This window comes from Paramormyrops kingsleyae, chromosome 20 (assembly GCF_048594095.1).
Source record: "Paramormyrops kingsleyae isolate MSU_618 chromosome 20, PKINGS_0.4, whole genome shotgun sequence".
Taxonomy (NCBI): Eukaryota; Metazoa; Chordata; class Actinopteri; order Osteoglossiformes; family Mormyridae; genus Paramormyrops; species Paramormyrops kingsleyae.
The window spans coordinates 1,167,067-1,311,245 of record NC_132816.1 but is presented as its reverse complement, the minus strand read 5'-3'; the positions used below and the strand labels follow the sequence as shown (position 1 = coordinate 1,311,245).

Sequence of the window (144,179 nt, the reverse complement as noted above, 5' to 3'; positions counted from 1 at the left end):
AGAATAAATAACTCTGCCAGAGTGTCTCTTTGGGGTCACTTTTGCCGGTGTTCTGACGAGTTGAGCTACTTTGTCGAGTTAGTCTACCGTAGTGCTAATCGATAGCCCTAACCCTAACCTTAACCCCCCAAAAACCCCTAAAACCCTTACCTTAACCCTAACCCTAACCCACAGGTGTCAGACTCCAGTCCTGGAGGGCCGGAGCCCTGCACATTTTTGGGTTTCCCCTCGTTTAACACACCTGATTCAACTTCTTGTGCTAATTACCACATAGCTGTTGAGCTGAATCATTTGTGGTGGAACAGGGAAAGAACTAAGCTACACAGGGCTCCAGCCCCCCAGGACTGCAGTTTGACACCCCTGCTGTAACCCCTAAAACGGTGGAACTGCACATGCGCAGAAAGGCTCGATAGCACGTCTCGATAGGTAGCTGAAATCGTCAGAACACCGGTCCAAAGCTCGGATACAGGAGGGTTGGAAGAAGAATCGACAGAAGAAAGTTCATTTGTAGTTCTAAACGTATTTAGGGTGTTTTTTAACCACCTTTTGTCTCTCCCACGACATTATTCCTCTCTCCTACAGCGTCCATTATAATTATATGCACATTATGCAAATTAGGCGATGGCATCATTTAGCGATTTCTAGCGACTTTTGGGACAACCAATAGCGACTTTCCTTGCTGAGGAGTTGGCAACAGTGTTTCCCATGCCAATGAACAAGCAAGAACTACTTCGGTGTATGCAGCCCTTTTGTTTGCGCTATTGTGTTGTTAAATGCTATTATTAACACTAATAATTTAACACTCAAAAACCCGTAATGTTCATAACAGAGTGGCTTGAAACCGTAAAGCTGGAAATTTTTAAACGTAGTATGCATTTTATAAAATGTTGAATAAATAGAAGTCGTTTATTGGTTACATACATGTAAATGTGTGTAGAACAGAGAACAGAAAATCTCACTCCATACAGCTGACCAAAGTTGCCAACCCCACATTTTATTTTAAATGAGAAGTAAAATGCAGTTTTCGACTGAAGCAGCTTATCATTCCTTTGCTTTGTTACTCGGACAAATACAAAACGAATCATTAAACATTATATGCGTCTCTTTTTGTGTGTTTTCTAAACAAGACCGCGTGCCCATACCCAACTGTAATAGCGATTAAAGCGATCTATTCTTTTAAGTACTTATGTTAAAGCAAGACTTTTATTTTATTACTGTTGTGTTGGAAACACTTAAATTTAATAAGCACAAAAACATATGACATAAACACGACTGTATTGTGGGTTTTACGGCTTTTTTGGAGGTCACCGACTCCGCTGCTGTTTCATTGTTGTTTTGATGGGTTAGCGGTATACTAATGCTATTGCCTATTAACAAAAACCAAAGGTAGCCTATGATACGCTGAAGAATATTGCAGCTGGTGTTTAAAAGGAGCTCGCCGGTTCAGGAAGACCAATTTTGTTATGCATGTCTAAATATGTAAGCAATATGCATGTCTAAATATGTTTGTTATGCATGTCTAAATATGTAAGCTCGCCGGTTCTATTGATGATAGGACCTTTCTGAAACAATCTCGGACCATGAAATAGGAAGGCAATTCACTCATAGCTCAGTAGCGGAATCAGTATTTTCCCGCGAATGTAACATTTTCCTTGTGTTTCACGTGTTTGCTGTTTGTGGACCTACAGTATACGCCTTCTTGGGCCACTTCTGATTGGTGAGAATAACTGGCACGCGAGAAGCACGGCGCTTGTGATTGGTGAGAATGACTGTCGCACAGGGAGCACGGCATGAATTTGTAAAACTATTCTCACAGCAGTTTTAAATCCTAATATATATCTTAAATCGCAATTTTTGCAACTTGCTAATTGCGTTGTTTCAAATCGCGATTTCGATTTGAAATCGATAAATCGTCCAGCCCTAGTTAAATGTGTAATCACATGCAGATATCAAGATGTCAGAATCTTTTAAGCACTTGTCCTTATTCTTATTAATGCACAATTTGATGTGCAGTTTGTATTGGTATATAGTATTTGTACTTTGCATTTGTACTTGTAGTTTGTGACGTGTGCGCATGTCTTTATATTGTTTGATTACAGTATTTTACTTAAAATGGTGTTGTTTGACTAAATAAATGTGACCATTGACTTTTAAATAACATCTACATATCACGTTGTGTTGACTTACCAGGTCTAATCCATTTCAGGGACGTTGATATCATACAGTGTCATTTGGCTAGTACTACTACAATGGGACATGATGCAATTTCAAGTTTATAATTGTGTATCTTCAATTTGATGTTACAATTTCATCTACAAATTAAGTATAATTGAAATCAGTTACATATTTCCCATCCTTTAGATAGTTGTTGGAGGTGTTAGCTGTTTTGTCAGATGACTTTGGGACCAGTCAGTACCCGTCATGTCAGTCCTCAACAGCACACAAAAGTTAAGGGAGTCATTTTTTTCGGTCTCGGTCTTGGTCTCGTCTCGACTTTGTCTTGGTCTTGACTCGGTCTGTCTTGGTCTTGTCTTGGTCTCGATACCCTCTGGTCTTGGTAGTGTCTTGGTCTTGGTTTAGGCGGTCTAGTGAAGTCTAGTTTTTTTCCTCTTAGTGCCAAGCGGCTCACATCCTGCGTGTCTCTTCACCATTCCTTGCACACGGCCCTACAGTCTCATGCGCTTTTATGGCAAATTGCAGGGCGTTTCCCTATGCTAATTAGGACAAATTGGCACGCGCTTTCAGTTATGAAGACGTGGGATTCACCATTCTTAAGAACAAAGCTGCAAATAGTTCTGCTACTTAAGAACACGTCATGAATTCGACGTAGGTAAGAACACGTCATGAATTCAACGTAGGTTCTTAACAAATTTCGTAGGAACAAATTTAAGAGAATTCTTAAGAAAATATTGGTGAATGAGGCCCATTGTCAATACTATTCTCCATTCATCCATCTTTTCAGTGCTTATCCCAGTCAGAGTGTGGGATTCCAGTCCATCGCTGAGTGCACACACACACACACACACACAGGTTTGTAATTATATCTTTGTGGGGACTCTTCACTCATTTATATGGGGAAAACTCTAATCCAAACAACCTTAACCTCTACCCAGTCCTAACCTTAACTATAAGTAGCCAAACAAAATATGAGAGTTCTGGCATTTTTAATTTTTTGATTGCATTCACAGATTTTTGGTGGGGACTAGAAAAATGGTCCCTACAATGTCAAAATAATAGGTTATTACATTGTGGGGAACATTTGACATGGTAATATCCCTGTAACTGCATCTCAGAACACTGGCGTCATTAGGGTTTCACGCCTTTTCTCAGCACACTGTGTGCAGTTTGCACCCTCTATCTGTAGCTTTATCACTGCAATCCAAGGGTATGTGACTAAGCTAGAGTCTCCCTAAATTGCCTGCGTTGTGTGTATGTGTGTGTATGGGATATGTATATATTACATTATGGAGACCAACTGTTAGAACTGGTGGGGGTTACGGCTGTTATGGGTTATTCCCATAGAAATAGAGAGTCCTCATAAATATATGAATACATGAACTGTGTGTGAGTGTATATGCATATACTGTATGTGTGCATATTTATACATGTGTTTTTCTGTGTGTGGTCCTGCTGTGTTTATGTAGGAGTCCTCTGGCTATTCCGGCTGATTCTTAATTAGCTGATTAGCTGGGAGCTGGGAGAGAGCAAAAACGTGGACTGTCTGGAGTTCCCCGAGGACTGGGTTGGGAAACACTGCTCTAAGTGAGCCATGGTGTACCTGGCCTCATACTCTGTGCTTGCCAGGACTAGAAAGGTCAATGGATAGTTACTGTCAACAGAAAAATGCAGTAATTTTCTAAAGCACATTTTACTCCCAGTAGTGTCACTGAGTGGTAATAAAAACACTGCTGGGATAAACAGACACCCCGCCAGTGTCACGTTCCAACAATGAAGGAGGAAGGGCAAGGTGGCTCTCTGGGCAGGGGTCTGAGCGCATTGGCGTCCTCTCTTGGGCAGGACGTTTGGACCACTGCAGCAACCCATTTCTGCAGCCTTTGCCTCCTGTGACGGGCACAGACAGAGAGCACAGGTGAGTCAGCAAGCGGTTACAGTGACAGAAACCTCACTGCTGTGGTCATAGGCTGAGTGGGCCTCTCCAAGTCGGGAGTCTGGACTGCAGGCAGGGCTCTCATCAGGTCCTCTGCAGTGAGCAAGTGTTGCTTGATCAGTTACAACTTTCTGACATCATCTCCCCGGGTGATCTCCAGCAGCCAATTCTCCAGCTGGGTGAGTCCACCCACCAGCTCTGGATGGTCCCTAGTCTTCGAGCCCTTGAGCAGGTCCTGGTACCTGTTCCAGAGTCACCAGGCAAGAGCTGGGGACAGTGTCTTGCCCACCTAGGGGGGCTCAGCCTACAGGTGCAGATCGAATGCGATGAGCTCCAGAACCTCTGCAGCAGCCTGGTCGAGCCTGAGAAGCTCAACTGGGATCGGGGCGGGTTTAGCGGGGATATCATCTGGAACAGGCAAAGGAGTGGTAGCAGTGGGGTGAACAAACTCTGGGTCCAGAAGGATGGACTTTGAAGTGGGAGCAACCATTCTCTACCATCTTTGCCACCGCCAAAGCGGACGGACAGAGAGCTTTTGGGAGTCCACCAGCATTGGAGCTGAAACCAGGCTAGGGACAGGTGCTACCTGTGTCTTCAGCCTCCACATCTTACAGCGGGAACAGGCAGTCTACCATGGGGAGCTAGTGGACAGGTCCTCAGCTAGCTCAACCTTGCGGGAGCTTGATGCGACCGGGGGAAGTGGCACCAGTAGGTTCTCCCTGTTGCCGTACGAAGACCACCACAGTATCCATACCAGTGGGGCAATCCGCATGCTAATATCTTCCCCGATATCCTCCTCCTCCACCTCAGGCTCCTCCAAGTCGCTGTCACTGAGGGGGTCAATGAGAGGTTTCTCTAGGAACCACCAGGGCACACAGATAGGAGGACTGGACACAGACTGGGGGTTGGCAACCAGGGAGAGTGAGCATGCAGAGACACAGAGAGCAAGAGGCTCTCTGGGCATACAGTTGTGTAGCTTGTGGAGTCATTCTGTCAAATTTCTGTCATTCTGTCACATTCTAACAATGAAGGAGGGAAGGCAGGAGCAGGCATGATGGAAAATCAAAAGGAGGGTTTATTAAGGAATGCAAACACGGTAAACAAAAGCTGGCCACACGGCATCAAACAAGAGACAAAACTGGCAAGTAGGGAAACCACTGTAGCACACACTTGGGCAATGTCAATGACCGGACTAGGGAGCACAGGACTGGGAGGCACTCTTACTTACCACTGATGAGGAACAAACAAGAGGCATCTAGTGTGAATCACACGAGGGCTGAAACGAGAGGCAAGACAAATTAGAAACAGGTGTGGCCGCACTGGGCAAAGAACAAGGAACAAGGGGGCAGGAATGCAATGCATGACAGCTGGCCTGCAGGATTGCAAGGAGAATGACTCATGTCAGATCCGTCCAATGAAGCATCTCATTATCCAGGATGTGATCGTCCTACATGCTACATGCAACATGTTTGGCTATTAGTATACAAATTCAAAAAACACAACCTCAATGTCACAATAAGCAGAAGAGCTTACATATTGCTTACATATTTAGACATGCATAACAAAATTGGTCTTCCTGAATCCAAAATTAATGATAATTACCAAACATGTCATATTCAAGATTACTTCCACTTCTCATAAAGTGTAGCTCAAGGCAGGACCACTATGGAACTGTTTCGTTTTATTCATGGATGAATTTTGTTTTCCATGAATTTTATTTTCCATCCCCAAAAGAGAGTTGAAGAAAAAAGCCAAAGAGTGTGCAAATGTCACAAAACTAGATTATGTCATCAGACGTCTCTTTCAGATCATTAGCGTAGGCAAATACATTTATTACAGAATACATCCACCCTCTCTCATCCATCTTCCATAGCTCTTATCTAGCAGAGGGTACAGTGACCCTGGATCTCAGACAGCACAGGGCACAGTGAGCCTGGATCTCAGACAGCACAGTGCACAATGAGCCTGGACTTCAGATGACACAGGGCACAGTGAGCCAGGATCTCAGACAGCAGAGGGTGTACTGAGCCTGGATCAAAGATGAGACAGGGTACAATGAGCCTGGATCTCAGATGGCACAGGGCACAGTGAACCAGCAATGGGGCTCACTGATGCACATGGGAAGCGAAGGCTAGCCTATTTGGTCCAGTCCCACAGAAGAGCTACTGTAACACAAATTGCTGAAAAAGTTAATGCTGGCTATGACAGTAAGGTGTCAGAACAGCTCGCTGCATATGGGGATGTGCCTACAATGGGCAGGTGAGCATCAGATCTGGGTCGTGGAGCAATGCAAGGAAGAGACCTTATCCGATGAGTCACGTTTCCTGTTACATCTTATGGATGGTGGGGTGCATGTGCATCGTTTACCTGGGGAAGAGATGGCACCAGGATGCACTATGGGAAGAAGACAAACTGGCGGAGGCAGTGTGATGGTCTGGGCAATGTTTTGCTGTTCTGCTGGGAAACAAAAGCCACATTTATGTTCTTATGAAACCTTGGGTCCTGGCATGCATGTGGGTGTTACTTACGTACTTATGTTACGTGATATTACTTACGTACCATCTACCCAAATATCATTGCAGACAAAGTACACCCTTTTATGGGAACGGTATTCCCTGATGGCAACAGCCCCTTTCAGCAGGATCATGTGTCCTACTGCACTGCAAAAATTGTTCAGTAATGATTTCAGAAACATGAAAAAGAGTTCAAGGTGTGCCTGCAAATTCTCCAGATCTCAATCTGATCAAGCATTTATGGGCAGTACTACAATTAGTGATGCTGCTAACTTAATTACGTTTTTCAGTAGCTTATTAGTAGCACAGCTACATTTGAAACGCTGTAGCTTTTCCTGCAACTATTTTTTTTAGAAATAGCAATGTCACGTGGCAAAATGCTACATCATTAAAAGATACTACAGATCGTGGTAGACTTATGAACTATGCGACTTATGACTGATCAATTTTACAAGCGTTCCGAGACCACAGCAAGAGGGTCTAGCTGCAGACGCCTGTAGAGTGGCACATCACACGAAATACATCACCTCCACAGGAAACACGTGATCTTTAAGGGAGTAAAGTGGAGCTCCGGTTAGGGTTAGGGTTAAAGTTAAGGTTAGGATTTATTTGCTGTAACACAGAGTTGAGGTCACGTGTTTCCTGTGGAGTGACGTATTTCTGGTGGAGCTCCACTCTACAGGCATCTGCAGCTGGACCCTTCTCAACAGCAGATATGTGGCCACGACTGCGCTGTGAGTGTTGCCCAGCGTGAGTGTATGACAGTTTCCGCCCCGACTGCCGGTCATCCGGCCTCCCCGCGAGACGCTCGTTCATTCATTCATCACGTGCTCAGGCTACTGTGCGCTTTTTATTTTCACAGCATAGTTATTTTCAGCTGTCAGGTGTTTCTGACTGGTGTTTTTTGCTTGAATACTCTGTGGATGGATGTTATAGGGCTGAAAAATACTTCACAGCAAAAAATATTTTGGTTTCGTTAAAACACATAGGAGCACTTTAGTTCTTGGACAGATTATCTAAATCTATGTTATTTTTTTTCAAATTTTCACACAGCAATTGTGAAGTACAGTACTCTTGGTTTACACCAAACAAAGAAACTTTGTTGAAACATTATTGTGATTTGACATTAGATTTTCATATTACTTTTAACATTATGTTTCACTACTTTTTCTCTGTAGCTTGTAGCATAGCTGACTACTATATTAAAACAGTAGCTTGGCTGTAGCTTAGCTACTTTTAATCCAAAGTAGCTTGTAGTTTGTCCAGCTCATTGGGATGAGCTGGACAAACTAGTCTGATCCACGAAGGCCCCACCTCACAACTTACAGGAAAAAAGGATGCGCTGCAAACATCTGGGTGCCTGATAAACAGGACACCTTCAGACCTGTTTTGGTGCCACAAGGGGGACCTACAAACATTAGGCAGGTAGTTTTAATGTTAAAACTGATCAATGTATAAAACTATACATTAATGGGAGAGGTCACGTGACGCTCACCGCTATTGGCTGCCTAGCTGTGCTCGTCCGTGCATCCCATCCACCTTTTTGCCCTTTAGTCAGTCCCTTTGCGACTTACTCATTCACAATACCACACGAATTTGGCGCTCGTCCTTTTATTCCTCCTGATGGCTGCTAATCAGCGCAGACCTCGCCCAGCTCTTTCCAGCCCGGAGAAGAAAGTGCCCCGCTCTGATGGCGGCGTTACTGAGGAGGCCCTTTCCCCGCTCCTAGCTCCCTTTCTCGCAGAACAGAACTTCCTTTCCGAACAGGTGAACTCAGTAAATGGCACGCTCCAGCAACACCATTCGGAGCTCCGCGCTGACCTGAACTCGTTGAGGGCGGACTTTAAATCAATACAAAAAGAAGTCACCTCTGTGAAGGCTGTGACCGATCGGCACTCCAGGGAGCTGGCTGATTTTAATAAGGGGCTGCTTCCCCTGGATGATAAAATCATGGAGATTGAGGACCGCAGGCTTTGCCTCATTCTTAAAGTAGTTGGGATTAAGCTAGGGCGCGAAGGGGACAATATGCGATCTTTTCTCAACAAGCTCTGGCCGACTATTTCCCCCCATCTCCCCAAGAGCTAGCCATTGACCGTGCCCACAGGCTGTACGGCCGGTCCAAAACCTCTTCTCGCCCGCCTCCCATCCTCATGCACTTCATCAACTTCCGTGACCGGCAGGCTGTGGTGCGTAAAGCCCGCAAAAGTCCAGGACCTCAGCTTCGAAGGTGGGAGAATTTTCTTTTTTCAAGACTTCAGTACCAAGACGGCTGCGGCAGGGAGGAGATGAACGTGCTGATCCATAGAGCGAAGGAGTTGGGGCTTTCTCCTTTCCTGATTTTCCCTGCGCGTCTGAAGCTGTCTTTTGGAAGCCAGCAGGTCGTGTCCGCTACTCCGGAGGATGCGAACGCCACCATGGATCACTTCCAGTCTCTTGGGACTCTTCCCGTATAATTCTTTCGCTCCCCTTCATATTCCTTGTTTTTTGTTTTTGTTTTGATTTTTACTTTCCTAATTTTGACATTTCTCACTGATATAAGTTTGTTATTTCTTTTCTCAATTTTTAGCTGTGCTCTCCAGGGCTGGGTGTGCCAGTGACCATTGTTGGTCTTTTGTTTCTTTTCCTTTGAGGTGCTGTCTCAGGGTGTATTGGGGGTGGGTGTGTTCTGTTCTGTTCCCGTCTTGTTCTTTGTTAAAAAATCTCTAATAAAAATTCGGTCACAATAGAAACTATACATTAATATAAAAAAAACTCCAGGCCCGAAAAATACAGTCTACAGGTTGAGTTAAAAAATAACATTAGACTCACTAAGAGGAATATAGAAAGGGAGATTGCATTGGAGGCTATGGATAATATTAAAAGTTTTTTCCAATATTTTAACTCCAAAAGAGCTCTAAAAGCTGAAATCACTAATCTGCAGGATAGTAAGGATCTTATAATTGAAAATAAAATTGATATATTAAATGAGTTTAATGATTATTTTACATGGGTGTTCACAGTAGAGAACACAAGTAACCTGCCACCATTTAGTACAAATACGTCTATGACTAATATATGTATAACTGAGACTGATGTGGTACAAAGCCTAACTAAGCTCAAAATAAATAAATTGCAGGGCTCTGATGGCATCTTACCTATAGTTTTAAAAGAGATGAGGGATATTATTAGCGAGCGTTTAACATTACTATTTCAGAAATCCTTATCTACTGGTGTGGTACCTTCTGCTTGGAAGCATGCTAATATAACACCCATATTCAAAAAAGGGGATAGAAGTAATCCAGCAAACTATAGGCCAATCAGTTTAACGTGCATAACTGGAAAGGTAATGGAAGCTACAATCCAAGTGAAAATGAATTCAAATAACATTCTGAGGGATAGCCAACATGGATTTAGGAGAGGTAGGTCCTGTTTAACTAATCTACTTAAGTTCTTTGAGGAAGCTACAAGAGAAATTAATCACAAAAAGGCTTACAATGTGATCTACTTAGATTTCCAGAAGGCCTTTGATGTTGTCCCCCAAAAACGGCTCTTGCTTAAGTTCAAAGCTGCAGGGATTTTAGGAACTATAGCAGCTTGGATCGAAAACTGGTTAACTAACAGGAAGCAGTGAGTAGTTATTAGAGGCACAATGTCACAGTGGGCCTACGTTCATAGTGGGGTACCACAGGGTTCAATTTTAGGACCATTATTGTTCCTAATTTACATTAATGATATTGACACCAATGCATACAGTAAACTGGTTAAATTTGCAGACGACACCAAGGTGGGTGGTGTAGATACTGATCCAGCTGCAGAGAGGCTATGGGATCTGGATTTAATTAGCGACTGGGCTGATACCTGGCAGATGAAATTTAACGTAGATAAATGTAAGGTAATCCATGCAGGGAGCAGAAATATAAAGTACAGATATTTTATGGGTTCCACTGAAATAAAGGTAGCTGATTATGAGAAAGACCTCGGTGTGTTTGTTGATGCGTCCATGTCCCACTCTCGCCAGTGTGGAGAAGCAATTAAAAAGGTGAATAGGATGTTGGGTTACATCTCTAGGTGTGTGGAGTTTAAGTCAAGAGAGTTGATGCCACGATTATACAATTCCTTGGTAAGACCCCACCTAGAATATTGTGTGCAGGTTTGGTCACCATACCTTAAAAAGGACATTGCTGCCTTGGAAAAGGTTCAATGTAGGGCTATAAGAATGATTCTTGGTCTTAGAGGAATGTCATATGAGGAGAGGTTAGCTGAGCTGAATCTGTTCAGCCTCACGCAAAGGATATTAAGGGGGGACCTGTCTCGATGCTGTTCAGCCAAATGGCTACTTTAATATTAGTTTAAATAGTAGAACTCGTGGCCATAGGTGGAAATTAGCGGGAGAACATTTTAAACTGAATTAAACTGACTGTGGACTAACGACTCCCTGCCTCCAAAAGAGTGATGGGTTGGTATCTCATCCTGGGTATCTCCTGCCTCCTACCCTGTGATTGGTTGGTATCCCATCCTGGGTGTCTCCTGCCTCCAGCCCTGTGATTGGCTGGTATCCCATCCTGGATACCCTGCCTCATAACCCGTGATTGTTGTCTCCTGCCTCCCCTTCATTGGTTCCTGGGTTCAGATCCATGATGAAGGTGTGGATAATGGGAGGCTTTTAAGGAGTTGCTTTTTGCAGTCCCAGAATTACAGCATATATAAGGGTACATATTCTTTCATGAAGGCCCTCTCTCCCATTTGAATGGTGCAGTGTCTAAGCCAGGTACCTTGCAATGTTACGGAAGGTAAGATCCAAATCTTAAACTGGGAGAGAAATGAGAGGATCTGTGTGGAATGGAAGCAGCAAGCATGGAGAGGGACTGAGGTGATGAGAATGCCATAGCCAAAGTATTTGCCCAGAGCACATGTTGGTTTTGGCAGTGGAAATGTTCTGGTTGTTCTGTTTTGTTTTTTTTTTGGTGGGGGGGGGTGCATTGGATGAAGAACTACTGTAACAGACAGGCCACTCTGTGCCGAATATCTGCAAGGAGATTACCGGACCACCGATCCTATATTAAGACTCCCTTTCTGGGTCCCCCATCCTTATCAAACTGGGTTTCTGAGACATGTGACAATTATGGAGCCACAGATAGGTGCTTATAAGTTTTGGTTATTTTTAAATTACCCTGTGGGGATAAAGATTTAATGAGATACAGATTAAGCATTCTGCTCGTGGCCATGGCATTTACATAGTGTGATTCAATTTACAGACGCAGAACGGCAAATCGCAGAACGACATGCTACGCCTTCACGGGCTACGATGAGCAGAGCAGGCTGGAAATATTTAAAACTGGCTCACTCCATTTACCCAACGGGTGTCCACTGGCTCACTAGGAGGGCGACAAGCAGGCAGAGATACAGGACGGCACAGGAATCAGGGCCAATGGGACCGTGTCCCTCGGATCAGGACAAAGCTAGGCGCGCTGCTATAAGGGCCGCCATGTGGTTCCTCTGTCTGCATGTTTCCACCAAAATCAAAACAAGTTCCAAACCAAAATACTGGTTCACGTTAAGAAGAAAGAAATAGTTGATCCCTGAATGGGAACCATAATGACATCATAAGTGGGCGTGTACTATTCTACCTACAGGAGTGAAATAAACATGGAGGTGAATGTAGGTTCTATAAAGTCCATTGTCTGGTCTCCAGAAGAAACAAAGTTTTTGGTGTCCATTTGGACATCAACTGAATTCCAAAATAAGTTAGAAAGCACTACTAGGAAAAGTACACTGCATGCTGTATCCAGAAGAGTTAACAAGGGCTGGTTAGGTGAGAATGCTGCATCAAATAATAATAATTGTCTTGCATCTGCATGTCACATGCAGAGTTCTGTAATTGCGTTTGGAGTGTACAACGTAATTTTAGTAAAATTATGAATGCTTGTAGGTAAACAATGCAGTCTGCCATCTTGTTGGTGTTCTGTAAACTCTGCCTACTCAGCTACACACACCACTGATGACATGATGATGCTGACTGCCGAGACACCTGGTTCCAAACCAAACTGGTTTGCAAACCAGAACGGAGCTGGTTCTTTGTCGGTGGAAAAGTGCTTTGTCTGGGAACAATGAACCTGCACATGGTGATGAGAGCACAAAGGGTAAGGGAGCAATTTAATTTCCGTTTCATATTCTTTTTGGAGTGTTTGATTTGTGTAGTTTTTATTTCACTGGCAAGAACAGCCAGTTTGTTCATGGCCACAGGAGAGCATTTTTAAAGAAATATATAACTGTATATGCATGTTTAGTAGTGTTTTCAGGCTTGCATTAATATGTCCATATGCAATATTATGTATATATGAAATGAGCTGTTCTTGTACTTATTTGCACAGACAGTCAATTCTTGGACTGTTAAATATAGCTCTAAAATAAGGGCAATGCCACAACAGCAGGACTTAACCTGTTGCAAAACCCATTGCAGACTGCAGTGGGGCCCAAATGTGATATCCAGAAGGTAGTGGACTGAAATAAACACACAATGAGGATATGGAATATGCAGCACACCTGGCCAGTCTGCTCAGTTGTTTTTCAATTCATCACTGGAAAAAGTAGATGGTTAGCCAGTGCTGCATGGTGATAGCAAAAAGAAGGGCAGTTTCAGACACTTCGTATTGTTACTGCAATAACTCAAAAGTATTTTTCAGATCTTTTTCAACCTTTGCAGACACATTGGAAGGATGAAATTTGATCAAATTTTGAGATGAATTACACTAAAACTGAAGCAGCGCTGTATAGTGATAGCAAGGAGAAGGGCAGCTCAGACTCTTGTCAGCATAACATCTGATAACTCCAAAAGTTTTTTGTCCTAACTTTTCCAAACCTTGCAGAACCATTATGCCTGAAGTCCTGGACCTTTTCAAAATCTGAGACAAATCGTACAAAAATTGTAGCAACAGCACTTAATGACAGCCAAGGGAAGGGACTTAGATAAGACAGGTGACCTTGTGAACAGAATAATTGTGTTTGATATTATTACTCTATTTACTGTATTTGATCTCTGATGGATCTTAATACCACAAATATATGAGGATCTACACAAAACTAAAGCAGCAACATCAAGCAGATTTTCTCGGGCGGACATCGGGAAGGGGGCGTTCCTGACGATACAATTTGCCTGTCCTATATTATACAGGACAGGTGTCAGTCAGGGGGGCAGCAGTATAAATTGTTGACCGTTCTTTATTATCGTCTTCTGGTGATTATTTTTGGTTTGGTTTGTCTGCCCTGAGTGACTGCCATGGACTGTGGACTAACGACAGGCTCAGCCAAAGAAACACTAAAGTTACGGTCACTAACTTCATCGCCATTGTGGGGGCTAAATGCCTAAGGGTTAGTGCCATATGTACATTTTTTTTTATCCTGGTCTCTATATCTTGATAGGTTGTACACTTCGTTGTGAAAAGACATGAGTAATATTGAGTAATATTGAAACATCTGACACAAGACAAAGCTGTAATGTTAAATATTCTAGATGTTTTCATTTATTTGTTTTAGGATGAATACAGTGTCCTTGCTGGGTGGAGTTTGGGAGGGCACAGGGCTCGTTTGGGGGGGCTTGGCCCGCGAATGCCCGCATGACGCCATCGCCGGTGGCACCAGAAAGCAGAACGGGAGGCATAAGCCATGAAATTTTAAAGTATGGCTCTGAGTGACTGAATGGGCCTGTTTCTCAATGATTCCATTTGGATTCCCCCCCCCCCCCCCCCCCCCCAGGTCTATAAACTGATGTCAGACTTTATTGCTTGACAGAAGCTGAAGAATATCAAGATAAAAAGCTATACTTTTTCCCTGTCTTTTTACAGTTTTTAAAAAATAAACTTAAAGAGAGAAAAATGTATTTTAAAAGTCTAAAAGTGTTTAAAAAAATGTTGGTTTTGTAAGAAATCAATCAAAAATATATAAATTTTTTGTGGTTCCAAAGTGCCATGCCTAAGTGAATCGCTTCATTTCAACTTTCCTTCCTTTGTGTGTCTTTGATCTCAGATGGGAGCCGGGATCTGCACGAGTCCCCGTCAAAACCCGCAGAAAAGCGCCCAGCAGCTGGAAGACTTTAAAGCAGCCTTTCGAGTCTTTGGGAACGCTAATTGAGTTCAAGGGCTGGCTGTAGTGGGGTACGGCTTAATGGGCTGAACCGGCATCAGAGGAGAGCAGCTTCCTGTCAGTCACAGGAAGCCACCTTTGTACTCAGTCTCGCTCTTCTGTTGCCTACAAGCCACCAGCGTAAAGTGCTTTAAGGCTCAAATCAGCACATGAAAGCACCTTTGGAAATAAATAATGTACAGCGATGACTTCCTGTTGTTACCAGTCTCTAGATTCCCTGCAGAGCATGAGGGTTGGCAGTAGTGCTGGAAAAATAAATAAGTGATAGATCAATAAAGCAGGGAGCCAAACACCGACGCCTTCTGGGGAAGACAGTGCAGGTCTCACAGCACCTCGCAGCCCTGTCCCAGCTCTTACCTCATGTTTATCTCGATGTCCCTGAAATAGCTCTGCAATAGTGCCTTTGACACATTGTCCATCAGGCTGTGTGCTGTGCTTCTCATGCATTTGCTCTATGAAGTTCTCTGTCACAATATGAGCCCTATTGAGCACCTCACAGGAAAGCCGACCGCATGGCAGCGACTCCGCTGGAACTGGCCTGACTTGACTCCCAAGGGGTTTAAGGATTTACGGCATGTCGATAAGTCAGGTGAAGTTCTGTACATCAGCATCTCGTGAATCATATTTGATTTCTTAATGAAAACATATCCAGCGACTGGGTGATACATTTGGGTAACGTGGGACTCTGTTGAAAGTTTATTGGTAATTTTTTCTCCTATGTCAGCCTCCACCAAAGGATATGAACGCAGCCTTCCACACACACAAATAGGTGCCTTTTCAGACCTTGCTGTCCAGCCCAAATGCTCATCTCCCATAAATCTGATTCCATGCTCCCCAGCTCCCCGCATTTGTCCACCTTTACCTGTGTGCACTAGAGAATAAAGACTCCTGGATTCAGAAATTACTCTTTCCCCAGAATCATAGCTTGGATAATACCTAAGCTATTCATACACTTTGTGGTGCCCTTTATATGCATTACAGGCAGACCCAGGGTCACGAATGAGAGAAGTACCTCAAGTCTGCCTTTAAGTGGAATTTGTACGTAAGTTGGAACAGGTACATACAGTTACAGTGATACCTCGGTTCTCGAACTTAATCCGTTCTGGACTCCGGATCGAATCCTAAAAAGTTTGAGTTCTGATAGAATTTTTCCCATAAGAAACAATGGAAAACCAATTAATTGGTTCCCGGCCCCCCAAAATTACACCTAAATATGTTTTTTTTTTCTTTCTTTAGCATTTAAACACAAAATGAACAGGATAAAACAAGAAGAGCATTTTTTTCTTAATGGCTTCCAAAACGATAAAGATCTTATCCCAACATTACCCCTGTCCTGCCCCGATCGTCCGCACCTTCCGTGTGCTACACCCCCTCGTTAACCTCGTGTGGGATCCCCATGTAATCAGCTGTTTCTGGAAGTTGTCATTAGTCCTCTGTTAAGTCCGCGTTTCAGTTTGTTTCCCCAGTCCGGTCATTGGGTGCGTTCGACTTGCTTACAGCGCTGGCTTAAAGCAACGCATTCTGATCCTGACGCAATGCATTACGGTTAGATGCATTGCGACCTCTTACCCGGCTGCACAAACTGGAACCGCCTCTGTGATGACACACCTTTGCCCTTATTGGCTTAAGAGTTTAGTTACATGCATGACGTTTGTATCCCAGGCAGTTCCAATGCGTAATCTGCTATTTCTCCCGAATATCACGTATAGCAGTGAGAACTGGTTTTCAGTTAATTTACCTGGTAAAATAAAGTTTAAATAAATGACATAAATGCTCTAATAGTACACGTAAATTAGTGGTTTATTTATTGTTAGTTACTGTAATGTTGTGCTGCTTTATTTGGTTAATCGTCCAGTCTGTGAAGAAGGCATTCAAGTAAGAATTGCATGGTAGTATGACTCATTTCCTGGCACATACAATTTATATTAGGTCAGCATTCACGGTTCGACTTCTGATATTCAGACCGAGTTCTAGGTAAAACTGGTTTGTTTGATTTTCAAGAAATTCGAGTTCTAGTGAGTTTGAGAACCGAGGTACCACTGTATTTAGCATCAATGAGTGAAATTGTCATGACCTGCTCGTTCGATCCTCGTGTGTGCCACACCCACCTTGTTACCTCATGTTGATTCCCGATCGTCATCACCTGTTGCCTATTGTTTTCTGCCTATCCTGTGTATTTAGTCCGCGTCTTAGTCAGTATTCCCCAGTCCGGTCATTGACGTTGTTGCTGTGAGCTCCCCTGTCTGCCTTGTTACCCAGAATAAACCCTCGTTTATCTGTAATCACGGCTTGACTTGCCTGCTTCTCCGCTCGCCCGCACGCATTACGACAGAAATGTATATCTTACATATATAGATATATATATACACTCACCTAAAGGATTATTAGGAACACCTGTTCAATTTCTCATTAATGCAATGATCTAATCAACCAATCACATGGCAGTTGCTTCAATGCATTTAGGGGTGTGGTCCTGGTCAAGATAATCTCCTGAACTCCAAACTGAATGTCAGAATGGGAAAGAAAGGTGATTTAAGCAATTTTGAGCGTGGCATGGTTGTTGGTGCCAGACAGGCCGGTCTGAGTATTTCAAAATCTGCTCAGTTACTGGGATTTTCACGCACAACCATTTCTAGGGTTTACAAAGAATGGTGTGCAAAGGGAAAAACATCCAGTATGCGGCAGTCCTGTGGGCGAAAATGCCTTGTTGATGCTAGAGGTCAGAGGAGAATGGGCCGACTGATTCAAGCTGATAGAAGAGCAACTTTGACTGAAATAACCACTCGTTACAACCGAGGTATGCAGCAAAGCACAACCTTGAGGCGGATGGGCTACAACAGCAGAAGACCCCACCGGGTACCACTCATCTCCACTACAAATAGGAAAAAGAGCCTACAATTTGCACGAGCTCACCAAAATTGGACAGTTGAAGACTGGAAAAATGTTGCCTGGTCTGATGAGTCTCGATTTCTGTTGAGACATTCAAATGGTAGAGTCAGAATTTGGCGTAAACAGAATGAGAACATGGATCCATCATACCTTGTTACCACTGTGCAGGCTGGTGGTGGTGGTGTAATAAGAACATAAGAACATAAGAAATTTACAAACGAGAGGAGGCCATTCGGCCCATCAAGCTCGTTTGGGGAGAACTTAGCTAATATCTCAGAGTTGTTAAAATCTTATCTAGCTCTGATTTAAAGGAACCCATGGTTTTAGCTTCCACTACAATAGCAGGAAGACTATTCCATACTCTGACTACACGTTGTGTAAAGAAGTGCTTCCTCAAATTTGTTTTAAAATGTTCTCCCGCTAATTTCCACTTATGGCCACGAGTTCTAGTATTTAGACTAATATTGAAATAGTCATTTGGCTGAACAGCATCCAGACCCGTTAGAATCTTATAGACCTGAATCATATCCCCCCTTAGTCTCCTTTGCTCAAGGCTGAACAGATTCAGTTCCGCTAACCTCTCCTCGTAAGACATTCCTCTAAGACCAGGAATCATTCTCGTAGCTCTTCGTTGCACCTTTTCTAAGGCAGCAATGTCCTTCTTGAGGTATGGTGACCAAACCTGCACACAGTATTCTAGGTGGGGTCTTACCAAGGAATTATATAAGTGTAACATCACCTCCCTTGACTTAAACTCCACACATCTAGAGATATAACCCAACATTCTGTTCGCCTTTTTTATTGCTTCCCCACATTGGCGAGAGTGGGACATGGAAGCATCAACATACATACCGAGATCTTTCTCGTAATCAGCTACCTTTATTTCAGTGGAACCCATAAAATATCTGTACTGTATATTTCTGCTCCCTGCATGGATTACCTTACATTTATCTGTGTTAAATTTCATCTGCCAAGTATCAGCCCATTCGCTAATTAAATCCAGATCCCGTTGAAGCCTCTCTGCTGCTAGATTAGTATCTGCTACCCCGCCCACCTTAGTGTCGTCTGCAAATTTAACCAGTTTACTGTATGTATTCGTGTCAATATCATTAATGTAAATTAGGAACAATAGTGGTCCTAAAATTGAACCCTGCGGTACCCCACTATAAACGGAGGCCCACTGTGACATAGTGCCTCTAATAACTACTCGCTGCTTCCTATCAGTTAGCCAGTTTTTGATTCAAGCTGCCACAGTTCCTAAAATTCCTGCAGCTTTAAGCTTTAACAAGAGCCGTTTGTGGGGGACAACATCAAAGGCTTTCTGGAAATCTAAGTAAATCACATCATAGGCCTTTTTGTGATCAATTTCACTTGTAGCTTCCTCAAAGAACTCAAGCAGATTCGTTAAGCAGGATCTACCTCTCCTAAATCCATGTTGGCTATCCTTTATAATGTTATTTGCATCTAGGTAATCTACCATTTTCACTTGAATTATAGCTTCCATTATTTTTCCAGTAATGCTAGTTAAACTGATTGGCCTATAGTTTGCTGGATTACTTCTATCCCCTTTTTTGAATATGGGTGTTATATTAGCATGCTTCCAATGTGGGGGATGTTTTCTTGGCACACTTTAGGCCCCTTAGTGCCAATTCGGCATCGTTTAAATGCCACAGCCTACCTGAGCATTGTTTCTGATCATGTCCATCCCTTTATGACCATCATGTACCCATCCTCTGATGGCTACTTCCAGCAGGATAATGCACCATGTCACAAAGCTCAAATCATTTCAAATTGGTTTCTTGAACATGACAATGAGTTCACTGTACTAAAATGGCCCCCACAGTCACCAGATCTCAACCCAATAGAGCATCTTTGGGATGTGGTGGAACGGGAGCTTCGTGCCCTGGATGTGCATCCCACAAATCTCCATCAACTGCAAGATGCTATCCTACCAATATGGGCCAACATTTCTAAAGAATGCTTTCAGCACCTTGTTGAATCAATGCCACGTAGAATTAAGGCAGTTCTGAAGGTGAAAGGGGGTCAAACACCGTATTAGTATGGTGTTCCTAATAATCCTTTAGGTGAGTGTATATATATAATTAATATAATAATTATATATTATTATATTTATAGTACAGTCATCCCTCGCCACTTCGCCCTTCGACTTTCGCGGCTTCACTCTATCGCGGTTTTTTGTCTATTGATTAAAAAGTTGATCGAGACAATGAAAATGATACATCCCTACGCATCGGAAGCATCTTTGCTCTTCGTAATTAAATGTACAATAATAACAATATGATATTTATAACGTCTACTATTTCTTATTTTCTATTATTTTTTCTAATATTTTGGGTAATACGACTGTAATTGTCATGACCTGCCTGTCCGATCCTCTTGTGTGCCACGCCCCCTTATTAACCACATATGCAACCACGATTGTGACCAGCTGTTTTCTGTCAATTTCATTCAGTTTGAAGTCCACGTCAGCGTCTATAACCCCAGGTCTGTCATTGACGTTTTGATGTTGCATGTTCCTGTGTCCTGCATGATTCCAAATAAACCCTTCGATCCTGATTCCTCGTCTCCCCGTTCCTGCTTCCGTGTCCAGCAGTCATAAAGTAATGGTGACTAAAGGGTGTTATTTCATGTCTAAAGGGTTCTAATAATGTTAAAAACCGTGTTTAGAAGGTCATAAACAGGTTTCCAATACTCTAACTACGAAAATATTCAATTTATAAATAAAGAATCCTACTTCGCGGATTTCGCCTATTGCGGGTTATATAGAACGTAACTCCCGTGATTAACGAGGGACCACTGTATATATTTTACCTTTCTGTTCATATAAAACACTTAAACACTTCCAAATACAGCACAGCATCCTAAACATCATACAGTGGTACCTCGGTTCTTGAACTCACTAGAACTCAAATTTCTTGAAAGTCGAACAAACCAGTTTGACCTAGAACTCGATCTGAATATCAGAAGTCGAACTGTGAACGCTGACCTAATATAAATTGTACGCGCCAGAAAATGAGTCATACTACAATGCAATTCTTACTTGAATGTCTTATTCACAGACTGGACGATTAACCAAATAATTGATTTTCCATTATTTATTATGGGAAAAATTTTATCAGAACTCGAACTTTTTAGGATTCGATCCGGAGTCCGGAACAGATTAAGTCTTGCCTGTGGTGTCTTGCCTGCCTGGTGCCCAGGTAGGAGACCTTCCAGATCATGTGGACAAGCTTTTGGCCCCAGCTGGGGTGGATCCAGTTGTCGTGGTGCATGTTGGCACCAACGACATAGGCAAGGGTAGAAGGGCTGTTCTGCAGGATAAATTTATAGAAGTCGCCAATAAGCTTAGAAGCAGAACGTCCATGGTGGTATTTTCTGAAATACTCCCCATGCCACGCGCAAGTCAGGCTAAGTTAGCTGAGATAAGGAGATTAAATGCGTGGCTAAAAGGATGGTGTAGGAAAGAGGGGTTTAGGTTTATGGGGCACTGGAGGACGTTCTGGAACAGGTGGGACCTGTTCAAGCCGGATGGGTTGCATCTGAACCGGAGGGGAACCAGTGTACTGGGAAGGCGTATTTGTAGAGTAGTTGAGGAATATTTAAACTAGGGACTGGGGGGGCAGGGAGGTTAGTTAAGTATGTAACTGGGGGGAAACGGAAAGCCCCAAAAAATCATATTATAAGTAGGCACTGTAATAGGCCTACCCTTTGTTGTCTGTATTTAAACGCCAGGAGTATTAGGAATAAAATTCATGATTTAGAGGCTCTTATCTCATCAGACTCTTATGATATTATAGCAATAACTGAAACGTGGTTGAGTGATAAGGATGGACAAGAATATAATATGGATGGTTACACGTTGTTCCGTAAAGACCGTATAGGTAAGAAGGGAGGTGGTGTTGCAGTATATGTAAAGGAAAACTTGCAGGCAAGGGAGCTTACTGATATAAGTAAAAGTACGGAAGCTATATGGGTAAAATTAGATGCTACAAACTCAAATAGCCTAATCGTCGGTGTTTGTTACAGAGCACCCAATGTAGCTGCTGAGGAAAGCAGATTGTTATACAGTGATATTAGGACTATGAGCAATAAAAATGATGTGGTAGTTATGGGTGATTTTAATCTACCGGGGATGCAGTGGGACATTGTTGCTGGCTCTTCTGAAAATGAACTTGAGATGGTGGAATTAGTACAGGATTGTTTTTTTACTCAGTTTGTTAACACCCCTACCAGGGGAGATGCCATTCTTGATCTTGTTTTGTCTAATAACCAGGACAGGATTGGTAAATTAGATGTTTTAGAACCACTTGACAGTAGCGATCATAACATGGTTAAATTTGAGGTTAAGTTTAGTGCCCGAAGAGCAAAGTCCAAATCAAAAATATATAATGTTAGGAAGGCTAACTTCAATTGTATGAGATTAAAACTAGAAACTGTGAACTGGATGGAGTTAAATAACAAAACTGTTGAAGAGGCATGGGAATTTTTTAAAAGCACATTATTGCAAGTGCAAGAGGACTTCATACCTGTTTCCAGCAAGAATAAAAAAAAATTGCAACCTAGGTGGTTTAATAGGGAAATAAAGTATAAAGTAAGGAGGAAAAGGGCTTTGTTCCAGAGATGGAAAATAAAGCAAGAGTATCTAAATCTACAGGCTGAATTAAAAAATGACATTAGACGAGCTAAAAGGAATGTCGAAAGGAAGATCGCATTGGAGGCTAAGGATGACGTTAAAAGTTTCTTCCAGTATTTTAACTCTAAAAGAGCTCTAAAAGCTGAAATTACTAATCTGCAGGATAGTAAGGGTCTTATAATTGAAAACGACATTGACATAGTAAATGAGTTCAATGATAGTTTTGCACGGGTATTCACTGTCGAGGACACTAGTAACTTACCAGTTCTTATTACTAATCCAACATCGTCTATAACTAATATATACAGTATATAACTGAAGCTGATGTTTTGCAAAGCCTAGCTAAGCTCAAAATAAATAAATCACAGGGCCCTGATGGCATCTTACCTATAGTGTTAAAAGAGATGAGGGATATTATTTGCCGACCCTTAACATTACTGTTTCAAAAATCCTTATCTGAAGGTGTGGTACCTTCTGATTGGAAGCATGCCAACATAACGCCCATTTTCAAAAAAGGGGATAGAAGTAATTTGTCAAACTATAGGCCAATCAGTCTAACTTGTATAACTGGTAAAGTTATGGAGGCTATAATCAAAGAGAAAATGGTAGATTACCTGGACTCCAATAACATTTTGAGGGATAGCCAGCATGGATTTAGGAGAGGTAGATCTTGTTTAACAAATCTGTTGGAGTTTTTTGCGGAAGCTACTCAGGAAGTTGATGATAAGAAGGCCTATGATGTCATCTACTTAGATTTCCAAAAGGCTTTTGATGTTGTTCCCCACAAGAGGCTCTCACTTAAACTCAAAGCGACAGGTATTTTAGGAACTGTAGCGACCTGGATTGATAACTGGTTAACGGATAGGAAGCAGCGAGTAGTTATAAGAGGCTCGATGTCACAGTGGGCCTGCGTTCATAGTGGGGTACCGCAGGGTTCAATTTTAGGACCACTTTTGTTCCTAATTTATATAAATGATATAGACACCAATATATACAGTAAACTGGTGAAATTTGCAGATGACACCAAGGTGGGTGGTGTAGCAGATACTGAACTAGCGGCTCAGCAGCTACAGCGGGATCTTAATTTAATTAGTGACTGGGCTGACACCTGGCAGATGAAATTTAACATAGACAAATGTAAGGTACTCCATGTAGGGAGCAGAAATATAAAGTCCAGATATTTTATGGGACCTACTGAAATAAAGGTAGCTGATTATGAGAAAGACCTTGGTGTGTATGTTGATGCTTCCATGTCTCATTCTCGCCAGTGCGGGCCAAAAAGGCCAATAGGATGTTGTGGTATATCTCCAGGTGTGTGGAGTTTAAGTCAAGGGAGGTAATGCTAAGATTATACAATTCCTTGGTGAGACCTCACCTAGAATATTGTGTACAGGTTTGGTCACCATATCTTAAAAAGGACATAGCGGCCTTAGAAAAGGTGCAGCGTAGGGCCACAAGAATGATTCCTGGTCTTAGAGGAATGTCATACGAGGAAAGGTTAGTTGAGCTAAATCTGTTCAGCCTCAAGCAAAGGAGACTGAGGGGGGACATGATCCAGGTCTATAAGATTCTAACAGGTTTGGATGCTGTTCAACCGAATAGTTACTTCAGCATTAGTTCAAATACAAGAACTCGTGGCCATAGGTGGAAATTAGCGGGAGAACATTTCAAACTGGATTTAAGGAAGCACTTCTTTACACAGCGTGTAGTCAGAGTATGGAATAGTCTTCCTGATAACGTAGTGCAAGCTGAATCCTTGGGTTCCTTTAAATCAGAGCTAGATAAGATTTTAACAACTCTGAGCTATTAGTTAAGTTCTCCCCAAGCGAGCTCGATGGGCCGAATGGCCTCCTCTCGTTTGTATAGTTCTTATGTTCTTAAGTTCGAGAACCGAGGTACCACTGTACCATAATAATAATAATAATAATATAATAACAATAATAATAGTACTGTACTGTACCTCAAGCCGCTGAAGCCACACAATGTTTTCACGGGTGTCAGAAAGTACTGTGTGCATTCGTTATTATGAACCATTTAATTTAACTCAGATTTTTTTATATAATAGGCTGTATGGCAGTCTGTTTGTAAATACGAATTGTCTGCAAGTCGTATTTTCAGAACCTGGGGTCTGCTCATATACCTCTCCAACTATTAATAAATGTCTCACTTCCTCCTTCTGTAATTTGATTCAAAGCTCATTGTGACAGAATAATCATTATTCCATGTGTCTATAATTGTTCTTATAATCACTGTTGCCTGTGTCTTAACAAATGGATTAAAATGTCTGACAGTGACATATAGCCCTTTACAGCAGCTGGAAACTGGGATTAGCAAGTCAGATTCACACACAAAGACACTTGTTTATTGGATATTTTATGTACTAGTTCCTTAAAAGCCAAGAGCAAAAAAGCTACTTAGATGATTGTAAAATCACAACACCCCAGTAATCCTCATGTTTGCTGATGCATGCATGTCTGTGGCAGCTCTCAGCAGTGCAGTTCCCAAAGCAATCACTGCAGCAGTGCAGCAATATCACCGAAACTCAGCTGCACACACATGGCTATAACCAATGTGTCTTAAAGGCACAGTGCATCAATCTGCCAACAGAAATAGAGCAGGGTTGTTTACCACCTGCAAAACAGGCACTATGTGGAAGCACGGCCATGTGTCAGGGTCAGCCCCTGCTGTGGTCCTTCCGTGTCCCTTCCCCGTTTGACCAGCAGGTGTTGCTGGTCATCCCGTTCTTTATGTTAGTCTTTGTTCTCCCCTGTTACCTGTCTTGTCATATGGCTCAATGTGTTGAGCATCCAGTTGTGTGTACCCTTCTGTCCTGTGTTCAAGTCCCACCTCCTCTGTCTTTGTACTTGGCTCCCTAGTGTTTCACTTGAGTGTTTCTAGTTCCTGTATCTGGTGATGTTGTATTTGGTTTTTGGTTTTGTTCCTGGTGCCCCTGCTTGTGTCTTTACCTGTTCTGTAATTCCCCAGTGTTAGTTTCTGTTTCCTTGGTTAGTTCTTAGTTTCCCTGTTTTCAGTTCCTTTTGAGTTCATTAGTTTCACCTGTGCCCTGTTTCCTTGGTTTTGTTAATTAGCCTCACCTGTCCTGTGTTAGTCTCGTTACCCCTTAGTATTTTAGTTCCTGCCTCTGTTCAGTTCCCCGGTGGTTCATTGTCTATGAGTGTGTTGTTGTTAGTTTGTGTTTCATAGTTGATTGTAGTTGTGTATCTGGTTTTTGTTAATTAATCCCTTTTTAGTGTTTGACCCCTCGTGGTCCTTTTTGGTTTTGTAGTTTTTTCCTGTTTTATTTAATAAACCCTGTTTGTCTCTGAGCCGCAAGTGGGTCGTCCACCCTTTCTGTGCCTGCACCATGCCTCGTTCCTGTGCCCGAGCCGCCCGAATCCCTGACAGCCATGACCCTTTAAGGTTGTTTACATGACTGAAAGTATCACTTGCTTCCCCTTTGATGTTTGGCCAAATATCCTCCTTTTCAGTGGAGTCATGCACTAAATTTAATGGCTTATTATATACTGTATATATCTGTGATGAGATTCCTAGCAAGAGCATGAATCCTACAGGCAGCGAGGTAGAACTGCAGCTGAGGGTTTTGGGAAGCTGTTGGTGCCTGATAAGCAAATGCCACAATAAACTGACATGGAATATTTCAGAACAATAACACAGATACAGAACCTTGTATGTTTTCAAAGAAGAAACTGACCCAGGCTGTAAGAACTGCAAAGAAAGCGAAGAGAAAGAAGGTGAGACGAAAGGAGGACTTTATAAGGGTACCCTGGAGAGGGAGGAAGACAAACAAGAAACAAACGTAAACTCCCAGCCAGACAAAAAGGCTCTTTAGGTCTCAGGACGGACAGCAGGTGGGATCTGGCAACTAGGCCTGTATGTGTGATCCAGTGCAGACTGACGACACGGATATCTGAGGTGTATTATCAGAAATAAGGGCTTTTTGCTTGATTTTATCTCATTGTCTGATAAACAGGGCTGGACTGGAATTAAAAATCAGCCCAGGGCACAGGGATGCCACACCGGTAAATTTTGCCATCCCACATACCCATCAGCCCACCAGGAAGATGCCCAGTACACCAGATGGCCGCCCACCTTTGCTTAATTTATCAGAATTGACAGAATATGAGCTGCCTTTTTACGCCATTTCAGACCAGCGGTCTGTTGGAGTGACGACTGCAGATTCACCATTCCCTTAACATCGGGGTCCTTCTGTGGTCCTTATTGCTGAGTGAAACAAACTTCATCTTCTTGAGATTTCTAAAGTTGTCCAGCTAATGGCAAAAGCCAGCAGGAAAAGGGGAGAAAACTTAACACAGCAAGTGCCATTTGGGTGGTGTGTGGTTCAGTGGGTTAAGATGCTTTCGCTGTACTCAGAAGGTTGCCGGTTCGAGTTGCAGGGTGATGTCTTGGTATGCTGAAGCATTACGAGTTCCCTTCACTGGAACTAAGGGACCTAGCCCAATGCCTGAAAAACATCCACATACCATTATCCCTCCTCCACCAAACTTTACAGCTAGCACAATGCAGTCAGGCAGGTAACTTTCTCCTGGTATCCGTCAAACCCAGATTCATCTGTCGGACTGCCAGACAGAGAAGTGTGATTCATCACTCCACAGAACACATCTCTGCTCCAGAGTCCAGTGTCAGCATGCTTTATACCACTCCATCTGACACTTGGCACTGCACTTGGTGATGTGAGGCTTGCATGCAGCTGCTCGGCCATGGAAGCCCATTCCATGAAGCTCCCGGCACACAGTTTTTGTGCTGGAGTTAATGCCAGAGGAATTTTGGAACTCTGCAGTTACTGAGTCAACAACATTGGTGACTTTTATACACTATGTGCCTCAGCACTCGGTGATCCCACTATGTTACATGGTCTACCACTTCATGACTGAGTTTCTATTCTTCCTAAACACTTTCACTTTGCAATAATACCACTTACAGTTGACAGTTGAATATCTAGCAGGGAAGAAATTTCATGAACTGACTTATTGCAAAGATGGCATCCTATGACAGTACCATGCTTGAACTCACTGAGCTCTTCAGAATGACCCATTCTTTCACAAATGTTTGTAAACCTGACTGTGTGGCTAGATGCTTGAGGTTTTACCTGTGGCCAGGGGCGCCGCCAGAAATCTTGGGCCCCATGAAAGATTAGAATTTTGCGCCCCCCCCTTTTTGCGATAAGGTAAAGCCCCTAACAGGGCCCCATGTCTGTGCTGGGCCCCTAGAATCGTTCTAACCTTTCCCCCCCTGGCGGCGCCCCTGCCTGTGGCAATGGGTCTGAATGAAACACCTGCAATCACTGATTAAGAGGCGTGTCCCAATACTTTTGTGCATATAATGTGTCACCTACAAGTAGTGAATGTTAGATTACCGTCAAGTATATCACACACCTTGACACGCAATGTTCTTACTAGACAATCAACATTATTTGCGTCACATGGGGGTGATCCTAATGTTTTGGTTCATCAATGTATATATTATATACAGCCATGGAAAAAATTAAGAGACCACTCTATTTTTTAAGCAAATCTTTTAAATTCTGGTTTAATCCCTGTTCTGCTGCCAGAAGGCTACACTGTGAGGCAGGCTGCTTCCAGGCTCAAAGTCCCTAAGACAGCAGTACACAAGAACATGGTGAAGCAGGATTGAAGTCCCACAAAGCAAAGAAGAAGCCCTTCATTAATGAGAAACAGAGAAGAACCAGGCTGCAGTTTGCAAAAAATATATATATTGTTCAAAGACGCATACCCTTAAATTGAGAAATAAGTGAAACAAACACAGCTGTATATACAGTGTATATATAGGGCACCAGTAATGGAGTGAGACGTAGAATTCATGCGAGCAGGACAGTGGTAGGGTCACACCAAAGTGGCATGTGGTGAGGAATTCACTGCACAGCCAAAGTCACGCCACGGGGACTCAGCACTGATAATGACACTTATATTTGTCGGCACCCTGGGGGGGGGAGGGGGTCCATTCATCACTGGGCAGTAACTCGAGCTGTAACATTACATTGTTTTCCAAGCCATTCCTTTCAGTGTTTGCTACACTTTTCGGTAATTTACTTTAATGCCGTTTTTCGGTAATGTACGCATTAATGCCGCTTTTCGGTAATGTACGCATTAATGCCACTTTTCGGTAATGTATGCATTAATGCAAAATTTCCTTATCAACAAGGAGAGAATAACAGTAGAAAGCTGAAATTACGGCCTTATGGATTTCCTACAGGACTAAGTTTTATGGGGGTGGTGTCAGAAATTAGATCACTGAGAAAGGTCTGGTCTTGGAATGCTGGGTAAATATAGTGTTAAAGGTGGGTGGCAGGGCAGGGTTATTGACCTATCTGAGACTGACACCCACCCCCCCCCCCCCCCAGGTTAATTCCTGAAGAAAACAACAAGTGGGATTTTGCTATTAACTGCCTCCACTGTGACCACATGCCCTTTTTCCCCCTTAAAACACTGATGTGATTTTTGCATGTCAGCATCTCCCCCTAGTGGAATTTTAGTGGAAAAGCACTTGTTCATTTGTAAGCACACAGTAAACGCTTAAGGACAGATAAGAAACATGTTTCCAGGAAGCATGGTGCATTATAGTTAATGTATCGGTACCAAATGGCTCCCAGATGTATCTGTCCTTTTGATTAAGGTAGCTAACCTAAGCTGGCGCACAAAGGTTTTAAAAAGTGATGCAAGACATTATGAATAAAAGATTCTACAACGAGCATCTAAAATGTTATTCAGTGAATCACTTTCCAGGTAGATTATATTTCCTATGGTATGTATAGCTTTACATTCCCACATTCTGTGAAAATCAAATCATGAACAAATATAGTTGCTGCTTGAGATAAAAGATGCGTCATGATTCATTAATGATGAACAAACATGAGATCAGTATTTCACGTCTTATTCATTACTTGTTGCTTCAGTAGGTGACAAAGGTTTACAGAATTAACAAATATAGTAATAAAAATAATAACTGCTTGATAAAACATGCATCGTGATTCATTAATGATGAATTAACATGAGATCAGAATGTGACTAAGACTTAGTTTGTGGTTAATTAATACATAAGTAATAGTATAATACTATGCATTTTGTAACCCCTCAAGTAAAGTATGATAAAGAGTGGCAAAAGCAAGATCGAATTAATAAGTTGTTTACACTTTACTTGAGGGAAAACAAAAAAATTTAGTACCTGTACACTCTTACTTAATGCATTAATTAACCAGTAACTAAGTGCTAGTTATGTACTGATCCCATGCATGTTCATCATTAATCAATCATTCCATTCAGGAACTACAACAAATTAAAAGAAAACTCCATATTGTTAAACAAATCTGCATTTTAAAATCCTGGTTTAATAGTAGTTCTGTTGCCAAAACTGTTCACTGCAGGTTGCTTCCAGGCCCAAAAGCAAGAATAAATACACTAGAAGAAGGTGAAGCAGGAGACACTGGGAACAACCAGAAAGCGACATTCTAATGCTAGAGGCATGGTTCGAATTACGGGGGGCACTGGGGGGTGCCCTAGTACAACCCTAGTGTGGACCGTACCATTTTAACCACCTCGGCGATAGAAGCAGCTTAGCCAGTCGGTTGCGTCATTCATTCTCATTGAGTGACATGTTCCTTGTGTTCGTTTGTCATGGTACTGTTTGTCGTGCATTGGTAAATGTAAGTAGCCAGCTGAAGTCTAGCCTGTTGAAAATGTATTATTTTACAACCTTCATTTATTCATTTAAGTGTTTCATCATGCAAGCTGACGTCTTTATAAGTTGAATTACAGTGGTACCTCAGAACTCTAATTTAATCCGTTTAACTCCGGATCGAATCCTAAAAAGTTCGAGTTGTGATCAAATTTTCCCCTTAAGAAATAATGGAAACCCAATTAATTGGTTCCCGGCCCCAAAAAATTACACATAAACATGTTTTTTTTTTTAGCATTTAAACACAAAATGAACCGGATAAAACAAGAAGAGCATATACTGTACTAAACACATCTAAGCACATTTATCAATGCAGTCATTTGTAAAGTAAGAAAATAAATGTATCCAAACAACGTGTCCTGTCCCGATAATCCGCTCCTTCCGTGTGCCACGCCCCCTCATTAACCCCATGTGGAATCCCCATGTGATCAGCTGTTTCTGGTTGTTGTCATTAGTCCTCTGTATTAGAGACCTGCGCGGGACGGATTTTTCAGTTTTCTTGCCCGCTCCCGCAAAAAAATATATATTATTTTCTCCCGCTCCCGCCGGCAGTATTGAAGTTTTGTCCCGTTTCCGCCCGCAAAATCCCGCAGGTAAACATATAAGTAGTTTTATTTTTACCCCTTCTTCCCGCTACTCTGTTATTTGTTTCACTTGCTTCGCTTTTGAGTATATATATAAAAAAAGAAACGGAAAATAAACAAATATGTTTAGTTTTGAGTTTAATTAAATGGAATGATGAACATGGACACGAACGAGGAGCTTTTCAGAACATGCCATCCCGTCCAAGCACCAGGCTGATTCATTCTTGGGGTGTCCGGTTACGTCCCCCGGCACTCAGAGCGCGGCAATTGTAGTCTCTGTAGCCTCTGTTTTTGTATTTTTGATCCCTAGTGTTTCATTTGAGTTTCTCTAGTTCTTGTGTTTGATTTTGTAGTTGGTTTTTGTTTTGTTCCTAGTGGCCCTGCTTGTCTTTACCTGTCTGTAATTCCTTAGTGTTGGTTTATGTTTCCTTGGTTCGTTCTGTCAGGGATCCGGGCGGCTCGGGCGCGAGAATGAGAAAAAATACAAAAACAGGCGGTGGGATTCAAACACAGGACAGAAGGGTACACAGACAACTGGCTGCTCAAGGTGTTGAGCCATGAGGCCAACAGAGAACCGGGGGGAAAACACAAAGACTAACATGAAGGATGGGATGACCAGCAACACCTGCTGGTCAAACGGGGAAGGGACACAGAGTGAGACAACAGGGGCTGACCCTGACAAACTGTTAATGCATATGAAGGAAAGTGGTGGTCAGCAGAAGGTAGGAGAGGCACAGGAGCAGGCAGCAGGGAGATGGCAGGATCAGGACAGCGTGCAGGACCAAGAGGTGAGTTAGAAATTAGGCTGTACTTTAAGATCTACTGTATCATCAAGACAGATATTAGCCTAATAGGCAAATATTTATTTCTGAAGGCTGTTGGAGCTGGGGGGGCTGAGAGGGCAGGAATAACAGCAGACTGCTGGACCAGACCAGGCTGTTTGTAAATGTATAGGCTTATTACTTTACTAGTATACTGTACTTCTTCTATGATAATTCTTGGGAGTTATCAAAACCAAATTATTTTGGACAGGGATAAGGATAATGAGATCTTTTGTATTGATTCTCATTTTGTCGCATGTCCAGACCATGACCGTGTGTTGCATACATGTTAGTAAACACCCCTAGCGCATCTTGCACTCTTAACATTGATCCTGGTGGCGCCTATTCGTATTGACGCGGTAGCGGACCGTAATGGTCATAGAAGTGTTATTTAGGCAGTACCCCCCAATTATGGAGGGGTAATTCGCACACTGGCTAGAGGTGACTGTTAACTTATCCAACAGTTTCTCATGAATTGAGGGATGACAACAAGTGACCTTCAAAAGGAATGGGAAACATTAAGTGCAGGTGTGAAATGCACTGCTAGGACAGTTCATATCAGGATTAAGGAGGCATACCTTGAGATATGGAACTCATGCACTCTCCCCCCCATCCCCCCCCATTAGTGTGAACATGCACTTAACTCATAATTAATGACTTAGTTACTAACTTTTAAAAAATAGAAAAAAGCTCCGTGTTCCAGATTCACACGTTCCCAGCAAATATCCAGCACTATTCAGGTCCCATAAGGCAAGGAAGAAGCCCTTCATTAATGAGAATCAGGGATGAACCCGACTGCAGTTTGCTATATATGTGTGTGTGTGTGTGTGTGTGTGTGTGTATAGATATATATACAGACACACACACACACACATATTATTCACACACACACACACACACATATTATTCACACACACACACACACACCCATAAATTGAGAAACAAGTGAAAAAAATGTGCTGTGGTCTCAATTTTTTCCACAGCTGTATATTAGTTAGCAGTTAACTAATTACTTAATAGTTAACTAATATAGTTCCTGTATGGAATACATGAGCATTTCATAATTGATTAGTGAGGAACTACAGTAAAGCTTAGTTACTGGTTAATTAATGCATAAAGTAAGCTTGTACTACCATATTATGTGTCCCCTCAAGTTGTTCCCAATCAGTACAATGTGTGGTCAATGACTGATAGAGGGATGTATGTAGTAAGTGCTCTCACAAAAACATCTTGTGCATCAGGGACAGGTTTATTGGCCTATCATCCAGAAACCTGCACAGCATAACTTAAACATAATCACATTCTTCTCAACACATGTGGCTGTGGGAAATGTGACTGGGTCCTCCCTCTGCCAGCCTGCAGTTGGTGCCACCCCATCTCTGGGAAGATGGACTTGACTCGCAGGGCTTATCTGTCCCATCTTGCCCATTCTTGGAGGCTCAGTGCCTGTTTGTTACCAACGATCGCTCAGCCCCCTCCCAGCAATATCAGAGGCTGTCCAATGAATAGCCAGCATTTCCGCATCGCTCCAAATGTCCTTGCGTGCACCATCTGTCCCGGCCCAAGTCCGTCCCCCCCCCCCCCCCCCCCAGCCCGTTGAGCTGTAATGCACACATATAGTATTCTTTTGAATATCTTCCTCCCCCTATGACGGACTGACAATCTAATCCAAACTACCTCCCTCACAGCATATTAATCACAATGTTGCTGGGAATCAATTTTATTAGACTTATTAAAATCGATGGATGGATGGATGGATGGATGGATGGAAAACATTTTCCCTCTGCTTTTATTCCCATGATGGAACATACCTCTGATCCAGTGTGTGAAAGAGGGAATACAGACAGGAGATCACACACCCGTGGATCAATATCACCCACATATAAGAAATCTCCAGTTTATGGGAGCACAGGACATATGCCACATGATTATGCTTAATATAGAGAAAGGAAAATCCTGCGTTCTGAAAGGACTCCACTGAAGGCCGGGGCCAAATATATATCGCTGCAGCTGAGAGCCGAGTATCGAGTGGGAGGGGCAATGCTGAGTAGGATGGGTTTATCACAAGGGGTAGGAGGGGTGTATAATGAGGGCTAAGGTGTCAGATGATAACTGTTATAAACCCCTTCCACATTGCCCCTCCCACTCGACATTGCCCCTCCCACTCGACATTCGGTTCGCATCTGCAGTGATATGCGTCTCTCTGGGACTGGGAGCAGAGCTCGCATCTCTTATGAGGCAGGGACAAATGCATATTGGTTACAATACTGCATAATAACTTATAAAGCAATAGCATTGTGTAGGGTTTGTCTCACTGATACCAGAAAAGATAACAGGTTATTATCTAAAAAAAAATATGCAAAAAATACATTAGCTATATATTAACAACATTTATAATCAAATTACATTTACCATTAAATTACAGTTTACTTACTAATAACAGATTAATTGCTGATAAAGTGTATGGTAAGCTTTTAATTCATCAGGAAAGAGCAATGTACAATAAATCATGTGGGCAACGCACAGAAATGTGCAGCTAGGGGCATGAAACGCTGATAATGACCAAAATGTGTTTCTCAGGTGGGAAGATGAGATTCAGATGCAAGGATTGTTAGATGAGTCATCACTGTACAAAAATAGAATGAAGGACAAGCAGAGACACCTTAATTTGTTCACATTTGCAGCATTTCTCATATAGTCTCTGTAAAATGGTGACATCTATTGGTAAATTTGAGCAAACATACTGGAAAAGAATTTTGTTTTCCAAATGCATTAAGCCTTTGTATAGTTGCTCTGGGGTGTATGTAACATGCTTTCCATATTGATTATGGTATAGCTAGAATTTAGCTATGTGTGAGGTGTTGGCAGCGATGAAATTAAATCTAACTGAAACAGGATGCTTTGGATTAATTGTAAACCGTTATCCCTGTTTGAAATCATACTTAAAAATGAAATATGTTCGTTTACTTGATAAACCGTCCCCAGATCAATAGGAAATAAAGCAAAGGTATGTTATTAGGAGGTAATATTTTTCCAGGTTTAATAAGCATACAGGAGAATCCATACATTGCTACTGAAAATGGTCCAAAAGTGTGTGTGTTTGTTATATGGGTTTGTTTTACAAAATTATCTTGATGGTCCTGGTAAAATATCTCCATCAGAGAGTGGCGTCATTTCTGGAAGCATACCACAAAACAGCCGGACACCGGCAGTCCCGGCAGCCCTGCGGTCATGGCGAGGCTTCACCCAGCAAACACGCGCATTGTCCGCGGCAGACCTGCAGGTGGCGCCAGAGCTTAATGTAAATGAAAACAGCTTTATTTGTCATTTGTACATGAGCAGGTACATCGGAATGCAATAGTTTTTTGCATATCCCATCTTGTCAGCCAATCGTCCAGCACCTCTGGAGCATTCGTCAGGGTCGAGGGCCTTGCTCAAGATAGGGAAGTTTACAAGGATTAGGACGTGATTTGAGTTTTTGCTGGTACCCTCTGGGTTACATCTCCGAGTACAACACATACAGGCTAAATGATGTCTCCTAATAGGTGGAGGAAGGGTCTCACAGCAGGAAGATGGGGGTTATGGAGTTAAATTCTTGCAAACTTTGCATGACCATCTGTGATCAAAGGGGGCACTTGGTAAAATTTTCCAGCCAGGAATGGGAGGCTGACAAATTTTGCAGTGGGACCCCTGCTTTAATGGGCCCAGGGCCGAATACTGTTCTGAGCCCCTGCCCCACTTCCTCTGCTACTGCCCTGACAGACTGGCATCCAGTCCATGATGTACCTCCAGGACGCCTCCCAGGCCCTCTGAAAATATGACTAGGATTTGGCTGGATGGATGGATGGATGGATGGGTGGGTGGATGGATGGCTGGACAGTGATATTTGATTAAACCCAGTAAACAGATTCCATTTATCAGAGCCCACAATGGGTATCCAGACGAGAGTGACGGGTGGTGGAGCCGCCTAGTGCACAGGCCGGTCACTCAGCTTGCTGTTGGTGTGTGTCCACACTGAACAGTACCTCAAGGAAAGTAAACCAGCCAAGCACAAGCAAATCTAATAAAAAGCAATGTAATATTTACCTTAGTAGTATTAGTAACTCATTCTGTATTTGTCTCCAATTACAAACAAAGAAAGGCTGTGTAACAGGAAGGTAATTCTGTTAGCATTCATACAGGGAGCCCTAGGTGATAACAAAGCAGGGCTTAGGAGCCAGGGGTTTCCCTTTAACATTACTGAGCTCCGGGGGAAGCCCCCTTGAATACTTTGTGCCCCAGGGATGGTGCCTCTATAAGACTTTGAATAATTAGGCTACGCTGAGAAAGACATTAAAGCCAAAGAGCAGAGGAGAGAAATGTGATGATTATGTGGGTAATAATTTTAATTTTAATAATATTGCCAAGTTTTACTGCAGACCCAAGACAGCTACTCTCCGGGCTCCAGAATGTGCTCTTCCGTATAAAGAGCGAACCTGTTCCTCTGGTACACAGTCATCTCATGTGTGTGTGTGTGGGGTGGGGGGGGATGTATAAATTATATTGTGGGGACCAGTTGTTCATACAGTATGATAAAAACCTGTTATTTTTACATTTTTCCAAGGGAAAATTGAATTTTATAAAAATCTGTGACTGCATTCAGAAACTAAAAATGCCAAAAGTGTATTTTGTTCGGTTACTTATAGATATGGTTAGGGCTGGGTAGGGGATAATGTCATAGTTAGTATTTTTGACATAGAAATGAAAGAATGGTCCCCACAAAGACATGATTACAGGTCTGTGTGTGTGTGTCCATGTGTCCATGTGTGTGTTACTTTGTGAACTTTCTAAAACGCTGACCTTTCTGAAAATGACACTGAAGTCAAACTGAGCCCCCAGTTGCACACAGTTGAAAAAACGCAGAATGTAATTTACAGCTTCCAGAGATTCCGCAGCTAAAATTGGATACTGTAGCAGTATCTGCACCACAGACAAGACATTTTCTCCTTTTAAATTATAAGTATTAGAAGACCAGTTAACTGTTGCCAAAATAAAGTTATTTATTACTTTATCGTTTACTTGCCCAAAGAGAAGACTACATTAGGGGAAAAACAAGTTGGAATACATCCATCCATCTATACATCTATACATCATTCTATCTCTCCATCCTCTAATTGCTTATCCTGTTCAGGGTCAGGAACACACCTGTTAATCATTGAATCCAGGTGTTTCATCCAAACCGCTTTGCCACAGGTGTATAAAATCAAGCACCTATCCATGCAGTCAGGTTTACAAACATTTGTGAAGGAAAGGGTCGTTATGTAGAGCTTAATGAATTCAAGCATGATACTGTCATAGGATGCCTTTGCGATAAGTCAGGTCGTGAAATTTCTTCCCTGGTAGATAGATATTCCACGGTCAACTGTAAGTGGTATAATTGTAAAGTGGAAGCGTTTAGGAACAACAAAAACTCAGTGATAAAGTGGCAGATCACGTAAACTAATAGACCTGGGTCACCGAGTGCTGAGGCACATAGTGCATGTAAGTCGCCAACACTCGGTTAACTCTGTGACTGCAGAATTCCAAACTTCCCCTGGCATTAACTTCAGCATAAAAATCGTGCACCAGAAGCTTCATGGAATGGGCTTCCATGGCCGAGCAGCTGCATGCAAACCTCACATCACCAAGTGCAGTGCCAAGTGTCGGATGGAGTGGTGTGAAGCACGCTGACACTGGACTCTGGATCAGTGGAAACATGTCTGTTCTGTGGGGTAACAAATCACTCTTCTCTGTCTGGCATTCTAATGGACGAACCTGGGTTTGCAGATGCCTGGAGAAGGGTACCTGCCTGACTGCATTGTGCCAACTGTAAAGTTTGGTGGAGGAGAGATAATGGTATGGAGCAGTGTGCGAAATACCCGTCAATATTCGGGGGGGGGGGGGGTCCCCATCTCCCTATTGTTGCGCAATACCGATCTTGAGACCCCCTCTTAAAATTTTGCTTTTCAGGTTTTCAGGGGGTCTCATGGATTAATCGGGGGTGTCGGACCCCCCCAGACACCCCCGTATGGGGTTGTTTGTTGTGAAATTGATGTTTCGAATATTTGGATTTAATCCTTATGATTTTTATGTTGTGTTAAAAGATGACTCATAACTCATATAAATGTGTGCTTTAATGTAATTGTCATTGATAGTCATAAGGTATTTTCATATTTGCACTTAATACATTACCCACAATCCTGGGTGGGTTTGCTGACGTGGGGGGATGGGGAAGTAGACAAAAAAAAAAGGGATACAGAGGTACTACGCCCCAGCCAACATTTTACGGAAAATGTAAGTTTGTGTTAAACTAAGTAAAGATATCGAAAAGGTCAGTTCTGTGTTTGGCTTGTGACTCGAAGATAGTTTTAACTATCATAACATTGTTTCTCAGGGGTTGGGCTAGGCCCCTTAGTGCCAGTGAAGGGAACTCTTAATGCTTCAGCATACCAAGACATTTTGGACAATTCTATGCTTCCAACTTTGTGGGAACAGCTTAGGGAAGGCCCTTTTCTGTTCCAGCATGACTGTGCCCCAATGCACAAAACAAGGTCCATAAAGACATGGTTGATGAGTTTGGTGTGGAAGAACTTGACTGGTCTGCACAGATCCCCGACCTCAACCCCATCAAACACCTTTGGGATGAACTAGAATGGAGACTGTGAACCAGGCCTTCATATTCAACATCAGTCTCTGACCTCACAAATGCTCTTCTGGATGAATGGGGAAAAAATTCCCACAGACACACTCCAAAATCTTGCAGAAAGCCTTCCCAGAAGAATGGCAGCTGTTATAGCTGTAATGGGGAGACCAACTCCATACTGATGCCTATGAATTAAAAATGATGTTATAAAAGTTCCTGTAGGAGTAACAACCAGGTGTCCCAATACTTTTGTCCATAAAGTATATGTATTTATGACCATTATAGATGATATATGTTCAGGCTATTAATGAATGTTGTGTGTTGCTGCATCTATGTGCTCCGCCTTCTGGGAACGTTGTTCAGTTGAGCAAAAAAGCTTGTGAATGTCTTTCAAAAGGTAAATAAATTCTGAATGTTTATTTTCATATCTAAAAGAGCATCAGTTGTCCTCATAATGATGCAGCTGCCCATTATGCGAATAAGGCTCACCTGTAGAGATGATGATGGTAACTTCATTGTAATAATGAGACAATGGAGTTTTAATTCCAGTTATTAAATGGCAGCTGATCACACACTAGTGATCATTTAGTAACACTATCCATGTTGCCTAAAGTATTCAGTTTGACTCGTCCTGTGTTTTTCTTTAGGCTAGTCACTTCACTTTAAAGGACAATCCTCCAGGAGCCAGCAGAAGAAGCCAAATGAACAAAATGGCCTAATTCACACATTCTGAGTGTTTCAAGGAAGACGATTCATCTGAAAACCAGCAGGAAGAGTTTGAACTTAATATAAATTAAATCCATAAATTAATTCTTATCTTGAAATCTGTCATAGAATAGGATAAGAATGTACTGCTGTTGTAACGTGTACTTTTAAATTTGTTTGCCCCACTTTTACTTATTTGTGCTGTGCTTACTGTCTTTGCACTTTGTCTTCTGCACTAGATGTATGTTGGTCTGTGCACTATGTACTCACTGCTGAATGCACAGGATTTGCCCCTGGGATCAAAAAAATTAATCTTAATCTGTTGTCACCTTAAGGCATTAATTAGCATATCCAGAATACTGGTATGAGCCGGATGTTTTTGGAACATAAAATATTCATTGGTCAGACACTGTTTACTCCGTGTGGTATTCTTCTGGGTTGCTGTAGTATGTTCCTCTGGGTGACTGATATTTTTGGAAAACATTTTGCCCGCTAGGTTTTTCAGTCCTTCCTGTAGCAGGTCCTACCTGTAATAAACACATAATTTTCAAACAAATACCACTGCTAAGATGTTATCACTCAAGCAGAATTCCAAATGAACCTGTACCACCGATCTCCTGAGCATGGAACTGCGGTCTTCCAGGACTGGACGTTCATGAAGAGCAACCTCGATAACAGGAAACAGGATCTGTCCTCTTCCCAGTTGCTCTGGTTCTGGTTTCTCCAACTCCCCCCCCCACTCCCTCAGCTGGGATATTCCCAGATGGTGCATCACTGCCTGTGCCTGACACCCGGGATCTCCAAAAAGCTAAGCCTAACCCTAAGCCTGCCCACTGAGCAGCAATGAAGGTAATTGGTCCGCCACCGAGGGTCCTCAGTCACAACCAGCCAATGACTCAGATGAAAATAGTTTAAATCAATAAAGAATAATGTACTCTTCCTGATTTTCTCGTTTTGTGTTTCACTATCCCAGGATAAATTATATGCAAATTTAAAAGCCTGATTGAATACCCTGCTCTAACAGCTTGTTCTGAGCAGGAGGGTCTGGATCCTATCCCAGACAGCATAGAGCACAAAGCTGGGGCACACACTCACACCCTAACCCTAACTATGATACCCGTAACTCCTACCCAGCCCTAACCTTAACCATAAATATGCAATCAAAATACAAGACTTCTGCCATTTTTAGTGACAGATTGCAGTCACAGATTTTTATAAAATTGAGGTTTCTGTTGTAAGGACCTGAAAAACGTCCCCATAAGCTATGCACACACACACACACACACACAGAGTGGAGGCGGATCTCGCCCCCCCCAGTCCTGCTTCCTGCTACCCAGTGAGCCACCATACCGGCTTCATTTATTCCAAACAGATTTCATTCATCAGAGCCCACAACGGGTATCCAGACAAGAGCGATGGGTGTTGGAGCCGCCTAGTGCACAGGCCAGTCACTCAGCTTGCTGGTTGTGTGTGTCCACACTGAACAGTACCTCAAGGAAAGTAAACCAGCCAAGCACAAGGCGCTGCAACATACCACACAGCCGTGGGCGTCAGTAACGGTCTAGGAGTGAAAAAGTTAAAATCTTACACTGAAGGCCAAAACAAGCTAGGTGAGATTTACAGGTAGTGACTGTGCCTAAGGTGAGCATATGGGAAACAAAATACAGATACGACACAAATCTTGCAAAAGCATGGTGAAAATAAACAAAATCTTTCTGACATTTGCTGGAAGTAAAGATGTCTCCTCCCATTGCAGAAACATAACGATTTTGCAGGTTTTTGAAAGCATTGGTAAGTTAAGCCGTATTTAGTTTCAGAATTGATTTCCTGTGGAGCGGAATAAAAACAGGTTATTCAAGTTAGCCGGAAAGCTCAACTGGAACGAGATCCATCCTTCAAACCGTCATAGATTTAGTGCGGTGGATTTCATGGGCTGTTACGAAAAACCTGCACTTCATACTGCTTTCCTGGTAAAAAGACTTTAAAACCCACTTTGTTCTGGGCATGACATATACGTGCCGCACTGCAGTAATTAAGAGGCCGTTTGCGGTGTTTTATAGATTTATTTATGTACAGTTGTAGGAAGAGGGCACAAAGCACTGTGAGGCTCATGGCACAGTTTCTGAAATGCTGCTGCGTTCGTTGGTGCAGAGAGGACCGGGCCTTCCGAGATGTCCTTTCACCCTTGTTCTTACACAGGTAATCATGCAATGGTGCGTTCTGATTGGCAGGATCTTGCACTAATCATTATTGTCCTGTGGCCATTGGACCAGACTACTTGGTCCGCCCCTCATCATTTATTTTTTTTTTTTGCACCTCAAGCTTATAAATGAACCGCACGCAAATTGTCCCATGAACGGTGTCCCTAACTCCCAGAACCCTTTTTCCGGCGTTTCTTCCAGGATGTCCAGCTCACTTTGCTACTCTCACACTGACCAATGTCAGAATGACTTCATCTGCCATCTTGTCTTCTTTTAAAGTTAACACCTCTGTCATACTCAGCAGCAAATCACACGACAGCAGCAACCTGTACGTCTCCAGCAAAAACTCAACGTAGCATCGGTTTCACACGTTCCAAAAAACACATTTTTCCTTCAAACAAAAGTTACGTTATGACCGCAGGTATTTCCATAGGCATTTCCAGTTATACTAGTGCTGATGTATATAAAATAAATAAGAGAATGAAAACGAGTCCCCAGATAGTGAATATTCACAGCAGCCGAGCTGAACGCAAACAGGTAAAGGCGCACGGACACACTCACTTCACCTAATACTTACAGATTCCACGTGTCCCGGTGTCTGCACACGTACATTAAATGCAGGAGGTTTGTACAAAATTACAGCAGCGCGTTCCCAACACGGACGGGATACCAAGGAGCCGGCTCGTCCCCAGTCACGTAATTTACTGGCCAGTATGGGAAGATGAGCACAGCAGGGGGGGAGGGGGGGAGCAGGCCGCTCACACCGCAGAGTCATGCGCTGTCTTGGACTGCAGGCCTTTGGAGCGGCTGACGAAGGGGTAGGTGGTGCACAGGCAGCCCGACGCCACCGTCAGGCCCAGGCTGACCCAGGCGCAGAAGATAGACCAGCTGTAGCCGTGGTCCACGTCACCAGGCAGCCCGTAGATTAAGGGCGGGTTCCGGGACAGGTCATAGGAGACGCTGGCTGCATATGTGCACAGGGAGATGGTGCAGAAGATACCTGTGCCACAGAAAGCCCTGTCTGTCAGGTCATTTTCATTCAACGTTGCCAGATTTATTTTCATGACTGGGGATACATATTTAACATTGGATCCGCATCGATTTGATATAACTCAATCCGGTCAAGATATCATATCCAATTACAAGCCACTACTAGAGTTACATGCAATGACTGCAGCTAGAGATATACAGAAATTACTGCTCAGTTCAGAGAATTTGGTGGCTTAAATATTCCGAGGCAAGGAACTATTAAGTGATGAATGAATGGATGAATGAATGAAGATGAATGAATGTATTATTAACTGATTCCTGGACACATTTTGCATGAGTCTCTGGGTCCCTAACACGGTCTCAGACTACAGAGGAGTGCGTGCCGTGCCCGTGTGGGGCGAGCAGGAGACGGAGCAACCTTCTCCCCCACCTGCCATGAGGAAGAGCAGGCCGGACACGTGCTGAGTGAGGCTCTCCTCCCAGAAGAAGCTGACGGTGGCCACGATGCAGCCGCACAGCAGGACAGCGGCCGCCATGCCCAGGAAGCCAGCAGTGATCCTGCGCAGATCTGCAGGACACCCACACCCACATTTACAGTCATTTCTTTAGCAGACGCTTTTATCCAAAGTGATGTGATTGCAGGGCCCTGGAGCAATCCGGGGTCAATGGCCTCGCTCAGGGGCCCAACAGTGAAATCTCCCTGCCGACCCTGGGATTAGAACCAGCAAGCTTCAGATCACAGGGACAGAATCCTATGCTACAGAAATACACATCACCACAATTAATAGCCACACAGCTCTGTGGCCCAGGGCTTGAACCAGCACTTGGATAGACTGGACCAGCAGGACCAGATCAACACTAAATTCAATTCAATTCGATTTTGTTTGTATAGCACATTTTCACAACATTACACTGTCTCAAGGTGCTTTACATTATCCCTGCCCAAAGCCCTCAGAGACCTGGCCAGTGGTGACCGGGGCAAGGAAAAACACCCTAGAAGGAAGAAACCTTGGGAGGAACAAGACTCAAAGGGAGAGCCCATCCTCCAGGAGCCAGCAGAAGAAGCCAAATGAACAAGATGGCCTAATTCACACATTCTGAGTTTTAGATGTGGAGGACAGGCAGGTACCTGCATAGATCCATGGGATTACATCAGCAGGACCAGATCAACAACAAATACCTGTGCAGATCTGAGGGACTAGACCATCAACAAAAAATCTCTTAAAATTCACGGCAAGATCAGATTAACGCTAAATTATTCTGTACGTCCACTGGACTAGACCAATAGGACCAGATCAACATTAAATGCCAGCACAGCATTTACAGACCAGACTAAAACTAAATACCTTGTGGACCAGACCAATGCTATATACCCATTGAGACCTGGATGAGCAGTCCAGCATAAAACTGGCACAGACATAAATTGTAATTAGCCTCGCCAGATGGAGGGATAGTAAGCTAGACCCCAAGGAATTCTGGGAGGACTGCTTTTGTATCCTCAGTAAGCAAACTCAGTCTCCTAAGCAGAAATATCCAGCTGCACGCATTCCTGAAGCTATGTGAGCAGCTTTGGATAAAAGCTGAGATTCTAGAACCAAATTAGCAGCAATAATAATTGTCAGGATAAAGGAATCTTTGCAAATTGGTGATTATCATCACATAACAAACAAGCGTATAGGCCTATAACAGTAAAGAGGATTTATTTCCATTGACATTGCAACACTAGGTAAGACAGCCAGGAGAAAAAGGATACAGATCGATATCCTGCTAGCGATGTTAACATCAGCAGAGCTCAGCTTCCTGCTCCTGGGCTTTTATGTAAAGTTAAAGTAAAATACAGACATATTGATGTTAGATATCCAGTTAGGTTTGTGTGTCTGCGATCAGTCATTCACCGGTTCAAATCCCAGAGTTATTTCACCATGCATGTACAACATTTTGGATGAAAGCTTTAGCTGAATAAATAAAAATGTACATTCTAAACAATAGAAAAACAATAAATTTTCTGCAAGTACTCATCCAGTTCAAGGCTGAGGAAAACCCAGAGGCTATAGCATGGGAGGCGAGGCAGGTGGGAAAAAAGCCAATGCATGAAAATGAATTCATCAGTTTATATAATAAATAATGTTTCACCCTCCAAGCTCTCATATACTAAAGTTTGTACAACAACTGACCCACTGATGTAACTGTAGTGAAACAGATGTTCTGAGGCACCGTACCTACCACTGCCATCACCCACTGAAATATGAATCACACACCATACATCTACAGCTGTGAAATACAAATTAAGGAACATAAAGTGTTGTATCAGTTCAATCATGCTCAGTTTTAGCTGAAAGGAGCAGGGGCACCGTAACGGGGGGAGGGATCTAAAAAAAATTGGAAAATAACTGGATTGGTCTGGACTGGGGGGCCCAATATGATATGCTTTCATGGGGCCCAAAAGCGACACTCCTTGATACCAGGCTCTGGTAAGGGCTTCTGCAGTCGCTCAGAGGGAACCAAACTGGCTCAGAGGGAGCTTCTACCTCCAGCCATCAGATTACTAAACAGTCCTACGACAGTTATAATAATACTAATACTCGCGCCTGAAATCTGCTGCGGGAATTAAATACATAATATATAAGTGTCATTTCCGTTTACAAATGCTTGGACTTGCTGTGACTAATGCAGTAAGTCTTTATTGATGTTGTTGATGTTGTTACTTCTCGTTTGTGGGACGCCAGTAACTGCATTACTTTTCGAATTACTTACGAAGGAGATGCCATTCATCCTGCTGAATGGTCCTGGTCAAGTTCAGCGGGATGTTCCGGAGCCGGATGGGCTGGGAGAAATGGTACTTGATAGTTGTGCATTGCTGTGCAATACCTACACAGAGACAGGTCGCATGCTGTGTGGTTTAGTATAAAAGAGACGCTAAACATTTGAACTGAGTGAATTAACATCTTGAACTACAATCTTTCATCGCTAGGTGGCAGTCTATGTATATTCTTGGCAAAAAGAGGTGAATTGCATGTTTCTGCAATAAAATGGACCTGCTTGCAAAGTAACGACGCTTATAATATCTAATAAGTATAATTGCTATGTATAATTAATGTTATTACGATCTCGGCATAACACTTTCTGTTAAAAAAATTATAGAGTACTAAAACAATTAATAATGTCCCCGTAACGTCCGCTGAAAAGTGTGTTTTGTTATAATCCTTCGTTAAATTTCGCTATCCCTTATAGCGATTTGGCTCCGTGACAGAATTGCGTTTCCATTAAGCTAATCCCAGTCTAACAGATATTGAATATGAATAAATATGCAAAACGCAATGTCCGAGATTGTCCGCCATAATTATACGCTGGGGTGGTTCCTTTGTTTCCAGCAGAGGGATGGACAAATCGCTAGACAGATGGGTAACATTTACTGATGTCTACTCAGGTCTTTTGTTTACTAAGCGACATGAGAGGGAAAGTGCTGAAGGTCTGTATGTTATGCAACTCTTCCTCACTCTTAAATACGATCAGTTGGCAGTTCAGCTTTAATCTGTCTTCCATGTTTTTGTTTTTATTAATCAATGTTTATTCTGCCTGAGAAAACGTGTACGTACACCCCCTTTGCTTTTGATTTGCAGGACACGCTGAGTATGGTCCTAGAGTCGTCCATTTGGAAAGGGCACTGTATAAATCCATTAAGATGCCTAATGGATTATATAAACCATCTATATCATGTCCACGAGCGAGTCAGCGTAAACATTATACGTGGTTACTGGTCAGGTTTTACGGGGCTAAAGCTGACTATGGGATTTCAGATAGGCTACAGCACAACTAGCCTAGTAAATGCAGCATTGCCTGACGTTGTGATATAACCAGCCTCACTGCATTAACTAACCAGACCAAACTGAAAATGCTATGTGTATGAAGTTAAGTTGACCGAACTATTCTTTATTATGTCTGATAAGTATAGTTGTAATTTATAATTAAAGTAGAGCCGCGCGTGGTGGAAGGTCCAAGATATGAAGTATTGTGGCGTTTAGACGTTTATGCGATGTATGAGCTATAACAGTTTTCAGGTTGCGCTGCAATGCATCATGGCGTTAAGTGAGTTAATTGGCTTTAACGTTGAACTGTATTATTGATGTCTTATGCGTCCTCATATCTTGGCTGTTCAGGTTTACAACTCCCTCTGAATTGTAATTAGCACTTTGGTCTTGTGAATCCCTCTGTAAAAATAAACTACATTGTAATGCCTGCAAATGCATTTGCAATTGAATAATTCAAATTCTAAGGGTTACTTAATTTAGTGTAAATAACTAATTTCACAAATTGCAGAGTAGAGCAGAACAAAGCGTTGCAAGTAACCTTGCCGGAGATTTTTCAGATTATTGATCGAGCGATATTTATATTATTTATTTATTGTAATCTCTCATCGCTTGGCAGCTATGAATTATTTTCTTACAGAATCAGTCCAGGTAAGGTCGCGTAGGTTCACACAAACAATATAATCAATCAATATAGTCCATGTTTCCAGGGGGGAAAAAATAAAAAAATAAAAATATATATATATATATATATATATAAAATAAAATATATATATATATATATAAAAAACATTCCATGAAATGCAGCCACATACGACCGCAAATTATAAGACACTTTGCTTTGTACTGACTTCTTGAGGTACATTAAATAAGATATTTATCTGCCAAAGCTAGTAATATGCCTTCTCAAAGTGTGATGCTTATGATCAAGCAAGGTATCTCAACTCACTTCGGAGGAATTCTTTGGGACCGCGATCGCCATAAGTCAACTGATAAAGTAACGTCTCACGGGTTATAAAGTCATCTTACCTTTTACTATGAGCTTATCAATATCCCGATCCATGCCAAGGTAATAGCATTTCCTCCAGAGTCCCGCATATGTGGAGAACAGTGGACGGCCACATTCCGATTCCAAAATCCCCATCCCTAGGATCGACCTCCAGTTCTCCAGGAGCTCTTCCTCCCTGCTCCCGACGTGTATGGGCTTCGGCAGTGCCGGGTTCCGCCGTGAGCTGCTGCTGTCCACCAGAGGCAGGTGATAAATCGGCATGTCTCTGTTTTTCTGATCATTAGAGTCCGGCACATGTAGGTCGCAGTTTTCCTTGTGCTTCCTGGTGTCCGTCTCGTACCAGTGGTCAGTGAAGATCGCGGTGATCAGCAGAATCAACGACAAGATGCTCGTTGTCAAGCTGATCGCAGTTACCAGCGTCTGCTTTTCCATATTTCAATCATCAGAGCTGTATTGTCGCCCCGTTCAGCGCTCGTCGCTCCGGTGATCGAGCATCCTTGCCCGGTGACTGCGATCCAGCTAAAACAGTTATGTCCTCTGCCAAGGACTGAGCCGACGTGGTGCCGGAGGCTGTTAAGCGACGCAGGTGTTGGGATTTTGGCTGCGAATCACTCACGCAAGTGTGCTGCGTTTTCCATGTGACACCCTACCTGGGCAGTGTTTGCATACAGCCCTCTAGAAAAGACGGTCCATCCCCACAGCCGGCTGCCGATGACTACCGCACAGTGTCACACGAAGGGAATGTCGGTGCCGTCCTGCTCCTTCGGCACCAGCGTTTGCAATGGGTGTGTCGCCTAGAGAAAGACGAGATATCACTGTTATGCCGCGATGCTTAAATCCAATGAAAAAGCACGCTTGCATTCGTCTTTCCTCCGTACTTTATTATTAGGACACACTGTAGTCAGCGTCAATGGGAATATAACGTCGTAAAATAAACTTTACAAAATTATCATCGAGATGCTGATTGTACATTTTAACCATAAATACAAATTAGCTAAACAATATAGTCATACGTCCAATGAAAAGTGAGAATTGTTGTAGAGTTGATATTTTGAATGAGATTTATATTATGGTGTACGTTGTTCTTGTTTGTTTTTGTCAAAAAATGAGAATATGAAAACATCGCATTGGTAGCCAACGGACTGATTTACATTTCAAAGTCCATTCTGTTCATTGTTATGAAAACTGAAGCAAAGTAACATCGTGTTTTCGTGCTGAGTGATTCCGAACAATAGCCTACAGCCTACTGGGGGAAATGACACCTGCAAATAACTACTGAAGGCGGTATAATAATTCACATCGGTCATCACCTCGATGTTCGCCCAAAGCAGTCTGCAGGCGCTTATGGGCAGGTGAAGCAGATCACCTGCTTCGTCCCCACGGGGGCACAGCACGTCCCGCACTGTGTTCATAGGAACCAGCAGCTCACGTCGCGCAGGGACCGTCGGTGAAGCGATTTGACACCCTAGATGTCACCAGAGAGAATCGATTTTGCTTCGCTTCTGGAGTAAAACCCGTGCGGATTGTAACCAATGATTTTCCTAACTTAATGCTCATAATCCGTTTGGAAAATCGTCCACATGCCCGCAAAAAAAACTAAAGTTTTAAACGAGACAAAATCTTACGCGGTTGCGATTCTTATCGGAGAAAAACGTACATTTTTAACATGTAACCTTTAAATTTTGAATCCTTTCGGTTTAGATCTATTCACTGTTTGACTATGTTCGAAAGTATTGAACATAATATTGTGACCAATGTATTTCAAATCTCATGCAACGGAATGTTGTCTATGAATGATAAGGTTACATAGTATAATAACGGTCCACAATGTCATTGTAAAAACATAATTGAAATCAACGCTGAAAAAGGCAAAGCCCGTTTGGTGAGGTTGATATCTAGTTGGCCTCACCTGTCTGGTGATGGTTTATGTCTGCTCAGTGCGCCTCTGGCCCGCCCTCCCCGAAGAGGCACGCCGCCCATTGGTGGTCCTTCGCAAGCATTTGGCTGCTAACCACAGTGCCTTCGCAGGGACCTGACAGCGGCAGAGTGCGTGTGACAATCGCGTGAGCCGGAGCGCCCTGAAGCTGACGCGGCGCTGGAAGACTGTCAACAAGGGCTGCGGCATGACACGCTAACGGGTAGTTTGGGTTATGAAGGAGGTGCTGTGCATTCATCTATAGTAATATTCACTGTAGTTTACACAATGCGCCTATGCACACATATTGTTTTTCAGTTCATGCTTTTACAAGAACTCTAAATTCTCACCACTTCCCAGGGCAAAACTATGAGCTTATGTTCTGCAGGTAACAAGACCTGAAATAAGTTTGTTTCCAATACTGCAGGGTGTAACCAAACCAATTATTTACTGCAAATAAATAAATAAATAAATAAATAATCAGGAATGTTGTTCTCAGACTAATTCGGGTGTTGTAAGTCTATACCTGTGCCAAGTTTTGTATTAATCATTATTATAATGCAAAAGCACAAGACATATTCAAGATTTTGCAGGGTGATATGCACACAGAACATTTCCATTCTTGCTTGTGTGCTTCCGGTGGACCATAATGACAAACAAACATGAGACAAAACATCATAGCAATAAATGGCAAAAAAATACAGAAAATAATACCCAGAGGCAATATTAGGGACTCTGGGGGCCCTCAAACTCCCCCTTCCCTGGCATGGTGGCATTTATTACCTTTATGTCACTGTAAAGTGTAAATTAATAATATCAACAAAGAGAATTTAATAAACACAAGAACTTTATTTTCACTTTTTGTGAATAAAACATATTTGTAATTGGAATGTACTATGTAATCGTCTGCTCTCAAGGGCCCCCTCCCAGCTTGCCCAGACAAAACAAAACAACAAACAAATTCTACATGTGCAATAATGGGTTAAATGCCCCTATGTTAGCAAACTCTGTGTATTAAGTGTTTACACTTGAAACACTCAAATGGCCTCTGTCAGAAAGGTGCATCTCCACAATGCCTTGAACTACAGGAGTGACACTATAGTACAATTCACATTTATCCTAATCTTCCACAGCAAAGGTGTACATTTGGTTCCAACATCTTTAGGGAATAAATCAGCCCCAAACCCTCACCCCCATAAACACACACAGTACACTGTCAGAAAATAGGGACCAATTTGTACCTTTGCTTGTACAGAAATGTACTCTGAGGAACGATTTTGTACCATTTATGGTACATTAATGTTATTTATACCTTGGGGATGTTCTTCAAAGTTCATTTTGTACCTTAAAAGGCACAATTACCTTCAGCTAAGGGAACAATTAGCAGACCCTTGAGGGTGCAGCCCCAATGACAAACAAAGGTACAAATTGGTCCCCTTTTTTCTGACAGTGTAGGGACCAAATCAGCCCCAAACCTCCCATCCCCTAAACACACACAGTTCACCTGCAATATGCGCAGGGACATGTCTCTACAATCCACACCCAAATCTACACCTTGCCCCCCAGATTAAGTTCCAGGTAGTTTCTGTGCGTTTTCGTTTCAGAACAAGCAGCCCCCGTCTGTTGGGTTATCTAAGCGAAGGAGTCCCTGGCTTCCCAGCGTCGGGTGTGCATGCATTAATTACATTTCCCACTTTGATTTTTTAAAGAGTTACATAACAAAAAATGCAAAATGCTTGCTCTTTATTATATTAGTCAAATTTACCAGTTTAACACATAACTTAAAAACAGTACAACCACACACTTTCATTCTCTGTGTTTCTGTTGCACTACTTATACTTTTTTCCTGATAGGCATTTATAACGTCTAGCAGTTAGAGATTTTTTGTATATAAAAAAGTTGTTTTTTTATTCACTTGCAGATGTACATGACAAAAGTCAGCTTGAATTTTCCAGATCATTACTTGATTTATAAGATGGTTATTACCCGAGGATGTGTTTGTACTTACCTGGAAAGACAGCTTGGCAAAATGTTGAATTCTCTCCCTCCACAGGAAGTCAATCTGTTCATTAACACAGCTACGCGACGTTTGTACGGGGCTCAAAAATGTGCAGGGGCACTTTAAGCTTAAAAACACTTTGAAATACTTTCACATTTACAATTTAATTTGGCAAATCAAAGAAAGCTGAAGAATTCATGTATGTTTTTATAGATTGAACTCAAACATGCAGCCCTTTGTTAAATATCAGGCAGAACGTAGGATGTCCCACTGAAACGCACATTTATTTGGCAGGGAGACATGTCTCTGTTTGCTGAAAAGGTCTGCAAGCCATTGCGTTTGGTTTACATAAAGACTGGACTTTGCTCTGAGTATTTAATTATTAGTCTAGGAAGGCAGCAGATTAGAGATTTTGGCTGTAAATTTTAACTGTCCCAGAATGGAGATCTGAGTGACAAGCCTGTTATTCTCAGTCCTATAAAAAGCCATTCATATAAAGTTCACGTGTATTAAAGTGCCGGTTCAACTACAAGGGCAGCCCAGTTTACTTCGATATAATTACAGACTCTCCTCTTCATAGATGTTCATATGATAGCGCTTAGTGTTGTTTTCATAATTTGAAAAGCATTTTTCCAGGTGCTCAGCAGGGCAGGATGAGAGGCTGAGAAAGTGTAAACATGGAGATCATCTTTTATTAGTACACCATTAACTGCGGACTTACACAAAGGACTCGTCTGTTTCACCAGAAAACGCCTACTCTAAACAGTCTAGCATCATAAATATTTCTGGTGAGTTCTGCTTTAAAATGTCTTATTACACCATTTCTGCGAAGCAGATCTTCCGCGTGGCAGGAAAAGGGAAGATCAAAACAGGCAAGATAAAAGCCCTTTGCAAAGTCGGCTACTAGTTTGCCTAACCCTAACCCTTCTTCATCAGATACGTCCGTTGCATAAAGGAGCCTCGGATAGTCCGCCGTGCTGTCCAGCTCTGATGTCCCCATCATCCTGACAGCGATAACAGACCGCATTCCAGTGTCCTTGCCCCCCTTTTTTCCCTCGCCCATCCCAGCCGGGGTCATCATCCCATTCCTATCATTCTCCCTTTGGAAAAAATGCGACTACGGCGCACGCGTATTGCGCACTGGAAGCCATGTTAAAGTTGGCATACGGAGGACTCCGGCTGTGATTTTTTTGTTTTTAATTTTCTTTTTGTTTTCCCCCCTTCTCCTCCCATTTTCTCCCGATGTGGCAAGCCGATCCCCCGTCCATTCCTCGTCTCTGAAACCCCGATCGCTTTGCAGATCCCGAAAGCCGAGGGGCTCTATAAACGCGATGGATTCCAGCTTCGACCTGTCCAGGAGGAATCCGCAAGAGGATTTCGAGTTGATCCAGAGGATCGGGAGCGGGACCTACGGCGATGTCTACAAGGTAAAAACACACCGTTCGGTCCGTGTCAGCCCGTATGGATCCCGGCGACATTTAGGGCACAATGTGAATGTCGCGTCTGGGGAGCTCCAGCACACATCGACCATTAAGCTCCCCCCGTACCGATTTTTCCCCGGAGTTCAGCCTGTCTTTTTGTTGCATATTCATAATTGTTCTTTACCTGCTGCGTGGATGTCGGCTCCTCAAACCCCCAGTTTCATTGAAAGGCGGTGGTAACAATGTTGCTTTTCCACGTCTCATCGGCGGCTTTTCCGCAGCAATACTAGGCCGTGGCGATAAGATAGCACCGCGTACGAGCTGCAATTAACGACACCCTTTGGCCATATATTCGGGAAACATGCCCGATTGCGTCGGAGGATACAGAAAACACACAGAAAGCCCGCTGGTGCGAAACCTGCCCAGAATAGGATCGCGACAATCCTGATTTTACTTGGCTGTCTTTTGTAGTCGTGCTGTTTTGATATTCTAGGCCAGTAGGTTGTAAGTCCTTTGGCCCTGGTACTGTAAACTGCAAACATAACATACAGACTGGTCAATCAGCAAGGGGTAACTTCTGTGCCGAATAAACCATATTAAACTTACAATAAAGCTGTGGTGCCACTGTCTCACAGTCGATCTTTATTTTTTTTAATTTTCTTTAGGGAAATTCTAGGTTTTATTATGCTTAGTCAAGAAAAGCCACTGAGGCGTGATTTCATAACTAAACAAAACTCACCAGCCCTCTAAATTTAATCGTGAAATACGTTAATCCTGCCTGCTGTTTTGAGAAAGAAGAAAAACGCAGCAAAGGCTGGGTTTCAAGCCTTTTTTTTTGGATCTTGTCTACTCAAATGAACAGAGCTGGTGAGATACACATCTGCTACGGTAAATCATAGTAATTACCCTGCTGGTAGATATGACTTTCAGTTATGTTTCTCTTGAACCTGTCTAACAGTGTTGCCCCAGAAACTTTATCGTACAAGAGGCATATGTGAGTAGATCTTCCCCTGGCCAAGCTGTTGCACTGACAATCTACACACGTGGGTCCCTTTGATAGCCTGACATCTGAGTAGATAATTTTGTGCCAGATTGCTGTGATGAGAGATGTGAAAGTAGTCTTTTGTGGTAGTGGATTTCTGGTTTTCATTGTTATTGGAAATAAATGCAGGGATTGTTTTGGCCCATTGTGTCAAAGCATAGGGACAGAGGAAGGAGCAGAGCCAGAGATCTACACTGAGCACCTGGACCTGATCAGCTGAACCGTTCACCCCGTCTTGTGGGGCCTGTACGCTCTCTGTGGCCCCGGTGCGGACCGGGCTCTGTCCATCCTGTCTTGTGGGGGCCTGTACGCTCTCTGTGGCCCCGGTGCGGACCGGGCTCTGTCCATCCTGTCTTGTGGGGGCCTGTACGCTCTCTGTGGCCCCGGTGCGGACCGGGCTCTGTCCATCCTGTCTTGTGGGGGCCTGTACACTCTGTGGCTATGGTGCGCTCACACAGGTCTGCTTGGTCCTCTGTGGCCTTATACTTTCTTGGAGATATCCTGGAGTCCTTAGTCTGTACTTGGTTTAACTGAAACAGCCAAGACCATAGAATGAGGCGAATATTTACCTTAGTGCTGTAAAACTTGCCTTCACATCATATTTATGACTTCATCCTAATTGTGCCATAGCTGTTGCTCCCAGGTCGTCGTTGCATAACCTCCATAAAGTCACAAAGATGCGTATAATTCATAAGAGCAATGTGGTAATTAGATCATTGAGAATGTATTTAGTAGCTAACTATGCGACCCTGAGTACTGATTTTCCCGAATCCTGTGTAATCGTGCCCTATCTCTAACCGTATGCTGATCAGCTCATTAATGCGCCTTTACCGTGGTATTCACGTTTCCATGGTGAAGGTACTTTCTTTCTTTCCTGCGCATGGCAGGTTTGCTGGAATTAGCCAAAGCGGCCACCAGCCTGCACACGTTCTCTGCGTTGCCCTGAAGCCCACCGCCAGTCATTAATTCTTTTTTTACTTTGTCTGGAAGTATGAATGGAATTTAGGTCGTGTCAATAGACCACAATGTGGCTTCTTAAAGCGATTGCTATGGGGAAGATTTTAACTGTGCAATGGGAAAGGGTGGCTATTAAACACGCACCTTCAGGATTTATACAGTAGGTCGCCTTTGACAGGGCTGGTTAACCTCTGCTGATAAGATGCTTGTGAAAATGGGGGAACTGGTTTGCATGTTTGAGGATCCTTCTTGATGTACTGGGGGGGGGGGGGGGGTTGTTTTAGCTGCTCTCCTTCAGCTGGTGTAGCCAAGTTAGTGTTAAAGTCTGTTGACGTTGGTCTTGGCAAACACGGTCTTGTGTGCTTTTCTGTCAGTACAGCCGTGGGCTTGCCTGGGTACCTAGTAGGTGGGGGTAAACACAGGTGAGGCTAATGGGGAGGCAAAGGGGGCCGGACACTTTGGTGTACTGTTGGTTTCATTAAAGTTTCTTTTTCATTGGGGGCCCTCATTAAAATCAGTTTTAAAAGCGATGTAATGCTGTGTGTTTTCCTTTAAATGTTTCCTCTAATGTTTAATTAGCTGTCATGTGACTTTTCCCTAATTGTCGTGTCACTATATCTCTTGCTCTGAAAGCCCCATATCTGATAGCTGTAGCTATCCAGCACGTCTTTGCTCTGATTTATAATATCTCATTAATATCTCATTCATCCCATCCTGATCCTCACCCCTGTCCGATTTGATTTTCGAGCTGGCTGATGTTTGTACACGTTGGGCAGTTAAGTTTATGTTCCTCTTCCCAGTGTATGTCCCAGTATTGTCCTTCTGTCTTTAGCGCCTGTGTGTCCGTCCGTCCATCCGTCCGTCCTGAGCCAGTCCACATTTTTCTCAATGAGGGGCGGTACCGGGTAACCGGGCCGGTGAGAGACCCGCTTTCACTGAGGAGGTGTGAGGCTGAGCCTGGATTTGGACACCTGTCAGTCTTGATGCTGACCCAGAGATGATGGTGCACTGGATTCAGTTGCACTATGGAACTATGGGCTGTAACTGGTCACATGTGTGTTGTATACGGTTTGGTAGGCACAATGAAATGAATAAATACATTTATTGACACATCCAGAACCTAAATTCACAAGTAGATGTTCAACCTGAAAAACATTATGCTGATTGTAGTTGTATGAGTTGCTTATGGGTAATGCTGGTCACATTCAGTTGTAATCAGTGGTTAGGAAACATTTTGGTTTCCCAATAAATTACACCAGTACTGGAGAGAGAGTAGCTGATTAGACTGTCGGTTTTGTTATACCAAACTCAGATATGTTGCAGAAAACACATCCAACCTGCTAACTTATTTGTGACTATCATGTGAGTGTGTGTACGACGGGAGCAAGACGGAAAACAACCTCTGCATGTTAGTCTCTCTGTAGCATTTAAGGCGCTTTTGAAAAATTATTAAAAATTATTTTTTAAAAATAATTATGGCTGTGCGGGTGTTTATCGCTACAGATTTGTGAGCAGAGAACACGGGGTTTAGTTCATTATGATTGGTATGATGTTGTATTTTTGATTAATTTGTTTTACATATTTATTTGTACAATATGCAAACAAGTGTCTTAGGTTTTGTTATTGACGCATTTCCTTTGGTTTACAACTTCTTAATTGTCTTTGTCTTTGCTTATTAAATAATCAGAACAAATTCTGTTTTCCCTGCTGTACCAAAATTGCGCCAAATCATGAATCCAAAACCACAGTTCATACTGAACCGTGAATTTTGTGTACTGTTACACCCCTTGTGGAATGTATCTGAGATTCTCTGCTGAATCCGCCCCATTCGGTTGCGGCTGTAGCCCGTTCTGACCCATGTCGTTGCACGAGAAGAGCGATTAGATTATTAAGCAAGCTGTTGGGAAAGCCTGTGGGAGAATGGCATGGAAGCAGAAGCCAGATGTGCCCTCAGCTTCAGGTTAGGGAATGATGGATGGATTGTCTGAAGAATGTGGGAGGGTTAGGAAGACGGCTACAAAAGGAAAAAAAAAACAATAATAACTGATTTTCTAAAAAGTTAGAGGCCTGTTATGCTTTTGTGTTACAGCTGTAAAGTGACCTTGTATGGGATTAGTTTACATTATTGTGTCAGTATTAAACTTGCCAAATCTGTTCTTTTTTTATCTGCTGGTGTAATTGGACCTTTATTTACCTGCCTGCTGCTTTCCCCCTCTAGGGCACACTCACAGAGGCAGCTCCTTCCTATTTTTTTCCCCCCAAACAACTTTGAAATGCATATTCAGCTATGCTGCCGGTTATTGACTTTGAGTCACGGCGCTGCCGTTTTAAGATGACAGGGCGGAGGAATTTCGGGCCTTTTGGTTGGATCCGGGGACGGGTGTCACCCAGGGAAGATTAAGTGTGTCATGTTGGGATATTGTCTGTGCATGATGTAGGAGCTGTGTGTGCGTGAGTGTGTACAGGGCTTTGTTTTGGGCAGGCTAATTACTCTCCACTACCATCTGGGAACTTAAAATGGTGTTTTGGGGGTAGACCCTCCCCCCCCCCCCTCTGATTTGGGACCTTGTCCTGGTGAATTACAGCTACACTGATGCTGGGGCTGCACACAGCCTCCCTTTCATTGCTTCCCTCAAAGTTGATCTGCAGTTATGTGGGGGTGGGGGGCAGTTTATGTCCCTCTGTTCTGCTCCCTCATACATGGCGTCTCTGCAGCCGGAGACAGTCGGGGTTCCCATGACAACTAGCCACTGACTAATTGCCAGAAAACCGGACCTAAGATAAGGGGACATGCACATAAAAGCCATGATTGTTTTGGTTGTTTCTTTGTGGTTATTTTTATGCATGTGAGATGTTGGGGTCAGGAACAGGTTAACGCTTATTATCTAGAAAAATCTGTCAAATTAAAGGTCACTGTCACAGCAGGAGATGATGGTCAATTTGGAGGTTTCTTCCACCTTTTTATATTTCTAAGTGGAATTCAGCTCTTACTGTCAAACTGAGCCCTAGGGCTGGACGATTTATCGATTTCAATTTGAAATTGCGATTTGAAACAACGCGATTAGCAAGTTGCAAAAATCGCGATTTAGGATATACATTCGGACCCCAGGGTTTAAAACTGCTGTGAGAATAGTTTTACAAATTCATGCCGTGCTCCCTGTGCGACAGTCATTCTCAGCAATCACAAGTGCCGTGCTTCTCGCGTGCCAGTCATGCTCACCAATCAAAAGTGGGCCAAGAAGGCGTATAGGCCCACAAACAGCAAACACGTGAAACACAAGGAAAATGTTACATTCGCGGTGCGGAAAAATACTGATTCCGCTACTGAGCTGTAAGTGAATTGCCTTCCTATTTCATGGTCCGAGATTGTTTCAGAAAGGGTCCTATTATCAATAGAACCGGCGAACTCCTTTTAAACACCAGCTGCAATATACTTCAGCGTATCGTACCTTTGGTTTTTGTTAATAGGCAATAGCATTAGTATACCGCTAACCCATCAAAACAACAATGAGACTGTCAGTAATTCTCACAGCAGCGGAGTCGGTGACCTCCAAAAAAGCCGTAAAACCCACAATACAGTCGTGTTTATGTCATATGTTTTTGTGCTTAATAAATTTAAGTGTTTCCAACACAACAGTAATAAAATAAGTCTTTAATAAGTCTTGCTTTAACATAAATACTAAAAGAATAGATCGCTTTAATCACTATTACAGTTGGGTATGGGCATGCGGTCTTATTTAGAAAACATACAAAAAGAGACGCATATAATGTTTAATCATTCGTTTTGTATTTGTCCGAGTAACAAAGCAAAGGAATGATACGCTGCTTCAGTCGAAAACTGCATTTTACTTCTTATTTAAAATAAAATGCAGGGTTGGCAACTTTGGTCAGCTGCATGGAGTGAGATTTTCTGTTCTCTGTTCTACACACATTTACATGTATGTAAGTTTTATTACCTTGTAAATAGTCTGTAAGGTTTGCAAACTGCCGTAACGTTTTTGATGCAGCTAATTTTAAGTTCAAAATGGAATTTGCCGTAAGATTTCTTGCGTGAGAGTCTGAGAGATTTTGCAACTATGAACACGTACATTTTTTGTTTCACCTGAATTGATTTGTATAGAAAATAACCGTATACAGTTGTTAAAAAGCGGAAACTTCGACCAACATGAAATCACCAATAAATTACTTCTATTTATTCAACATTTTATAAAATGCATACTATGTTTAAAAATTTCCAGCTTTGCGGTTTCAGGACAGAACAGCCACTCTGTTATGAACATTACGGTTTTTTGAGCGTTATCAGTATTAATAACAGCAGCTAACAACACAATAGTGCAAACAAAAGGGCTGCATACACTGAAGTAGTTCTTGCTTGGTCATTGGCGTGGGAAAAGGCGGTTCTAGTGTTATTATGATGGTAATAAGCGTTACCTGCAAGATCTCTATTTTTCTTTTTGCTGCAATTGTTTTCATTATTACTTTAACTTGACACATCACATCTTTAAATTATCATCCTTGCATTAGAATATAGACCAGTTAATACTGATGGTATCTCATGCTGCGTCATTTGTTTTAAAATTACTACACACTGAATATTGAACTGAAGCTTGACATAAAAAAATTTAATCGCAAATCAAATCGTAATTGCAATTTCTGTCAGAAAAATCACGATTCTATATTTTCCCCAAATCGTGCAGCCCTACTGAGCCCCCTGAGCTTCAGCAGCTGATGGAACAGGCCAGGGATGGGAGGTGCTGCTGACAATTTGGTCATGTGCGGTGTGGTCATTAGCCTGGGTTTAGGAGCCTGCTCATTCACCAGGCTGTGAACCTCTGAGGGTTCCAAGGTTGATGCCGTGTACCCATCATACATCATTCCTGTGCGCATAAGCATCAAAAGTGAGCGGTCGTTAGTCCCTGTCTCTCTTTGCCAGCTGCGGGGGCTTCATCCAGACATCTCCCTTCAAGCTGAGATACCAAAGTAATCATGCACATTTCTTGACTTGACGTGCTATACTCTTGAAACATTATTAAAAAGACAAGTGGCCTGAAGATCATGTTTGCTGCTCAAACATTGCATGATCTTTCAAGCATAATTTAGTTAGTGGTGTTGTTTCTGAGTTTCTTGCACAAGCTAACGGCAAACCATGCTGTTTTGCGTATTAGCCCATAATAAACACTCTTGCAGGAAACACCCAGCTTGTATGATAAATCCTTGAGGGTCACAGGGCCCCATTTTCCTGCCCTGGGACAGACGGGGGGGGGGGGGGTCTCCCTCAGCCTGCACGCAGTTGTACCCTCGTGCACAGATTAATGACTGAAGTAGTATACAGTGCTTTAATTTAAAGCAACTTGCTCGATTATCTAGGGAAACGTACTCATTTGCACTGGGAATATGATTGTCTGTTTTCAACAAGGTTTAATATAATGTATTAATATCTAGTGCATATTAAACAGAGTGCGTGTGAGTGAGTTTGCGCTCATGCTAGTGGGTCTGTTGGGGTGTTATATGTATTAGTTGTTTTCGTGGGGCAGCAAGGTGGACACAGCGCCTCCCCCTGGACAGTTTCCATTGCAGGCTGCTCTTCACTCTCTCCTTCAGCTCTGTATGCAGAGGCAGCTTGGCGTGAAATGTGATTTCATGGGTCCCGGGCCGTAGCTCGAGGACAGGTCACCCCCCCCCCCCCACCCCCTCCGTTAGGGTGTGCTGAGCGTCGTGGGGTAGCCCAGAGCCTAACACCGTTACTGTGCTGACCCCAGAGGGTTTAGCTGACAGATAGTGTCACCCCTGGCTAAAGCCACTTCTACAGCTATTCCCTATGCTATAGTATAGTGCCCCCCTATTTAAATCTGGCCCTTGATTCCAAATCCAGGCTTTGTTTTCAGTTCTCCCAGGTAGGTAGTTTAATAATTAGTGATTCTGATTGGCCAGGCTGGAAAATCAGCAGTGCTCAGCCCCTGAGGTGCGTGATGTGAATAGCCTTGATATAGTGTGTATTAAGTCATTGGTACCTTCACATGATGATGATCTTTGGAGTAGTATTCTTCACTTCTGTTACTTTTGAATGAAGGCTTTCTCTGGCCTGTCTGTTCATTTCTAGATTAAGAGGTTTTGGTTCGTTGTCATAGACATAAGCAGCGTGTTCTTGTAGTTTTAGTCTGATTATTCATTAGCCTTGTCAGTTCCGAGCGCCTGGCGGCTGTTTTCCGTGGCCTGGAGCTGTTCTCGCTGGGCCCTGAACGAGAGTGTTGAGGTGTTGCCCCTCCCGGCGTCTGTGAGCGCTGTCACAGGGACGGCGCTCCCGGCTGGTATGACGAGCACGTTCCTCTGGAGTGACTTGAATTCTGTCCCAAGTTAGGTTAACTCTGCCTGTGTGCCACTTTTGGCTTGGGGACTGTTAGTCTGAAAGCAGCTCCAGATGCCTGACTTTCAGGTGTGTGTGTGTTTGTGTGTGTGTGTTTGTGTGTGTGTGTGTGTGTGTGTGTGTGTGTGTTCTGTGACTTTACACTGGGACAGGAAGCTGTTTTACTCCAGCACGGGTGGTTAATGAGGCCCGTCGTGTCCGTGTTGCCTGTAACAGTAGCATGTGTGAGTTTGACATGAGGAATTCACGGTGTCTCCTCTCTCCGGAGAGTGGCGTGTGATCTGTATCGAATGTAGCTCCTGCTGTCCATCACAGATGTGTACAGTCTGCCTCTGTGACCTCAGGATAAGAGCAGAGACTCATGGTTGGCTCTGGTCAGAGAGCGGTGTGTGACTGTTTGCTCCCATGCCGTGTGTTTCGCCTGCGGCTGCAGCCTCCCCACCCTTCCCAGTCTCCTATGTTTTCACATTCTTCAGCTCCAGCTCTCAGGGTGTGTAACTCTGTAAATTGTACCAGAGCGCACCCCCCCCCCCCCCACTGTTGAAAATGACAACCGCTGCTTGGTTGTTTTGATTTGTTTACCAGCTAAACTTTCCATTTCTGTCTCCATGGTAGCGGGATCTATTTGAGCTGGGTAGCTAGTGGAGGCTATCTTGCAGTGAAGGTTAATTGGGTAAATGTGCTCTTTGACGCCTGAATTGTCTCTCAATTTGGCTCCTGGCGAGGGAAATAGTGCAAGCTGACATATTAACTTAGGGATTTTAATTATTTCTACAATTCTAGGCCCAGGGGTTCAGAACAGCCTTTCGGACTCCGTGCCGCTGGTGTGACTCATGAGGTGCAATCGTAACTGGCTTCTGTCGGCTGTTCGTGATGTGGACGCCGCTTCGGCAAACACTCTGCCTAAACACTGCTCTGGAATGGAAGGTCCAGTTTGGATGGACTGTTAGGAAACCCAGAATGTCACAGGATTAAGTGTGGGATTCTTAGTGTAGTATGTGAGTATCATGTGTTTCTCAGGTGCCATCGGCAAAGACAGAGGCCCCCTCAACATAGACCAAGGCTTCCCCAACACAGACAGGGGCCCCCTCAACATAGACCAAGGCTTCCCCAACACAGACAGGGGCCCCCTCAACATAATAATTAATAATTGATACTTTATTGATCCCCGTGGGGAAATTGTTTTTACGCCTCCCTCAACTTGCTCTTTGTAGAGCAAGCTGTCCGCGAACATAGACCAAGGCTTCCTCAACAATGACAGGGGCCCTCTCAACATAGACCAAGGCTTCCTCAACAATGACAGGGGCCCCCTCAACATAGACCACGGCTTCCTCAGCACAGACAGGGGCCCCCTCAACACAGGCCAAGGCTTCCTCAACACAGACCAAGGCTTCCTCAGCACAGACAGGGGCCCTTCAACACAGACACACATCTTAGGGAAATCCCATCTGTTTCCTGACCTTGACTGAATCTCACATCTGATAATAAGCTGCGCCTGCAGCGTCTTTAACCTGAGTGGTGTTCAGGGATGCAGCAGGTCACCGCATAGCACACCATCGCAGTCCTGCGGCAGCGCGCCCCTGCCGCATGCTGGTTGCATACTGCCACAGGATGCTTTATTTAGCCAGAGGCTCCTTGCTGCTGGAGAGGAGAAAGAAAATGCAACTGTTTATTTAAAAGCCACATTAGCAGGTACATGTATTTATGTCAAGCCTGCATGGATTTTCTCCTTGTTCTTTTAGATGTTTAGTTGGGAAATTAACTGCGAGGAAAGGAACTGAGGTTTGGATTCATTAACTTTATTGGCTCTCCTCCAGAAACATTAAAACAATGAAAGTAAGACTGAAGATCGAACGATGCACAGAGCAGCTGAAATGAGCTGTTCTCAGTTTAGGGCGTAACCTCGACCACACTGCCCATGTGATTCCTGATGCCTTTGACTCTAGACATGGCTGTCTGTCCTGTTAGCTGGACACACGAGAAGAGAAATATGTCTGTCTTGGAGGCCTCAGTCGCCTCCGCACTTTCAATTCTCTTTGCTGGTCAGGGGCTTCCAAATGCGTCTCCCTGAACACGTTTTGAAGGTTAATATCAGGTGAGCGCTAGAGTGCCCCCGCTTGTCACTTCTGTACACCGCTGCTCTCAGCTTTCTGGGATGCCTGCCCTTCTGGCCCACTCCCCGTGGACAAACATCTTAGGATTCACGGAGCATCGGCTTTGCGGCAGGGCTAAAAATATGCCGGGCCGGGGAGCTTTTTTCCCATAAGTGCCCTGTTCTCCTGGCCCAGTGTGGCCAGTGTTTCAGTCCAGGGACATCCCAGAATGACGGGGCATCGGGGCGACGATGGACGGAGTGCTAGGAAAACAAGAGTGTTCTAGAAACCCTGTCAAGGGCAGAACTTCCTTTCTGGGAGCTTGGGGGACTTTCCCTGCTGTTTTTGCACCTTTAAAAATCTTTGAGGAGTCTGAGCTGAGCTGACAGTCTCTGAGCTTCCCATTCTGATGGGATACGTCACCCGGATCTGTCGCTTCCGGAGCTCTTAATCCGAGGCCCTGTCCCCCCCCAGGTCTTGTGTCCCCGAGGTCTTGTGTCAGCCATTTTTTGGGTGTGTCACCTGACCGTGACACCTCTGCTAGTCTTGCTGGATATGTGAGATATTTAAAGGCTTGATGATGGTCTCTACAACTAGCAATAAACATGCAACACCCTAAAATACAGCATACATTTAATTTTAAACCAAATAGACTGTTATTGGTAAAAAGTCAATTCAATGACAGACACTGTTCAGAGCGGATGATGTTTAAGATGTCTGCCTTTCTTCCCGAACCTTCCATGGCTCTGTGCTGTTTCCCTGTGTTTAACGTTCTAATCCGCATGTTTCATTATCTCCTGGTGGGTGACATTGAGCACATGGTCACTCCCAGAGCGCCGATGGATCGGCTCGTCTCCGTGCCGCCCGCTTCCCCTCCCAGTGACGGGCTTCTCATTGACACGTGCTGGTTACCCATTCAGATAAGGAGGCCAGAATTAGCCAGTCCAGTCAAATGTTGCAACCGCATGAAACTCTTGGCTCTGCTTTCATGTGCAGGCTGTGGAATCTAGAGGCTTCAGTGATACTGAGGCAATGCATCCTCGCTGGCTCTCTGTTGCTGCTTAGATCCCTCGTGCTTCTCCGGCATACAATGGCTCATCATTAACCTGTGCAGTTCTGCCTGTACATGCAGTGCTGGTTTTGCCGCTTGCTTTTTTTTCTTTTAAATATAATTGTATGTGAACGAGCGGTTTCCTCAAAGGGGAGCTTGCCTCGGATTCGTGCACATCAAACGCCAGCAGGCGGCCAGTTACCCCGGCAACGCACATCCTCTCCCCGCAAATCAGCTCCATGGAAGCACAGACACGGCACCTCAAGAGGATGGAGGTGGTGTGGGGGAGGGGGAGGACTGGAGGGCCGGGCTCCCTTGTTCTGGCTGGAAAGATGCTGGACCTAGAGTTCCATGTCCCTCCCCCTGGCCATCTGCCAGGTGCGGGGAGACCTCTTCAGAAGGGTTAGGGTTAGTCGGTGCAGCTTGGAAATAAAGCAGCGCCCCCTGTCATTGGAGGATGATGGAGCATCTGTGTTCCTTACCTGCTTATACGGGTCATATTCGCTGTCATGGGGCTTGGGTTGCAAGTCCATCACAGAACGTGTGTGTGTGTGTGTGTGTGTGTGTGTGTGTGTGCGTATACACCCTGGGTGGGGTGCCAATCTATCACAGGGCAGGGAGACACGTCGGATGGGGCGCCAGTCCATCACCGGGCACACACACTCACACGTTGGGCAATTTTGCAGCACCAAATCATTGGACTTGAAGGAGACCCTCAAAGACACTGGCAATGTTACCCGCTGAGCCACCCGGTAACTCAAACTTTAATTACCTTTATGCCTGGATCAGATTTAATCCCACGGAGCTTTTTACTCGTGCAGTTAACGTCAAACCAAGATGTTACTGTGCTTATGTTTCCCTCGTCCTGTACTGTGTTTATGTGTGTGTGTGGGTGTGTGTGTTTGGGGGGTGGAATATGTTTATATTACATTGTGGGGACCAAATGTTACCCACTAAGTAATAAAAACCTGTTATTTTGATATTTTGACCATTTTTCAAGTCTCCACAAAGATCAGTGAATGTAATCCAAAAACTAAAAATACTAAAAGTCTTGTATTTTGTTTGATTACTTATGTTTAAGGTTAGGGCTGAGTAGGGGGTTAAGGTTGCCATAACTGGATGTTAATTGCTGCTGCCTTCTCAAGGCAGTAGTACAATTGTCACCAGACATGGGTGGATGTGGAGGAGGAAGGATAAGGAGGGCAACGGTCATTCAGTCCCATTTTGTAGTTCTGTTTCCTCCTTAGTTTTTGGATTAGGGTTATGTCCATAGAAATTAATGGAGAGTCCCTACAAAGATATGAGTACCTGGACTGTGTGTGTGTGTGTTTGTCTGTGTGTGTATGGTGCCTTGTTACACCCTTTTCTGTCTACATACCTTGCAGAGCTGAGTAATATTTTACTGTGTATAAAAGGCTTGTTTGCTTTGACAGCTCTTACCGTGAGTATTGTGGGTAATGAGCTATAGTTCATCATGCTGGAATCAGGCAGTTGGAAATGAATAGCAGCATATGGATGATAGTGGTTATGTAAGACGGAATTGTCCCTGCCTTGTGGATAATGCTACAAACCATAGTACTAGCTGTTTACTACTAGTGTTTGTTGTGATTGCAGATTCAGATCTTGAATGTCGCCTAGTATAAGCACACATGTCCATGCATCCATATTTTATAAGCACTTCTGTAGAACATGTCCGGGGAGAGTCTGTCCTATCCCAGTAGGCACAGGGCACAATGCTGGGGACACCCTGGGTGGCATGCCTGTCCCTAAAACGACACATTGCCAGGGACATTCTGGATGGCACGTCCGTCCCTCACAGGGCAGGGGACACTCTGGATGGCACGTCCGTCCCTCACAGGGCAGGGGACACTCTGGATGGCACGTCCGTCCTTCACAGGGCAGGGGACACTCTGGATGGCACGTCCGTCCCTCACAGGGCAGGGGACACTCTGGATGGCACGTCCGTCCCTCACATCACTGGACACAGAATAATACAACCTGGGCAACTTCGAGTTGCTAGGTTGCTTAACCACATGTGTTTGAGCTGTTTACCATGCAAATTGGAGTACTTGGAGGATATCCTTGCAAACTTATAAAGAACATGAAACCCTCCCTTCACCCAGACAACACAGAATTTCAAAAGCAGAGCTGCATATCCAGACAAATAATACCTGATGAACTACCTGATGAACTTCCTGATGTTGTACAGCTTGTATCTCCCAGCAGAGACAGAGAGGTCGCTGCTATGTGTTCAGCAAAGGATAGATGGTCACCTATCATCACCCATAAGACCGGGTGGACCTTGATGGTGATAGTGTTGATGCTCCAAGCTACACAGTGATGTCATGGTGGGTGGTAGGGCTGACAGGGAAGACTGGATGCTCGGTATTGGCAAGATTTAGCTAGTGTTGATCCATCCTCCAGGTTGCAGTGTATGCAAGGCATACAGAGAATCCGAGTAGTGACTGTGGTGTCATAGGAGGGTAGGTCAGGTACAGACGTGACTGCATGATCAGACCAACAGAGGCAATATGAAGAGAGAAGAGGAAAGGACCAAGGACAGAGTTTTGGGGGGATACCAGTTGTTACCTGAGGCAAACCTCTGTACTGATATGATCTGTCTGATATGTGCGATTCAGCACAAAGGTGTCTCCCCAATGCCAAGGCCAGGAGCATTCGGCGATTTACTGTGTCGACAGTCACAGAGGGGTCTAGCAGGATCTGGATGGATGACTGGAATGCAGAGCTTACAGCTCAGAGTATCCACAACAGTCAGGAGGGCTGTCCATGTCTGAAGCCGAACTGAAGAGAATTCAGGAAGTTGTTCTTTGTGTGAAATTCTGGTCGATAATTCTCATTCCAACTGAAGGTTTTTTTTTAAGCTGCAGTTTTAGCCGAACCTGTTTAAATACAGCAGGGAATGTGCTGGTTGTGAGAAGACTTAGTTAGGTGGGTAAGGGTGGGGGATAGTGGGTTAGATGGGCGGGGCTAAGGTCTAAGGCACCAGTAATCGGCCTGTGGATGAGAAGCTCAGATCACTACTGGTGAGGGGCACAGATGTGGGGAAAGATTGTTTGTGGAGGATTGTGCGCATGTGAAGGGTGCAGAGAAGTGAATGTCAATGGCTGCCGCCTTCTCAAGGAAGTAGTACAATCATTACCAGACATGGGTGGATGTGGTGGAGGAGGGAGAAGGAGGGCAATGGTCATTCAGTTGGTCCCATTTTGTAGTTCTGCTTCTTCCTCAGTTTTTTTTTTGAGGCTTTTAGGGTTTATCAGGAGGCTGTTGGAGAGTGAAGCCCCTTCGATTAGTGTTTCATAAGTCAGTCTCAATATTAGCCGCCTGAGTCGTCTCTCAGCAGACCTGTCCCATGGACCAGTTATCAGACTGCTCTCTGTATTAACTTGTGTTCTGAAGCTGGGTTGGGTGGGAGAAGCTTCCGGCACCCTCGACACCTGGAGGCCTCTTTCTTTCTTTTTTTTTATTAAATCGTTTTTACGATGGACCGCATTAACTCGTTATTTTCTGCAACATTAAAAAGTGCCAGATGCTGTTAAGCATGTTTCGTTAATTATCTGCTCTCATTCCGCCTCGTCAGCGTTTGGGTCTTTCTTCTGTAATGCGTTTATCTAACGTGGGAGGTGGATTTAAAAGGCTTCCGCCTAGGCTGAGTGCCACGGAGCCCCACCCTGCAGGTAGCAGCCCTTTTTAAGCATGTAAACCTGCAAACTAGCAGACTTCCTGTCCGTCTCCCGCCGGGGGGAGTGCTCTGCTATTGTACATCCATGCCAGGTGCTCATTGTGTACCCTGTGGGCCTGTGTCCATCCACCGGTATGTCCAGGGCCTCTGTGAGCCTGGGCCTCTGTGAGCCTGGGCCTATCCCTGGGAAGGACTTGTGCGAGCCTGGATAAATCCGTGTGCTCCGTGTGCTATAAAACTGGCGGAAAACTAATAAAAATGCTGCGTAAGCTGCTTTTTTTTTGCCCAATTTAATACAAGTGGAGACAGCAGAAGGGTCAGAGACCTTTCCGGAAGAGACCCGTAGTTTAAAAATAAACGACCGGGTCCATAGTTATGCTGCTTTTGAGCTTTGAGTTACACGTTGAGGAGCCTCTGCCGCATCGCGTGTGTGTCTGTGTGTGAGAGAGTATATTTATTTGAGTATATATGTCGTGTGTGTGACATTTTGCAGGTCCCCACAATATAAACCTTAATTTTATAAATGTTTGACTGCAATCGAAAAAGTAAAAATGCCAAAAGACTTGTATTTTGTTTGGTTACTTATGGTTAAGCTTAGGGCTGGGTAGGGGTTAAGGTTGTCGCTGTTCGGATTAGTGTCTTGCCTATAGAATTGAATGGATGGTCTTCACAAAGATATGAGTACAGATCTGTGTGTGTGTGTGTGGAAGAGTGTGTCACGTGTCCTTGCTCGGTGCACACACCATCGTTCAGACCATCGGCTCTGCCTGGAGCAGGTCCAGAGAAGCGTCCGTGTGGCGGGTAACCATCTGCCCGTTAAGGCCGTCCTGTTGGGCATGTGAGGCGCCTTTAAGTGGGAGCTTGGGGGCCCTGATCCGAATGGGTCCCGTCCCGCGTCGTGTTTCCACGCTGCCCAGGATGTAGTGTCAGGACGGCAGAGCTGCTCCTCGCGTGTTCCTGTGGCTTTCTGGCCGGAGGTCAGGCTCCTCCCGCTCCGCTGGCCATGCATGTATGTCCCCGGGTGACCTTGGGGCTGCTGCACAACCGGCTCTTTGCTGCATTTCAGCGTAATCCCCACGAAGCTCTACGCAGATACATGCTTAAGTATGCGGCCTTGGTCTGCGCCCGTCCAGCTCGCAAGTAAACATCAGGCCGCAGTAAAATCTGATTTAAACAGTCACAGTTTTCTTTTAATAAAAGACCTGACTTTAGCGAACTACATACGTAAGTGGCTGTGGCTGGTCACATGATCCTCTGCCTGTCGACCAATCGGGCAGCTTACTGCGAGACAGAATAGGGACATTTTTGCTTTGTGCAGAGGGGGAACATGCCGCAAAACTAGTGTCATTGGGTCTCTGGGGGTCCTGTGACGGTCTCTGGGGTCCGAGAACAAAAAGAAATAGGGGGGAAAACAGCTTTTTATCTTTATGAATTTAATGTATGATAATAGGTGGATGCAGGGGCGTTTCTACCGATTGAAAAGATCAGGGGCGAAATGAAGTTTACCTTGGACTTGACATTTTTGTTTTTGAAGGAAGATAACTGGTATCGGGGCTAAATACTCGGGGCTCGGCTTAAGACCCTGGGGACTTAGCCCCCAGTGATCAGACCTTTCGACGCCCATGGGTGGGTGTTTCAGCTGAGCTCACCCCTACCCCCACACAGCCACCTTGTTCCTTCTCAGCTGTTCTTTAAGAATGCAAAGGTGTGCCACTCTACTGGCTGGTCCTCTCTATCATTAAAAAATATTTCATTACCACGTCTCAGTTGGCCCACTGTGGGAAGGGCTGGGCAGTGCTGCTGTCGGGGGGGTCACGTGGCAGTTCTTGGGGTCTGAAATGCCGCAGTCAGGGTGAGCGGGCACACGGGTGAGATGGATAAATACGCAGAGCTGTGTGATTTGTCTCATGCTAATTTCTGCCAACATTGTTCTTGGGTATTTTTTGTGTCCTGGACTTCCCCATATAGAATAGCAAAGGACCCGTGAATATCATTACTGTTTCAGTAACTAAGCTAATTGGTATTCCTCCTCCTCTCTGCTGCCCCCTGTCTGCTGTACACTGTATGTGCAGGAGGGCTATTGTCTTACCATTCATATGCGCCAGTCCCTTGTAGCATCTGCTTATTCCTGTGTCAAACTCATTAAAGTTCTCAGTATCTAGCAACTTCCACCCAGTGTAATGGGAGTGGCAGGCGGCATGTAGGGTGGGGTGGGGTGAGGTAGAGGTTGCCATGGTACCTGACAGCAGGGGACGGTGTGCAGGGGCAGAGCAGGGTGCCGGAACAGTGAATGGTGTGGTGCCCTGGCCCAGCAAGCCACGGACCCAGTCTGTCCGCAGTGGTGGTAAACTCTCTGGTGGTTTCGGTGTTCAGCATGTCTGACCCCTTGTGACTCTACACTGGAACACTGAGCTCTTTCTTTCTCTACATACATACATACATACATACATATAGGGCTGGGCGATAAAACGATTACGATATGTATCGCGATAGACACGTGATCGATATCAATAAAAAATGTGTTCGATAAAACGTTCGATATTTTTTATTCTTCGTCGGAAGAAAACAGAGGTTGCGAAGCTAGTTTGGATCCGAACAGGTGTTCCGGGCAATTCGGTTTCCCTATGTTTCCCCTGTCTATCGGGAAATAATGTTTCCCCTAATATTAAATCAGAGGTATGTGAAATGTCTGAAAATCACTCAAGTACATTATTACATGTGAATACTGTATTGTTATTAGTACCGAGGCCCAGAGTTGCTGTATACCTGTTTTAACAGGGGGGAACCAAATATCCTGGATGTCAGGAAATAATGTTTCTCCTAATATTTAGGCAAATATGTATGTGGGATGTCTGAAAATCACTCAGGTACAGTATTACATGCGAATACAGTAGTTCGTCACGCATAATATAGTCTTATAAGAAATACTATACCGTTTTCATCAAGAAATATCTCTATCCAGCGAATTAAATACTTTCATTTATTATCAGTAAAAACAAAAAACATGTGATGTTTTAAAATATGTGGCTTGTTTACCTCAAGAGCTTCGTAAAAAGACATGAAAACAACAGCGAAACCGTGTACAAATCAGCGCGCGACAGGGGAAACATAGGGAAACTGAATTGCCCGGAACACCGGAAACGCAGCTGTCATAAATGGTCGTAGCACAGCAAAACAACTGCTTTATGGAAGTTCTGCCGGTTTTTTGTGAATCACTGTGACGGTCGCCTCGCCCTTCCCTAACGCCGCTCGCCCCCCGTCTCCTGAATATTAAGTTATAGGTCTGTATCCTTTCGGTTTGTATGTGTCATGTTGTCCGGTTTTTCGCGTATCCCGTGTTTCGTTTCGAGTCTGCCGTGTCTTTTGTTTCCCCTTCTCTCTTTCCTCTCTGTGTTTACGGCGCACTTCCGGGTTCCGGCTCCCTACGTATCGCGTCTTCCTCGTTAGTGTTTGCATGTGTGTCTTTTCCTAGCACAAAACCTGGACTGAAAATATACTTGAATAGTTCAACTTCAAGTATGATTAGAGTAAGAATAACTTGAAGAGTTACTTTTTCATATTTCTGCAGGTTTTATATTTCAAACAATGTTACTGTACTGTATCAGGTTTGTTTTTTTATATTACAGATGTTCTGTATCTCAGTCTACGTCAGTTTTATTTATGTTTACAAAACACTGCACATATTTTAAAAACACTTTATTTTCCATGGTTGTTGACATGTTTAAAATAAAAATGTTTAAATGTAATATATTTTTCTCCTGGTCTTTATTTTAAATGGGTCATAAAAAATGTCAATAATTATCGATATCGACCGATATGAAACACTCATATCGTGATACAGTTTTCAGTCATATCGCCCAGCCCTACATACATACATACATACATACTCTCTCACTCGCGCACACACACACACACACACACACACACACACACACACACACAGACAATGGGCAAATTTGGTGTTACCACCTCTCCTAGTTTGACTGCTGTAAAATACTGAGAATATATACACACACACACACACACACACACGCGCGCACACACACTCACTCTCACACATATACAAACTCTCTCTCTCACATACACACAAGCGCACACACTCTGTCTCTCATGCTCTCATTCTGTGACCTGAACATGCATCCAGAGTGTTATAGGATCTGATCCTAGCATAAGCACAGCTCTTTGACCTTTGAGCACACTTCTCGTACCTGTGAAGGTGGGAGTGTTTCCCAGTGGTCTGTAGCTGACACACAATGCTCACGGGCTTATGGTTGGGTCAGGCTGGGCGCCATCATGGCGTCTGCATCATATGTGTTTCACGGGGGTCGCTGTGCTGGGATCAGTATAGTCTCCTGTATCTCATTTCCTTCTGGCTGACATCACTGTTTATGGATTAGTTTCTTCATGCAAAAATGTACTTTGATAGGGAGGTCATTTTAAGATGCATGATATATCAGTTAACGTACCAGTATTGGCCGAAATCTGTTAAAAACCAATAACATCATTGGTTCGATGTGTCTGTCTTATGTGTCAGTCTCTAAAATAATGGAGATGATCGCATTGGACGATCAGCCATTTTCCGTAGAGGAGGGTAAGGGATTTTGTCGGCTCAGTCGCCACTTAGACGTCTCAAAATAGCAGCCGGTAAAATATTCAAAATTCATCATTAAATGTGGCCTGTAGATCGAACTTTCATTTTTCACCGAGTTAGTTGGTTATTGGCATATGGCAGTTGTTGGGGACAGTTCAGAAAGCCCGATGTTCCGAAGTGCCTTGTTGTGTTTCTGTCTGTCTGTAAACCCCTCTGCACACTTATCCATGCTGAGATGGAGCAAGAAATCCCAATGGAAGTGGAGGCCAGCAGATAGCTGGAATAATATGTGGACGTCTTTACGGGACCCACTGGTCATCCATCCGCATATGAAATCACTTGTGTTAGTAAATTCAGGTCTGACTTAGCTGATGCTGATAAATTACATATATAAAGTGTCTTCAGCATAAGGTTTTCAGATTAAATGAATTTACGGCGGACCTTTTGATCACCTCCGTGCTATAGAGATTTAACTTTTTATTTCTTTCAGCGTTCCTGTTATTCATAAGTGTGCACACTGCGTACGATTGCTTTCAGTATTTGGGAGAAAAGAAAATTGATTTTCTGTTTGACTTGGCTGGAAGTAACAGTGTGCGATTGCATGGATATTGATGACTTCTGTTTTTTGTTGGATGTATTTTAGCTGTGGACTTTGTATTTTAACTGCGGTGTTTGATACTATTTAGCTGCCGTGTTTGATACTTTTAGCAGCAGTGTTTGATACTTTTAAATTGCAACATACGATACTTTTACCTGCTGTGTTTGATACATTTAGCTGTGGTTTTTGCAATCTGGCAGACTGGTGGAGGTCATATGACTGGTCTGTAGCTGTTCTGTACTCTTTCTGTTATTAATATCAGTCTTCATGACAGTATTCAAAGCTGTAGGCTGGTAAGCCCTATTACTGTGTAAACTGATGGTATCCAGTATTTGTATGTAAAATTTCTATGTCTCTCTGGAGATCTCGTTTGATGATTATTTAGAGAGCTACATCATTTGCTGTAGGACTAAGTTAATTTGGAGAGGTTTTTGCTACACTGCCTGTTTTTTTACTCTTTCTTAAAGAAGTAACTGGCCTTCACCTGGCCAGAGTCTGTGGAGGTAACCTGAAGAATAGCAATAGCCGGGAAATGATCATCAGAACAATGGATAATGGATGACCCCGTTCCTCCTGAGTCTCATTAAAGTGAATCAGTTACTGCTGAAAATTTGTCAAGAATATGCGTGCTCCTTCAGGGCTGCTGGTTTGGTTGCTGAGGGTCCTCTTAGGTCCCCAAGCTGGGCCGGTCCATGGCTGTCCTGGTCCTGGACTTTGCTGGGTTGGGCTGTGCAGGGCAGGGCTGGTGAAGGTCTAAGTGGGTCCTGTGCTGAAGGAGGCCCTCATGAGTACATCATGACTCATTGCAGTGAGTGAAACAAATCGCACCGACTCCAATGTCACATCTAGAAGGGAACCAAAATCTCCCTCACTGTTACAAAGTTACCTATTGCTTTGCCTTTGTTTAAAAATGACACAGGCTGCAATTTTCAGAATCAGAATCAGAATAACTTTATTGTCATTGTAACAAGTACAACGAAATTAGGTGCAATCCCCATGTCGGACATAAAGAGTTTATATAAATAACAACATAAGTCAGTGTAGACAACATTCACTCTACATGGGACAATATTGCACGAGTCCTTATTGCACATGAGGTAGAATTGAGGTGAAAAAATTTTTTTTAAATAAAAATAAAAATTAACTGATATTCAATGCCCTGATGGCAACAGGGTAGAAGCTGCTGTATAGTCTGTTTGTTCTAGCTTTAATGCTCCTATATCTTTTACCTGATGGCAGCAGTTGGAACAGATCATGAGAAGGGTGTGAGGGGTCTTTTAGAATGTTTTTCGCTCTGCTGAGGCAGCGTATGTTGTGCAGTTCTTCTAGAGTGGGTAAATGACAGCCGATGATCTGCTGGGCGGTTCCTACGATCCTCTGTAATTTTCTATATACAGTTAGTTTCATTACCAAACAATAATGCTGAGGACTTATCGGGGCGGGGGGTTTAGTGTGAAGTGATACTTGTTTATTGTCTTGTGTATCGCTTATTGGGTTGATACACACACTTCACATCTGTACACAGTATTACAGTTTTTCTCAAATGCTAAAACACATTTCACAAACGTTTCCTCCATGTTCCCCAATGTCTAAACACAACACCCTTTTCTAAAGCTACATAAATACAACCACACCTTCTCACTTCAAAACTCAAACTTTCACACCAAAAGAGCAGCTCGAAGCTTTCAAAAATGTAAACACTATACACATCATTACACACTACAGCAAAACAATTGAAAACACAATGCTCAATTTGTGAGAAGGTTCTTTGTTTCATAACTGCCAATGCATATTTTTAGAAACTTTACAGTAACGGATCTTCTTAGATCTCTGCAGAGGATTAGGCATTTAGATTTGTGAGTTTCATATGAAGAGTATAAATCTATAGAAAATTCTGCATGTACACTACTGTAACACAACTCAATGCAAAAACAGAATCTATTGCACACAACAGTACTCTTGAAAACATGATCAGGGTGTGAAGTTTTTTTATTTACTTTATTCACACAACACACACACCACAATCACTGTGCGGCATCATGTCGCTGAGCTGCATCGGGCCACATCACCTCATCCACATCGCAGGCTATATTGTCTCTTGCCAGGCACCGCGGGAAAAACGCCCTGGAATGGCGAATCCATCCTTGGAAGGCCTCCACTGGGATGTCAACACAGGCCAGCTCCATTGCCCTTAGGAGGTTCTCTCTAGTGTATGGTTGTCTGTCATAAACCTTCCATCTCCACGATGAGAAGAACTCCTCTATAGGGTTCAGGAAAGGGGAGTAGGGTGGCAGACAGACGTTTAAAAAGTGGTTACTGTTGGTGGTGAACCACTCTCTGATTTGGTTTGTTCTGTGGAAGCGGACATTGTCCCAAATGATCACATAAATGTGATGTGCGGGCCCAGGATGGTGTTGTTGGCGGTCCAGGAGGATGTCTTTTAGCTCCTCTAGGAAGGTGAGGAGACGTTGGGTGTTGTAAGACCCAAGGACAGCATGCCGGTGGACAAGCCCCTCCGAACCCATGGCCGCACAAAGAGTAATATTACCCCCCTGTTGGCCAGGAACCTCAGTGATGGCTCTTTGGCCAATGATGTTATGGCCTCTTTGCCTTCGTTTCTACAGGTTGAAGCCAGCCTCATCCAGGAAGAGGTACTCATGAGGTCTGGCCATCGCGTCCAACTGTAATATCCTCTGTGAAAAAGTGAAAGTGCACAGGTGTTCAGAACAACAGTCAATCAGGTAGCACAGTATTGTCCAGAAGTAATGTAGGCCACTGAGCAACACAGTATGTCCACTAACTGTACTGTGAACATGGATGTATACTTACTTGCACATACTCGTAACGTAGGTCTTTGTGTCGTGCAGAGTTGCGCTCAAAGGGAAACCTATAGACCTGTTTCATCCGCATCTTTTGGAGAACTCGGTCTATTGTGGCCCAGCTGACATCATCAATGCTCTCAAAGTTGACATTATCGGCAATGACTTTGTCTCTGATCTCCCGGAGTCTGATGAGGTTGTTCTCACGAACCATATCCACAATAAGGGTTTCTTGTGCCGCTGTAAATATGGCAACCCTCCCACCTCTATGTGGCATTCTTTCAACTCTAAAGAAAGAAACATGTGTTGTCAATTGACATGTTTTGCAATAACAACTGATTTGAAACCAATAGACTACTTTCACAGGCTTGTAAAACTGTATTGTGACAAAGACAGCAATAGAGTACAATACCTGTTGTGTTGTCTGAATGCCCTGATAATGGTGGCCACGGTGAACCTACTCAGGTTTGGACGGACTCCTAGTCCTGCTTCAGCCATTGTCATGCCATGGACAATGACATGGTCAATGACTGTTGCTCGCATCTCGTCTGTAATGATGGTGCGAGGTTGTCTTGCTCTCCCTCCTGGACCTTCTCCTCTCGCTTGTTGGCCTCCTCTTCTTCCTCGTTGGCCTGCTCCTCTTCTTCCATGGCCAGCTCTTCTCCCTCCTCTGACTCAAATTCCTCTTCCCCTGACTCTGCCTTCATCCATTGTGTGTGTTTGGAATCTTCAGCAAACTGTGCACTCTGAACTTGCTTTTGTACATGTGGTCACAGCATTAGCAACAAGTGTCTTCAATTTTGAGTCGTTGTGTGTAATGAATGACGCCAGGTGTGTTCATTGTGTTCAAATATTGCTGACTGTGGCAAGCATTTTGCATCACATGAGCTTTCATTTGAGAATATGAGCAGAGTTCTTTTGCAACTTGTGTTTTAGCAAGTTAAAATGTGTTTAGATTTATGAGAACGGAGGATTGTGTTTTGTGAATTGTGTCTTCATGTGAAATGTGTTTATGATATTGGAAAATGATGGCTAGATTTAGTAAATGTGTTTAGACAACTGGTCATTTGGTTTAGAGGATTGGCTTTTGTGTTTCAGCATTTGAGAAAAACTGTAATTTAAGTTCTTTGCTGATATTTAGCAGTGAATGTAAAATGGCTTGACTTGCATGAGTGTGTGTGCAATGCAGAGAAAACGTCGCTTTACCAGCCTATGCTCTCATGCATTTTATTTCCCGCCTGCCCCCTGGTCACTTCCAGACCTGCCCTTTTTATAAATTCCTCTAGCAGATCCCTCTCTTCCGGCTCTCGCTACTCCAGCTCACTTTCGAGTGGCGTCTGTTGAAGCGAGGCTCATTTTTCACCGGGTCCCGTGCTGACCTTCGGGTCCATCGGCGGGTCCATCGGCGCCCCCTGTGGCAGATCCGCCAGTCTGACCGCACTATTCTCTGCAGCGAATGGTGTTCAAGGCCCGTCGCTTAGGGGAGCGCCTTACGGATCTCCGGCACACTCCTGCCTTATCACAGATCCACAGTCGGATGAACAGTCAAAACAGCTTTAACATGTGGCACATGAGGGGGGGGTGTTCAGTTTTCTGAACAGGACATTAAAGCAAGTTTCAGCCATTTAGGAATAAACATATGAGCTCCTGCTTCTCAGAAGGTTCCCTATACCCTCTTGTGATACAGATCGCACAACCTCCAGCAGCTGAAAGATCAGGCTCCAGGACGAGTGAGCTGAACGGGGTATGATGGGACAGAATGTCACTTTAGTCCAGTTACATTTTCTTATCTGGCAGATGTTCTTATCCAAAGTGATGTAGGAAAGAGACAGGTGACACAACACAAAGTAGCCACCTGTCAGGGAGCCAGATGAGGTACCAGTGAGCTGGGAGGAGCTTCCAGCCAGTGACGGGAGTAAGTACAGGACAGCTGTCAGGGAGCCAGGTGAGGTACCAGTGAGCTGGGAGGAGCCTCCAGCCAGTGAGTGGGAGTAAGTACAGGACAGCTGTGGGGTCGCAGCTGCAGGAACACGGCTTAACTTAAAGAGCTCACGTCTGCTAGCATGAGTGATGCAAACTTGTCATTTCATTAACGTGGATATGTAATAATATGAGATTTTGCTGCTATATTTGCAAATACTACAATACTTTTGCATTTGTCCCACTATATAGCCTCGGATGCCGCATACAGTCAACAAACATCTACTAAGCAAGGACCTAGTAAGGGACTCTCCCAGAGTTCTGCAGTCCGCATTTCAATGCGGTGAAAATCCTCCCCTTTTAACAGCTTTTTGGGGAGCGGGCTTAACATCTGCCCTGAGAGATGATGTCCAGTGTCAGCATTAGTCACCACGGGGTGCTCTTTGCCCACTGTGAGAGGTGCCCTCCCGTCCTACTACTGCCTGTATCCCCCACAGCCACTCGGGGAGGAAGGTGGGGTGGTTAAGTGTGGAAACTCCAAAATGCCGGCCATCGATCCGCGGTTCCCAGCTCGTCTGCAGCGGCTCCATTGGCCATCTGCGGCTTGGAGCTCACCAGGCGCTCAGGCCCGAACGATCGCAGTTAAGCCCGAAGGACGCGGGCAAATTGATCGGGTGCCAATCGCCCAGGCCGTCCTTAACCTTCCCCCTCAATGTCAGACATCATGGTCACGAGAAACTTGCCAGTCAGGATTGAATCAGATCCAAGGAAACTTTTTTCCCCCCAGAATGCCATTCTGTTCAGTGGGCTGCCTTTTTATGGCCGAACAGTGATGAGTCATTAGTGATGGATGATTTAATACTCATGTCTCCCTGACATTTTTATGTGTAGTATGTACTGTTTTCATGTTTTCATTTCCAGTTAGGTACACCCTGCCATGTTCATGTCACCATGCTGGTGTGTGTGTGTGTGTGTGTCAACATCAGGAGGGTCTTATGATGGGTTTCTCCCAGTGCATTGTGGTTCACTCTGTTGAAAAGCTCCATGGTAACCAATTAATGGAATACCTGCATCTTCTCCCCAGGCCCGCAACGTGTCCACTGGGGAGCTGGCTGCCATTAAGGTCATCAAGCTGGAACCCGGTAAGCCCCCGGTCGTCCATCACCGTGCCTGCTTTCTGCTCCCTTCCTGTTATAGCAAGTTCTGCTTCCAACCCAGAATAGACCCAGAATAAATGCATTAATGTCCTCCAATCCAGGGACCAATTTTTCCCTCTCTACCTTTTTTTTTTTTTTTTTTTTTTAAGTCTTTAAGTCTTCTTTTTGACCAGCCTCTTCCAGGAGGCCATACCACTGAGGTTGGTCCTGTGGCCTCTTATTTTAGTCCTGGAGATTAGGGTTAGCTAAAGGGAAATACCACAGGGGAAACCTGCCCCGGGGTACTTCAGAGAGCAACCTGCCTCGAGGCATTTTAGGGAGAAACGTGCCCCGGGGTGCCTCAGGCGGAAACGGGCCCCGGGGTGCCTCAGGCGGAAACGGGCCCCGGGGTGCCTCAGGCGGAAACGGGCCCCGGGGTGCCTCGGGCGGAAACGTGCCCTAGCATATACCTCCACTCATCTCAGCTGAGTGATTGCTCTCCATCCTGGTGCAGCATGGCCGCTGTGTGACCCTGCCCCCCTCCTTCTGTTGTTCAAGGGGGAATTAGGGGGGTGGGAGCGAGTGGGTGATGTTTATATTCATGGCGGTAATCTGAATATGGCCAGCTGTGCTCAGAGTGCTTCCCATGTGATGAATGTGATGCCTGTAATGGGACCGGCAGAGTTTTCAGTGTCTTTGGGCCTGTTTTTGAGGAGGTGATAAGTGATCCTCATGGTGGTTGGCTTTTCCACACTCATGTATTCTTTTTGGAATCAGACTGGAGCTTTTTTCTTGCTCAAGCTCCTAACAGATCAACAATAGCCTTGATGTTTGGGGATGGACCATCCTCCACAGACCAGCTTTCTGTGGCTGGTAACCTGCTTGGGTCATGCTTAGCATTTAGCATTCTATTGAAAAACGGTCGCAGTCGTTAGCCGCCCCATGTTTTGCCGTTGAAAATTAGCAGAGTAAACGACGGCTCCAGCGCTGCAAAGCTGTGCAGAACAGGCCAATAATAATTTCTTTAAAAACTTCTTTAAAAACTCTGAAATCTGCATTTTTCAGCAGTCATTGTTGCTTGTTTGATTGTTTAGGGTTATCCTCGTTTGGAGTGGTTTATAATCGTACCCATGTGAATTCCTGGATGTTTTTCTGGACTACTTCAGTAAGTGCTTTATCAGAAACTGACCAGTGGGGGGCAGCAGGTACCCGATTGTAAAATACTGCCCAGTTTGGTTGTTGGTTCAAATCCCAGGATGGGCTATAGTGTTGTACACCAATAAAACATGATCATGGTAGAATGGTGGGCTTACTAGTCATGAGCTATAGTCCTCACGGTAATGGTCGCTGTCCTCCCACGGCTGTTTGAGTCACCATGTGACATGGGAGCTTGGCAGGTGACTGCAGGGCTGTGTCATGTGACCTGGATGCAGTGGCATCCCTGCTGATTAACCTGCGTCCACATCCTACGTGTGGGTGGAGCAGCAGATCCTCGCCAGCGTGGAACTGGCTCCCGGGCAGCCAAGAGAACCAGACCCGGGGCACAGGCCACTTAGATCCACCCCCAGGGTCTAGAGGTCATACTTTGTGTCTTCTCGGTGTAACCACTGAACATTTATGTGTGTGCAAGTGCGTGTAGACACACACACACGCACACAGGCATGCTGTAGCTTTGACGAGAAGCTGAAGCGTGCAGCTGTTCTCTGAACATCAGCCCCGGACTCCCTTTGGCTGCCATCTCATTCAGCACGTTATGGCAGAGTGTAATAAGGGGTTTATGGCTGCCTGTCAGGCAGAGATTGGTGCCTGTCTGCGATGGCGGCCCTTACATTAATGTTGGCCTGGATTTATTACCACTCCGAGGCATATGCTCCCCTATGCGGGGCTGTAATGCATCTGCCCCTGCTGACTTCTTCCCAACTTCCCCAGGGTGGGGCATTACCTACTCATCCCCATGGGGCCTGTCGTAAGGCCCGCTCTCAACCCCCCAAAGCTCAGTCAGAACTGGCATGTCATATAAAATAGGGAAACGGCAATCATTCCTGTTATTCCGGAGAGATCTTAAGCTTAATAACACCGGAGTTTCATTAATGCGTTAACTGGAACTAAAGTCAATACTATTAATCTACCTTTAAGGCCTTCCATTGGCACCAGAGGAGTAATAAACATTCTATACTCTGTGTTTATACACCAGCACTGGCCCAGTGGGTTTTCATACAGTTATCGCCGTGTGCCGTCACTTTTCCAGTGGGGACGTGTCCACTGCATTTCCCGTAAGCTCCGCTGGACCTGTCCCATGGCGGCGTCACAGTGATCATACCCCATTCACACGGCAGTCTGCGGCGACCCGCTTCAGGTGCCTTTCAGGTGTCGGCTGCGGTTGCTGGTTCTAGAACTTGATGTTTGGGGGTCTCGTTGTCTGCTCCTAATGGCAAAACCCCTGGTCATTCAATGCACGTGTCTTGTCCTGATTTCCAGCTTTGCTGTCTGCCTTCTCTCTAACATGTCCTATCTTTAGAGGAAGAAGTACTCATCTCCTTTGAAATGGCGAATATTACATTAACAGAATCCGGATAACAAGCCCTAACATAAAAAAAATAAATAAATAACATGTCATATCACCGTCACAAGGTTTATGTTGAACGTTTGCTGGTTTTCTTTAACATTTCCGTCCTACTCTCTAGCTGGGTGAGAGGTATTGAAGACCTGAAAGAAACACACCAGCAGAAGGCAGTAGTTAAAGGTTACAGGCGGAGTTCTGAATTGCAGCTTTTGGTGAAAGGGAGGCCTTTCTGCTCAATGGGGGAAATAACAGTGGGTGATGGGGGGGGAGGGGTGGTTACATAGCAACCAGATAGCCCTCACTTCTCCTGGCTCACTCTTGTTTCTCTTTTGTTTTTTATACATGTGATGCAGTTTCACTCCCCCCCCCCCCCCCCCCACACACACATGCCCACACGCACATGTAGGGTATACATATCCTTATGGGGACTGCTCATTCATTTCAATGGGAATAATGCTAACGCTAACTATGACAACTATAACTATTAACCTAACAAAATACAAGAGTCACCGATTTTTATAAAATAGAGTTTTCCCTTATGGGGACCAGGAAACTGGGCCCCATAAGGGAAAAAAAATGGATATTTATCACGTTATGGGGACATTGTGTCCCCATAAGGATAGGTAAACCCGCACACATACACACACACATCCAGACACAGACCCCTCCTGTAAGGGCCGGTTAATAATCACCTTGACGATGCCCCCCCCAGGTATTTGTGTCCTGCTGTGAGAGCCCAGCCATAGGGTGTGTCAGACAGGCAGTGATGAAAATGTATCCCTTAATCTGTAGGACCCCGGCCTCCACACACCATGTACTTAAGAGCATTGTCTTCTGGCTTTTGTTTTTCTTTTGCGTTTTGTCCAACTTGGGCCACCATAGGCTGAGGGCCAGCGGGTGCCAGGAAACGATCCTCCCCGTGCCCAGAAAATGCGCCACCTCAGCATTTTCGGCTTCGGCCCGAGTCGCCGTTTAATTATCACATGGCGGACTCCCTCGGATCGGGCCTCCTCCAGTGCGACAGTGCGACCTTGGTGGGGGCTGGCGGGTTGGGGTGGGGCAGGGTGGGAGGGGGCCGGGCCGATGTCCCCTCTGTGCTCTGCACTGCCGCTCCCTGGCCGTCTTCCCGATGATCTCTGGACCTGGTGTGTTTAATTATGGCCCTTTTCTGCTGGGAGAACCGGTCTCTCACAGATTCGGAGGAGAACTAAAAGTCGAGAAACTGACAAATAGCAATTGGTTATCCCCCCCCACCCCCCCCCCCCCCACCAGTGTTAAATCTTTTCACCAAACACGGGCCTGAAGGCGAATTCGAGGCCGCTGAAGCAGCGTCTGTCTCCTCTGGTCACCCCCGCCATGCTCTCCCATTTCACCTGGCCAGCAGACCTCTTGGGTTTTGCTCATTCTTCAGCTTCAAAAACCTTATTCTTTATTAAATATTTTTCCTCCCCACCCCACACAAATACACACCCTGTCCGTTTTTTCCCTTTTCGTGCCTCTTATTTGTGTGAAAGCCAATCATGTTATTTTTCTGATTTTTTTTTTCCCCTCTTATAAGCATCTGTAATGGACGTCTGGTCTGTCTCTCTCTCTCTCTCCCTCTCTCCCTCCATCATTCCAGCACACACTGTCCGCCATGTCGATTTCCCTGTGTTGGGAAGTGAGTGCTGTCGCCAGGCTTCACGGAAAAATGTACATATCTCCCCGACGTCTTCTAGGGGAGCTGCAGTTTGTGCAGCTTTAAAAATAGATCCCCACTCCCCGCTATGGTATCCAGGGTCAAAATGAAATGCAGTGCTGCTGTCGCCTGCTCGTATCCGGGCGCCGCCATCGTTCCTGGGAAGCATGTGTATATTACATTGTGGCAACCATTGTAGGACCATTTTTTGGTCCAGCAAGGGGAAACTCAATTTCATAAAAATCTGACTGCCCTCAAAAAGCTAAAAATGTCAAAAGTCTTGTATTTTGATTTGTTACTAATGGTTAAGGTTAGGGCTGGGAATGGGTTAAACTTGTCATTGTTAGGATTAGGGATTCTCCCTATAGAAATGAATGGAGAGTCCCCATAAAGATAGAATTACAAACATGTGAGTGTGTGTGTGGATTAGGTTTATACTATTTTGTGGGGACCAAATACCCCCACAATTTAGTAAAAACATGTTGTTTTGACATTGGGGGGGGACCATTTTTAAGGTCCCCACAAAGATCTGTGAATGCAATCAAAGTAAAAATGCCAAAAGTCTTGTATTTAGTTTGGTTACTTATGGTTAAGGCTAGGGCTGGGTAGGGGTTAAGATCATAATGATGGGATTAGAGTTTTCCCCATAGAAATGTGGAGAGTCCTCACAAAGATATAATTACGTGTGTGTGTTTGTGCATTCACCCCTGCTCTTGATTATACCTACAGTATAGCCTACATCTCTGACTCCAAAATCTTGCTTCCCTTAGAGAGGCCCCCCCACCCTCCCCATAAATCAATTCCCAATGATGGGATCACCATTCCATGATGCGAGTGATCCCGAAATTTCCAATAGTCTTTCGGATTTTGGAGCATGATGCCAAGACCAAAACAATCTTTTTAAACAGCACTCTTGAATGCATTTTGTTCCAGTGACGCTTTTTCGCGCGTTGTTTTTCCATTCTGGCAAGCCGCTTTGCCAAGCAACAGGAGCTGAAATCACAACAAAAGCTGTTTTTCAGCCTGGGTGCAGCCAGCCTCACTGAAGCCCCCACACCTTCTCCGGGGCTCGTTCCTGTAGGAGTATCTCCGCACCGTGCGGTGACAGTCGATCGGGCCGCACATGGCCAGGCGACCTGTTCCCTGCATCCCCCAGATCCCCGAAACCACTAAGCGTTACCAGTAAGAGAGTGAGTCAGTACCAGTAAGAGAAGATGATTGTATTGGCGAGTAGCTGAATGAATGACATCGAATCTGTAACCGGCGGCCGCCGTCGTCCTCCAGCACGCAGAGGGCGGATGTGAATTCGCATGCGGAATGATGAAGGTTCACCTTCCCTCAGAGAAGCTGGGTGTGTGTCAGTCTCCAGCGTCTGCAGCTTATCCAGTGCCTCCGTGTAGCTTCCTGCAAAAATACGTCGCCTAGTAACTTAATTATCTGCAGCAGACATTTCACATTAAAATGCGGTGCATTTGAGTCCATTTTATAACTGTCTGTGTGCTGAGGAAGCAACTGCTTCTTTCCTGCTTTGTCGTCTAAAGGAAATGCATTGATAGTACATGATTACAGATTACAGGTGATCATCCATCCATCCATCCATCCATCCAGGACAGGGCACTAGGCTAGGATACACCCTGAATGGGATACCAGACCGGTTACTATTGCATCACAGCTCAAAACTGTCATCACAATGGACTGTATCTTAAAATTAATTTGCTGATGCTCCGACAGAATCCATCCTCTACCTGTTTATCCTGGTCAGAGTTGTGGGGAGGCCTGGAGTCTATCCCAGGCAGCAGAGAGCACAAGGCTGGAGTTCACCCTAGATTGGATGCCAGTCCATAGCAGTACACATACTTGCACCCAATCACACATTATGTTTGCCATATTTTCTTTTTCATTCCTGCCTGCCATGTTCCTCCGGATACTCCGGTTTCCCCCCACAGTCCAAAAACACACTGAGGCTAATTGGAGTTACTAAATTGCCCATAGGTGTGCATGTGTGTGTGAATGACGTGTCAGTGTGCCCTGTAATGGGTTGGCTCCCCATCCTGGGTTGTTCCGCACCTTGCGCTTGTAGTCTCCCGGATAAGCTCCGGACCCCCCGCGACCCTGAATAGGACAAGCAGTTTCAGAAAATGGATGGATGGTTGGATTCCTGCCTGCGGTTTTCACAATTTTGTGTTTGTATTTTCCCAATCCAGTCTTCAGGGACCGGTCCATGTTTTCACTCCCTCCCAGCTCCCTGCCAGACAGTCCACATTTTCGCTCCCTGCCAGACAGTCCACATTTTCGCTCCCTACCAGACAGTCCACATTTTCAGACCCTCTGCACCATCCATTGACGCTCTCTTCTGCCCAGTTCTTGCAGCTGCATTTCTGACCTTCTGCAGTAACAGCTTTAACATGTTGGCAGTATGCAGAAGTGTTAAGTTTTACTGTTCCTGACATGATGGCTTTTAAATATCCCCTGTTCATTTTTAAAAGCTGGTGTGTAGCAAACACCCTCTTCCAGGCTATTTAGGTGCCTACATTCTTATTCCCTTCAAGGAAGTCATATGAGCAGACAATTACACCAATAAATGGAATTCTTGTATGCAAGACACTGGGGAGTGTTTATTCTTTAATTAAAAATGTACGTGTTTTTTACCATTAAATTTCTTATGCAATGGATTTTATTTATTCGCTAATATTTTTACACATGGCCGCCATTTGCTGGCAGTTTTAACTACAGTCATTGGTGCACGGGATTGACTCACTGAGGATGTGTATTGGTTTTTAACACTGAAAGTTAATGTTTACCTGCTAGTTACAGACTCATTACTTTTTCAAAATTAGTTTTAAATGTAATAGTTGGCATTTTTTGTGTACAACCACAGAAAATTCTGTTAGTATGTAGATTTGAATTTTGAGATTCTGATTGCTTTCTGTCGTAATGGAAATTTGCCAGCCTACCTTGAGTTATTTTTGAAGGTTACCGGGATCAAGCGAAATCAGTTTCTTTGATCATTGTTAAATGATGAAAAATTCAGAGAGGACCAGAGCGGGCTGGCATGCAGAGGGAGGCAGAGATTGAGGAGGAAATTTGTGTATGTATAAATGACTGTTTTTTTCTGGAAGTCTCATGGGTCAAGCATGAAATACACAACCACACAGAAGGTCCTCAATGTTCTCTGAAGGACTTTTACCACACGTCAGAGGTGGGAAGTTCAGGTCCAGAAAGTACAAATCCAGACCAATGTTTTGTTCCAACTAATCAGTTGAGTATAAAGAGTCACAGAATACTGAAAGGGTTGGTTGAAACAAAACCTTGGTCTGGATTTGTACTTGACCTGAATTTTTCACCTCTGCTGCGCACGTTTTCATTTTGATGCTCAGGTCTTAATGCAGGTGCGATGTTTAAATACTTCGTGTAATACTCCAGTGCAAGTTAGGATCAGGGGGCCTGTTTATCTCTAGCCCATGGTCTCGTTGTAGGGTTGGAATCTTGCAAACTTTTCCCTGCCGTCGCTTAGCGTGGCAGGAAGGTCTTGGGCAGCTGGACCACAGCAAAGGACATTAAACGGTGGGCAGCGTGAAGATGACAGTCTGGGAACGTGGATGCCTTCTGGCCTCAGGGAGATGAAGACAGGAGTGGCACAAACTGCACACAGCTTGTCGATTCAAAGGCTCCAGTCTCAAACTCACACTTGAATTCTTCATCATCGTTCTATGTTCCTTGGCCTCCTTGGCACAGATGGCCGAATCGCCACTTAGCAGACAGAAGCCAGAGCCCCACCATAGGATGCCTGTGTTTACATATTCACTGCAGATTGTTTTTCATCCAAAACTCAGGTATTTTAGTATCTATCACCCTCTATCACTTCATGATGGTACTGCAGGCTGGGTACAGATGAAGCCATCTATTTTTGTTTTTGGGGATTAAGGTGGGGCTCTTGGGCAGATGGCCGACGTATGCAGACCACATTCAGTCCCTGCTGCTTGGTGGCTGCGAGCCTCTTCGAGAGCCCCTAGGGGGCAGTGGGTGTGCAGTGGGCTCCAGTGAAAGCAATGGCCTCCCTCACTGCCTGCTTCAGTGGATGGCTGTGTTTGAGTCGGGTCAGGGGGCACTTTGGTTACCCCCCTCCCCCCCCAGGAGAGACCCAGGGGTGAAGATGCAAGTCGAGCGTGATGGAGGGAGTGCAGTGTCTGTCTGGCCTCTGGCCTAGCAGACAAGGAACCGAGAGGAGCTGTGATTCTCTGAAGCACTACAGATTTCTTTCTGATGTATTCTTTAAGGTCCCTGTTTCGAGAGACACTTGAATCGCCCTGTGTTCTTCAGAGTCTTCCTCTGGCCTTGACATTTGCTGTGTGTATGTATATATTTCGTCTCCCGCTTCCATCTCATATGTAAATGAGGCTCGTTTGATCTGTATGTTAAATTATTCAGCCGGCACACTCTTGTGGGTGCAGCTGCATGCAGAGCGCAGTGGCGGCGGCTCTCTAACTGCGTCCTGGGGCGGGCGAGCGAGCGGGCGGGCGAGCGTGCGGGCGAGCGAGCGAGCGATGCACCGCTGCTTAACGACCCGGGGAGCAGCCCGCTTTTAATAGGTCGGCACTCGTGTTGCGTTTATCAGACTGGCAAATGGGGACGATTCTGTGTCTGTTTCATAAATTAATGACTTAATTAGAGCCGACACATCGGTTTAGTTTTATTTATAAGATGAATGCACTATGATTATCAACGCTAGATGACAAAGTGTTACACTTTACCCTGAATTCTAGTTAATAACGACATACCGGGTTTTACCCTACTTATAAATAAAATGTTTTTAGGTACCTATGATGACTTCAACAGTATTTATAGATGTATGATCACTGCTGGGAGTAACATTGAGCGAATGGAGAAATGTGATCATGTTAAATCTGGGCTGAAAGCACAGTGTTGCCAGATTGGTGGATTAAAGTCCTCTCTTGGTACCGAGTCTGGGTCACATGCCACATTGCCAGTGGTAATCAGGAGGGGTTGCTTCCTACCAGCAGCAGGGAGTAGTGTACAGACCAGGGGGGTTCAGCAGGGTACCGCTGGAAAGCTGGGGGCAGACTGACAATTTTAGGTCCCGATCCTCCATAGCTCTCAGTCTAAGGCTGGACTGCCTGCCCTCTCCCTAACTAACACAAATAGTTCCCCCCTCCTTGCACTGTAAGGTCAGGGACGAAATACGAGTAGGATGCGGGCACCTCAGGCCCAAGTAAGGGGGCTGCGGGGGGGGGGGCATATGTCATAGGATGCGGCTGCCTTGTGATACTGCACTTCCCCATAGGCCTAATTAGTCATGACAAGGGGGAAATTAACGGAAAATGAGCACATTAAAATAAGTTCCTTGTGCAAATGCATTTTCTGAAGATGCTTTCTGATATATCAAGAAGCCCAGGGCTATTGGCTCCCTAATGATACTGTAAGAAACCATATAATCATCTTGCTGTTTTCACTGTTCCTCTTAGTGACGCTGTATGGCTGCAAGCCTTCAGCTTTTACAGGTCTGCAAATTATTGTCATGCGAATTAAGATTTAAATTAAAAATTGTAATTGTTTTAAATGAGAGATTGTGATGCAGCACCATGGCCTCGTGCCTCAGGGTTGTGGTTTCTGGCTCCTCCTGTGTGTGTTTGTGTGGGTTCTCTTCCAGCTCCTCCTGCATGTGTGTGTGGGTTCTCTTCCAGTTCCCCCTGCATGTGTGTGTGGGTTCTGTTCTGGCTCCCCCCTGCATGTGTGTGTGTGTGGGTTCCGTTCCGGCTCCTGCTGCGTGTGTGTGGGTTCCATTCCAGCTCCTCCTGCGTGTGTGTGGGTTCCATTCCAGCTCTTCCTGAGTGTGTGTGGGTTCTGTTCCGGCTCCTCCTGCATGTGTGTGTGGGTTCCATTCTGGCTTCTCCTGCGTGAGTGTGTGTGGGTTCTGTTCCAGTTATTCTTGCATGTGGTGGGTTCTTTTCTGGGTCCTCCGGCATGTGTGTTTGGGTTCTGCGTATTCTCCTGTCTTGTGTGGGTTTCCTCTGGGGGCTCCAGCTTCCCATTCCCCTCCAAAGACGTGCAGTTCAGGTGTACGAGTGTCTCTGATTAGCGCGTAGTGTGTGAGTGTTCCCTGAGATTGACTGGTGATTCAGGGTGTTTCCGCCTCATGTGAGCATGTCCTCCTGGAATAGGCACCACAGCGCCCCCTTTGGATAAGCAGTTATCAAAGATGAATGGAAGGATTTTATTTAAAATTTACAGGCATGGGGAGGGGAGCTGGTTGGAATACTGCTTTGATATTAAAAATATTAGCTTTATTCTTCGCTTCGCCTCGGCAGGGTCTTTATAGTGCCAGTCAGGTTGGATCTATGGAGTCTGGCAATGTCACATTGAGTCATTTCCCAGCAGGGTGCGCTCTCGGCGGGGGGGCTGGCACACTCTGGGGGCAGCTGGCCAGCTGATGGTGGGAGACGATGGTCACTCGCTAATGATGCCTGAGAAAGATCACCACAGGAGCTTTATGAACGTTACTAAAATAAAGATTCTATGTAGGAATGTGCGGCTGTGCCTTTTAATGGTGTGAGCCGCTTATGTCTCATGGCGGGACTTAGATCCTGGCACATTTGCTTTAATGAAAACGTGTAATCCCACCTCCACTAATAGAGGACTGGATGTATTCAGTAGATTATTTATTACTGTATTATTTATTAATAGATTATTATTTACTGTTTTAATATCTAGAAATGCTGAGCAGTATCTTGAACAAAATAGACTGCGAGAACATTAGGTTCGCCATTTTGGTTCGAGATTATACTGAGGCTAGGCATGTGAAATCAATTTGCTGAAATTATTATATAAGCAATAGAAATGCTGATGCATTCAATTAGTTGTACACATAGATTTATTTACTGCCGACTTAACAATAACAAACATCACTAATAGTAGTTACTAATTTATAAATATTGTTGTGATATACAGAAGCAGGTCTGTTTTTGATGGGGAATTGGAGGGGTCTGTTTTTCCCAGTTCATTGAAGACTTCTTTCCCAGTCCAAATGGGTAGAATTTGGTCAGAGTTAAGAGGATATGCAGGAAGTATGGTTGCCGTTTAAAAGTGTGTCTATTTCAGTTTTTATTTATTATTTATTTTTTATTTTCTGGAAAGACTTTCACACCGAGCCTCCGGGACCGGCTCCGGACCCCCCCGTGATCCTGAAAAGGATTAGCTGTTACAGAAAATGGATGGATGGACGTTCGTTCATACTGAGCTGCTAGCGGCTTGGTTTGCGGGGAAACTCCATACACACGGCGTTACGGCGGCGTCTGGTTCAGAACCTGCGGAAGAAAGAAACTCACTTTGAAACACGGATATTGCGACTGTCAGATTTTCACGGGTGCGTTGCTGCCTACCTTAAAAAGTGCTCAAATATAACGAGTTGCCTGTGGCGTGCATGGCAAATGACACGGGGGAGCTGGGAGGCAGTATTCAGTCTGCGGAACTGATGGGTAACATCAGGGTTCCATATGAAGGATGGATAGATAGTAGGGGGAGGTTCTTTGGGTCTCATATTCAGTCATTTTCCCCTAAAGTACATATATACACACTACTGTAAATATAATTTGTTGCTATGGAGAGTTACCCTTGCGATGGGCTGGCCCCCCGTCCTGGGTTGTTCCCCGCCTCGTGCCCGTAGCTTCCGGGATAGGCTCTGGACCCCCCGCGACCCTGAAGGATAAGCAGTTTGGAAAATGGATGGATGGATGGAGAGTTACCCAAACTCCTACAGCACTATACAGCAGGACACTTTATCATTTACTAACTCAATCGGTAAAAACAGGCTGAAGGTTACAACAGGAGAAGCCCTGGGATGTTAGATGTGAGACAGGGAGGCATTATGTCTCTAATGGGTGTCCTTATATTTGTGACATGACTACGCATCTTAGTGTAGTAGCTAGAGTATTCTGTTGTGTGTCACGGTGACTGAGGAGAGAAAAAAGCTCAAGGATAATCCAACTGAACAGAGAGAGAAAATGCAGACTCTGAATGGGCGGATCAGGCGCTGGGAAGGGGACACGGTCCCGGGTGTGTGTTGGATCCAAGCTCACCACTGAGTCATTGTACCTCTGTCCATTTAAAAAAATGCATATGCAACAATAATTCCAGTTATCACAGTTGGATTCTCCAGTACTGTGCGAAGGTGCTTACTGGTGCTTAGAGATGTGTGGGTCGCAGGTTGAGGTGATGACTCTGCTACAGCAGAGGTGTGGTGACTAATAGTGACTAAGGGAAGGGGAGTCGTGCACATGCAGTAGGAACCATGGCAGGTAAATAGCATCAGAGCAGGTGGATATACTTGTGTCAGCCATGCTGGCTGGGGGTGTCCTTCCCTCTTTCCTGTTTATTTCATGATTGAGGACCCACCCCCGCTAAATGCACACTTTTGATGAGAGGAACGGCACAACATGCCACGGACAGGTTGTCTCTATTAGTCTGCCTAGCGGCCTCCTTGTTTGTGCTTGTTTATTACCCTGAAGGTACTATTTTAAAATTTTTATTTGTATTAAAGAGACAGCTTGTCAGCTCACCTCAGTGTGTAGAAATCCGCTGACTCACAGACTGCATCTCAGGCAAAATATTTATATGCGTTGTGGAGGGGCTTCCTGCAAACATGCCGTTAAATCCTGTTAGATAAATTTTTGTTGTGATCATTTTAATCAGGGAGTGAAAAAATTGGTGTGGGGGGGGGCAAACTGGGGTTGAATTTTTGGTTTAGTGTTTCATCGTGGTGTTTCTTGGAAGCCAGTGCATGGAGAAAGATGAAAGGTAATCCATCTGCGAAGTGATGTTAATTAAAAATCTATGATATCAGCAGGCAGGACGTGCCTTTAATGTGCAGTTGTGGAATGGGGGTGTTTGCCGTCGTTTAATACTCAGAACGCAGCAGTCGAACTTGTGTGGCTGATGCTATTTTAGCATGGACCCTAAAGGGGGGTGGATGGTGAAAGAGCCCCATGTTAGCGGAGGGCGTCCCATTAGTCCGGAATCGCATGCAAATGCCTGCTGCTGGCTGCGTGGATATTCGCTTTGTTCTGCTCTTAGTTGCATAACTTGTATAACGTGTCGTCAGAACTTGGCCCTGCGGCCGGGAACCGAGCCGAAAGCTGTAAGATGAACCTTTGCTTCAGCCGTGCCGTTTTTAGTCTCCTTGAGAATTGCAGCCTCACTAGACATTGCATACCGCCCCCCCCCCCAAGCTCTAGATGTCCTCACTGATGATGCACTACCAGAGTAACTCCTGCAGCGACTTCACGAGTGCTAAACTGCTAAACCCAAGTAATGCACACTGACATGCTGTAGCTGTTTGCGGGCGTCAAGGGTTGGCAACCTTGCAATGGAAATCACACAACTAGACCCAGATAGCCACCAGTTAGCTTCTGCTAGTCACAAGCAAGCCTCAGTTAGCCGCAGGTCAGTCTCAGCTAATCACTGGCTAACCACTGATAGCCAGAAGCTAGCCAGTCACAGAAAGCAGTTTCGAGTTTGAGTGTCCTGTCCCTGGCGGTGCAGGGATGTGTGTGATCTGTGTGTCTATGTGAGCTGAGGGACATGCTGGCGGTTGACAGACACACAGGCCGTTCTCCTGCCTTTCCTCAGTGTGCCGGGTCTCCATCTGTCACACCTCTGCCTCCGTTCCCCTGCAGGGGAGGACTTCGCGGTGGTGCAGCAGGAGATCATCATGATGAAGGACTGCAAGCACTCCAACATCGTGGCCTACTTCGGCAGCTATCTCAGGTGCACCCCCCTCTCTCCCACCACCCCACCCCCCCCCACCCCCCTTTGCGGGCTGCGACCCCACCCCTACCCCACGGGGCCATGCTGGGGGGCTCGGGGGAGGCTTCCGATGCAGAGATATTTTTGCATCCAAACACGAGCAGCAGCCCATGGACAGCAAGGGGGATCAGCCGAGGTGGCCGGCGTGATGCGACCCAGAGCGATGATTTGGACGCTATGCCTCCAGCACCTGCCCCCCCCACCCCACCCCGCCCCGCGGGTTGTGATTTGTGAGCTATTCCGAGACATATTGATTGTAACTGAAGTTGTCTCCTTATACTTCCAGGAGAGATAAATTATGGATATGCATGGAATACTGCGGTGGAGGATCGCTACAGGATATATATCACGGTAAGACGGAGGCGTGGCCCCCGTTAGGACCCAAGCGGGCGGGCGGGCGAGGGGTCGTCTGGGTGGGCGGGCGTGTGCCGACGGGCACCCCAGGCTGTCAGGTAGAGCTTTGATCCTCTCTGGTCTCCATTTGTCTAAGTGAATGAAAAGGACACCGGAAAGGAGGTATTTGGGGCCTTTTTGTTTATTGATGGGACTATATATATTTTTAATGATGTAATAATATAGTATAGAATTTCAACAGAATGATGTAGTTCTTGGCAGCTGGAGTCAGTGGTGGTCCTGTAGCAGACTGCCTGCAGCAGACTGCCTGCATGTGTACGTACACTGCATCCCTCCGCAGTTCATCGCTCTTCACTTTGTCCCGATACTGCGGTGTGGTGCTGCTGTACTGTAATGTGAACGGCCTGGAGTGCTGCCGTCTGAGCGATGTTGCTTTTCCATACCCAAGCATAACAGTGAAACAATCCTTAACAGTTTGGCATTTAAACACAGCTAGAAGCCACTGCATCAAACAGACACTCCAGAATCCGGCCATAATTATTTAATTAACCTTTTCGATTAATTAGATTTGCTATTCTCTTATTGAAGTCGCCCGGCACTCTGCGCGTGTCACGTCTCGCGGCTGACCTGTCATCATTCCCGATCGTGGGTCTGCATGGGCATCCGCCCCTAACCGCGTGCCCTTCTCCCTGCAGTGACAGGGCCCCTCTCCGAGTCCCAGATCGCCTACGTATCGCGGGAAACACTCCAGGTACTGCTAGCCGCCCGCCACTCCATTAGCATCAGTATCGATTCACAGTTACCGCTTAACTGGGGTGGATGGCCGGCCTTTCCCTGCCCAGGGTCGCTGGGACGGGGATGTTTAATGGCTTGTAAGGGAGGTGTTTGCCGGCGTCAGCCATCTTTAACACGCCCCTCGTAACTAACCCTGATAGCTGCTGTACGGTTTCAAGGTTAATTATGCAGCTTTTTTCAAGGGTAGAAAATTAGGCGCTTAAGCAGTTGGAATTGAAATATTTGTGAATATTTATAATGTTTCTCCAGGGGCTGTATTACCTTCACCATAAAGGAAAGATGCACAGGGATATTAAGGTAAGATTGCTGCATAGACCATGTATGATAAACCTTCAATTTCTGATTAAGTTTATTTAAAATAAATAAATCAATACAATAATTAAAAAAAACCCTGCTCCTGAACTGTAACTGTATGGTAAAATTACTGTTGCATAAAATTTGAATGCATGTTTTGGATATAGTATAATTTGAGTATAATTTGAATACATGCTGTATTGCTGTCTTGCATATAGGTTCACTGTGTATGTGAGGAGCAGCTTTACTCTGATGGTGTTAAATCTTGCCTAAATGCCAGCTGCGGTTTACCTTCCACATAGCAATTCAGACTACTTTGTGTATTTATGGTGCATTTAACTCTGCCTGTTGTGCATGTGTCTGACCCTGAGCCGTTTCCTTCTGTGCAGGGAGCGAATATCCTGCTAACGGATAACGGCTATGTGAAGCTGGGTGAGAGAATGGGCCCGAGGCTGCTATCCAGTGCTAATGCGCAGCGCGTCACTCTCACCCCTTGGGTGGATGCTGCAAACACGCCCAGCCCCCCCCCCCCCCCAAAGCCCGCGCCTCAGCTGACCCACTTTATCCTGCCACTGCACAGCCGCTCATAATGAAATCACGTGTGTGTGTGTGTGTGTGTGTGTGTGAATGTTTGTTATGTGTGATTGTATATGCCACATTCTATTTGCCAAATGTCCTCACAATGTAGTAAAACTTTTTCAGGTCTCTACAATGTAAACCTCAGTTATATAGAAATCTGTGACCACAATCAAACTAAAAACACCAAATGTCTTTCATTTTTAGTTATTTATGGTTAAGGTTAGGGCTGGGTGGGGGTTAAGGTTAGGTTGTCATAGTTATGATTAGGGTTATGCCCATGGAAATGAATGGGGAGTCCTCACAATTATATGAATACAAACGTGTGTGTGTGTGTGTGTGTGTATGTGTGTGTGTATGTGTGTGTGTGTGTGTGTGTGTGTGTGTGTGTGTGTGTGTGAGAGAGAGAGAGAATTGTACACACCATGCTAGTTCGTACAAACACCCTGCCAGTGATATGTGTGTGTATATAAATATATATGTATATATATAATGTGTGTGTGTGTGTATATATGTATGTATATACACACACACACATATATATATATATATATATATATATATATATATATATATATATATATATATATACGTACACTTCACATGCAGCTAGGTTGGCCTTTAAAAGAAAGGATTCTTGGGTTTTGTCACTATGATTATGATACTTTCCCTGCACATCCCCATGCATGTCCCTCCCTCAGCTTTATCACACTCCTCTTCTTCTCTTTCAGCCGACTTTGGCGTCTCCGCGCAAATCACAGCCACACTGGCCAAAAGGAAGTCTTTCATCGGGACTCCATACTGGTGAGTACAGAATGATGGCGCCTCTGTGTCTATGAGCCTCCTCTCCCTTACGCAGCGATAGCCTCTCGGTGTCTGTGAGCCTCCTCTCCCTTACGCAGCGATAGCCTCTCGGTGTCTGTGAGCCTCCTCTCCCTTACGCAGCGATAGCCTCTCGGTGTCTGTGAGCCTCCTCTCCCTTACGCAGAGATGGCTGCTCGGTGTCTGTGAGCCTCCTCTCTCTGGTTGCATTGCCTCAGTTTGCTTGTTCTTTTATCTTATTCTGCTTTGCTGTCGAAATGCAGTCAAAATATTTTAAGGGGATGGACACCAGGCTTATTGGTGGTACCTCTGGGTAGGGAAGGGGAGGGTATCATATTCATATTAAAGGTCGTCTGTGAGTCCCTGCAGTAATATGAGACCTCGCCCCACCCCCCCACCTCAGGATGGCCCCCGAAGTGGCCGCTGTGGAGCGCAAAGGGGGCTACAACCACCTGTGTGACATCTGGGCAGTGGGCATCACAGGCATCGAGCTGGCAGAGCTGCAGCCGCCCATGTTTGACTTGCATCCCATGAGGTCAGTTTGTGAGCCATGGATGGATGGATGGATGGATGGATGGATGGGTGGGATGGTGCATTCATCCTGACCTTTGATGCCCCCCAGGGCCCTGTTCTTGATGACCAAAAGTAATTTCCAGCCACCAAAATTGAAAGATAAAGTAAAGTGGTAAGATGGACACTTCATTGTATTTCTTATTAAATTGTACCCCAGCTGTCATTCATGTCTTGGCTGCATAAAGTCATTATATGTTTATTTTATGGCATTTATGGAATTGTATTTGTAGAGACATTGTGATACTAATTGAATGAGTAAATGAGTAGGCCGTGTTTGTTGCGGTAGTAGTGCCCTAGCAGTGTCTAGGTACATTGGTGCTAAGTGGGCGCCATGGCAACAACCTCCCTGCTTGTTTCCAAGGACCAACAATTTCCACCACTTCATCAAGATGGCGCTGACGAAGAACCCGAAGAAGCGGCCGACGGCTGAGAAGCTGCTGCAGGTGCGTGACTGGCTGGGCTGCCCTGATCCTGAGGTTGTGCTGGGCGGCGCCATGTAGTGATTCTAGCCCTTCCTAACCCTGCCCATTCTCGACTCCGCCCCCTCTTGACCCCACCCCTTCCTGACTCCCCTTTCTGTGCACCAGCACCCTTTTGTCACTCAGCCCCTGAGTCGGACACTAGCCATCGAGCTGCTGGACAAGGCCAGCAACCCTGACAGCAGCTTGTACCCTGACTTTGATGACGACGACCCCGAGCCTGAGGTACAGTGGGGTGGGGTTCAAGCCCCCTGCGGTTTTAGACATTCCCCTGCCATCGTTTAAGCACCAGGATCTGTTTCTCCGGTTCTTCTTTACAGAAAGGTGCAGGGTGTGTAGGGGCTGGGCCCCATTGTCAGCAGTGTGTGTGTTTGTGTGTGCTTGAGGAGGTATTCAGGGCTCAAATTTAAGTTCAAGGAAAACACCAGTATTGGATATTAACCCTAGTCAGCCAGTGGGGGCACTGTGCATGGCTGACTGATGCTGCGTCTTCCCCCATCCCTGAAGGCCGCCCTCCCCAGCGATAGCAGCTAATCCTCACCCCCTCATTTCAGCTTTGGGGAGTGGGTGGTGGACATGAAATCTGATACATAAACAAAAACAGCCCCCGCAAAGCTGCATAGGAGATCCAGATTTTAAGAAGAAACTAGTGACCCCCCCGCACCATCACTGAAGTTCCTCGTACAGACTTTGGCCTCCAGCCAGAAGGGGGTGCCATGGCGAGACGGTTCGTAGCTGCCCCATGCAGTGTTTGACTATTTTGTTCTGCTGTCCATAGCCCCTGGAGCCTGTGCCGCCTCGGATCCGCTCCACCAGCCGCAGCTCCCGGGAAGGCAAGACGCTCTCCGAGATCAACTGTGAGTTTTCCCCTCGTCCTGTGCCTTCAGCTGCCACACGGGGGCGTGCTCTCTCTCCTACGTTCAGAGGCCTGAGGGACCATCCTTTTGACGCCTCTAGCGGGCGGCTCATCCTCGTCCCCCTGGGACTCGTATCAGTCCCTGCGAAACCTGAGCACGTCCTGGCCGTTTCCATAGCGCCGATAAGCCGCCCCGATAGCAGCGTCGCTCGCATCTTCCTATCTTCCTGCCAGACAGAGTACCTGAAACCCGATGCCTTTATCACCCTCTGCGACTGCCGCCTGTGCAGAAAAGCCCCAATCTAATTCCCGAAATGCCAGCAGCATGGTAGGTCTGCAAATTCAGTGCTTAAGTCCCTAATAGACCCCAGATTGGTGGTTATGAGCTGCACAGGAGTAGAAATTAACATAGCCAATCAACTGGGAAACAGAAGGTTGCTGGTTCAAATCCTGGCTGTTTTTATGACCCTTTAATTGTTTTGAGGTATAATCGACAGGGGTAAAGTTCAGATGTAGGCTTCCGAATGATATCTTCTGGCTAGCTGGGTAACTGGTGCAGACTTCTTTAAATGAATGGTATTTATACAGAGCCCCCCCCTGCCCGTGCACCTCCAGCTGCTTTTCAGTGACTTACCTCTGGAGTGATGGTGTCCATTCTCACCCACAGTTGGCAAAGTGAAGTTCGATCCTCCTCTGCGGAAAGAGACCGAGCCTCATCACGAGCCGGTGAGACCGCCTGACCGCATCACCTCCACCCCCCGCTCACCCGCCATTACACCACCGGGGGGGTTCACTACCCCCCCCCCCCAACCCACGCACGCACACACACACACACACAGGCAGAATGCCAGTCTGAACCGGCCCTGTCTGCCCACAGTGAGGTTTTCCCTTCCTGATGTGTCAGTGATCCCCAGTTCACTGCACTTACCTCTACAGCTAACAGCGAATTTACTCCATTTTCTAGTACTGAGTGCATTTACACCAGCGTTCCTGGAAACGAATTAAAAATTACACTAATGTAATTTAATCTCAATATATAAATAAGTTAATTAATTTGAATCTGTAATTGTTATTACGTTAACTTTTAATTGCGAAAAGCAAATTTATTTGTCTGTCTTTGGTCACCTTTGATCTTTATGGCCAAGGATGTTAATTATGTAAATTTTCCTCTTTAAATTTTCCACATTTATTTACTAACTGAGCTTGATCAGCATAAAATCCTCGGGCTTTTGCTTCCTTTCTCCCCAAACTCGAACCTCACACTGGCAGAGATGAGCCTTTCGAGTGCTCGCTGTCCTGGGTCACCCCCCTCAGGCCTGTCTTGGCCGGCCCGCCCCTTCCTATGCCCATCCTGCACAGCCCCACCCCATCCTGTGATGCCCCACCCCTTCTGGTGCAGCCCCACCCCATCTTGTGATGCCCCACCCCTTCTGGCGCAGCCCCACCCCATCCTGTGATGTCCCGCCCCCTCTGGTGCAGCCCCACCCCTTCTGGCGCAGCCCCTCCCCATCCTGTGATGCCCCACCCCTTCTGGCGCAGCCCCACCCCATCCTGTGATGTCCCGCCCCCTCTGGTGCAGCCCCACCCCATCCTGTGATGTCCCGCCCCCTTTGGTGCAGCCCCACCCCATCCTGTGATGTCCCGCCCCCTCTGGTGCAGCCCCACCCCATCCTGTGATGCCCCACCCCCTCTGGTGCAACCCCTCCCTGTCCTGTGATGTCCCGCCCCCTCTGGTGCAGCCCCTCCCTGTCCTGTGATGTCCCGCCCCCTCTGGTGCAGCCCCTCCCTGTCCTGTGATGTCCCGCTCCTTTCTGTGATATACTGTCCTTTCCTTCGCCCGTCCCACCACTCTCCCTGTGTTTCTGTGCTGGGTGTGAATAACTCGGGTTTCTTGGTCTGTCTGCTAAACAGCCCGACACTGACGATTTTTTGGACTGTGCAGAGGAAATATACTACACTGCAAGATCTAATCTGGTATTTTCGCCTTCTCTCAGATATCTTCCCTTTGTTCTTAACATTCCTACAGCCATCTCTGTGCTTTATTTCTTCTCATCTTTAATCCACCTGATTTTTGCCGCCCACATCAGAGCTGCTGTCATAACTACCTGTGTGTGTGTGTTCAGTCACTGGGGGGCGGTGCCCACGGTCTTGTCCACATCGCTCCCTGATTGGTTGTCTATGAGCAGTGGTGCTCACGGCATTGTTTTTATGCCCTATCTTCCCGCTACCTGTTGGGGGAGAAGCACAGTCCTCATGCGCACACGCAGGGTCCCCAGAAGCACAGTCCTCATACACACACAGCAGGGTCCCCAGAAGCACAGTCCTCATACGCACACGCAGGGTCCCCAGAAGCACAGTCCTCATACGCACACGCAGGGTCCCCAGAAGCACAGTCCTCATACGCACACACAGGGTCCCCAGAAGCACAGTCCTCATACGCACACGCAGGGTCCCCAGAAGCACAGTCCTCATACGCACACGCAGGGTCCCCAGAAGCACAGTCCTCATACGCACACGCTGGGTCCCCAGAAGCACAGTCCTCATACGCACACGCAGGGTCCCCAGAAGCACAGTCCTCATACGCACACGCTGGGTCCCCAGAAGCACAGTCCTCATACGCACACGCAGGGTCCCCAGAAGCACAGTCCTCATACGCACACACAGGGTCCCCAGAAGCACAGTCCTCATACGCACACACAGGGTCCCCAGAAGCACAGTCCTCATACGCACACGCAGGGTCCCCAGAAGCACAGTCCTCAAACGCACACACAGGGTCCCCAGGAGCACAGTCCTCATACGCACACGCAGGGTCCCCAGAAGCACAGTCCTCATACGCACACACAGGGTCCCCAGAAGCACAGTCCTCATACGCACACACAGGGTCCCCAGAAGCACAGTCCTCATACGCACACGCAGGGTCCCCAGAAGCACAGTCCTCAAACGCACACACAGGGTCCCCAGAAGCACAGTCCTCAAACGCACACACAGGGTCCCCAGGAGCACAGTCACAGTGCTGGTAGGCTCCATCCATGATGAAAACAATTTATCTGCTGGGAAACCAGCAGGACCTTTTTCAGTCACCTTGAACTCTTTTAGGATGGTCAGCGAATTAAGATATATTCATTCATCTGTCTGTCTGTATCTAAAGCGGTCAGCTTCAGTAAACAAATAACCATTATTACCATTGAAGGTCCAGGAAGCCATCGAGTTATATAAGTAATTTGATACCTGTATATAGCTATATTTTGCAGTGCTAATTTCAGATGTACACTTAATTAGAACCGGTCTGTATGGTGACATCCCAAAAGAAACACTTTGTTAAAGCGAAGCACAATTCAGTCAAGTGTGATAAATTTAGTTGGTACAGAGCACGGTATGCAGACGAAAGCACTGGTGGCACCGTGGAGGAATAGGGATATACCGTGCCAGAATTATGGGTAGCAAAGCATTTTGAGCAGCACCTGGCCAAGAGAGTATAAGGAACTGACATGTCTGTGCTGCAGAATATAATCTCAGAAAGAGAATCGCTCAGCAGTCTGGATCTGTTATGAGGGACGTGGTTGGTATTGATTTGCTTGATTCAGGCGCCTTGTGCAATGTGTCCAGTGTCAAACTTGGGCTTGTTTAATTAAAAAAAAAAGTAAGAACAAACAGCTCTGCGGTAAGAGAATAGAATATTCAGGTCACAGTGTCCCTTTGGTATTAACGGTGAGGTAGCATCAGAGGTCACGCCTACAGACGGGCATCCTGCCTGTTTCATCTCCTGACTTACACCTGCCCTTCCTGAGAGAGAATCAAGGATCACCATGGTCCTGTGCCGATTACCGATGTGTGGATGGTTGGATTATGTATACAGAGGGAAATTTCAGCATTAAGGGCCAGCTGAAAGGGAGAGGACTAGCTTACCTTCTTTTCTTTTCGCTTGTGCAGGACAGATGGACAGGTGGCCATTTTTGTTAATTGTCCTTTGGCCCTAATCTGCCATGTGTGTATCGCACAACTTTGAGCTGCCAAGCAGCAGCTGCATCTGGACCTGGTAAATTTACATTTAGTTTGCTCTTCCCTAATACCGTGTCCTATTGTATTTCAATACAGGGAATTTATAATCATTAAAACATGTTTTCCCTTTTATCTTTCCTAAAAAAAAAAAATTAAATAACACAACTGGCGATTGCTGTAGCCCACAGTGTAAGTTTATATTTGCATTGAGGGGCATAGGCTTAACGTGATGAGGTTAGTGTGATGGTGTCACCGTCAGCCCAGTAAGGTTGTAATGTCAAGTATGGGTTTAAGTGCAGCCAGAGACTGCAGCTTAATCGAATCAGCCTTTCTTGGTACCCTACATGTGCTTAAGCTGTTTGCTGTGGGAAAAGCCACTGCAGTTCTGGCTCTGTGCTGAAGGGGGCGCCCTCATGTGGCTGTTTCTGAAGGAAGCCGGTCAACCTTGAATGCTCCCTGTGTCAGCGGAAAGCTGTGCGGGAATGATGATATGAGTGTTACGTGTGGGAAGCTGCTTCACAGTAGGATGCATCGATCATCTAGCAGACATGAAATGTGTGCCCTGGGTTCCACATGCTGCCGCTTCACCTGAGCCTTCAGTAAATACTGCGCATCACATCATTTTAAGACGACAATGTCAGGTAGCAGGACCAACGTAAACATAACAAACTGAAAACAGAAATAAGGATGTGGCCCCTTCAAATTCCACCTCATACTAACCCCAAAAGGAATCCCTGACCAAAACCAAAATGCTAAACTAGTCCTCCTGATCAACACATGGGCTGGACAGTTTTTCAGTGGGAGTACGCCGCTGATTTCTTCTCCTCCCAAAATCTGCCCAGCTGACCCCATTTAAACCCTAACGGGCTGAGCTGGATTTCTTTACCTTAGGGCACGGTTACCATGTCTTCTGATCAGTCGCCATGGAAACCCGAAGATTCAGCCAAACCCTTTGGCGTTTCTCTGCTCCCCGCTGGCTCACTAGAGACGCTGTTTAAAATTTTAATGTTGCTTGGATTTTCATCCTTATTAACATCCTTCATATTTCTTTGTTCACAACAATTACAGTTAATCTGTAACTTACATCCTGCTGTATCACATAAGCCTCTAACTTCATTATAAACTTACATTTAGTTGATGCTTTTTGTTCAAGGTGACATCCGAGAGCAAGGCTTGGGGTCGGAGTGTAGAGGGCAGAGTTCCCCAGTTCCGGATAGTTTGCAGATTTCCCTGCTGAAACTCATTTTTATCAGCTAATCACCTGGTTTAGGGAAATCTGTAAAATGTGTTGGATTCTGGCCCTACAGGACCGGAACTGGTCAACCCTGGTGCAGGGTCAGCCAGCATGGATGGCCCCTGGGGCATTCATGGTTAAGCACCTTGTTCAGCGTCCTGATGGTGATGTGACTGCTTTGCCTGTTGTGGGATTCGAATCTACAGCCTTCCGGATATTGGCACAGATTGCTAACTACCAAGTTGCACAGCGCCCCCCTAGATTACAATAGGCTTTTTGTGCTCACTCCAACTTTTTCCTCCATTGGATTTTGTCACAGACGGTGCGGTTGATGCTGAGGGTGTTGCATCAGGCACTCAGCACCCATGCAGCCCTGTGGCAGTGAGGTCCTGGAACGTGCTGGAAGAGTCGTGACTCTGGCCGCATAAATCGACACGGACTGACAGATAACCTCCTTTCAAGCTCAAAATCTCTGACCTGCTTTCAAAACTCCAAAGAGCCGCAGCTCTAATGCGTCCTTACTAATGATTCCTGCGATATCGCATAAATACTGCATGCAGGCATGAGGACCATGGTAGCAAATGCGATGGAGGAAAACCGCAAGACCCTGCAGCTTTTTGCTGCATCCCAACAATCAATTAATTAGTTAAAGCAATTATTCGGATAGAAGATAACATCAGCTGCTGTGCTGCAGGTGTGAATGATTTACTGAGCAGACCTATTTTCAGGCAGCGCTTAATGTTTAAACACGAGAGTATTTGAACGTTTTCCTGTTTTTTTAATATTCAGTATTGGGGTCTGATGCACCCCCGCCAAGTGAGATCGCAAGGTGGGAACATTCAGTCCTGTCCTTGTTTGCCTCTTCAGTCCCAAAAAGGCATAGTGACAGCCTGGGAATGGCATCTTGCCCGTGTCTTGTACAAGGAATACTTTCCACATATGCTAACGCAGCAAGTCTCACAGTAACTATGTTTAAAAACGCTGCTTTGTTTTTTTTTGTTTTTTGTTTTTTTTTGTTTTTTGTTTTTTTTTGTTTTTTTTTGCTTTTCCTTGTTTTTTTTTTCTAATCATTTTTAGGGAAAGCAGCACCAGCCCTCCCCTTGCACAGCTTTATTTTAGTTTTTCTTCCTTTTATAACCAGCTCTGTAATTTTTGGTAACCTTGGAGAGAATGTTAATAGAGTGCCATTAATAAACGAACTAACAAGCGAAATGCAGAATGAACGTTGGGGCTTTAAGGCATCTGGCCTTTTAATCTGCTGCACATCAAGCTGATTTTTGAGCGATGATAATGAACAGGATCCAATTAGGAAGGGAAATATTTATGGATCATCCTTTGAGTGTAATATTCTCTTCATACTTCAATGGTAACAACGAGCTTTTGCTGTATGGTGATTACTACACTTTCTAGCTACATCTTTAGAATGATGCATTTTGGTTAACAGTAACTCTACCGCAAAGCTATGTTTAAGGTTACGGTTAATTGTTACCGGGATGGTAGCGTCGTTTGATATGTTAGCTGCAGGTAGCCACATGCCATGGCTGGTGATCATACGCTATGTTATCTGCTAATGGTGTCGCGATAGATGCTCTGTATGACTCCAGTGTGTTATGACGGATGGCTCCTGTGTCTATGACAGACCTCCCTCATAAGATACAGCTGTCCCCAGCCCTCGTGGACGACTCGGCCCTTCATTTGAGTTGTCTGAAGCGATCTATCGGTTCTGCATCGCCCGAGTGGGCTTGACCTTTGACAGTGTTTGCGGTGGTTAATTTCACTTCGTTTATGCAAATACATGCGTGTTGTGTTTTTCTACTAACAAGCCTTTATTTATTTATTTTTATTTTTCTTTGCTTTAATTTGCTGTAGCGGTTAATTTTGCCATTGTTAATCAACCTCTTAGTCACCCTCTCTGTGAATTAACCGCCCGTTTAATGTTTTCACAGTAATTACCGGTGTTTGTTTATTTAAAAGCGAACCTGCATGATGTAGCTATTCGTGGCAGTGCTACACGCTAGCACTTCAGGAGCGTGTGTCCCCCCCCCCCCCAGAGCCACACACCCACCTGATGCATGAGCGGCGGCGTGTCGCAGCCGTGATGCAGTGGATGCTGTCCTCTTCCTGGCACTGGGCACTGTTTACCATCAAACTGCTTTCCGAAGCTGAGTTATTTCTTATTTTTCCCTAGGATCTTCAGCTGGAATTCCCACATGGATCACCGGAAAACTCGTTTTTGGGAGGGAATAAGTAAGTGGAATTTCACGGCCTTGTGGCTGCGACTTTGTGTCTGGGCCCGTCTGTGAGCGAGTGTCTGCGTGACGGCGTCAAACCACCGCCTCGAGGCAGCTTGGGGGCCCGTTGGGGGACGGGCCCTCTGGCCGAATCGCTGAGCTCTTCGTCTCTCTCCATCTGCTGGATGAAAGCGCTGAGATATGGGAGGGAGGATCTGAGCTGATAGAGTGGCACTGATCAACCAGCTTATTGATGAGGATTTTGGCCCAGATTTCTGTGGTACAGTCAGTCCATCAGGCAGCTTGAGGAGCTGATAACATGCCACGCTTTGTCATTTTACAGTGGGGAAAATAAATATTGAATGCGTCAACAGTTTTCTCAGTAAATATATTTCTAATGTGGATATTGACATGAAATTTACACCAGATGTTGGTAACAACCCAAGTAATCCACTCATAAAGAAATCAAAACAAGTCCATAAATTAAGTTATTTATAATAAGGTGAATTGACACAGGGAATAAGTATTGAACACGCTTACTGAAATGTATTTAATACTTAGCAGAAAAGTCTTTGTTGGTAATGACGGCTTCAAGACGCCTCCTGTATGGAGAAACTAGTCGCATCCATTGCTCAGGTGTGATTTTGGCCCATTCTTCCACACAAACTGTCTTCAAATTCTGAAGGTTCCAGGGGCCTCTCCTGTGAACTCTGATCTTCAGTTCTTTCCATAGATTTTCAATTGGATTCAAGTCGGGTGATTGGCTGGGCCATTCTAGTTTCCTTGGCTTCCTTTATTGTCTTGCTAAAATGTCCACCCTCGTTTCATCTTCAGCACCCTGGTAGATGGCAGCAGATTCTTATCAGGAATGTCTCTACATTTCTCCATTTATCCTTCCTTCAATTATATGAAGTCTGCCAGTCCCATATGTTGAAAACTGCCCCACACCAAGATGTTCCCATCCCCAAACCTCACTGTTGGGTTGGTGTCTTTGGGGTGATGTGCATTTCTTCTGATTACTTTTTGACTCCTCTGTCAGAAATCTTGCGAGGAGCATCCGGTCATGGCTGGTTTATGGTGAAATGATGTTCTTTCCACTTCTGGATTATGGCCTCAATGGTGCTCACTGGAACAAGCAGAAGTATGGAAATATGTCTGTAACCAATGCCATCAATATGTTTTGCGACATAAGAACATAAGAAATTTACAAACGAGAGGAGGCCATTTGGCCCATCAAGCTCGTTTGGGGAGAACTTAACTAATAGCTCAGAGTTGTTAAAATCTTATCTAGCTCTGATGTAAAGGAACCCAGGGTTTTAGCCTCCACTACACTAGCAGGAAGACTATTCCATAGTCTAACTACACGTTGTGTAAAGAAGTGCTTCCTCAAATTCGTTTTAAAATGTTCTCCCGCTAATTTCCACTTATGGCCACGGGTTCTAGTAGTTAAACTAATATTGAAATAGCCATTTGGCAGAACAGCATCCAGACCTGTTAGAATCTTATATACCTGGATCATGTCCCATCTTAGTCTCCTTTGCTTGAGGCTAATCAGATTCAGCTCAGCTAACCTCTCCTCATAAGACATTCCTCTAAGACCAGGAATCATTCTTGTAGCCCTCCGTTGCACCTTTTCTAAGGTAGCAATGTCCTTCTTAAGGTATTGTGACCAAACCTGCACACAATATTCTAGGTGGGGTCTTACCAAGGAATTATATAAATGTAACATCACCTCCCTTGACTTAAACTCCACACACCTGGAGATATACCCCAACATTCTATTGGCCTTTTTTATTGCTTCCCCACACTGGCGAGAGTGGGACATGGAAGCATCAACATACACACCGAGATCTTTCTCGTAATCAGCTACCTTTATTTCAGTGGAACCCATAAAATATCTGTAATATATATTTCTGCTCCCTGCATGGATTACCTTAATTTATCTATGTTAAATTTTATCTGTCAGGTATCAGCCCAGTAGCTAATTAAATCAAGATCCCATTGTAGCCTCTCTGCTGCTAGATCAGTATCTGCTACACCACCCACCTCTAACCAGTTTACTGTATGTATTGGTGTCATTATCATTAATGTAAATTAGGAACAATAGTGGTCCTAAAATTGAACCCTGCGGTACCCCACTATGAACGCAGGCCCACTGTGACATTGTGCCTCTAATAACTACTCGCTGCTTTCTATTAGTTAACCAGTTGTGAAGGTCTTGAGTGAGCTCTTTGCTTTTTCCCGTCATGAGATGCTTCTCGTGTGACACCTTGGTAATGAGAAACCTTTTTATAGGCCATCAATTAGGACTAAGCCAGCTGATATTAATTTGCACCGATAGGGGCAGGATTGCTTTCTAATTGCTGACAGATTTCAGCTGGTCTCCTGGATTTCCCTGCCTTTTTGCACCTCCTGTTCTTCATGTGTTCAATACTTATTCCCTGTGTCGCTTCACTTCCTTACACATAACTTAATTCATGGACTTATTTGTTTGATTTCTTTACATTTGTGGATTACTTAATTGTTACCGACATCTGGTGTAAATTTCATGTTAATAGCCCCATTAGAAGTATATTTACTGAGAAAAATATTGATGCGTTCAATACTTATTTTCCCCGCTGTATAATACGAGCAGTTAACGGTGAATCCAACCTAAATCAAAGCTGCAGAAAGTCGTGCAGTCTTTAGTAAGCGTGTAACAAGGCATGGTGTTCAGCTTTGGCGTTTTAACTCCGTAACGACACAAAGCAGTCAGTGGCAAGCACTGGGATTCCTTTGATTTCCGTAATGCACTTTATTAATTTAGAGGCTCTATTGTATCAGCCATAGTCACTTAGTCACTAAGTCCCCAAGTCCCCTCTCCAATTCAAATTTCAGTATTTACAAGACAGATTTAGAAATGATCTCTCCTGCTCATTTTTTCCCCACTAATCTGAAAAATGCCCCGATAAATTAAAAAGTCAACCCAGTCACTAATTAGGATTTGCAGCACACATAGAGTGAGAATTCTGATAAATCGCCTGTTGTTTTAATTGAATATTTAATTCAGCGGTGGTCGGGTGCAGACCGTGGTGTGTGCCCTGATGTCCTCAGAAAAGGGTTTGCTTTGCGCTCGTTAGGCAGGGACATGAATATTAATATATGGTGAATTAAAAAAATAAAACTTTGCTTTAGCTTATGTTTCTATATTGGTATATTGGTTTTGCCAAAGTACTGTATTTTGGAGTTGTTTTAAATAGCCTGTTTCCGCACCTTAATTTATTATTAAACACAGAAAAACGCTACTGCAATCACAAAATGAATTTTTATAAAATATGAACGTGAACTAACACAAAACAGATTTTCAAGATTTTCTTGTTTTTGTAAATTATAAGGAAAAAATACACAAACTGGCACATCAAGGAAACATTGTCCAGAGCATTTAAAATGTAAATGTCACACTGCATGACATGGCTCTCCACCATTAGTGAATGAGTGCATGTCTATGTGCATGAGAGAGAGAGCTTTCCAGTTTTATCCAGCAGTGAACTGTTAGCATCATATTGTCTGTGTGTGTCTCTGTTTGTGCCCTGTGATGGACTGGCACCCCGTCCAGGGAGCCCCCTGCCTAGTGCCCTGTGATGGACTGGCACCCCGTCCAGAGAGCCCCCTGCCTAGTGCCCTGTGATGGACTGGCACCCCATCCAGAGAGTTCCCTGCCTAGTGCCCTGTGATGGACTGGCATCCCGTCCAGGGAGCCCCCTGCCCAGTGCCCTGTGATGGACTGGCACCCCGTCCAGAGAGTTCCCTGCCTAGTGCCCTGTGATGGACTGGCACCCCGTCCAGGGAGCCCCCTGCCTAGTGCCCTATGCATCCTGGGATATGTTTTTATGACAATGTACTGGATAATTAGTTGGAAAGTGGATGGATGGATCTTAAATATTATTATTCCATTTAATCCATCAAAAAACATTAACTGCTCCACCCGTCTGGTGAGGCCTTTTCTTGAACCTGGGACTCCCTAATAAATCCAGACAGCAGAAAGCCCCCCCACCATGAATACATAGGAGTGGGGCTTTAATACTTGAAATACTTTGTTTTTCCCTTTGAATATTTTTGGTTCTGACTGGTGGAGTTGGTAATAATGACACCATCTCATTAATTTGCCGAACGTCTTTGCAGACCCCTGGCGCTGTTCTCCTGACCTTCCTGCTTTAGAGAGTTTCTGCTAAATTGAGGCGTGAGACTGAGATAATCGTGTTGTAGCAGTGGGTTGAATGTTCACTGCGCTCAGAGCACGCCCACCACCTCCCATCCGCTCTGGGATAAATATCGAGCCTCGTTCCTATTGGCTGTCATCTCTCCAGCACCTCGTGACATTTTCACCCAAGCTTCCTTCGCACTGTAACATGGGAAATGGCATTTCATGCAAGCCGGACCTTTCCCTGCCATTTGCTGCCTGGGCATCAATTTGAAGATGCCTTGGTAATAACATCACGTGGCTGTTTGTATGCACATGGTTAGCTTCAAAAATTGAGATGTGGGTACTTCCTTCATGCAAAGGAAATGACATTATGCCTACCAGCTGCTGCATCTGCTCCTTTCTTGTCATTCCCAGGAGCCTTCTGAAGTCCGTGGAGGAGGAGCTACACCAGAGGTTGGTGCTGTCCCACATCCGTCTCCTCCGCAGTGACATTCGATGCTCCCTAACAGCGCCCCCTGCAGTCCCGCCCCCACCCCTTCCTGTCCAGCAGGACTACATTGCTTGGACCGCCCTGTTCTAGTCTTGCTGCCGCAGTCGCCATACTGATAAGCGTGACATCCCGTAGAACTCAGCAGCAAGACCGAACATCAGACCGAACACATGGCCCCCAGAGCGGGGGGGGAGGGGGGCTTTCGGCTGAAATCCTAGTGCTAGCGGGACACTGAGCCATGTTACCTTCTTCATCTCCTCAGGGGACATGTGGCTCATTTAGAGGATGATGATGATGGTGATGATGATGAAACTCAACAGTAAGTCCTTTCATATTCGAGTTTAGTCACGTTCTCCTTCTGCAAACCCCCCCCCCCCGCCACCCAAAGAAAAATGAGAGAGAGAAAAAAGAGAAATGGAAGGGCTCTTTGGTTTCATCCACACCTTCATTCTGCATGGCCTACCCCCCGATCCCACTTCCGACTTACCTGAATCTGCCTGTTCTTGCTTCTGTGGAGTCCGAGTGACACCCGACTCTCCGCCGCCCCCCTCCCCCGTCTCCTGTGTCAGCTTGCTCCGGCGTCATCTTGCATGCTCTCCACTGTGGTTTTCCTTTCTGTGCCGCCACCATCGGGTGTCCCTGCTTGTCCGAAGGTCGTGATGGGAATTGAATTTTTTTCTGGGCTGGACGTTACAGCTGAGCATGGGACTGTGTGCAGCCTTAATGACAGCAGTGACTGCCTGATTTACTTTTAATCACTTAGCCTGACGGTCCTGTGCTGTACTTAAGGGTAATTTAGTTTTATAGTCTAACATTTATTATGCATGCATTGTTCTTCTCCAGCTCCTCTACGTCCACTATGAGGCCCAAAGTGCCACCACCGCTGCCCCCTAAGGTATGATGAGCGTCACTGTCTAGGATAAACACGTCCAAAAAGGCAGCTTTACGTTCACTTTGGGGGGATTTTCTGCAGTTTTACTTCATCAAACACCATTTTAGTAAAACCCATCAGTTCTGTCATCTTTTCATCTCATTTTCCCTGCTGAAAAATGGATGCTTAATGTTTTTAAAAAGTTCATCATGTGTTGTTTAACAGAATCTTGGTTGTAAGACATTTAAAAGTCATGTGTGACGTGTTCAGTTCCTCACTTACTGGAGATGGTGTCTACCACGTCACGTGACCCCGCCACGTCACGTGACCCCGTCGCTCGTGACTCTCTCCTGTGGTCTCTTCTCCAAGCCGAAATCCATCAGTGGCTTCCAGGAGGGCTCATCGCTGGACGAGAACAATGGACAGGGGACCATTAAGCGCTGTCCAGCAACTGAGAGCCCAGCACGGCCCACCTCTGTGCCCCCCCGGCCCCCACCCCCGCGACTCCCCCCACAGAAGCGCAGCAGCCTAGGTAATTGGTTCTAGAACAGTGTTTCTGAACCCAGTCCTCAGGGGAGGGAGCAAAAACATGGACTGTCTGGTGGTCCCTGAGGACTGGATTAAGACACACTGGTCTAGAAGATCACGACAGAATGGTAGGAAATGAATGTATTGGTGTAAATCCTCCATTCGGTGTACCTGCCGAATCTTTGATGATGATGATGGGGATGATGATGCATCCCCAACATGCTTGCTCTCAAACCATGCCTCGAAATGGAGACTGATGCCTCTTCATAGGGCTTTCATGAATGTTTAAAGATGGAAAATGACTGCTGATATTTTAAGGGTTTGCTCTGACAGCATTTAGAGTGGTTACAGTACAAGGCAGCTTAATCGAACTCGCCGTTAAAGTAAGGATGTTCGTACAGAAACACTTGCTTACATAACCTGGAATTCCATGTTATTGGAGTCTCAGGCCCTTTATAGGTGCAGCTCCCTGTATTTCATGTGCATAACATCTCTGTGTGTAACATAGAAGATTCAGAAAGCAGCACATCAGCTGCACAATGTGGCCAATAAACACTGCAGTCAAACAGCTGATATGATAATAAATTACAAAGTAGCGACGTTGACATTATTTATTGAAACTCTGGCAGCCTAACACGCTCCCATGATGCTTTGCGGGGCAGCGCATCATGTTACTAGTGCTACCTTGAGTCAGCATGTCAGAAGGGTCCTGCTAATGAGGGGGGGGTATGATGTTGCATTGGAGTGATGTCATAATCTGCCAATAGGCTCCTTGTCTGATCATTGCTTCTCCTCCCTCATTCCGCTGTAGAAGAGGCCAGGATTAAAGGGTTCTGTGCGCATCATCAGTACAGGTGCAGCATCAGCTGCGGGATGTAACATCTAAGAGAGTCAATGCAATTCATCCCCTTCCCTCCTATAGGAAACGAGGTGAGCCCAGCTCAAGTGAATGGGGAGAAGGAGAGCGCCACAGGAGAGAAACAGTCGACAATGCCCCCTACTGTCCCCATCCGGAAGGACAAGAAGGACATTCCGGTAAAAAAAAAAAAAAACACTTTAGTAAACAAACTCACAAGCCAGATTTATTAGCCTGAGAGTTTGTGGACTTCAAAACTATTTGAATGCTTAGGTACTGAAAAACACCATTACATGGCAAATGACACGAGAGCAGACGAATTCTACATGAAAGAAAAATCTGCCCCTTCTGATCTTCAGTGGGATTTGGCATCACTCCTGCCACAATTATCGTGAATATCCTCTGCCCTTTAATGTGTTTACGCTGTGCGTGAGTTGCTGCATGCACGTGCGTGTGCATCTGTTTGTGGCTAATTCATAGGGTTAGGGATGCATTTCGTTACACAGATGAGGAGTTTCTTCATGATTAAATTCGTTCCATTTTGCATAAATTGTGTATGTATATCACTGCTGATTTTGTGTTTTTTTTCCCCAATCTCTTTTTGGTGAAATACTCTTTTAAAAGCTTGTACAGAGGCCCCTTCCACATGATGTGGGTTAGGGGTGCAGCACCCTGCCATCTGGAAAAACCGAGTAAAATTTTTTGGTCTCCTTGGCAAGCGATGCAAAAAGATATGAGAAACATGAGATACAAAGATGACTGTGAGATCATTGCAAGATATCATGTGAGAGGCTGGCGTAAACACTCTTGGCGTCCTCCAAACCATCACTTTACAGATATTTCATGCACTTATAAATTATTAAACTTTTGTATGTCTGTGGCTTTCATAGAACCCCAGAACCTCTCAAAATTCCCATTTAATTTCTTATGCCAACCGCATAATACTTCGAAACCAAGATAGGGAATGTCGCGAGACAGAAGGGTCGACCATATTCATATTCAGAGTGTGTGGTCTTAACTAACAATAATAATGTTCAAAGTGACAGTTTGGTGAGTTTTAGGTCTTTTAAGGGGGAAAAGGGCCATGAATCATTTGAGCTGTACCTAAGGAAACCTTTACTGTTAGCCATCAGAATTAGTGTTAGTGTTAGATCCAGTGTCAGTGTTAGATCCAGATTCAAAGACCATGTTCTTATCAAAACCATGGTCTTTTCCTAAATATTTTCCAGCAAATTCTTCTTTAAATTTTGGGTATAAAGAGTCCTGTATTCCTTGGGCTAACCGTTCGCATAAGTGCCCTCAGTTACGTAATGACATGCCATTAAACTTTTGGCCTTTTTTAAGTAATCAGAATTTTATAACCTGAATGATGTTATCATCCAGTCTCTCCTGATTTATGGTATCATCCAGTCTATCCTGAATTATGTTATCATTCAGTTTCTCTCTTCCATCATAATGGATTTTTGAGTAAAAGCTATTTTGTTATTTAAATAGGGTGTGTATGACTGTCTCCTGGAAGCCATAGTCTGTGCACCTTACAGCTCAGCTGAGATGCACTTTTTGCAAAATCAGTTTTCGCGCATCTGATTTCCCTCAGTGGTCAATGTCACCAGGTTCACTTCCAGGATTATTTGATTGTTGTGTTTTTTTCCCGGTTTTTGCAGAAACCAATAAGCAATGGTCTCCCTCCTACTCCGAAAGTCCATGTGAGTTTTAGCCAACTTCACTTAAATTACTATATTATATTTTCCTTTGTGCTGGATGCGAATGCACGTGACAGTTTGTCTCGCTGCTGATTAATTTCCTTATTTTCCAAGTTTTAGTCCAGCTAATTAAAGATAAACACAATGAATGCACTCATGGGAAATATATTAATCCCAATTTAATTAGTGTGACACTTTAATTATTGTAAATGATTGTGGTTAGAAAATAGACCCACAGCTGGCCCATTATTTCCTAATGCTCCGTATGAAGCCTGTCGCATCAGTAAACACCCCCCATCCCCCCTGCAGATGGGCGCATGCTTCTCCAAGGTCTTCAACGGCTGTCCGCTAAAAATCCATTCTGCCACCTCGTGGATCAACCCCGACACCAGAGGTAGGGATTGCAGGGTGACCCCATGGCTGCTAACGCACTCTGCAGTTTGGAGCGTTTGCTGACCCGTAGCCGCTGATTGAGTTTGGAGCGAGCTGGTATAAGAACATAAGAACATAAGAAATTTACAAACGAGAGGAGGCCATTCGGCCCATCAAGCTCGTTTGGGGAGAACTTAACTAATAGCTCAGAGTTGTTAAAATCTTATCTAGCTCTGATTTAAAGGAACCCATGGTTTTAGCTTCCACTACACTAGCAGGAAGACTATTCCATACTCTAACTACACGCTGTGTAAAGAAGTGCTTCCTCAAATTTGTTTTAAAATGTTCTCCCGCTAATTTCCACTTATGGCCACGAGTTCTAGTAGTTAAACTAATATTGAAATAGCCATTTGGCTGAACAGCATCCAGACCCGTTAGAATCTTATAGACCTGAATCATATCCCCCCTTAGTCTCCTTTGCTCAAGGCTAATCAGATTCAGTTCCGCTAACCTCTCCTCATAAGACATTCCTCTAAGACCAGGAATCATTCTCATAGCTCTTCGTTGCAACTTTTTCTAAAGCAGCAATGTTCTTCTTAAGGTATGGTGACCAAACCTGCACACAGTATTCTAGGTGGGGTCTTACCAAGGAATTATATAAGTGTAACATCACCTCCCTTGACTTAAACTCCACACACCTAGAGATATAACCCAACATTCTATTGGCCTTTTTTATTGCTTCCCCACACTGGCGAGAGTGGGACATGGAAGCATCAACATACATACCTAGATCTTTCTCGTAATCAGCTACCTTTATTTCAGTGGAGCCCATAAAATATCTGTACTTTATATTTCTGCTCCCTGCATGGATTACCTTACATTTATCTGTGTTATTATGCACAAGGATCAGTGCTGGCAAGAGTAGAGCTCTTGTAACTATACTATTATAATATATATCAGTGTTTCCCAATCCGGTCCTCTGAGACCCACAGACAGTCCACATTTTTGCTCCCTCCCAGCTCCCAGTAAGGAAGCAGAAATGTGGACTGTCTGGTAGGGAGCTCGGAGGGGGCAAAAACATGGACTGGCTGTGGGTCCCTGAGGACTGGATTGGAAAACACTGCTATATACTATGTATTTCTTTATCCTAAATCACAGTGCTTTAACCAAAGCACCATGAAGGTCAGGAGTAGCCCTCGTTTAGACCGTTATCTCCTTGGTGATACCAATCATCAACTGGCTGAAGGAGGCGACTGTAATGAATAATCCATAGGCCATATGGCTTTACTGAGCAATCAGATGCTGTGTAGTGAGTACAAATTACATTTTATTTCCCTTGACATTAGACTGAACAAGTCAAAACTGGTCAGTTAAAATGAGCTCATTGCTGGTTGCCTGCATCTCCGATAAGCTGTCGCTCAGCAAATGGGCTTCTGCTCTTTTTCAGACCAGTACTTGATATTTGGTGCGGAGGAGGGCATTTACACGCTAAATCTCAATGAGCTGCATGAGACGACCATGGAGCAGGTATCACCGCGGAGCCGCTCACGTGACACACTTCACTGAAATTCACCTCCAGGCACAGAGGAAGTGAGATGGATAATTTTGCTTCTTTAATTCAGCTCTTTCCTAGGAGGTGCACCTGGCTTTATGTGATGAATAACTGTCTGGTCTCCATATCCGGTAAGACGTCTTCCTAGAGCTTTTATTATTGAGTTCTTTTTGCCATATAAAGGCAAAAACATCAGATTTGTAGCATCATGACGTATATAAAGCGTAACCCTCCCAGCTTTGTGCTACGTTACGGATTTTGGTATCTTCATGGTGTTGGGCTTCCTGCGTTCCTCAGGAAAAGCCTCCCAGCTGCACTCTCACAACCTGATGGGCCTCTTTGAATACTCACGACACATGCAGAAGCTCCCTGTCGCCATTCCTGCTCACAAGCTTCCCGACAAAATCATTCCCAGGTACGCCTGTCTGCTGGCCCGGCTCTCTGGCTTCGTATTCTAGCCTCGGGGGGGCTGCTGTAGTGCTTGGACAACTCACTCCAGTTAAACCGTCCAGCTGACCGTAAACGGAGGAAGAGCTCAGCGGCTGACTCTCACTTCTGAATCTCCTACAGGAAGTTTGCAGTGTCCAATAAGATTCCAGACACAAAGGGGTGCCAGAAGTGCTGTGTAGGTGAGTGAATGAAGTGGGGGAGGGGGGGGTTGCATTGGGGTTGGGGGGGCACCTACTCCCCAGATAAGAAAGCTCACCTCGGGTTCATATTCTGCTTTCTGAAACCCTTTACAGTGTCATATTGCTTATCAAACCGTCCCCAGCCAAGCTGCCCAGCAGCATCTAATGCAGAACGCAGCTTCATAACAAAGAGACTTGGCGTGAGTGAGACAGAAAGCCAGAGAGTGCCCTACAGAGAGTAGGGGAAGTCAGGAGGCAGACAAACCCCCCCCCCCCCCCACAATGTGAATCCAGCACATAGTGTTCCTTAGGTTTCCTTTCTGCACTTTCTGCTACTGTTGGGTGCATCTGTTCCATGGCCTAGAATGGGCCATGTGAGAGCTTGCTGATCTGGTTACTGTTCCGAGTCTCGGGCCCCCAGATCTTATTCGTTTCTCATTCTGCAGTGAGGAACCCCTACACGGGTTATACCTACCTGTCTGGGGCTTTCCAGTCCAGCGTGATGCTCCTGGAGTGGGTGGAACCCATGCAGAAGTTCATGTTCCTCAAGGTGAGCTCACTCTCAGCGCTAGTCGCTCCTTAGCTCCCCTCCGTTGGCCAGCCAGCATGGTAACCTCGGTGTCGCTCCCCCTACTCCCCGCCCAGAACATCGACTTCCCGCTGCCATGTCCACTGGAGGTGTTCGAGATGCTTGTTGTGCCCGAGCAGCAATATCCCCTCATCTGCATGGCCGTCAGCAAGGGCACCGAGCAGAACCAGGTGGTGCGCTTCGAGACCGTCAACCCCAGCTCCACCTCCTCCTGGTTCATTGAGTCAGGTAGGTGCACCAGCCCTCAGCCCAAAGCTCTCGTAATGTTTGGTGCCACTCCTCCGAATGGCCGTGCAGTACGTGGATGTATAAATGCAGTCGAGTAGGGAATGAACTTCGTAGCTGGTACAGAATGCCTTTAACATTCTAGGACCAGCATCTGCTGTCCCTGTCATAGTCCCTTTGCCCCCATGGAACTAATTAATTATTATTACAGTCATGCATCGCTTAACGACAGGGATACATTCTGAGAAATTCATCGTTAGGTGATCTCGCCATTGTAAGAACATCATACAGTGTGGTGACATAAACCTAGATGATATAGCCTACTACACACCTAGGCTATATGGTGTAGTCTGAATAATAATAAGTAATACAGTATAGTAAAAACATTACTAATTATCATTATCAAGTATTATGTACTGTACATATCTGTGTGTGCTATACTTTAATATGACTGTCAGTGCAGTAGCTTTGTTTATACCAGCATTACCAAAAACTGTGAGTAATGTATTGCAGTACCACATTACTATGCAATAGAAATGTTTCAGCTTTATCGTAATCTTATGGGACCACCATTGTAAATGCGGTTCATTCAAACATCATTATGTGGTGCATGACATTTATTATTATTATCATTATTATTATTATTGTTTGTAGTAGTACAAAAATGCAAATGACATTGACTGTAGTATTGTATGTTAGGTGTGTACTGTATATAACAATAGCACAGATGGGCTGGCTCTGAGACCAGATGGCTATAGCGTGACGATACAGTGTCATAGTCATGTGACCTGTGTGAAATATCAATGGTAACTACGGGGACTACAGAGTGGCCAAGCGTGACATGAATGACGGTTTCTGTGCTTCTCATTTGATGGCTCGTGGAAGCAGATCTGGGGTCAGATATCATTAATTAAAGGGCTAAATGACCCACTCAGCCGTAACGTGCTGAGAGAGCTACGGGCAGTGGACGGCTATGCAGAAGCCACTGTGAGCTGTCACCTTTGTAGGCTTGCACCTCTTCCTCGCGAGGGGGCCACTGTCAGATTTATATATGAGGTCCACTGTGCCTCATTGACAGATGTCTGTGGGCACTGTGCTGGTCAGATGTCTGTCTGCGCTGTGATGTCATTTCCTCCTGCAGGCGCACATTTAATCTTTTGACTTTTTCCGCTGCAGATATGCCGCAGACGTGCGTGATCCACGTGACTCAGCTGGAGAGGGACACCATCCTGGTGTGCCTTGATCGTGAGTTCCTCTGCTTCTCTTCCCTGCCGCTTGTCAGCATATCAGTTTGTGGTGATACGGTGTTGATTTGATTTACATTGTGGGGTCCTACTTTGCTCTCTTCCAGGGTGTATTAAAATTGTGAATTTGCAAGGGAGGTTAAAATCCAGCAAAAAGCTGTCCGCTGAGCTGACCTTTAACTTCCAAATTGAGGCGATAGGTAAGTCTTTCTCACATTTAATCATAGTTTTCTTCAGAAATATTGTTTCAATTCCTCATGATAAATTCTCCCACCGTGTACTATAAGGGAACAAACCCCTAGTCGAAGCATCATGATAACGTAGAGAAAGCGACCGGTTTGATTCTGGCAGGACATGTGTGAACATTGTTTATGATGGATTATACACACTGTGTCAGCTAGTATTACTTTCAAATCACCCTCTTCTGCCGGAAGCGTGCTGGGGTTGTTGCGACGACAAATATGCCACCTTCTGATTGGCTCTTTTGTTCAGTCAGCCGGCATGTAAGTGATGTGGGATAAGCGACACTTGCAGACCCCCACAGTAACACTGGCAGGGGCAGGTCAGCGTGAAGAGAACTAAATTACTCCGACCTGATTCTGGATGCGTTTCGTCTGGGATTCAAGGGAAACGGATGCCGTTGCGAGCAAACACCTTTCTCACAGAGAACGGCAGAGCAAAGCCGATCTGAGTCATTAATTAAAGCATACAGTATTCTGCTACTTCCTCAGAACCCTTTTGACTGACAGCAGCTGCGTCAGATTAGTGTTTTCCTCGGTTCTGTAATCATATTCACGTGGCCCAAAGTGTAGCAAGATGATTTCCTCGCTGGTGCACCAAAGACGTTTTCTTTCATTGATGGAAATCTATCTTGACATTTAGAACACATCTGTCATTGGAGTGTCTGCAGCCTTCAGACTGTTTCACGCAGACACCTTATTGCAAAATCACAGCTAATTGCATCATTCATCATATGCCCGAGCTGATTTATGAGGCGGTTGATGACCCTGGGTTTCCAAAAGCCACATCTTGACTTATATAAACAAACAAGTGAAATGCACGTCTGACATATTCGACTGACATTTTCCTGGAAGTTCTGTCCCAGCATCATATTCCAAAATATCAGATTTTACATATGACATGATGTGCTGCTCAGTTAATAATTAGCTGCACCTCCTGCAGTGTGCCTCCAGGACAGCGTGCTGGCTTTTTGGAAGCACGGAATGCAGGGACGGAGCTTCAAGTCCAACGAAGTAGGTGAAGGGTGTGGGGTGCTATTCACTGTCCTGCTTCATAGGAAACACCTCCAGAGTTGTAATATGTTCAAAATTTGTATAAATATTCTAAAGCAATATAAGAATATAAAGAAATATAATGCAAAATAGGCCTTGCATTAAACACAACATGCGGCAGACTGCATGCATAATTCATGGCTTAGAATGCACGTTTATGACACAATTGGCTTTTATATTTGTACCTAAAGACATTATTTTCTCATTTACAAGCCAAAAAGACATAATTATTAGAACTACTTATTTATGAGGAGCCTAAAATGTTCCTGACATAACTGTCATGTATTCATAGCATGTGGTTTTATGTACACAAAACCCCAAAGTTATATCCCCTCCTTTCGCAACAGATTACGCAAGAGATTTCTGATAATACAAGGATCTTTCGGCTCCTGGGGTCGGACAGGTGAGTATTCTTCTTTTTCCTCCTGCTTTATGTAGTAGCATTTGCTGTGGTACAGTACATAGCATGATATCTAACAAGAATAATGCATCATAAATCACTGTATCAAAGGTGATGCATCATATCATTAAATCATCGCATCAAGGGTGATACATCATCATCAAATCACTGTATCAAAGATGATACATCGTATCAGAAAATCATCAGTCATATTGTATAAATACATTATTTTTTAATTAATTCATCTCATCACCTCCAGATGCTTGATTATGGTATTATTTGCTCTTCACAAGGCTGATTGGCTGCATGTCTTTTATTAAAACATTACGTGTATTACAAAAACTGATGCAAGATTTAGAAGCAGGAAAAATGGTCATTGATTAATTTTGTGATGCATTTTGTGCTCACTCCTGACCCCCTGTGGCCTGAGGATAGCTGGACCCAAACCAAATTTCTGTATTTGTATAAAAATCACTCTCCATCTTTTCTCATCTTTGCACTTTCTAAATTATTATGATTTGTTTTTTTAAATATGAATATTAATTTAAACCTTTTTGTAAGTGAAATGAGCTGTTCTTGTCCCGTTTCCTGTCATCTTTGTATGTAATAACAACCATGCACACACACACACACACACACACACACACGGCAGGAATTAGACCTCCAACCGTGTAAGTGTGACACCATTTACACTAACTCATGTTGTTCTTTCTTCCTCCAGGGTGGTGGTTTTGGAGAGCAGACCCACAGATAACCCTACAGCACACAGCAACTTGTACATCTTAGCAGGCCATGAGAACAGTTACTAAGCAAGGTGCATCATGGGATTGCAGACGATCAAGAAAGGAAATGTGCTCTGTGGGTCTGCCACTTCCTTTGAGACCATTCAGAGCATCGTGGGGTCAGATGGGACTGATTTATACCGTCTTTAATTTATTGTGGCATGTTACAAAGGCACAAATTACATTGTTCTTTTAATTTATAATGTCTTTTATAAAGTGTTGCCACCCATGATACCATTTTATGCTACCACACAAGTGCTTATTAGACTTATATTTAATTGTTGTAAATAAAAATGTAGTATTTTTGAAGCGAGGGACTTCAACAGATGTGAGGTTGTGCACTAAGGTCCAGTTATGTAGGTATCAGTGAAAATGCATTGTACAGGTGTTCACACTGCTAAAACTGGGTACTTTAAGGGCTTGTCCTGCTGGGACACTTTGGAGTAGCATTGCAGAGCCATTTGGAGACTCGGAAGTAGGGAAGTGTCCATCTTGACAACACTAATATATTTTATATTTCTTGGGTTGGTCTTCTGAATCCATATGCTTTTAAACTTTTTTTTTAATTGTAAACAATTTACAGTCCTGTTTTTTAATGCTGCGGTATAAAACTGAACGTAAATTTGCACAGAGAGTGTTCAGAAATGGTGATATTGATGTATATATATATATATGTGTGTAACATATACATGCACATATTGATACGTATGTGTACATCTGATATGTATAATATACAAATATACACTGCAATATCTGTATACAAGCTATACCTACACAGAAGCTGTGGTCCTGGCCTCCTCTTTCACTCTAGTTTACAAAAACAGCAGCCTTGTTGTTACTTAGATACCTGAAAGACTGATATAAAAACAATACTATTCAGGCTTAGGCGAAATCGTAGAGACTTTGTTCAGTTGTACTCTTAAGTCTTAATCATCGTTGCACTTTTCCCAAAGCATTGTCCTTCATGTTGGTGTTCTTAAACTGTCTGAATCAAGAGTAACATTCCATCTTCCAATTTAGCTCTGAGCTGAAGCCGTTCTGATCAGCTTCAGCTTCATCGTCGTTGTCGTTGTCGTCATTTCTCACGTTCGATGGTTTGCCAAAACGTACATTTCACATTTCAGCGATGAAGTGCTGGGTGAGTCTACCTCACGCAGAGCTGTCAGAGACTGACAAGGCACCCCAGGGTCTTTCTGGTGGTGAAAGAAACTTAAGTGCTACCAAGCAGAATACTGTATATGGAAGGTATATTGTGGGACTTCTCCTCTCATCAGTTCATTCTGTTGGTTGCAAAAAAAAAAAGCTTGTTTTCCTGTTCTGCCGCAGTAACATTTTCCTATTTCAAAGCATTATGTATATAATGTAAAATAAAATTGTTCAGTTTTAACTTTTGTGTGTGTCATGTTTCAGCTTCACAAATACAGATTAAACAGAAAAACACTGGCAGGCCTGTAGGTCAATACAGTGGTGGCAGAAAATTTGTGACACCTTTAGAATTTTCTGAATTTCTGTATATATATAACAAAATGTGATCAGAGAGAATCCAATGAAATATTTTTTTTTTATTCATTCACTGATCAAAATGATTCGACATGTAATATCAGTATGTGGGCATATCACTTAACTCAATCTCTCTCAACCCAGTCCTTAGGGACCCTCAGACAGCCCATATTTCTACTCAACATCACTGTACTAGGTATTTGATGTTCTTGACTGGTTCAGATATGCTGGGAGGAAACAAAAATGCGTTCCCTGAAGACTGGGTTGCGAGAGACTGAGTTAAGTGATTACAGATTATTTTTTTCACCAGCATGCAAAGGGAAAAGGAGTTGGACTACCTTGTGTGTTTTTGAGTTTCCTAAAAACATGAGCTGAGGCTGACTGCCCACAGTTGAGAGTGTCATGCAGTGAACTGGGCCCCCACCTACTGTCCCCTTTGCTTCCCCAGTACACACTGCAGGCTCACCATGACCAAGTGCTGCAGTGTTTCCCAGTCTGGTCCTAGGGGACACACAGACAGTACTCTGTCTGACATGGAGCTCAGAGGTTGCAAAAATGTGGACCGGCTGCGAGTCCCCGAAGACGGGACTGGGAAACTGTAATGCTCTGGCTAAGCACTTATGGAAGAAGAGTGGTTTTTGATTGTAATATAAATAATAATCCTAAACTTAAATGTATCAATATAACTAACAAAATTACACATAAAGCATCAGCTTTACAAAATTTACAAATTAAATTGCCAACTTAAAATACTAGGTACTGATGATATTCTGTGCAATCAATTCTAACATGGATGCTCTTTCACTTCACCGTGCCTTACAGTATTTTATCAATATTTTATCAATCATTTATTTTTGAGAATATGGCTACTTGTTATTTCAAATCAAAGTATTTGAAATCAAACACCAATCCTCCAATGAGTATCACATTCCAGATTAATGTAAGCCACATTACATGTGGGCTTATAACTGTTATGTCCAGACACACACCATGGACACTGTGTTAGGTATACCTACATGCTAACTAGTATATTCTTTCCCTCCGATGAGTTGAGTCTTTCTGCACACCTCTGCTGTATTGACCTGATTTAGTACTTGCTGTCTTCCTGTTTGCTTTAACAATGGTGATTCTTCAATGACCCGTCATTAAAAAAAGCTGTTTTTACCCACGGAACCGCCCCCGTCTGGATGTTTTTTGTGTAACAGCATAATAGCATAATGCTACATTATTTGTGCCCCTTAAGTAGAGTGTTACCGTTTTTTGTTTATCACACTATTTTCTCTATACTGTAGATCAGAGGTCACCAACATGGTGCCCGCGGGCACTAGGATGCCCCCAAGGACCACATGAGTTGCCCGCGGACCTGTTCTAAAAATAGCACAACTCACCAGTGAGCAGAATCTAAAATTTAATTTTATCTTGTTGCTATTCTTCTTTAATCACATTTGTATTAATATAGATTTAAAAATGACAATATCTAAAAAAAGCATTAAAAACATGTTTATTATACATGAAGTTTAGGTGAGTTTAGGAGGGTGTTTCAAACTGGTAGCCCTTCATTTGGCTCAGTACCCATGAAGTAGCTCTCAGTTTCAAAAAGGCTGGTGACCCCTGCTGTAGATGCTGCAGTGTGTAGAAATCCCAGGAAGGTGGCTGTTTCTGAGATGCGGAACCAGCATGTCTGACAGCACCAACCACACCACAGTAAAATCGCTGAGAGCCAGAGCACCAGGCTTGCTAACCAGCTGGACAGTAACTGAAGCCCTTAACCCCGTCATAACCAGCCCTTTATGATTAACTCACATTCACATGAATGGCTGTACGGAGGAGCAGGCTGACGTTTAACAGACTGACAGACTGGCCACTGGGTGTGTGTATCGCTTAACCTCCTGCCTTACAGTGAAGCATTTTCAAAGTGATTCTCTGAAGCTGATGTTTATGATACTTCTAACCCACTTTCTGCCTCTGCTATCTGTATTATCCTTTCCTAACACAAATGAAATTGCTAGGAATCTGATTACTGGAAGATTATGGGGTGTAGGTCTGACAGGCCATTCCCTATGTGGTTAGTTACACACAGATGAACAAGTGAAGAAAGTAAAAAAAAATAAATAATAATAATTAATGAATGATCATATTGTCAATAAACACGTAATTAGTTTCAGTGTCACAAAACATTTGAAGATTCTGCATTTATGCCTTAATTTACTTCTGTGGGAACAAATGGCCCCAAAACAAAGCATACCTAGAAACAGGTGTGCTCGTTTGCTTTAAAAACAGGCTTACAGCTTTGGCTCTGTGCTGATCGCTTATACATACACATGACTAATAGGTCACAGTTGCAGTTAATCACAACCAGCACATGGTAGTCATTTAAATACCACTCAAAAATTTTCACACGTTTGTAGCAGTCAATATTGTAATAACTGCCATTAATGTAATGATTTTTCCATTCTTAATATAAGTCGATAATGTATTAAAATACCAAAATATAATACAATTTCTGATTGTATTAAAAAATGTAATACATTTATTATATTACATCAAAAATGTAATAAACATTTGTGCATGATATATAAGTTATATATTATGCTGCACCGATAAGAATGGTACAGCAGTCAATAATATAAGTACCATTATTGTTATTGACAAATATCACCTCCCAGTTTTCAAAAAAGATGAGTTAGACAAGGAGAAGTGTGAGATGTGAGTGCATTAGCTGGCACATCTGGGAAGGCACCCTTAATGCCAAACAATAAATGCAGCAACATATGCTGCCATCAAGACAATGTCTTTTTCAGAGAAGGCCTTGTATATTTCAGCAAGAAAATGCCAAACCGCAATCTATGTGTATTACATGTTACGATCCCCAGTCAAGGGTTGGGGATCGCCAGAAAGGTAAGGGAAAGGGAGAAGGGAAGACGAGACAAGCGGGGAATAAGGGAAAGGGAACACGGGACACAAAGGGATCTTTTTTTTGTTTTTTATTTTTCACAAATACTTTCACAAACACCAGGGGGGTATTCCAGAAAGCAGGTTATGTGACATACCCGGGTAAGTTTAAGGGTAAGTTAGTGGATAACCTCATCTTTCGGTTCCAAAAACGGAGGTTAACTTTCTGGGTATGTACGTAACCATAGCAGCTTACTCTCTGAAGATAACCTGCTACTGAGCAGGTTATGTTCCAGGGTCAGTTTGTTGCAGAAGGTTACTGAGCATGGCGTGCCCTTTTGATGACGATCCTGTGGACATGGAGGCATAAATTATACAAGGTTTTTTTCGCCGGGAGAGAGTTATAAGACCGCGTATTGATGTCTTTTCATTTCCTAATGATTATTTGAAAAAGCGTTATCGGTTTTCAAAAGAATCGTTCATTTACTTAACATCTCTTGAAACCGCATATTGCAAATGTCACAAACCCAAACCGCGGGTCTGCGCTTAGCACAGAAAACATTCTGTGCATAGCACTTCGGTTTTTTGCGTCAGGGCATTTTTTGTACAATATGGGCGACGCAGAGCATATAGGAAAGGCAACTGTGTGTAGAGCCGTTCGCACAGTATGTCTGGTACTTAACGCTTCTTACACACGTTTATACAGTTCCCTGTCCATAAAGCTCTGCGTGTTATTAAAGAGGAATTCCACAGAGTGGTAGGTTTGTCCTTTGTAGTAAAATCTATGATGCATATTTAATATGTAGTCATACTATTTATATCTATAGCCTACATGTATTCATCCTGCACACACACACACTTGATACTTCCATATATGACTTTCTATTTCAGGGTTTCCAAATGTAATTTGGAATACATGTAATACATGTATAGTGACAATAAAAGGCATTCATTCATTCATAATTGGGTGCATTGATGGCACCTACATTCCTATTAAAGCTCCTTCAATAAATGAGGGAGACTATGTTAATAGATAGATAGATAGATAGATAGATAGATAGATAGATAGATAGATAGATATAGATAGATGTCTTTATTATCACTATACAAGTACAGCGAGATAGCGGAGGAAATCTATTCATAGTATCAATGTGCAGGTAACTTGATTTTGTATCCTTAATTTTTTGCCTTGTTAAAATCATCAAACTCATTACTTTTTTCCACTAACTATAGGTAATCAATATCATTACAGGACAGTACAATGCTGGTTACCACTGGTTGCCCTCAGATGGGGTGAGGGGAGGTGGTGGTGGGCCCCCGCCAGTTAGACGGGCTTCAGCCTTTTTTCTATTAGCTACACTCACCTAAAGGATTATTAGGAACACCATACTAATACGGTGTTTGACCCCCTTTCGCCTTCAGAACTGCCTTAATTCTACGTGGCATTGATTCAACAAGGTGCTGAAAGCATTCTTTAGAAATGTTGGCCCGTATTGATAGGATAGCATCTTGCAGTTGATGGAGATTTGTGGGATGCACATCCAGGGCACGAAGCTCCCGTTCCACCACATCCCAAAGATGCTCTATTGGGTTGAGATCTGGTGACTGTGGGGGCCATTTTAGTACAGTGAACTCATTGTCATGTTCAAGAAACCAATTTGAAATGATTCGAGCTTTGTGACATGGTGCATTATCCTGCTGGAAGTAGCCATCAGAGGATGGGTACATGGTGGTCATAAAGGGATGGACATGGTCAGAAACAATGCTCAGGTAGACCGTGGCATTTAAACGATGCCCAATTGGCACTAAGGGGCCTAAAGTGTGCCAAGAAAACATCCCCCACACCATTACACCACCACCACCAGCCTGCACAGTGGTAACAAGGCGTGATGGATCCATGTTCTCATTCTGTTTACGCCAAATTCTGACTCTACCATTTGAATGTCTCAACAGAAATCGAGACTCATCAGATCAGGCAACATTTTTCCAGTCTTCAACTGTCCAATTTTGGTGAGCTCGTGCAAATTGTAGCCTCTTTTTCCTATTTGTAGTGGAGATGAGTGGTACCCGGTGGGGTCTTCTGCTGTTGTCGCCCATCCGCCTCAAGGTTGTGCGTGTTGTGGCTTCACAAATGCTTTGCTGCATACCTCGGTTGTAACAAGTGGTTATTTCAGTCAAAGTTGCTCTTCTATCAGCTTGAATCAGTCGGCCCATTCTCCTCTGACCTCTAGCATCAACAAGGCATTTTCGGCCACAGGACTGCCGCATACTGGATGTTTTTCCCTTTGCACACCATTCTTTGTAAACCCTAGAAATGGTTGTGCGTGAAAATCCCAGTAACTGAGCAGATTGTGAAATACTCAGGCCGGCCCGTCTGGCACCAACAACCATGTCACGCTCAAAATTGCTTAAATCACCTTTCTTTCCCATTCTGACATTCAGTTTGGAGTTCAGGAGATTGTCTTGACCAGGACCACACCCCTAAATGCATTGAAGCAACTGCCATGTGATTGGTTGATTAGATAATTGCATTAATGAGAAATTGAACAGGTGTTCCTAATAATACTTTAGGTGAGTGTATATGACAGAAAGAATATACTAAATCGTGTTTAATAAATAGTTAAGTGATCGTGTAATCAATTACCTTTTTGCAGAATGTTTTTGTGTTTCATTTTGACTTGGCTCAAAGTTCTTCTGGCTCCAGAAGGATTACACCTTATTAAATAAGAAACCATATATTCCTAGTCGATACACATTGTTTTTTTAACCTAAAGAAATGAATGGCAGGAAAAGTAAATGCTTTCATAGTGATTTAACAGTAAAAAGGACGCGGAAGGGTTATGTGTTTAATTATTTTGCATTATAATAAAAGGGGAGGCGATGTCAAATTTGCAATTTAATACACACGCATTTACTCTGTCCGTTATTTTTTGCCAAGCCAACTCTTTCTTTAGCTGATGCTTTTTTTCATTATTATTGGCTTGAATTCCTCATATGCGTGCATTAAAACTTCCAACTCCGCCTCTGTGAAGTATGCCGCTCTCTTTTTTTCACTTTGATTTTCCATTCTGACTCGTGAAATCGGCGATCAATCGAAAACGTCTTTATTTATGCACGGTGCACGCGCATTAACTCTGGGTAACCAATAGGAGGTTGATTGAACTTTTGTTTTGGAACCGACATACTCATGGTATGCGGGTTTGGGGTATATCAACCCAGAGGTTAAGATTTACCAAATGGTAAGTTAACCAAGCTTTCTGGAATACCCCCCAGGTGTAACAGAATTCGGGAGTGACAAGGCCAAAACAACAAACAAAACACCGCTACCGAACGAACCCAATCTAAACTAATCCTGCGTGAGATACAAAACAACAATACTACCACCTAACTCCCTAACCAAAACAACAATATATAGTCAGGAATCGCAAAAACAAAAAGGCAGTCACTCCTTACACACCTGGTACGAACACACACACAGCAAACATACGAAACACGAGCAACGGTAATGAAGGGAGAAGGCAAAGAGTAGTCGAAAACAACCAAAAGGGGTCAAACCAGAAAAACAACAAATCAGGGCAGAAGTACAAGAAAGGGCAAAGCGAAAATCGAAAACCAAAACTGTCATACGTGAATAACCAAAACCAATAAGCAAACCAATAATCACAAGCAATGAGCAGAGCTACAACAGCATGGCTCCATAGTAGAAGAGTCCGGGCGCTAGACTGGCCTGCCTGCAGTCTAGAACTGTCACCCATTAAAAACATTTGGCACATCATGAAATGAAAAATATGACAAAGGAGACTATTGAGCAGTTGAAATCCTACAGTATATCATGCAAGAGTGGGACAACATTTCACTTTCAAAACTCCAGCAACCAGTCTCCTCAGTTCCCAAACATTTAAAAGAAGTGTTGTTAAAAGAAGAGGTGACGTAGTACAGTGGTAAACATGCCTCTGTCCCAACATTTTTGAAACATGTTTCTGGAATCATATTCAAATTGAGCATATACAGTTGTATTCAAAATAATAGCAGTCCGACATGACTAACCGGATCAATCACCGTTTTTGGTAGAAATTATATTTCTACATGGCAAATAAATTACTAGTAGGTATAGTAGAGTAATGGAAAACCAACAGACCCAACAGTCATGACATGCATGCTGCTGATTATGTGTAACAGAATCATTACTTGAAAGGGGCGTGTTCAAAATAATAGCAGTGTGAAGTTCAATTAGTGAGATCATTCATTCTGTGAAAAAGTAGGTGCCAATTAAGTAGGGCCTTATTTAAGGAAGGAAGGCAGCAAATGTTGTACATGCTGGTTATAGTGCATTTCTCTCTGAAATTCTGAGTAAAATGGGTCATTCCAGACATTGTTCAGAAGAACAGCGTACCTTGATTAAAAAGTTGATTGGAGAGGGGAAAACATATAAAGAAGTGCAGAAAATGATAGGCTGCTCAGCTAAAATGATCGCAAATGCTTTAAAATGGCAACCAAAACCTAAAAGACGTGGAAGAAAACGAAAAACTACCATTCGAATGGATCGAAGAATAGCCAAAATGGCAAAGACTCAGCCAATGATCAGCTCCAGGAAGATCAAAGAAGGTCTAAAGTTACCTGTGAGTACTGTTACAATCAGATGACGCCTATATGAAGCCAAGCTATCTGCAAAAAGCCCCTGCAAAGTCCCATCACTGAAAAAAAGACACGTGCTGAAGAGGTTACAATTTGCCAAAGAACACATTGACTGGCCTAAAGAGAAACGCCGCAACATTTTGTGGACTGATGGAAGCAAGATTGTTCTTTTTGGGTCTAGTGGCTGCAGACAGTTTATCATATGACCCCCAAACACTGAATGCAAGCCACAGTACACTGTGAAGACAGTGAAGCATGGTGGTGCAAGCATCATGTTATAGGGATGTTTCTCATACTACGGTGGAGGGCCTATTTATCACATATCAGGGATCATGGATCAGTTTGAATACCTCAAAATACTTGAAGAGGTCATGTTGCCTTATGCTGAAGAGGAAATGCCCTTGAAATGGGTGTTTCAACAAGAAAACGACCCCGAACACATGAGCCACATCTTGGTTCCAGACCAACAAGATTAATGTTATGGGGTGGCCTGCCCAATCCTCGGACCTTAATCCAATAGAAAACTTGTGGGGTGACATCAAAAATGCTGTTTCTGAGGCAAAACCAAGAAATGTAGTCCAATCAGGCTGGCATACCTGTTCACAGGTGCCAGAAGTTGGTCGACTCCATACAACGCAGATGTGCAGCATTTCTCAGAAACAGTGGTTATACAATTAAATATTAGTTCAATGATTCAAAGGAAAGCAAAATCTTAAAACATTTTTCAGTTCATACAGTGGACCTTTGAGTTTGTAAAGAAGAATATGGACATATGAACAGCCTAATATTCCCTTTCCTTCACTTTCTGTAAAGGAGTAACACAAATGTGATTAATTTCTCTTCTTGTTTTGATTTGGAGTAGAATTTGTAGTGTTCCCAATGCATTTGCATCTATGTAAATAAAAACTATTATAAGGATTTTCATCTTTATTCACTTTTTTAGACACACTGCTATTATTCTGAACACAACTGTATCTGTCATAAAACAACAAAATATCTCAATTTCAACATTTGATACTTTGTTCCATTTTCAATTACATATGGGTTATATGATTTGCAAATTCTGTTGTTATTAATATTTTACACAACGTCCCAACTTTTTTGGAAATGGGGTTGTATGTTACTGGCAGCTATAAAATTATTGGCTGCTACACATGTTTCTAATCTTTTGTAGAAGCCATTGAGTGATTAGAACAGAGAATACATGTTGGATGAGAGTGTAAGTGCCGTAGGTGATTTGAATTTTGATATTACAGTATGGATGCAGTGATACAGGGGACTTTTGCCTGTTGCCTAAAAATAGAAATTGTTTAGTATTGTGGTGCAGTTGGTTTCCAGTACTGCAACTCAACATATAGCATACCATATCTACATTTTTCTCTACACGCCTGTTTTGACTTGCAGTGTTTTCGGTTCTTTGCTATAATGTGCCCTGAATGCTCAATAGTGTTTATATTTTGACAGCCTTTGTGTGTGATATGGAAGCGAAGTTTAGTTTTGAGAAAAGATGAAGCGGTTTTGAGTAGGAATGGACAATTCTGGTAGCATTACTAGTCGAATTTCACCAGTCATTATTCAAATAATATTCGATTAACCCCACCCCCCAAACACACATAAAAAAAATTTCTTCCCATACAAAATTAGATTACTGGTTGCTGGAAAAAGATAAAGAAAGACATTAAAAAGTAGCTTGAATACATTTAATTGAAAGTGGAATGATATTAAACTGAAGAGAGATCAAGTGCAATAGCATACAATAATGTGTAATAGCCTTGCATGTATGTGCCTTGGGCAGTCATAGCGAATGGAAATTTCTTCATTTTTTAACAGCACAATCCTAACAATACTCTGGCCTATAGGCTCCTACATTAATTTATTTTTGTACAAAATGAGTCACTCGTTGCTGCAAAAGTATAACTTTAATTTAGGGCTGAACAATAGTGGAAAAATTCATGTTGCAATAGGTCTATTTGAAATCTTTGCAATAAATATATTTATTTTAAAAAATGACTGAAAGTCTGTTTTTAGTGAGAAAGGCAAGTCAGTAGTTCATGTTTTGGAAACTCGCCAAAAAATCTCTACTGGGTACACTGACTCATTTAAAATTTTATTAGGAACAAATTTCATAGAACATGAATTTCAAAAACAATTTTTAACGACGACCATGATGATTTAAATGCACATGTACAATTAACAGCAGCATAATCAGATTCTCTTACACTAATACCCAAGAATAGTGCCACCAGCCTCAAAGCAATGCAGCCTTGCCTTTGCTTAAAAATAAAATAGCTCATTTATTTTTTTTTTAAATTTACATCTATATACACACACACATTCACAATTTGTATAAATATTTTATATTTGTATGTGTGTATAAATTTTAAATCTTATAATATATGAGTTTTGCCAGACCAGAGGCTGAATGTAATGTGAATATCTGAATGGCATTTTTTTCAGGTTTAAACTGGTTTAGCATATACCAAATAAACCAGATTCACCATTCTGCAGTATTTTAAAAGGAAAAGTATAGGCTTTAAAATGTATTCTCACAGTCTCTCATAAACAGTATTTCAGATTTTAATGAGAGAAGGTTTAGAGACGGATTGCCGAACAACCAGGAACCAGGATTCATGAAGACATCGACACAAACTCCACCCCTGCCAGCTCCAAGATTAGCAGATGTTATTCATGTCTGTCTATGCTACAAACCCACAGCAGATCATCCAAAAAAAAGGAGCTCAGAAAGCTGATGAAAAGGCAGGACAATGGGTGGGTTTCAGGTCTGATGAGGTAGGAGGCTTACTTGAACATCAGTGCGAAGAGGTACAGAATCCACCAGGGGGAGTCGTCAGCACCTCCCCACTCACCTGAACCAGAGGAAGATGAGTTTAGGGATACAGGCACAGCAGAGGGGGGAGCAGCTTGACTAGCTGATCTAGATTTAAATTCCAGAAAGGGTAAAGCCTCCCCATCCACACAGAACCCAAGGAATCAGTCTTTCTACTTTGGCACACAATCCTACCGACAAGCCGTCAACCCAGTAATGCAGAAGGACAAACAGAGGCAGACAAAGCTGAACAACATGCCAGACAAAGGAGTAAGAATAAAATGTTCAGACAGAAAACAAGAAACAAGAAAACGTCAATTTGCCATTAAAAGAACTGCCATTGCTAGAAAAATTCAACAAGAAAACCAGTCACGTTTTTCTGATGCAGTACAAGCAAATAAATGAAAGCTTTTGTATCTTTTTAATGACCTGACAGTTAAAGTAAAAAGACAGATACACCAGATCATGTAAAAGACTAGAGGTACTTTATTGACCACCGTAGGGAAATTGGGGAGTTTTCACAAACCCCATCTTGTGTGTATAAACTGGTCAGCACAGGTTTTTCGGGATCAGAGCACGGGGTGAGCCAGCATCCAGTGCTTCAAGACCAGTTGGGGTTAGGGGGCTCACTCAAGGGCCCGGTGGTGATGTGTCAGGACTCAAACCCATGACCTTCTGGGGACAGATCGCTGACTCACCGAGCCAAACACTGCCCCACACTGACTGAAGGCCTAAATGGTAAAACAAGCATAAAATGGCATCAACTGCTGATAATTGGACGTTTGTTATTCCTCACACTGCTCTGTAAGCCCTAGATACTGCAGTGTGTGAAAATCACAGGACGGTGTCAGTTTCTGGGAAGCTTGGAACCACCATATCTGATGCCAAAAATCATACCGTGTTAAAATTGCTTAGATCGCACAGATTAGCCATTCTAATGCTGAGCCAAGCAGGCACTGCACCTCCTGACCCCCGTCTGTGTGCTGCATGTATTCAGTTATAGCCACAGTTTGCTGTTTAGAGGTGAAGGCTGTATTAATGAGCAGGTGAACTTCATACAGTGTAGGTTAGGACATTTAAAAAACAGACCCTCATTCACAATGCTCTGTTTTTTTTAATGGTAAGTGATAATTACAGGCAGGGCTGTGGGTTCGCTGGCACTTCACAGGGACCCTTAAATACTTAAAATTGGCCAGGGGGCAGAAGGTGACATTTCTAGCTACATCCCTGATTATAGCGGCAGGGGAACCCTATTTAATTATACATAATTGTGGAGGCATTGGGATTCAGGATCTTCCGTGCTGCGCTGGGCTCCACCCTGTCCGGATCCTCACTTCTGCGCTGGGACAGAGCCGGCTGTCGTGTCCGGACTCAGGCCCACCAGCCGGGCGCTGGCCTCCCACAGCCGGCGGGCCGCCTCCTGGTCCTGGGCTTGGGGCGCTGGGTCCTTCTCCTTCAGCACGTCGAAGTACTTGCCCGTGACGACCTCCAGTTCCTCCGCCACAGCCAAGAAGACGCTGGGCAGGGCCCCCTGAGTCGGCGTCTTCACCAGCAAGTAGAACATGGGGCCTAGAAAGGATCTGCCATGTTGGTACGTAACGGAACAGAACAGGATCTTTACTGTCACTGTTCACAGAGCAGTGAAAATTCATTAGGCAGCACTGCAGTCACGTAAAATATGAAGCAAAAGTGCAAACAACATATAAACAAAACACATACAAGTATATGCACGCAATGTACATGTAAGCATACATAAGACATACAACTCTGGAAAAAATTAAAAGACTACTCTATATTTTTTAAAATTCTGTATCGTTAAATCTTGGTTTAATCCTGGTTCTGCTGGCAGAAGGCTACACTGCGAGGCAGGCAGCTAAAATGCTCTGAACAGACCATGAGTAGGCCAGTAACGTTTCCCAGATGGCAGGAGTTCAAACAGGTTGTGTTCAGGGTGGGATGCATCTTCTATGATGCTGAGAGCTTTGTTATAGCAGTGGTTGGTGTTAATATGGTCCAGGTCAGGAAGTCGTGTGCCTCTGCTGTGCTGTGCCGACTTCATGACGTGCTGCAAACTCCTCCACTGGGCAGCAGAGCAGTTCACACACCATGATGTGCCACAGTAGGTGAGTATCCTCTCTACAGTGCTGCAGTAGATATCAATCAGGTGTTTTTGTGGTAAGTTGTTGCGTTTTGGGGGCTTTTTCCCAATCAGGCTAGTATTTAGGGATCCTCAGTCATATAAACCTCTAAAAACCTGCACCGGCCCACCTTTTCCACTTCCTCGAGTGTCGACGTAAAGTGACATATGTTCTGTCCTGTTTGATTTCCTGAAATCTACTATTACAGGCAGACCCCAGGTTACGAACGAGACCCATTCCCTAGGTAAGTCAGAACAACAATAAAACAGTATAATCTTAATAAGCAAGAGCAGCGTGTAGCATACAGGATTAAGCCTCTGTATCTGTGGTCAGAAGGTTGACAGTCAAATGTCTGTGGACCCTTGAGTAAGGCTCTTGGCTCCATGGGCACAGCTGCCCTTCACTGCCAAGCTTGTTCTCACTTACATATATGTCTGTGTGCCATGGAGAGCAAGATGGAGTAGAAAAAGGGAATTTCCCCACAAGGCATTAATGAAGTGTCATTATTACTATTACTGTAATAATAAAAGTCATTACATACTGTACTGCATCTTCAGCCGAATAACTGCTGAAGCCACACAATGTTTGTGTGCGTTCGCTGTTAAGAACCATTGTATTTAACCTGTCTGTTTTTCTTTTGTCTTCTTTCGTTGTTGTCCCTGCCACATTCAGTTAGGGCCAGCTTCTCTTCCCTGTAGGCTGTCCCATTATTAATGGGGAATAGTCCAGTATGGTGGTGTCGTCTGCAAATCTGAAAATTATATTTGTGTAACGGATGGATGTACAGTCATGTTTGAAAACGAGTACAGTAATGGGTGTAACACACAGCCTTGTGGAACGGCAGCACTGAGAGTCAGTGTGGCTGCGGTGTGTGAGCCGAATGTCACATGCTGAGATCTGTCTGTCAGAAAGTCCGTAACCTAGTTACAGACAGGCGTGCGATGACCAGGCTGAGAAGTTTGGGGATGGGCCTAGCTAGGATTAACGTGTTAAAAGCCGAACTGAAACTGACAAACAGCATCCTGATGTTTTTTGTTTCTCCAGATGGGTTAGGGCTGTATGACTGGCTGTAGAATTGTCTGATGAACTCTTTGCTTTATAGGCAAACTGCAGCTTAGGTTGGGATTCGGGCTTTGATGTGAGCATTAACTAATTTCTCATAACAATTTCTAATTACTAGGGTAAAGACCACTGATCGATAGTCATTTATAGAAGACTCTAGTTGTTTTGGGTATTGATACAACTGTTGTTTTGAGACAGGTTGGTTGAAAATGTGGGTGAACACTTCTGCTAGCTGGTCAGCACAGAATTTTAGTTCTCGTCCAGAGGCGCCGTGTGCCGAACCTGAATGATGTGGTGAGTAAACGTCTGTTGGCAGGGCTGCTGTTTCTCTGTCATAACAGACAAAGACGTTGTTGACTTTATCAGGCAGTGAAACATCACTTGTTGATGGAGCTGAAGCAGGGCTTATAATCTATGATGGTTTTACTCGTACAGAGGTGGTTGTGTTTTGCCCTCTTGATGCCTTTCATCAGGTTTTCCTGGCCGCACTTTAAGTATGTGTGTCACCAGATCTAAAAGCTCCACCACGTGATTTGAGAGGCCTCATTATTAAGCTATGGTTTTTGGTTTGGAAAAGTTTTAACTTTTACTGTAACACTGTCAGGGTAAAAGTAGGACAGCAATTCCCACATTTGACTGCTTTAAGAATGCTTTGTGAGTTTGTAATGATGGGATTCCAATTGGAATACGATTGGGAAGGATGTGGGGGTTACTATACCAACATTTATATTACAAAATAGTGCAAAACAGAAGGCATTTTTTCTTTTGTGGCTCTGCTGGAAGTCATTCCTTTGAATACGGGTTACGCAGTGGGGCATTTCCAGGAGCAGGGCCACAGTTGAAAGCTGACTAGCCACAGCTGAAAGCTGATTGGCCATTGGAGTGCCCCATCACCTGTCACTAACAGATTATAGACATATCACTGGCTAATGATAAGCTTGGCCCCTCTATATGAATTATGGCCCCTGTTAGGCACCCCATTAAAAAAGAAAATCCTAGAATTGCCCCTGGCCACATGGTTGAATTGTGATGCACCACAGCCACCGAGGGAACCTCACCAAGGATCGTGCTGGAGAACTGGGATTGGTGCATGCCTGTGTGCCGCCCCAGGTCTGTGGCCACCACCCCCGGGTGCAGTGCATTCACGGTAACCCCAGTGCCTGCGCCACATAAGACACACAGGAAGAGGCAGCATTTATGTAGCAGCAAACCCTCCAGCACAGCAGTGTCATGTGACCTATCTTCACTCAAAAAGACGCCCATGACATGCCTTGCAGCCTTCCGGCGAGTTCCCTGGTAAACAGCACATTGGCAAGCTTGCTTTGGCAGTAGGCTTTCTTAGTGTCGTACTTCTTCTTTTCCCAGTTGAGGTCGTCAAAATCCATTTCTCCCACGACGTGGGCCAGCGAGGACAGGTTGATGATGCGGCTCGGGGCCGAGCTCTTCAGCTTGTCCAGCAGAAGGTTCGTGAGCAGAAAGTGACCTTTGTATGAAAACAGCCAGAGACACAGGAGAGGGCAGGACTTGGGTCTCCACCTATCGGGGACCGGGCCCGTTTGACCTCATCAGGTCACATGACAGGTCACTTCCTGCTGATATTTCGGAATTACAGTAGGTAGTACACATGACTAGAAAAACATTTTAAAACATGCTTTTATATAATTATCACCAATTACATCTGAACATTACATATACTTGCTGTGTCCAACAGAATAAGAGCGGCAGTATAAAATTTGTTGGCTGTTTATCAGGAATCAGCACACCACGATCGCTTACCTAAATGATTAACACCAAACTGCATTTCGAAGCCATTCTCCGTCCTCCAGGCTGGACACCTCATCACCCCCGCATTGTTTATCAGTATGTCCACTCGCTCCTCCTCTGAAAGGGGACAGAAACAGGTCAGCTTACCAACCAACCTCCTAAAGTATTCGTTCTTAGAAAACTGAATAACGACATTCGTTTGTTTAAAGGGGCTTTGCTGGTTTTCCCCCTTCCTTTAGTGTGTTATATAGCTTTTATGTGCATGTAAACAGTCTGCAATGTCTTAAGGCCCAAAGTACATGCCAAAGAAAGTAAATCTCATCACAGAAACCACTCCTCTCTAACCTGCCTGAAATGCCTTGTTGCAATTCCAACCCGTACTTTTGTGAGGTCACCTCATAACACCTTCCTGCAAGAATCTGTCTGCAGACTGTAAGATGGGTGGAACATGTACGGCCAGCTGACAAATCATACCAGCTGACCAATCAGAGCACATCGGGCTGATGGGAGGTGGGGCTTAAAGCTCTAACAAAGCATTTGAGGTGAATAGAAATGTACAGAATCAGAAAAATTATGTGTTTTACGAACAATGAGGCATGCAAATCTATTCTAGTAGACCCCAAAAAATAAAATTATAAACTGTGAAAATGAGCATAATATGGTCCCTTTTAAAGACACTGATACATTTACATATGACCTAGAGCGATGTACATGGTCACTGAATCATAATGATAAATGTAATAAAGGGATCACACTGTTGAGAGAGGGGTAACAGTGTTCACATATTAATGAATAAATACCCCTAAAATTAAAATTCAACCACTTCACTTTGGAAGATGGGGCATTGTCTGAAGAGGAGCCTTTTGTTTGGTCCACAAGAGGGAAAGTGGTTCAGGCCTCCTGACAGATGATGGGAGTCAGTAGTAGAGTTTGGCTGAGGGAGACAGTCACTACCACCACCCCCCACCACATCCTTACCCTGGTTCACCCTACTGACGAACTCCCGGATGGACGCCACAGAGGCCAGGTCGAGCCTCCGCGCATAAACGTGATGGTTGCAGGTGTCACTTCGGATCTCGCGAGCCGCTGCCTCACACTTCTCCTCGTCCCGGCAGCCCATGATGATCCGGCCCCCTTTCCCACAGAGAATTCTGGGAATCATTACAGAAAGACGAGCAGGGAGACGCCTCCTTACAGGATTTACGCAGGCTCTGCCGCGCAGACGTGCTTTGGGTCCACCGTTCATCACGCTCAGCCTTTAAACCAAAAGTATCATCCCAGGCAAGCTCACATGCATCTGTGCATCAAATACAGGCTTTGCTAGTGCTGTGAGGCGGAACCGGCAGGATAGCACTTTCTGAGGATAGCACTGTCCCAAAACACTTCAAATTCAACCTATCATTTCTCCATCACAGTTAAAGAATTAGCAAAATTTAAAGGATATTTCTTACTATTTTTGACAACCTATGCCTTTTCATTGTCTTTCAAAAACCACACTGAAATTATTTACTGAAGTGCAATGATTTTTCAACAGCTTGAACAAAAATATTAGTAAATTTCACATTCAATGTTCTCAGAAAACCCTAAAAATAAACCCACTACACTAGGTACCAAAATAAAGCTGAAAACATTTTTTTTTGCCTGGAAGTAGGTGGTCTTGGTGGCAAACTTCTTCTTGACGTCGAGATGTTGAGGTCTGTTGAACTGAAATCCCACAAACGTTATGGAAAAGAAATCTCATTCATCACATCAGAGGATACCTTAACAGCCATATCTCATATCTTAAATCATTAAAGGTAATGGCTTGAAATTTTTGTGCCTTTATTTGATATCCAAATAAAACATTCTCAAATCTAACATAGGCCAATTTTCAATTTTTACATGCCGGTACCTACACTATATGGACAAAAGTATTGGTACTCCTGGACATTACTCCTACAGGAACTTTTATGACATGTTTTGAAGGCTCTGTGCAGACCACTCAAGTTCTTCCACACCAAACTTGCCCAATCATGTCTTTATGGACCTTGTACTGTGCACTGGGGCACAGTCATGCTAGAACAGAAAAGTGCTTTCCCCAAACAGCAAAGCACTGTAAACTTGGAAGCATACAATTGTCCAAAATGTCTTGGTATGTTGAAGCATTAAGAATTCCCTTCACTGTAACCAAGGGGCCTAGCCCAACCACTGAAACAACCCCATACCATTATCGCTCCTCCACCAAACTTTACAGCTGGCACAAGCAGGTCAGATCTCCTGGCATCCACCTTGTCCGACTGCCACACAGAAATACGTGATTCATTACTCCACAGAACTTATTTCCACTGAGTCCAGTGGTGGCGTATTTTACACCAATCCATCCACAGCTTGGCACTGTGCTTGGTGATGTGAGGCTTGCATGCAGCTGCTCGGCCATGGAAGCCCAGTCCATGAAGCTCCTGGTGCACAGTCTTTGAACTGGGGTTAATGCCAGAGGAAGTTTGAAACTCTGCAGTTACTGAGTTCATGCACTATGCGCTTCAGCACTCTGTGACCAGCTCTGTGATTTTACATGGTCTGCCACTTCATGGCTGAGTTTTTGTTGTTCCTAAACGCTTACACTTTGCAACAATATGACTTACAATTGACCATGGGATATATAGCAGGGAAGAAGTTTCATGAAGTGACTTATTGCAAAGGTGGAATCCTATGTCACATTTGAATTCGTTAAGCTCTACATAACGACCCATTCTTTCACAAATGTTTGCAAACCTGACTACATGACTAGGTGACTGGGTAATTTGAACAGAGTACAAATTACCCAGAAGGAAAGATCTTATTTGGACAACTGCAAGGGCAGTTAGTTAGAGCAGATAACAGGTGTTAGTCCTGCCAGCATTTGTAGCTTTAACAGAGGATTGATCGATGTTAAACTGACTCATAGCAGGACTCCAAGACAGATTCACAACTATCAAATGGTTGTTATTCCCCACTATTTTATTCAGACATCTACAATGGGAATGAATGTGGAGCCTTTGTTTAATGGATTCCTCATCTTCATTTTTCCAGTTAAACGATATGCATTTCATGGCTTGAGTGACAGTAGTATACACAAGACTAGATTGCAGAGTGGAGAGGGGAAGACAGTGAGCAGGGAATTGTGGGATTGACAAACTCTAGGATTTACACCATAACAGAAGACACTTTGGCTAGGGGACATGTCAAATGCTACATCAAGTGTGCAGTCCAGGTTTGATATTAAGAAAAACTAACATAATATGCAAACATAAATAGATTACATCGAGGTGTCATTCAGATGCTTGAACATGAACAATACCAGTCAAAAGTTTGTGTATACCACAGGTTTTTACCACTCTTCCATTTATTTCATAAACTGCAGATTTTTTATCCTTATTACGCATTAGAAAGTTGAGTGAACAACTCAACTGCAATTCAAATCTGGCCCTCAATTCCAAATCCAGGCCACGTTTTCAGTTCTTCAGGGTAGTTCGTTTAATAATTACTGATTCTGATTGGCCAGAGGCTTCACACAAGGCTCACAGGCTTACAGGTAAAGAAAGGCTGGAAAATCAGCAGTGCTCAGCCCTTGAGGATTGTGATTTGAATAGTCCTGTTCTAGGCAGTCCTTTAACTTTAACTGCACTAGTTAACTGTTTCATCCCATGAAACAGAGCAGGATTTAATGTCCGTTGTGGAAAGAATGCCTCGAATTTTCTCTGCTATTATAACTGCCACAGGAGGTTACTTTGATGAATCAAAGATATGACATTTTCGTGCTAATAAAGGTACTCAAATGGTGAACATACAGTAAAGTTATTTGTTAGCAAAGCAAACAGAGTGTATTTTAGTACATTTTAAGTGAGAAACATGCAAATGTAGAAAATCTCATTGTGTGCAAAAACTTTTGACTGGTAGGGTGTATATTGTCCCTGTGTGAAGTCAAAATCTTATAACTGTTTACACAACTGTCATGGGATAAAATAATTCAAAAGCTGAGTCCCATTACTATTAACATAAACTTGTTAATATTAATAGAAAAGCCACATTCCCTCTGATCACCATAAAAGACTGACAGCATCAAGAGAACAGACTTTGCTGTAAACTGAATCGTTTTGTGTCTTTGGGACCTCATTGCATATCAAAGATATTTTTCTTTTCATTATGGGGATGTGGTGGTTTTATGTTGGTATTTAATGAACTTTTCACATACTCACATTTTTGCATTAAAAACGCAATATGCTAATACTTCATCTTGAAGTCCACTGGACTACCAACTCCTAAATTTTCTTCTGGATCAATAAAGTATGTATGTATCGATCTATGACCTGTCAGAGCTCATCCTCTCCCTTTGGGAGTAGTCTGTTCACGACCAATGAAGCACTCTTAAAAGTGGTATTTCTAAAAAAAAAAGTGGCACTGCTCAAGTCCGTCAATGTACACATCTACCTCATCGTTCTTTTTAAAATGCATCAATGACAAGAGGAATAACGATTCATTTGCTACGGCATAACAATAATTAGCATTACTAACTGGGAAGCAAAGTTACATTATCGACTGTACACTATTAGCTCTGTCAAGTTCCACAGCCAGAAGACAAATCTACAAATACATCAGAAACGAGAATCTCCTGGCAATCTGGGAAGGCGTTTAAACGCCATTTAGACTGCTGTTGATTAATCGGAATCCATTGTGATTTTTCTACCAAAACATTAACTGCAAACACACGATCCCTTTACCTCTCTTGGCCAGGTCGCGTGCAGTCTCCTTCCCTATGCCAGTATTAGCTCCTGTAATTACCACAGTCTTGCCTTTAATCTTCGCTTTACTGGGACAAGCACCCCCGGTAACATGATCCCTGGTTGGAAACAAAAGCAATAAAAATACTTAATCTTGCACCCATGCATTTTTTCCCCAAATAGTTACCAATGCTAAACTCATATTCTTCCTATAATATCACTTCCCGAACAAGGTCAAATTCATAACTTACGAAGACAATCGTAATTTTTAATAATTAACACGTGGGTTTGTAAAAATGAAAGTTTACCGTAGTTGGATAGCTTAACGATTCTCTTGAATCACGTAAATTATTCTATCATTAACTGTACAATACTACATGCAACAGAAATGTCCCTTTTCAGTGCTCAAGATCATGGATTAAGAACAATGCTTAAAGTCATCCATACCTCAACAATACGCTAACACCAATAACAGTTCCAATTACCGAAACAGGTAAAATGTATTTACTCATGCTCTAGTGTAATACAACAACAAAACGGAAAGACATTTAATAACTACAAGCGTAGGTCATGTCAAACGCTAGTATTGCCCGGTTATAAGATGAACGGCGCTGATTGGCTCTTAACTACAGGAAACGACGCCCAGCCACACCAGCCAATCAAAAACTTGGAAAATAGACTCTTCTGTATACGTCTCGTCTACGTTCCCGATACAACAAATAAAGTGTATTTTAATACTTACGTTTATTGAAAAATTCACAGCCTATAATTAGGTTATGTCACAGTTCTAGGCAACATTATTTTTATTGCATCGGTTCCTTTAAATTACAGAATAATAAATGCATTTTAGATTATTTTTAAATTATTGTGTTTGCAACTCTGTATCCCTTAACTGCCAGTGATTAGTGTATATTCCTCGATTTTGGGCAAAATATTCATTTATGGAGTGGACCAATACTTGTCTTGATGACTAGTTAATTGGCTTCATGTATGAATATGTAAAGACCAAGGGTATTAATAGAATTTAGTGATCAATTGTCATTGTTGACACACCACAGCACACAACAAAGAAATGTGTTCTCTGCATTTAACCCATATGTGACATAGCAGGGGCAGCTAATTCAGTGCCCTGGGAGCGGTACCTTACGCAGGGTACCTCAGTGGTGCCTTGCTGCTCAGGGATTTGACCTTGCAATCTTTCAATTACCAGTGTGCTTCCCTAACCATTAAGCCACCACTGGCCACATAATAATTGATACTTTATTTTTTATACAGTAAGCTGTCCATGAATGACAGCCACCCATAGTGGAGCCTAGCCTCAGAGCCACCACTCCACCCCATATATTGGCCATATAGTGTAAGAAAATACAAATTCATATTCCACTGTGATGCTGTACTGGGTAAGTGATTATTGAAGGTGGGTGGATAGATTCAACTGTGTTAGTGGGGTGGTAGCAATGAAGTAAAAACAGGATTGTAAAAATTTACTTTACAAAAAACAACAGTTGCTTAAAATGAATCCTTGGCAAGTGATCATTGTACTTATATCGTAAAGTAATTTAACTAATGTTTTTAATTTGTCAATAAAAAAACGCATTATATTGTGAGACATTTATTTTATATAATTATGTCTTTGAACAGAATTTTGTTATTTCTGAGGGGTTGTTAGTTATCATGGTTATAGAAGATGTATAGATGATATTATAAATAAACAATTCATTGCCTATTTTTCGAATTATTTGACAAATTCTATAAATTTCCCAGGATGTTTTTATTACATTGTATTTGACACATGTCCCTTCTAATGAAAAAAAAACTATAGAAAGTGGTTCATTTGTCCTTAACTAGAGTGACATTGCAGCTCACTATACAGTACCATAGATGTGTAGTGCAATTTTCAAGAATATAGACACTGATTTGGTATCTAGGGAAGTTCTATTTAAACTACATCATACACATGCAATGTTTAGCAGCATTAAAATAAATAGCCCAGACTCTTGACTCAGAAGCCTGTTAAATGTGTGCCTTAAATAATCCAGGATAACTATAACTGGAGTGTTATAATTATCACAGACTAGTGTGTGGCTCTGCTTGTTAGGAATGTGTGCTTTGTGTGCAGGAGTTCATTGGTTTCTTGGCTGGAAGAGTATTCACCGTTGGACCACTGAGTATGGCCTGTAACCCCAAATCCTGCTCCAGAGGAGCTGAATAGATGGCTGACTTCAAACTCCACTCTCCCC

General features: G+C 44.0%; 3 protein-coding genes across 12 annotated transcripts; 1 reads left to right on the top strand and 2 right to left on the bottom strand.

The window, feature by feature from the left end:
• Window positions 1–40,827: 40,827 nt before the first annotated feature.
• On the bottom strand, window positions 40,828–52,813 carry tmem178a (transmembrane protein 178a). 3 transcript variants are annotated; one of them, XM_023798482.2, is made up of 7 exons: window positions 50,714–50,732; window positions 48,700–48,822; window positions 48,101–48,255; window positions 46,811–47,584; window positions 44,730–44,843; window positions 42,406–42,543; window positions 40,828–41,985 (listed from the first exon to the last, which is right to left on the bottom strand). In XM_023798482.2, exons 4-7 carry the CDS (start codon window positions 47,220–47,222, stop codon window positions 41,744–41,746), a joined length of 906 nt encoding a protein of 301 aa, XP_023654250.1. In that variant the 5' UTR covers window positions 47,223–47,584; window positions 48,101–48,255; window positions 48,700–48,822; window positions 50,714–50,732; the 3' UTR covers window positions 40,828–41,743. The 3 variants fall into 3 exon arrangements, with proteins under 3 accessions (XP_023654250.1, XP_023654249.1, XP_023654247.1); XM_023798481.2 differs by lacking the exons at window positions 48,101–48,255; window positions 48,700–48,822; window positions 50,714–50,732 and adding an exon at window positions 52,310–52,813; XM_023798479.2 differs by lacking the exons at window positions 48,101–48,255; window positions 48,700–48,822 and having other exon boundaries at window positions 50,714–51,168.
• On the top strand, window positions 51,237–121,772 carry map4k3a (mitogen-activated protein kinase kinase kinase kinase 3a). Of its 4 annotated transcripts, XM_072703910.1 has the most exons (34): window positions 51,237–52,131; window positions 78,345–78,402; window positions 92,327–92,417; window positions 92,743–92,807; window positions 93,506–93,561; window positions 93,855–93,902; window positions 94,289–94,331; window positions 95,207–95,279; window positions 95,701–95,832; window positions 95,920–95,982; window positions 96,232–96,313; window positions 96,458–96,574; window positions 97,128–97,206; window positions 97,873–97,931; window positions 99,117–99,179; window positions 104,627–104,685; window positions 109,267–109,305; window positions 109,605–109,661; window positions 110,186–110,237; window positions 110,583–110,745; window positions 111,664–111,776; window positions 113,262–113,303; window positions 113,610–113,694; window positions 115,120–115,199; window positions 115,295–115,355; window positions 115,522–115,639; window positions 115,795–115,853; window positions 116,300–116,403; window positions 116,499–116,670; window positions 117,844–117,912; window positions 118,019–118,111; window positions 119,094–119,164; window positions 119,551–119,606; window positions 120,325–121,772. In XM_072703910.1, exons 1-34 carry the CDS (start codon window positions 52,036–52,038, stop codon window positions 120,410–120,412), a joined length of 2,706 nt encoding a protein of 901 aa, XP_072560011.1. In that variant the 5' UTR covers window positions 51,237–52,035; the 3' UTR covers window positions 120,413–121,772. The 4 variants fall into 4 exon arrangements, with proteins under 4 accessions (XP_072560011.1, XP_072560012.1, XP_023654245.1 ...); XM_072703911.1 differs by lacking the exon at window positions 109,605–109,661; XM_023798477.2 differs by lacking the exon at window positions 99,117–99,179 and having other exon boundaries at window positions 51,238–52,131.
• Window positions 121,773–132,702: 10,930 nt separating this feature from the next.
• On the bottom strand, window positions 132,703–142,544 carry LOC111836935 (retinol dehydrogenase 13). 5 transcript variants are annotated; one of them, XM_023798635.2, is made up of 7 exons: window positions 142,387–142,544; window positions 141,940–142,058; window positions 138,182–138,337; window positions 137,216–137,320; window positions 136,710–136,922; window positions 136,498–136,599; window positions 132,703–133,808 (listed from the first exon to the last, which is right to left on the bottom strand). In XM_023798635.2, the coding sequence occupies exons 1-7, from the start codon at window positions 142,449–142,451 to the stop codon at window positions 133,570–133,572; spliced, it is 999 nt and encodes a 332-aa protein (XP_023654403.2). In that variant the 5' UTR covers window positions 142,452–142,544; the 3' UTR covers window positions 132,703–133,569. The 5 variants fall into 5 exon arrangements, with proteins under 5 accessions (XP_023654403.2, XP_072559457.1, XP_023654405.2 ...); XM_023798636.2 differs by lacking the exon at window positions 132,703–133,808 and adding an exon at window positions 133,847–135,128; XM_072703356.1 differs by lacking the exon at window positions 142,387–142,544 and having other exon boundaries at window positions 138,182–139,479.
• Window positions 142,545–144,179: the final 1,635 nt, after the last annotated feature.

Excerpts from the sequence above, each read along its gene's own strand:
- tmem178a (XM_023798481.2), bottom strand. The coding sequence starts at position 47,222 with ATGGAAAAGCAGACGCTGGTAACTGCGATCAGCTTGACAACGAGCATC. Across the intron at positions 44,844-46,810 it reads TGATAAGCTCATAGTAAAAG|GTATTGCACAGCAATGCACA; the intron begins GTAAGATGACTT and ends GTCTCTGTGTAG. Across the intron at positions 42,544-44,729 it reads GGATGAATGGCATCTCCTTC|ATCTGCGCAGGATCACTGCT; the intron begins GTAAGTAATTCG and ends GGTGTCCTGCAG.
- map4k3a (XM_072703910.1), top strand. The coding sequence starts at position 52,036 with ATGGATTCCAGCTTCGACCTGTCCAGGAGGAATCCGCAAGAGGATTTC. Across the intron at positions 95,983-96,231 it reads TTGAAAGATAAAGTAAAGTG|GACCAACAATTTCCACCACT; the intron begins GTAAGATGGACA and ends CTTGTTTCCAAG. Across the intron at positions 117,913-118,018 it reads CATCCTGGTGTGCCTTGATC|GGTGTATTAAAATTGTGAAT; the intron begins GTGAGTTCCTCT and ends GCTCTCTTCCAG.
- LOC111836935 (XM_023798635.2), bottom strand. The coding sequence starts at position 142,451 with ATGAGTAAATACATTTTACCTGTTTCGGTAATTGGAACTGTTATTGGT. Across the intron at positions 142,059-142,386 it reads GGTGTTAGCGTATTGTTGAG|GGATCATGTTACCGGGGGTG; the intron begins GTATGGATGACT and ends GTTTCCAACCAG. Across the intron at positions 137,321-138,181 it reads CGTCAGTAGGGTGAACCAGG|AGGAGGAGCGAGTGGACATA; the intron begins GTAAGGATGTGG and ends GTCCCCTTTCAG.